General features: G+C 36.8%; 17 protein-coding genes, 1 long non-coding RNA gene, 1 other non-coding gene and 2 pseudogenes across 33 annotated transcripts; 5 read left to right on the plus strand and 16 right to left on the minus strand.

The window, feature by feature from the left end:
- Window positions 1-5,572: 5,572 nt before the first annotated feature.
- LOC147945836 (defensin-like protein 206) lies at window positions 5,573-5,978 on the minus strand. Its single transcript, XM_087509618.1, has 2 exons — window positions 5,882-5,978; window positions 5,573-5,781 (listed from the first exon to the last, which is right to left on the minus strand). The coding sequence occupies exons 1-2, from the start codon at window positions 5,949-5,951 to the stop codon at window positions 5,573-5,575; spliced, it is 279 nt and encodes a 92-aa protein (XP_087365744.1). The 5' UTR covers window positions 5,952-5,978.
- An 8,495-nt stretch (window positions 5,979-14,473) lies between these two features.
- On the minus strand, window positions 14,474-15,145 carry LOC147945837 (defensin-like protein 206). Its single transcript, XM_087510231.1, has 2 exons — window positions 14,988-15,145; window positions 14,474-14,887 (listed from the first exon to the last, which is right to left on the minus strand). The coding sequence occupies exons 1-2, from the start codon at window positions 15,055-15,057 to the stop codon at window positions 14,679-14,681; spliced, it is 279 nt and encodes a 92-aa protein (XP_087366357.1). The 5' UTR covers window positions 15,058-15,145; the 3' UTR covers window positions 14,474-14,678.
- A 1,806-nt stretch (window positions 15,146-16,951) lies between these two features.
- Window positions 16,952-17,623, minus strand: LOC147945838 (defensin-like protein 206). The gene is made up of 2 exons (XM_087510232.1): window positions 17,466-17,623; window positions 16,952-17,365 (listed from the first exon to the last, which is right to left on the minus strand). Exons 1-2 carry the CDS (start codon window positions 17,533-17,535, stop codon window positions 17,157-17,159), a joined length of 279 nt encoding a protein of 92 aa, XP_087366358.1. The 5' UTR covers window positions 17,536-17,623; the 3' UTR covers window positions 16,952-17,156.
- Window positions 17,624-19,429: 1,806 nt separating this feature from the next.
- On the minus strand, window positions 19,430-20,101 carry LOC147945839 (defensin-like protein 206). Its single transcript, XM_087510233.1, has 2 exons — window positions 19,944-20,101; window positions 19,430-19,843 (listed from the first exon to the last, which is right to left on the minus strand). The coding sequence occupies exons 1-2, from the start codon at window positions 20,011-20,013 to the stop codon at window positions 19,635-19,637; spliced, it is 279 nt and encodes a 92-aa protein (XP_087366359.1). The 5' UTR covers window positions 20,014-20,101; the 3' UTR covers window positions 19,430-19,634.
- Window positions 20,102-21,907: 1,806 nt separating this feature from the next.
- On the minus strand, window positions 21,908-22,579 carry LOC147945840 (defensin-like protein 206). The gene is made up of 2 exons (XM_087510234.1): window positions 22,422-22,579; window positions 21,908-22,321 (listed from the first exon to the last, which is right to left on the minus strand). Exons 1-2 carry the CDS (start codon window positions 22,489-22,491, stop codon window positions 22,113-22,115), a joined length of 279 nt encoding a protein of 92 aa, XP_087366360.1. The 5' UTR covers window positions 22,492-22,579; the 3' UTR covers window positions 21,908-22,112.
- A 1,806-nt stretch (window positions 22,580-24,385) lies between these two features.
- On the minus strand, window positions 24,386-25,057 carry LOC147945841 (defensin-like protein 206). Its single transcript, XM_087510235.1, has 2 exons — window positions 24,900-25,057; window positions 24,386-24,799 (listed from the first exon to the last, which is right to left on the minus strand). The coding sequence occupies exons 1-2, from the start codon at window positions 24,967-24,969 to the stop codon at window positions 24,591-24,593; spliced, it is 279 nt and encodes a 92-aa protein (XP_087366361.1). The 5' UTR covers window positions 24,970-25,057; the 3' UTR covers window positions 24,386-24,590.
- A 1,805-nt stretch (window positions 25,058-26,862) lies between these two features.
- LOC147945842 (defensin-like protein 206) lies at window positions 26,863-27,467 on the minus strand. The gene is made up of 2 exons (XM_087510236.1): window positions 27,377-27,467; window positions 26,863-27,276 (listed from the first exon to the last, which is right to left on the minus strand). The coding sequence occupies exons 1-2, from the start codon at window positions 27,444-27,446 to the stop codon at window positions 27,068-27,070; spliced, it is 279 nt and encodes a 92-aa protein (XP_087366362.1). The 5' UTR covers window positions 27,447-27,467; the 3' UTR covers window positions 26,863-27,067.
- Window positions 27,468-29,340: 1,873 nt separating this feature from the next.
- LOC147945843 (defensin-like protein 206) lies at window positions 29,341-30,012 on the minus strand. Its single transcript, XM_087510238.1, has 2 exons — window positions 29,855-30,012; window positions 29,341-29,754 (listed from the first exon to the last, which is right to left on the minus strand). Exons 1-2 carry the CDS (start codon window positions 29,922-29,924, stop codon window positions 29,546-29,548), a joined length of 279 nt encoding a protein of 92 aa, XP_087366364.1. The 5' UTR covers window positions 29,925-30,012; the 3' UTR covers window positions 29,341-29,545.
- Window positions 30,013-34,298: 4,286 nt separating this feature from the next.
- On the minus strand, window positions 34,299-34,970 carry LOC147945844 (defensin-like protein 206). The gene is made up of 2 exons (XM_087510239.1): window positions 34,813-34,970; window positions 34,299-34,712 (listed from the first exon to the last, which is right to left on the minus strand). Exons 1-2 carry the CDS (start codon window positions 34,880-34,882, stop codon window positions 34,504-34,506), a joined length of 279 nt encoding a protein of 92 aa, XP_087366365.1. The 5' UTR covers window positions 34,883-34,970; the 3' UTR covers window positions 34,299-34,503.
- Window positions 34,971-36,776: 1,806 nt separating this feature from the next.
- LOC147945845 (defensin-like protein 206) lies at window positions 36,777-37,448 on the minus strand. The gene is made up of 2 exons (XM_087510240.1): window positions 37,291-37,448; window positions 36,777-37,190 (listed from the first exon to the last, which is right to left on the minus strand). Exons 1-2 carry the CDS (start codon window positions 37,358-37,360, stop codon window positions 36,982-36,984), a joined length of 279 nt encoding a protein of 92 aa, XP_087366366.1. The 5' UTR covers window positions 37,361-37,448; the 3' UTR covers window positions 36,777-36,981.
- Window positions 37,449-41,097: 3,649 nt separating this feature from the next.
- Window positions 41,098-43,030, minus strand: LOC147945846 (uncharacterized). The gene is made up of 4 exons (XM_087509384.1): window positions 42,547-43,030; window positions 42,300-42,499; window positions 41,710-42,006; window positions 41,098-41,406 (listed from the first exon to the last, which is right to left on the minus strand). Exons 1-4 carry the CDS (start codon window positions 43,028-43,030, stop codon window positions 41,098-41,100), a joined length of 1,290 nt encoding a protein of 429 aa, XP_087365510.1.
- A 51-nt stretch (window positions 43,031-43,081) lies between these two features.
- Window positions 43,082-45,576, minus strand: LOC147945847 (uncharacterized; annotated as a pseudogene).
- A 10,686-nt stretch (window positions 45,577-56,262) lies between these two features.
- On the plus strand, window positions 56,263-56,369 carry LOC147945848 (small nucleolar RNA R71). The gene has a single exon (XR_015597935.1). It is a non-coding gene; the product is annotated as a small nucleolar RNA R71 (small nucleolar RNA).
- A 2,477-nt stretch (window positions 56,370-58,846) lies between these two features.
- LOC147945849 (uncharacterized) lies at window positions 58,847-63,084 on the minus strand. The gene is made up of 8 exons (XM_087509385.1): window positions 62,626-63,084; window positions 62,332-62,462; window positions 62,208-62,262; window positions 61,641-62,087; window positions 61,366-61,532; window positions 61,039-61,261; window positions 60,744-60,952; window positions 58,847-60,662 (listed from the first exon to the last, which is right to left on the minus strand). The coding sequence occupies exons 1-8, from the start codon at window positions 63,082-63,084 to the stop codon at window positions 58,847-58,849; spliced, it is 3,507 nt and encodes a 1,168-aa protein (XP_087365511.1).
- Window positions 63,085-63,099: 15 nt separating this feature from the next.
- LOC147945850 (uncharacterized) lies at window positions 63,100-63,807 on the minus strand. Its single transcript, XM_087509386.1, has one exon. The coding sequence runs from the start codon at window positions 63,805-63,807 to the stop codon at window positions 63,100-63,102; it is 708 nt and encodes a 235-aa protein (XP_087365512.1).
- A 1,463-nt stretch (window positions 63,808-65,270) lies between these two features.
- On the plus strand, window positions 65,271-67,004 carry LOC104780348 (uncharacterized). 14 transcript variants are annotated; one of them, XR_015596770.1, is made up of 6 exons: window positions 65,271-65,623; window positions 65,730-65,850; window positions 65,944-66,000; window positions 66,122-66,173; window positions 66,382-66,418; window positions 66,643-67,004. It is a non-coding gene; the product is annotated as an uncharacterized LOC104780348 (long non-coding RNA). The 14 variants fall into 14 exon arrangements; XR_015596772.1 differs by lacking the exon at window positions 66,643-67,004 and adding an exon at window positions 66,540-66,576; XR_015596769.1 differs by lacking the exon at window positions 66,122-66,173.
- A 614-nt stretch (window positions 67,005-67,618) lies between these two features.
- On the plus strand, window positions 67,619-68,160 carry LOC147945851 (defensin-like protein 206). The gene is made up of 2 exons (XM_087509103.1): window positions 67,619-67,711; window positions 67,799-68,160. Exons 1-2 carry the CDS (start codon window positions 67,645-67,647, stop codon window positions 67,990-67,992), a joined length of 261 nt encoding a protein of 86 aa, XP_087365229.1. The 5' UTR covers window positions 67,619-67,644; the 3' UTR covers window positions 67,993-68,160.
- A 4,488-nt stretch (window positions 68,161-72,648) lies between these two features.
- Window positions 72,649-75,094, plus strand: LOC147945852 (ABC transporter G family member 19 pseudogene; annotated as a pseudogene). Its single transcript, XR_015596782.1, has one exon. The product of XR_015596782.1 is annotated as an ABC transporter G family member 19 pseudogene (transcript).
- A 5,496-nt stretch (window positions 75,095-80,590) lies between these two features.
- On the plus strand, window positions 80,591-82,394 carry LOC147945853 (ABC transporter G family member 19-like). The gene is made up of 5 exons (XM_087509387.1): window positions 80,591-80,595; window positions 80,751-80,812; window positions 80,929-81,036; window positions 81,078-81,226; window positions 81,426-82,394. The coding sequence occupies exons 1-5, from the start codon at window positions 80,591-80,593 to the stop codon at window positions 82,392-82,394; spliced, it is 1,293 nt and encodes a 430-aa protein (XP_087365513.1).
- A 5,720-nt stretch (window positions 82,395-88,114) lies between these two features.
- LOC104780352 (xyloglucan endotransglucosylase/hydrolase protein 31) lies at window positions 88,115-90,090 on the minus strand. Its single transcript, XM_010504850.3, has 4 exons — window positions 89,662-90,090; window positions 89,190-89,290; window positions 88,876-89,093; window positions 88,115-88,773 (listed from the first exon to the last, which is right to left on the minus strand). Exons 1-4 carry the CDS (start codon window positions 89,861-89,863, stop codon window positions 88,413-88,415), a joined length of 882 nt encoding a protein of 293 aa, XP_010503152.1. The 5' UTR covers window positions 89,864-90,090; the 3' UTR covers window positions 88,115-88,412.
- A 15,732-nt stretch (window positions 90,091-105,822) lies between these two features.
- LOC147945854 (uncharacterized) lies at window positions 105,823-107,771 on the minus strand. Its single transcript, XM_087509388.1, has 4 exons — window positions 107,103-107,771; window positions 106,842-106,896; window positions 106,452-106,764; window positions 105,823-106,252 (listed from the first exon to the last, which is right to left on the minus strand). Exons 1-4 carry the CDS (start codon window positions 107,769-107,771, stop codon window positions 105,823-105,825), a joined length of 1,467 nt encoding a protein of 488 aa, XP_087365514.1.
- Between the last annotated feature and the right edge of the window lie 10,158 nt (window positions 107,772-117,929).

Here is a 117,929-nt window from a genome sequence, read left to right on the forward strand (position 1 = left end):
CGAGCTGTTCCAGCAGTTGGAGTTCAATGGAACAAGATACCTTTATGTTGAGACGATGGAACAGCTCGGGATTGGGGAGGATTTTCAGTATCTATTTAGGCGGTGTCATCTGGAGCGACTCATGAACACCGCCAAGAATGGATACAAGGAGGAGACAATCCAGTTCCTCGCTACTCTGGAGATGCACTTGTATGCGGATGAGCCAGGCACGATGTCTAATGGAGGTCTGAGCTACGTTACATTCTGCGTTCATGGCCAGTTCTACAATCTTACCTTCCAAACCATCGAAGAGATATTTGGATTTCCCAGCCGAACGGGAACTACACCGCAGTTTGACAGGAATAAAGTATCCGCACTCTGGGCAACGATTGGAAGCGCGCCCACATTCACTTCATCGAAAAAAAAGGCAATAAACCTAAGAAGCTCAGTGTTGCGTTACTTCCACAAGGTGGTTGCCAATGCATTCTACGCCAAGGAGATTAAGGGATACATCACGAATGGTGAACTTGAGATGATTGATCTAGCGCTTAAGGGACTCTCGTTCACTGCCGTGGATTGCACCGCGCTGCAAGGTGACACATCCAACGCTTCCGTCTCGCTGTAACTTCTCAACTACATAATGTCGTACAAGTCTTGGATTTCGAGACTCAACAGCAGCCACTCTCGAGGAGTGATGTGCATGGGCGGCGTGGTGACATGGTTTCTTGAGGCTGCTGGTGTTCCATTACTATCCGAGTCACACCCACCACGCTGGATCGACGTGAACAACTTGCGGCAGTTGCGCACTCTGGAGCGGGGTTTGAGGCAGGGACGTTTGCTTTACAAGTTTGTGCATCCTGAGGTCAGTCCCTCAAGATTGCTCCTACCTTGCGTCGAGCTGAATATAATCTTGCAAGGTGAGAATATCGAGTTCATCCCTCCCACGGATACCCTGTACAATTTCGGAGGCTGAGGAGAAACATGTAGAAGTTGCAGAACCAGAAGCTGAACCGATGGAGGAAGGCGTCGTTGAGTAACGCCTAGAGTAGTTTCACTTCGAGGAGTACTCAGAACCAAGACTGGCCAAAGGAGTTAGAGCAGCTCATGAACGTGTCAAAAAGCTACTGAGATGAGGGAAGGCAAGAGATACAGCGTTCAGCAGTTTTACGAAGACATTCACGAACTTCATGCGTAAGTTCAGCTGCTCGACATCTACTACCGCCATCCATTGGTCTATCCCCGACGACACCAGACCAATGCCGGGACGCGCCTCCACGAGCCTCGAGCCAACTCGTCATCAAGCACTCTCTCTAATTCCCTCTCCAGCACGTCAATCTTCATATGTGTCACGGGAGCATCAGCCTACGCCAGCCCCGTCACGACATTCGTCTGAGAATGAGCCGACGTTCCCGAGGTTCCAGAGCCTCCTCCAGTCATTGATCAGCGCATCGTTCTGCGGCTCAAGATGAGCATGAGGTTGAGGTTGAGCAGCGAGATGAACATTAGGGTGATTATCAGGGCATGCACGGGGTTGAGCAGCAGGTTGAACATCAAGGTGATTATCAGCCTACCAAGGTGGTTGTGCTAGTATCGGACCATGGTGAGTCCAGAATTGATGACATGCAGTGTGACGAGCAGTCGAACATGTATCCGAACACGCAGGCGGTTGAGCAGCAAGTCGACCAACCAGCTGAGGTCACTCCTGCGAATCCCGAACAAGGCGAAGGATAGAGTCAGTTTCATGCACCGACTCCTTGGGCGAGTTCCGACTCCTTCTTCTACTACTGAGGTACTCCTACCTTCCCTTTGTATATACCATTTCATTCATGCATTGTTTGTGTTGTGATTCTTAAATCCTCCAACTAATTTTTCTTACACAGGAGACTGTGTAATTTATGTTTGGGGGAGAGTTTGTGATGATGTATCTGATGTTGTGATTTGTGATTCTTATTACAATTTTTGCATCATATCATGTTTGAGTTTGCATCCATCTATTTGCATAAAAAAAAAATCGAAAATTTCCACAAAAACAAAGTGTTCATGTAGTTTGCACTTGCATATAAGGAATGAGTCTAGTGTTATTCATATAGGGTTGTTGCACTTAGCCTAGGGGTTGATGATGATTGACACCTTGTTAGCATGATGGATTCAATAGGATAGGATCAAGGCCCTTGTTATTAGTTCTTTGATGCTTGTTGATTGAACTTGAAATGTAAGATTGAAGCATGTTTTGAATTGACGTCATTCCCTATCTATCTTAACCTAATCCTGACTTGCAATTATCTTGTTATGCATTGAAGTCGAACTCATGGATACCATATACATACTTGGATTATCTTTCACATTTTTACCACCCTTGTCAATCCAAGTAGTTGATTCCCATCTTTGAAACAGTTTCCCGCACCCTTAGTCAACCGTTCTTTCAAGCCAATTGTATTCTTGAGTGTCAGGCCTTTTCCAAGTTGAGCTTATTAGAAAGTGTTAGGTTCTAACCAACAATAGTAGGATCCTGTGTAGTTCTAGTTCGAGTTATCCGGACTAGTAGGACTCGGTGAGAACTCGATTTTGGGTATTGGGTATGGAAAAGTAAAGGGTAGAAAGTCTTTAGGAAGGGGATGTGTTTTCAAAGTTTACAAGTCTAGTAAAGGATTTGGGTTGAGCAAAGTAAAAAGAGTTATTATTTCTGGGCATAAAATAAAAAGATTAGACAAAGAAAAGAAAGTAAAAATGCTTAAGATGTCTAGAGTCCTTGGAAGAAAAGAAAAGGAACCATAATGATAATAAAGATTTCTCAATCCGCTAGAATGATAAGAAGTGACCTCCTCCTAAGACTAAGTGCAAATAATAAGAGAATGGGTTTGAGAAGAGATATTGATGAAGGGTAGAGATAGGAACAACTCTGGGGGTTAGAATGTTAGAGCTAAGTTTCCTTGGGACCTTTGGGTAGATAGGGTACTACTCTTGTATATATTAGTTGGTTTCAGTTTTTAACCTTCTCTTAAGCTCAACTCCTTTTCATGAGAGAACCTTGTTATGTATTGATGCAACCACTTGAGAAGGAGACCTCACTTGTCTCTAACCTTTTACCTTAGCCAAATGAGTTTGACGACATTGCATAGCTTGATTCACGGTTCTCTGTTAACGAATGTTAAAGGGAGTGATTGATAGGATTGCATTTGTGGATTAAAGAAATAAAGTTCTTTCACCATCTATCATAGAATTAAGAACAAGGACCTTGATTCTAACTATTTTATTCAGCATGTTTTAGGTTCTGAGACCCCATCTTCACACCTCTCTTCCATACTTTGTTCTTGATTGTTTGCTTGAGGGCAAGCAAAGAATAAGTTTGGGGGAGTTGATATGTCTATATTTTACTTATTCGTAGCATGTATTTGTCATGCATTTAGATAGGATAACTAGTTGTTTTGTATCATTTTCTAGCTTCTTTTATACACTTTTTGGAGTATTTCAGGTATCAAGGAGACGTCGGAAACACACTGTTTGAGCCACGTTTCGATCCACGTCTCAAGCCACATCTCGAGCCATCCAGTCAAGCCACGACTCGAGCCACATCTCGAGCCATCCAGTTGAGCCCACCTTTGAGCCACTCGGTCAAGCCACCCATCACGCGCGTCACTCGACTTCGTTCGAGCCACCTCGGTCAAGCCACGATGAAATTGCACATGTCAGGAAGACACTCCGTCTCACACGCTTCAGGAGATTCCCAAACCGACTCTTTGCCTCTTCATTTGAAGTTTTAGGGATTTACATGTTTTTATATAATTACATTTTGTTAAGTCTTGGCCTACGACATCTTTTATCTCGTTTAGTTCTTTTCCTTAAGGTTTTACCTAGCTACCAAAAACGTTCTCAGACTTTGTAATCTGACATCTTTGAGTTTATTCAGTTTTTGCATTTGATTTCTTCTACAAAGTTGTTCTTCCCATTTTTATCTATCTAATGATGCATGATTCAATGTTTTCTGAGTTTGTATCGTTGATGATAATTTCTAGATCCGAGTAGTGTTAGAGTTCTTGAGGATGTGACAGATTAGGTGGAGGATCTTAGGATGTAGGGTGTTTAAGCTTTGATTTGTATGATTTCTTTCTGGACTAGAGTTAGAAATACTAGTTTCTCTCTGATCAATTGGAACTAGGCCTTAGACATTTCCACACCCAAAAGGTGTTCGATGAAATGTCTGACCAACTAGTGCCAGAGACTTACATTCCTAGCCTAAGAGATTAGTTGTCTAGGATGTTCGTTGACGTGAATGAACTTGTTTGTCATGTCTGCTTGATCATGTTGCTCTAGCGAGAGCTAGGTTTGGAAGTGGTTGAGTTTGAGTAGCTTCTGTCAAGAGATTGGATTAGCTAAGTAGTGATGTTCATTGTTTAGGGATAGTTTGCTTGTGGCATGTTAAACACTCTATAGACTAGGATACTCCACCGAAATCAATTACTCCCATCCTTAGGACTTCTTTCTTTCTGATTTTTATTGCATTCCTGAGACTGTTTCGCCTTTTGCTGTTTAGTTCATGTTTAGACTCGTTTCTATTTTCATTCATTTTCGCTTCTTGTCATGCATTCTCGTTTCTAGTTCTGTAACTCATTTCCCTTTTGCATTCTGATCATTCTAGGATTGTTAGAGATAAAACGACTTTGAATTAGCTTGACTTGCGATTTCCTGATTGCATCTTGATTGCTAGCAACATCCTATTTGGATTGACACCATAAGTACTACAACACATAAGGTTAATTGAACCTGCTAGGACACACAAAAATTCTAGTATCAATGACATTTAGGGGGGGAGGGCAAGCAATGATTAGCTTTGCCCTCCATCTTTTATTTGGAAGCAAAAGAAACATGAACATAACATAAATACACACAAATGTCACACTTGGTACTTATATAACAAGGTTATTTCAAACATTTTTCTTGCAGTGGTAGTTTTTGTCCGGTCATTCAATAACCTTGTCGCAAACTGGAGGAGAACCGTGTTTTTCTATAAAACATTTACGACATACCCGTTAATTAAAATTTTCTAAATATTTCACAAACACATTCGTTTTCAACCAGTAAATCAATCGTTTAAATTTTTTTATCATGTTGAAACCAGTCCTCCCCTAAATGAAAAGTCGTCCACAGTAATGATGAGCTCATAACCAAAGTAAACCTGTGTCAACTAGCGTAAAGTTAAAAAATAGACGTGGTTATGGTATTGCTTTGTTATTTTTCCTATATTAGTGGGATTCTATTACCCACTTCTCCATGTACGTTTCTCTAGGAACCGGTTTTAGAATGTTAGGCGGGAATGAATTGACGAACACAAATACAAAACGATTGATGATTATTTTGGAATGAATTGACGAACACAAATACAAAACGATTATATTATATATGATGATTAAAATAAAAGTGCCTAGAAGATAAGATTACATTTGAGAGGGGGGGGGGGCAAGCAATGGTAAGCTTTGCCCTTAATGTTTTTTATTTGGAAGCAAAAGAAACTTGAACATAAACACATGCAAATGTCATGTCCTCACACCGAAAGGGAACAAAAGTCACACTTGGTAATTACATGTTGAGCTTATTTTTAAGCCTTTTTGTAGCCGTGGCAGTGACTGTCAGTTCCCTCAACAACCGCCCAGCAGACTGGAGGACTACCGTATGTAGCTACGCAACACGTACAACATTGAGAATTTGTTGTACCGTGGGCCGACGGGCACTCGCCAAGGAACACACGTGAAGCGGCCGTAAGACATCCACCAGCACCACAGGTTTGAGCCTCAGTATTAAGGATTCCTAGATGTTGACATATTAATTCGTCAGCAGAAGATACTTAAGAGGCAACTGCAAAGTACAATATATAGATGAGATCAACTTTGTAAAACTAATATTATACCAGTTGAAGCCATCAGGAGAACAACCAAGAGAACAGTAAAGCTGACGGAGTTGATGAGGTTCTTTGCCATTTCTTTTCTTCTTTGCTTTGCCTTCGCTGAAACTTGTTTTTTGCTAACTCTATATGCTTAAGTATGTGAATGATCAACTTTGACTTTGTATGAGCATAAAGTAAATAACGCACAAACTTTGTTGATGGGTTTGGTTTTTCCTACATCTTCGGGACCTAGTCCAGAACAAATTCACTAGAACAAGATAGCAATTACAATTGCATATGATACAAGCACTACTATGCCTATCAATCTTTTCTAGATGAATAAACCATCAAAAGATCTCTCTATCTTATTGATGGGGCGACACCATACATCTTGTGTGCATCTCTCAAAACTACCTTAAAGCGCGCAAGTCTTCATGAAACACTTTCTCGGTATTTTTATCAATTGCCCAACCCCAGGGTTGGCAACTTTCCTATTATACAACAAATAGGAAATTGAGAACTTTCCTTTTTCTTTTTGGATAAGAAAAGTTTCTTTCCATGATCTTATCTTGAATCTTCCATTCTAGATGTTCATCCAGCTCAACAGCCGCCACTTGTCCTGTCCAAGTCGGTCTTAAACTTATGTACTCAAAATCTTTAATTCAGCTTCTTGTACTACTTCCTATATTAACGTCGGACTAGTACAAGAATTGGTTCAGGCGTTTGATACATCCTCTGATATATCTAACTGCAGAGTTCTTTATTCAACATCTTATCTTCTTCTCTGCTTTGTGTCAATCACTGTGTCACCACGATCACCAAGTGCTACTTAAGGTTTGATGTACCAATACTCGTATCAACTTAATACTTCATCCTCTGTATCAGCTCTAACAGCAATTGTATTAAGTAATACTTCATCCTCTTTGTCATTTCTGTCCATTGTCTTTGTCTTAACTGATGCACCATCACTGAGACATCTGTGATGTATCTCTCTATCCATGTCTCATCCATTACAGTCACTTATGAGAGATTTCACCACATATTCTAAACCTTATAAAACTTCAGTTAACACAACATCTTCAATCTTTCCCTTTGTGATTGAGTTTTATAATCCATGCTCCTTTTAAAACCAGCTTCAGTCTCTCCCTTAATGATTGACTTTTCAATTCTATGCATCTTATAAAACCAATCATCACAATATGTTCAATCTCTCCCTTGATGACTGAGTTTTAAATCTCCTTCAATCTCTCACTTCATGTTACATCATGTATTAGTCTTGAAAGATCATGACATCTTCATTCTCCCCATTTTTAACTTAGTTTGATACTAAAGCACATTCTTTAATCTCTAATCACTAGTAGAGCTCCCCATAATACTGGCTTTTACCTCACAACAAACTTGACATTCTCTTCTCCCCCAGCTTGAGTGCAAACTCAGTTAAAAACAATTAACAAGTATCTTAATTCACCCATCTCGAGTGCTTCATCTTTGCATAGCATCTTACGTAGTCTTGAATATAACCAGTTGCTAATCATGCCTTTAATGCACCCATCTTTTGAGCATAAATTTTGAATTTCCTTTTACTTGTTATACTGGAAGCAATCTCTGCAGCCCTGCAACCATCCTCTGAGATGATCCCTTCTCATGCGCAACCTTGAATTCTCCTTGAAATTTTGATATAAACATCTCTACCTCATAATCGATTCTGAATCCATATGACAAAATCTCGAACACAAAACTCCACCAGAAATTATAGCAACCAATATCAACTTTTAGATTTTTCTGTGCACTACTTTCTGCTAGCTTTTCTTGTAGCTATCTCACACGAGCTGATCCAATGATATTTCTATATTAACATCATGAATTACCTTGAAATTTGCAGATTCCTGAAACTTCTCTTAATTCAGTTCATGTCCTCAAGACCCATTCTTCAAATCAAGTCCTGAAAACCAGATAAGAAAACTCCCCCATTCCAGAAATGTGCGATATCTCCCCCTGTTTTTGCCTCTAATTGTGTTTAAGAGCTAGACCGTATTTTGACATCTGGTGCAGACTTCAATAGATACTTTTGATACAACTTTTGATCATTCTCTGAAGTTCCTTCTCTTCACTTGAAGTTTGAAAAAAAAACGATTATGCTTGCGCCTTGTATTCCTTCTTCATATACTTTTGGGGGCATATTCTTCCTCTTCTTATGCAAATCTCTCATGCTTAAATGACAACCAAGATCAACATCCATCATGAGTTACACGGTGGATAACACTCCCCCTACACCACTGCATCACATTTGTCCCATACTTGGCTGCTCACGTATTAAAACAAAACACTCTTGTGTATCATTAAACTGCAACTATTTATGTTTCAACATCGTTGCAACGTTTAGTTTTTCCTGCCATGAAGGCTTCTCGTGAACTTATGTACCTGACAACCATGCCTTTCCCGGCTCACACCTGCTGTAACTCCCTTTCCCGGGACTCTAGCACCACCGGCCGCACAATCCTGGCGCAACAGCCACACATTCATGACCGCTCCATTCATAAAACCCTGACCCACTGGTCAATACATCCAAAGCCTGAGATTAAACCACCATCACTCTCTCGATGTCTACATTCAGTCGTTATGTTTATACTCACGTCCTAGGCATTGATTGCTCCCAACTTTTCCATTCTTAGGTCGTAACCTTCGAGCCATACCGATCTCACTCTCAGACCACCGTCTTTCAGTTATACCGTCTCACTCTTGGACCATAATCCTCAAGATCTCGGTATAAGAGGAAATAATCATCCCCTCTGCCACTCTCGGATCCCACAGCCCCTCGAGCTATCAGTATTCAGGGGAATCACCACCCCCTCAGAAGCAACAATCCTTAACGACTATAAACAACTCCCAACCAAAAGTACCTCTTGTGGTCCGAGTATAACATTGCAATGTTACAACTGTCCACTCAACTTCTCATATCAACCTGGATTACCCACCAATCAGAGAAGTATCTGATCGAACTGCATATGACCACCTATCTGCCCCTCTAGGCTCGATACCTCTCGAGAAGAATCTCGTACCGGTCATCTACAACTGCTCCATCCTCCTAACAAAAGATGGATAGTCCTCAACATCCGCAGCCCTCGGCTGCACCCCGCCACATGCGGTACAACTGGAGCCTGCAGTGGTACCCCCCCTCGGTAACCGCTCCCACAGCACGCCAACAGATCCGCCAAGCGATCATCTCGACCTTGGGCTCCACCCGCTGCAACCCCACACCTGGGTTTCCAGCACATCCGGCACGCTCACCGGCTGAAACCCTCTTTGGTCCCTCCTGATAGGCTTGCGACCCTCTGACATACCTCCTCGTGGAAGTCTAGACCACACACTCGATGGCCTCGGGAACTCGCCCGACCACGGCCACGACAACGCCCACGTCCACGACCAGCAACTCAACCACCTTTAACCACTGATCTTCCAAGAACAGAGGCTAACAAGCATAAAACAAAACAAAACCACACAAAGAAACATAACACTAACTCACCGTGGAATCTCATTGAAGGCTCAAATAGGATGTTCTAGGACTCCATGCCTCACACAATTGATTAACTCACGTAATCAATCAGAGCATACAATCCCAACATCATCAACAGAAACCTAGTGAACCCAAACCTAGAACCGTAAGGGCTCTGATACCAAACTGAAACGACCTGACCCTTTTTTTTTTAATTAATAAATAATAAATATATAAATATAATATAATAATAAACATCTAAGCTAGTGGTCCCATACCCACTAGCCACCTAACCACTATCATACCAAAAGCGGAAAAATAAAACCAATAAACCAATAACCAATATCAAATAAACCTTAATAACTCCAAAACCATAAACTAAAGATCCAATCAACATAAACCAGAGAACCATCAATCCTAAACAACATTCTAGGACTCAACTCTAACAATCTAACAAAAGCCAGACGACAACCAAGCGAGCCACTAGAACATCCTCCTCTTCATTTCCATGATCCCACGGTCATAGTTTGCGTCTACCTGCACCACAAACACAATGAGATGCGTGAGTATTACCAGAAATACCCAGTGAGGCGATCCTCCCATCTACAAGCTATACACACAAGCAAATCAAGAGTACAACTCCAAATAAAATATAACAAACCAACCATTAAACAGAACAACCAATAACACTTTCACCACACCTACACATCATCACACAAAACAAGTCATACAACCTAATCGCTTAGATAAGCTCATGGTCATGCACTCACTTTAACAAGTGATTCACGAAAAGAACAACAACCAAATGAGAGGCTCTCCAATATCCAAGAACAACCAAACTCACTCCGTTAACTTTCTAATCCCTTTGGTGAAAAGCAAGGTCGACATGTCCAGAAGCTTCCCACAAAATTTCAGAACGATCAGATCTCAGGTGAAACCGCAATCGATCCCGAAACACCCGCTGGTCTCAATCCGCGACTGAGACGAAACGCCCCACTAAACTGCCAATAACTCCTAGAATATTAACCCAAGTTCACTTCTGTAAAAAGGAGAGTGTACGAAAATCTCATAGATACAACCCTACCAAAAATCAATACCTTTCGAAACGTTTTGAGTAATCGGATCTTCCTTCTCCCAAACCCTGACAGTTCTGTTTCTCTCATTACTCTAAAGAAAAAGCTTCATCTCCTTCTCTTTCTCCTTTACACTAAACAACTAAGAGTTCTCTCCCTTTCTCTCCCTTTCTCTCTCATAACAATGTCGACAATAGCAAAAACAGGAGAGGAGGCGTGACTTTGAGAAAGAGATTAGGGATTTTTGGTTTAATTAGATTAAACCATGATTTAATTAAACTAAAATTAATTAAATTCTACTCTTTTGGTTTACTCAACATATCTCTAATTCTATTCCCGGAACACAGATGTTACAGGTACCTACGAAAACAGTGGCCTAAAATAGCGTTTATGAAAAAGCTATGAATGACGTAATATAACATTTCTCTACTGCTATCAATGTAGATATTTGTTGTTGTGGAAACATGAAATTTTCTTTCTTTTCAACATTCTTCAGTTTCTTCACAACTACCAATGATATCCTTAAGAACTCTATTATATAGGCTGTCTTTCTCATGTCATGAATCATTGTTACCCATATCATTTTGCTTTGAACAAGAACCCGCTCTTTGTTTTCTTCTAAAGACACTCTTTCTAGGGAGCTCAACATTCTTCTCCCTCTTTTTGTTTTCAAGTTCTTGACACATACATCAACACACTTTCAGATCAGGCTTCAACCAATAAAGATGCAGACTCTCAATTCACTTTCTATGAGTTTCTGGAATTGTCTTGTTTAAATACAGTTAGCTCCCCCTTTTCCACTAAGTAGAAAAAATAGTAACAGAGACGTGAGTCTCTCTCTCCAAAATTCTCTTGCTCCAGCTTTTTAGTCTCTACTAAGCTGCTTCAATGTCTCATTTCATCATCACACATATTGATTACTTTTCTAAGACTTCAAAAACCTGCACCTTTCCTTTTACAGTGTCTTCTCTCTGCTGATAACCCAAAAAAAAATGTAAGTTTAACCAATGGAGTCTGCTTTTTGGGCTTCAAAGCAATAAAAGATTGAAGTTTCCTTTAAAATCACACATCTCTCGTACTGGAGCTTCTTCACCTTTCTATTCTCAAAATCAAAATCGCACGCATCTTGCTTTTGTCTTCAATTTCAAGAATACCTTAAACTCACCCTTTGATTTCTTCTTCGTGAAATTGTAGAATCATTAAATCAATAAGAGATAATATTATCATCTTATGATTTTGACCAGTTGAAGTCACCTCATCTCTTCTTCCTCAATAATTTTTCTCTGAACTCACTTGATTTCTCATTCTCTCATTGTGAATTGAAGCCTCTCTTCTATACTCGTTTAGTAATAATCTTAAAGCTTACTCAAATTTCAAACAGACCCATCAAGTAGCTTCAACTGTGAGTTGGACGATACTCAGCTTCCTCACCATCTTCGAACACTTTAATGAAGCTTTATGAGCATTGCAATGTTAGGCAACTTCTCTAGAGAAAATGCATAGAAGTACGAAACCACAAACCTAATCCTCCAAGTTACGCCATCAAAGATCGATTTGTGTTGCCCCTCTATTTTCTTAGTAGCTTCAATACATGTTTCCAGCTTTTCACTCTGTTTCTTATATTGGGCTTTTCTGGGCCTAAAATAACAAATCAGAAACTTGCCCAAACTATCAAAATAATCCTTCTCGAAAACTTCCTTCTCTTTCCGACGGCAAGGAAACACGTTTCTGAATTTTTCGGTGAATTCATTCTTACACCTTCGTGCCTTTCTCGTGGTAGCAAGATATCGTGATGACATTGTTGCTCCTTTGCTTCTTTCAAATTTACTCAAAACTGAAGTATCAGCCATGATTCCTAAATCCTACCGAACCCCTTCGTTCAAACTTCGAACTCTTGCTTCTTTTAACAGCACCAGAAGCGATGATCTTTCGACGTTTCTGAATCTCCAGGTTTCTGAAGCGATGATCTTTCGACGTTTCTGAAGCGATGATCTTTCGATGATCTTTCGACGTTTCGATGATACGTCGTCAACTTTTATGATAGTTCTTACACTGTTACACACCATATCTCTCTTTTGCTTTGTTTCTTCAAATCTCACAAACCATGTGGATCAACTCAATTTCCAATCTCATTATTCGCTAGCCACACATCCAGGATCACACCCGAAACAAGAACAGATCTCTATCAAGCACCCGCTCTGATACCAATTGTAAACGCATATTTGTGGCTAACTTTATATGCTTAAGTACGTGAATGATCGACTTCGACTTTGTATGAGCATAAAGTAAAATAACGCACAAACTTTGTTGACGGGGTTCAGTTTTTCCTACATCCTAGGGACCTAGTCCAGAACAAATTCACTAGAACAAGATAGTCATTACAACTGCATATGATACAAGCACTACTATGCCTATCAATCTTCTCTAGATGAATAAACCATCAAAAGATCTCTCTATCTTATTGATGGGGCAACTCTTCATGTGTGCATCTCTCAAAACTACCTTGAAGCGCGCAAGTCTTCATGAAGCACCTTCTCGGTATTTATATCAATTGCCCAACCCCTAGGGTTGGCAACTTTCCTATTATACAACAAATAGGAAATTGAGAATTTTCCTTTTTCTTTTTGGATAAGGAAAGTTTCTCTCCATGATCTCATCTAGAATCTTCCATTCTAGACATCTAGAATCTTCCATTCTAGATGTTCATCCAGCTCAGCAGCCGCCACTTGTCTTGTCCAAGTCGGTCTTAAGCTTATGTACTCAAACTCTTTAATTCAGCTTCTTGTACTACTTCCTATATTAACGTCAGACTAGTACAAGAACTGGTTCAGACGTTTGATACATCCTCTGATATATCTAACTGCAGAGTTCTTTATTCAACATCTTATTTTCTTCTCTGCTTTGTGTCAATCACTGTGTCAGCACGATCACCAAGCGCTACTTAAGGTTTGATGTACCAGTAATCGTATCAACTTAATACTTCATCCTCTATATCAGCTCTAACAGCAATTGTATTAAGTAATACTTAACTGATGCACCATCACTGAGACATCTGTGATGTATCTCTCTATCCATGTCTCATCCATTACAGTCACTTATAAGAGATTTCACCACATATTCTAAACCTTATAAAACTTCTGTCAACAAAACATCTTCAAATTTGTATATACATCAAAGGATAAAATTACTATAAAATTCGGAATATGTCTATATTATTTAGCAAAAACAAAACATATCTACAAATTAATATATTATGCATTTTATACGAATTAAGCTTAAGTGATAACTAATATAAAAAATAAAATAAAAAACATATTACCAAGTCCTATATCTATTCACATTTAATTCTAAACTAATACTCATTATTTAACTTTAATTTCTCACTATAAATATTTTTTTATTCACTAAATTTATTTATAGTTTTACAGTTTTAATAATGTTCAAAGTATATCTTTTTAAATATATTACATGTATTTTAGTAATTTTGGGTGAGTAAAATACTCTTTTACTCGTTTAGGTGTTATCGAATTAGATTATTCTGAGCATTTTTTTCATTAGTTTTGAATTTTATTTGGAAGAAAAAGAAACATGAACATAACATAAATACACACAACTGTCATACTTGGTACTTATATAACAAGGTTATTTCAAGCATTTTTCTTGCAGTGGCAGTTTTTGTCCGGTCATTCAATAACCTTATCGCAGACTGGAGGGGAATCGTATTTTTCTATAAAAGACTTACGACATACCCGTTAATTAAAAAATTATAAATATTTAACAAACACATTCGTTTTCGACCAGTAAATCAATCGTTTAAATTTTTTTATCATGTTGAAACCAGTCATCCTCTAAATAAAAAGTCGTCCACAGTCATTGATCGTAACCGAAGTAAACCAGTGTCAACTAGTGTAAAGTTAAAAAATAGACGTGGTTATGGTATTGCTTTGTTATTTCTCCTATATTATTGGGATTCTATCACCCACCTCTCCATGTACGTTTCTCTAGGAACCGGTTTTGAATGTTAGGCGGGAATGGATTGACGAACACAAATACAAAACGATTATATTATATATGATGATTAAAATAAAAGTGCATAGAAGATAAGATTACATTTGAGAGGGGGGCAAGCAATGGTAAGCTTTGCCCTTAATGTTTTTTATTTGGAGAAACGTGAACATAAACACACGCAAATGTCATGTCCTCACACCGAAAGGGACCAAAAGTCACACTTGGTAATTACATGATGAGGTTATTTTTAAGCCTTTTTGTAGCAGTGGCAGTGACTGTCAGTTCCCTCAACAACCGCCCAGCAGACTGGAGGACTACCGTATGTGGCTACGCAACACGTACAACATTGAGCATTTGTTGTACCGTGGGCCGACGGGCACTCGCCAAGGAACACACGTGAAGCGGCCGTAAGACATCCACCAGCACCACAGGTTTGAGCCTCAGTATTAAGGATTCCTAGATGTTGACATATTAATTCGTCAGCAGAAGATACTTAAGAGGCAACTGCAAAGTACAATATATAGATGAGATCAACTTTGTAAAACTAATATTATACCAGTTGAAGCCATCAGGAGAACAACCAAGAGAACAGTAAAGCTGACGGAGTTGGTGAGGTTCTTTGCCATTTCTTTTCTTCTATGCTTTGCCTTCGCTGAAACTTGTTCTTTTTGTTTTTCTTTTGGATTAGCTTCAAACTTTGATGGTTTAAATTCGTAGGTGTGGTCATCTATTTATAGTCAAAATTTTGCAACTTTGTTATATTTGTTTAATCACTTCTCTCTTCTTTCTGATTTTCCCAAGTTCATAATGTCGCCACAATTATGCATGGCCGTCTTTGTTATCCTCTTTTTTTAATCATGCACTTGTCTTTAAAAAATCAACTTAAAAGAAGGTCATCTCTGTAGAAATTGTTTTTTATGTTCATTTTTCTTTAGTTTGAAATAACTATTGTTTAAAATTGATATCGTTGTGAGTAAGCAGGAATTTTGGCAATTCTTTAATCCAACAATGATAACGATTTTCCCTCATCAGTTCATTAAATAACTTTAGGGTTTCAGCTACAAGGTAACACTCATGGCGACACTCCTAACTCGCCGAGATTATAATTTTAATTTTAATAAATTTAGGGGTATGTCTCGAAAATAAAACTAGACATAGAATTTACGAAAGAAACTTATCTTCGTGGTATTTATAACGTTGTAAATACAATAATTAATTCTAAAAGGTCAAATTCTTAATTAATTTGTGTATACATCAAAGGATAAAATTACTATAAAATTCGGAATATGTCTATATTATTTAGCAAAAACAAAACATATCTACAAATTAATATATTATGCATTTTATACGAATTAAAATTAAGTGATAACTAATATAAAAAAATATAAAAAAACATATTACCAAGTCCTATATCTATTCACATTTAATTCTAAACTAATAATCATTATTTAACTTTAATTTCTCACTATAAATATTTTTTTATTCACTAAATTTATTTATGGTTTTACAGTATTAATAATGTTCAAAGTATATCTTTTTAAATATATTACATGTATTTTAGTAATTTTGGGTGAGTAAAATACTATTTTACTCGTTTAGGTGTTATCGAATTAGATTATTCTGAGCATTTTTTTCATTAGTTTTGAATTTTTCTTAAATTTTAGAAACCAAAACCTCTTAGTGCAACGTGTCGATGCGAAACCTATATCAACTGGGTAATTCGAGAAGAACTACAAAAAACTGCTTCTTGTTATGAAAACTCTCAAGAGATTTAGCAAAAGGTAAGAACAAAATGCTTTTTAAGTAATTCTCATTTAAAACTGTGTTTGAAAGAAGAAATGTCTGGCCTTTTATATAAGAAAATTCGATATATCTAATAAATGGTTTTCGAATGTGAGGCGAGAATGGGTTGACGAACACAAATACAAAGCGAGTTTGTTTTTTCCATGATTAGCATAAAAGTTCAGAGAACATGAGATATTATATTTCATTTAGAGGGGGGGAGGCAAGCAATGATTAGCTTTGCCCTCCATCTTTTATTTGGAAGAAAAAGAAACATGAACATAACATAAATACACACAACTGTCATACTTGGTACTTATATAACAAGGTTATTTCAAACATTTTTCTTGCAGTGGCAGTTTTTGTCCGATCATTCAATAACCTTATCGCAGACAGGAAGAGAACCGTATATTTCTATAAAACACTTACGACATACCCGTTAATTAAAAAATTATAAATATTTAACAAACACATTCGTTTTCGACCAGTAAATCAATCGTTTAAAATTTTTTTATCATGTTGAAACCAGTCATCCTCTAAATAAAAAGTCGTCCACAGTCATTGATCGTAACCGAAGTAAACCAGTGTCAACTAGTGTAAAGTTAAAAAATAGACGTGGTTATGGTATTGCTTTGTTATTTCTCCTATATTAGTGGGATTCTATCACCCACCTCTCCATGTACGTTTCTCTAGGAACCGGTTTTGAATGTTAGGCGGGAATGGATTGACGAACACAAATACAAAACGATTATATTATATATGATGATTAAAATAAAAGTGCATAGAAGATAAGATTACATTTGAGAGGGGGGCAAGCAATGGTAAGCTTTGCCCTTAATGTTTTTTATTTGGAGAAACGTGAACATAAACACACGCAAATGTCATGTCCTCACACCGAAAGGGACCAAAAGTCACACTTGGTAATTACATGATGAGGTTATTTTTAAGCCTTTTTGTAGCAGTGGCAGTGACTGTCAGTTCCCTCAACAACCGCCCAGCAGACTGGAGGACTACCGTATGTGGCTACGCAACACGTACAACATTGAGCATTTGTTGTACCGTGGGCCGACGGGCACTCGCCAAGGAACACACGTGAAGCGGCCGTAAGACATCCACCAGCACCACAGGTTTGAGCCTCAGTATTAAGGATTCCTAGATGTTGACATATTAATTCGTCAGCAGAAGATACTTAAGAGGCAACTGCAAAGTACAATATATAGATGAGATCAACTTTGTAAAACTAATATTATACCAGTTGAAGCCATCAGGAGAACAACCAAGAGAACAGTAAAGCTGACGGAGTTGGTGAGGTTCTTTGCCATTTCTTTTCTTCTATGCTTTGCCTTCGCTGAAACTTGTTCTTTTTGTTTTTCTTTTGGATTAGCTTCAAACTTTGATGGTTTAAATTCGTAGGTGTGGTCATCTATTTATAGTCAAAATTTTGCAACTTTGTTATATTTGTTTAATCACTTCTCTCTTCTTTCTGATTTTCCCAAGTTCATAATGTCGCCACAATTATGCATGGCCGTCTTTGTTATCCTCTTTTTTTAATCATGCACTTGTCTTTAAAAAATCAACTTAAAAGAAGGTCATCTCTGTAGAAATTGTTTTTTATGTTCATTTTTCTTTAGTTTGAAATAACTATTGTTTAAAATTGATATCGTTGTGAGTAAGCAGGAATTTTGGCAATTCTTTAATCCAACAATGATAACGATTTTCCCTCATCAGTTCATTAAATAACTTTAGGGTTTCAGCTACAAGGCAACACTCATGGCGACACTCCTAACTCGCCGAGATTATAATTTTAATTTTAATAAATTTAGGGGTATGTCTCGAAAATAAAACTAGACATAGAATTTACGAAAGAAACTTATCTTCGTGGTATTTATAACGTTGTAAATACAATAATTAATTCTAAAAGGTCAAATTCTTAATTAATTTGTGTATACATCAAAGGATAAAATTACTATAAAATTCGGAATATGTCTATATTATTTAGCAAAAACAAAACATATCTACAAATTAATATATTATGCATTTTATACGAATTAAGATTAAGTGATAACTAATATAAAAAAAAATAAAAAAACATATTACCAAGTCCTATATCTATTCACATTTAATTCTAAACTAATAATCATTATTTAACTTTAATTTCTCACTATAAATATTTTTTTATTCACTAAATTTATTTATGGTTTTACAGTATTAATAATGTTCAAAGTATATCTTTTTTAATATATTACATGTATTTTAGTAATTTTGGGTGAGTAAAATACTATTTTACTCGTTTAGGTGTTATCGAATTAGATTATTCTGAGCATTTTTTTCATTAGTTTTGAATTTTTCTTAAATTTTAGAAACCAAAACCTCTTAGTGCAACGTGTCGATGCGAAACCTATATCAACTGGGTAATTCGAGAAGAACTACAAAAAACTGCTTCTTGTTATGAAAACTCTCAAGAGATTTAGCAAAAGGTAAGAACAAAATGCTTTTTAAGTAATTCTCATTTAAAACTGTGTTTGAAAGAAGAAATGTCTGGCCTTTTATATAAGAAAATTCGATATATCTAATAAATGGTTTTCGAATGTGAGGCGAGAATGGGTTGACGAACACAAATACAAAGCGAGTTTGTTTTTTCCATGATTAGCATAAAAGTTCAGAGAACATGAGATATTATATTTCATTTAGAGGGGGGGAGGCAAGCAATGATTAGCTTTGCCCTCCATCTTTTATTTGGAAGAAAAAGAAACATGAACATAACATAAATACACACAACTGTCATACTTGGTACTTATATAACAAGGTTATTTCAAACATTTTTCTTGCAGTGGCAGTTTTTGTCCGATCATTCAATAACCTTATCGCAGACAGGAAGAGAACCGTATATTTCTATAAAACACTTACGACATACCCGTTAATTAAAAAATTATAAATATTTAACAAACACATTCGTTTTCGACCAGTAAATCAATCGTTTAAAATTTTTTTATCATGTTGAAACCAGTCATCCTCTAAATAAAAAGTCGTCCACAGTCATTGATCGTAACCGAAGTAAACCAGTGTCAACTAGTGTAAAGTTAAAAAATAGACGTGGTTATGGTATTGCTTTGTTATTTCTCCTATATTAGTGGGATTCTATCACCCACCTCTCCATGTACGTTTCTCTAGGAACCGGTTTTGAATGTTAGGCGGGAATGGATTGACGAACACAAATACAAAACGATTATATTATATATGATGATTAAAATAAAAGTGCATAGAAGATAAGATTACATTTGAGAGGGGGGCAAGCAATGGTAAGCTTTGCCCTTAATGTTTTTTATTTGGAGAAACGTGAACATAAACACACGCAAATGTCATGTCCTCACACCGAAAGGGACCAAAAGTCACACTTGGTAATTACATGATGAGGTTATTTTTAAGCCTTTTTGTAGCAGTGGCAGTGACTGTCAGTTCCCTCAACAACCGCCCAGCAGACTGGAGGACTACCGTATGTGGCTACGCAACACGTACAACATTGAGCATTTGTTGTACCGTGGGCCGACGGGCACTCGCCAAGGAACACACGTGAAGCGGCCGTAAGACATCCACCAGCACCACAGGTTTGAGCCTCAGTATTAAGGATTCCTAGATGTTGACATATTAATTCGTCAGCAGAAGATACTTAAGAGGCAACTGCAAAGTACAATATATAGATGAGATCAACTTTGTAAAACTAATATTATACCAGTTGAAGCCATCAGGAGAACAACCAAGAGAACAGTAAAGCTGACGGAGTTGGTGAGGTTCTTTGCCATTTCTTTTCTTCTATGCTTTGCCTTCGCTGAAACTTGTTCTTTTTGTTTTTCTTTTGGATTAGCTTCAAACTTTGATGGTTTAAATTCGTAGGTGTGGTCATCTATTTATAGTCAAAATTTTGCAACTTTGTTATATTTGTTTAATCACTTCTCTCTTCTTTCTGATTTTCCCAAGTTCATAATGTCGCCACAATTATGCATGGCCGTCTTTGTTATCCTCTTTTTTTAATCATGCACTTGTCTTTAAAAAATCAACTTAAAAGAAGGTCATCTCTGTAGAAATTGTTTTTTATGTTCATTTTTCTTTAGTTTGAAATAACTATTGTTTAAAATTGATATCGTTGTGAGTAAGCAGGAATTTTGGCAATTCTTTAATCCAACAATGATAACGATTTTCCCTCATCAGTTCATTAAATAACTTTAGGGTTTCAGCTACAAGGTAACACTCATGGCGACACTCCTAACTCGCCGAGATTATAATTTTAATTTTAATAAATTTAGGGGTATGTCTCGAAAATAAAACTAGACATAGAATTTACGAAAGAAACTTATCTTCGTGGTATTTATAACGTTGTAAATACAATAATTAATTCTAAAAGGTCAAATTCTTAATTAATTTGTGTATACATCAAAGGATAAAATTACTATAAAATTCGGAATATGTCTATATTATTTAGCAAAAACAAAACATATCTACAAATTAATATATTATGCATTTTATACGAATTAAAATTAAGTGATAACTAATATAAAAAAATATAAAAAAACATATTACCAAGTCCTATATCTATTCACATTTAATTCTAAACTAATAATCATTATTTAACTTTAATTTCTCACTATAAATATTTTTTTATTCACTAAATTTATTTATGGTTTTACAGTATTAATAATGTTCAAAGTATATCTTTTTAAATATATTACATGTATTTTAGTAATTTTGGGTGAGTAAAATACTATTTTACTCGTTTAGGTGTTATCGAATTAGATTATTCTGAGCATTTTTTTCATTAGTTTTGAATTTTTCTTAAATTTTAGAAACCAAAACCTCTTAGTGCAACGTGTCGATGCGAAACCTATATCAACTGGGTAATTCGAGAAGAACTACAAAAAACTGCTTCTTGTTATGAAAACTCTCAAGAGATTTAGCAAAAGGTAAGAACAAAATGCTTTTTAAGTAATTCTCATTTAAAACTGTGTTTGAAAGAAGAAATGTCTGGCCTTTTATATAAGAAAATTCGATATATCTAATAAATGGTTTTCGAATGTGAGGCGAGAATGGGTTGACGAACACAAATACAAAGCGAGTTTGTTTTTTCCATGATTAGCATAAAAGTTCAGAGAACATGAGATATTATATTTCATTTAGAGGGGGGGAGGCAAGCAATGATTAGCTTTGCCCTCCATCTTTTATTTGGAAGAAAAAGAAACATGAACATAACATAAATACACACAACTGTCATACTTGGTACTTATATAACAAGGTTATTTCAAACATTTTTCTTGCAGTGGCAGTTTTTGTCCGATCATTCAATAACCTTATCGCAGACAGGAAGAGAACCGTATATTTCTATAAAACACTTACGACATACCCGTTAATTAAAAAATTATAAATATTTAACAAACACATTCGTTTTCGACCAGTAAATCAATCGTTTAAAATTTTTTTATCATGTTGAAACCAGTCATCCTCTAAATAAAAAGTCGTCCACAGTCATTGATCGTAACCGAAGTAAACCAGTGTCAACTAGTGTAAAGTTAAAAAATAGACGTGGTTATGGTATTGCTTTGTTATTTCTCCTATATTAGTGGGATTCTATCACCCACCTCTCCATGTACGTTTCTCTAGGAACCGGTTTTGAATGTTAGGCGGGAATGGATTGACGAACACAAATACAAAACGATTATATTATATATGATGATTAAAATAAAAGTGCATAGAAGATAAGATTACATTTGAGAGGGGGGCAAGCAATGGTAAGCTTTGCCCTTAATGTTTTTTATTTGGAGAAACGTGAACATAAACACACGCAAATGTCATGTCCTCACACCGAAAGGGACCAAAAGTCACACTTGGTAATTACATGATGAGGTTATTTTTAAGCCTTTTTGTAGCAGTGGCAGTGACTGTCAGTTCCCTCAACAACCGCCCAGCAGACTGGAGGACTACCGTATGTGGCTACGCAACACGTACAACATTGAGCATTTGTTGTACCGTGGGCCGACGGGCACTCGCCAAGGAACACACGTGAAGCGGCCGTAAGACATCCACCAGCACCACAGGTTTGAGCCTCAGTATTAAGGATTCCTAGATGTTGACATATTAATTCGTCAGCAGAAGATACTTAAGAGGCAACTGCAAAGTACAATATATAGATGAGATCAACTTTGTAAAACTAATATTATACCAGTTGAAGCCATCAGGAGAACAACCAAGAGAACAGTAAAGCTGACGGAGTTGGTGAGGTTCTTTGCCATTTCTTTTCTTCTATGCTTTGCCTTCGCTGAAACTTGTTCTTTTTGTTTTTCTTTTGGATTAGCTTCAAACTTTGATGGTTTAAATTCGTAGGTGTGGTCATCTATTTATAGTCAAAATTTTGCAACTTTGTTATATTTGTTTAATCACTTCTCTCTTCTTTCTGATTTTCCCAAGTTCATAATGTCGCCACAATTATGCATGGCCGTCTTTGTTATCCTCTTTTTTTAATCATGCACTTGTCTTTAAAAAATCAACTTAAAAGAAGGTCATCTCTGTAAAAATTGTTTTTTATGTTCATTTTTCTTTAGTTTGAAATAACTATTGTTTAAAATTGATATCGTTGTGAGTAAGCAGGAATTTTGGCAATTCTTTAATCCAACAATGATAACGATTTTCCCTCATCAGTTCATTAAATAACTTTAGGGTTTCAGCTACAAGGCAACACTCATGGCGACACTCCTAACTCGCCGAGATTATAATTTTAATTTTAATAAATTTAGGGGTATGTCTCGAAAATAAAACTAGACATAGAATTTACGAAAGAAACTTATCTTCGTGGTATTTATAACGTTGTAAATACAATAATTAATTCTAAAAGGTCAAATTCTTAATTAATTTGTGTATACATCAAAGGATAAAATTACTATAAAATTCGGAATATGTCTATATTATTTAGCAAAAACAAAACATATCTACAAATTAATATATTATGCATTTTATACGAATTAAAATTAAGTGATAACTAATATAAAAAAATATAAAAAAACATATTACCAAGTCCTATATCTATTCACATTTAATTCTAAACTAATAATCATTATTTAACTTTAATTTCTCACTATAAATATTTTTTTATTCACTAAATTTATTTATGGTTTTACAGTATTAATAATGTTCAAAGTATATCTTTTTAAATATATTACATGTATTTTAGTAATTTTGGGTGAGTAAAATACTATTTTACTCGTTTAGGTGTTATCGAATTAGATTATTCTGAGCATTTTTTTCATTAGTTTTGAATTTTTCTTAAATTTTAGAAACCAAAACCTCTTAGTGCAACGTGTCGATGCGAAACCTATATCAACTGGGTAATTCGAGAAGAACTACAAAAAACTGCTTCTTGTTATGAAAACTCTCAAGAGATTTAGCAAAAGGTAAGAACAAAATGCTTTTTAAGTAATTCTCATTTAAAACTGTGTTTGAAAGAAGAAATGTCTGGCCTTTTATATAAGAAAATTCGATATATCTAATAAATGGTTTTCGAATGTGAGGCGAGAATGGGTTGACGAACACAAATACAAAGCGAGTTTGTTTTTTCCATGATTAGCATAAAAGTTCAGAGAACATGAGATATTATATTTCATTTAGAGGGGGGGAGGCAAGCAATGATTAGCTTTGCCCTCCATCTTTTATTTGGAAGAAAAAGAAACATGAACATAACATAAATACACACAACTGTCATACTTGGTACTTATATAACAAGGTTATTTCAAACATTTTTCTTGCAGTGGCAGTTTTTGTCCGATCATTCAATAACCTTATCGCAGACAGGAAGAGAACCGTATATTTCTATAAAACACTTACGACATACCCGTTAATTAAAAAATTATAAATATTTAACAAACACATTCGTTTTCGACCAGTAAATCAATCGTTTAAAATTTTTTTATCATGTTGAAACCAGTCATCCTCTAAATAAAAAGTCGTCCACAGTCATTGATCGTAACCGAAGTAAACCAGTGTCAACTAGTGTAAAGTTAAAAAATAGACGTGGTTATGGTATTGCTTTGTTATTTCTCCTATATTAGTGGGATTCTATCACCCACCTCTCCATGTACGTTTCTCTAGGAACCGGTTTTGAATGTTAGGCGGGAATGGATTGACGAACACAAATACAAAACGATTATATTATATATGATGATTAAAATAAAAGTGCATAGAAGATAAGATTACATTTGAGAGGGGGGCAAGCAATGGTAAGCTTTGCCCTTAATGTTTTTTATTTGGAGAAACGTGAACATAAACACACGCAAATGTCATGTCCTCACACCGAAAGGGACCAAAAGTCACACTTGGTAATTACATGATGAGGTTATTTTTAAGCCTTTTTGTAGCAGTGGCAGTGACTGTCAGTTCCCTCAACAACCGCCCAGCAGACTGGAGGACTACCGTATGTGGCTACGCAACACGTACAACATTGAGCATTTGTTGTACCGTGGGCCGACGGGCACTCGCCAAGGAACACACGTGAAGCGGCCGTAAGACATCCACCAGCACCACAGGTTTGAGCCTCAGTATTAAGGATTCCTAGATGTTGACATATTAATTCGTCAGCAGAAGATACTTAAGAGGCAACTGCAAAGTACAATATATAGATGAGATCAACTTTGTAAAACTAATATTATACCAGTTGAAGCCATCAGGAGAACAACCAAGAGAACAGTAAAGCTGACGGAGTTGGTGAGGTTCTTTGCCATTTCTTTTCTTCTATGCTTTGCCTTCGCTGAAACTTGTTCTTTTTGTTTTTCTTTTGGATTAGCTTCAAACTTTGATGGTTTAAATTCGTAGGTGTGGTCATCTATTTATAGTCAAAATTTTGCAACTTTGTTATATTTGTTTAATCACTTCTCTCTTCTTTCTGATTTTCCCAAGTTCATAATGTCGCCACAATTATGCATGGCCGTCTTTGTTATCCTCTTTTTTTAATCATGCACTTGTCTTTAAAAAATCAACTTAAAAGAAGGTCATCTCTGTAGAAATTGTTTTTTATGTTCATTTTTCTTTAGTTTGAAATAACTATTGTTTAAAATTGATATCGTTGTGAGTAAGCAGGAATTTTGGCAATTCTTTAATCCAACAATGATAACGATTTTCCCTCATCAGTTCATTAAATAACTTTAGGGTTTCAGCTACAAGGCAACACTCATGGCGACACTCCTAACTCGCCGAGATTATAATTTTAATTTTAATAAATTTAGGGGTATGTCTCGAAAATAAAACTAGACATAGAATTTACGAAAGAAACTTATCTTCGTGGTATTTATAACGTTGTAAATACAATAATTAATTCTAAAAGGTCAAATTCTTAATTAATTTGTGTATACATCAAAGGATAAAATTACTATAAAATTCGGAATATGTCTATATTATTTAGCAAAAACAAAACATATCTACAAATTAATATATTATGCATTTTATACGAATTAAGATTAAGTGATAACTAATATAAAAAAAATAAAAAAACATATTACCAAGTCCTATATCTATTCACATTTAATTCTAAACTAATAATCATTATTTAACTTTAATTTCTCACTATAAATATTTTTTTATTCACTAAATTTATTTATGGTTTTACAGTATTAATAATGTTCAAAGTATATCTTTTTAAATATATTACATGTATTTTAGTAATTTTGGGTGAGTAAAATACTATTTTACTCGTTTAGGTGTTATCGAATTAGATTATTCTGAGCATTTTTTTCATTAGTTTTGAATTTTTCTTAAATTTTAGAAACCAAAACCTCTTAGTGCAACGTGTCGATGCGAAACCTATATCAACTGGGTAATTCGAGAAGAACTACAAAAAACTGCTTCTTGTTATGAAAACTCTCAAGAGATTTAGCAAAAGGTAAGAACAAAATGCTTTTTAAGTAATTCTCATTTAAAACTGTGTTTGAAAGAAGAAATGTCTGGCCTTTTATATAAGAAAATTCGATATATCTAATAAATGGTTTTCGAATGTGAGGCGAGAATGGGTTGACGAACACAAATACAAAGCGAGTTTGTTTTTTCCATGATTAGCATAAAAGTTCAGAGAACATGAGATATTATATTTCATTTAGAGGGGGGGAGGCAAGCAATGATTAGCTTTGCCCTCCATCTTTTATTTGGAAGAAAAAGAAACATGAACATAACATAAATACACACAACTGTCATACTTGGTACTTATATAACAAGGTTATTTCAAACATTTTTCTTGCAGTGGCAGTTTTTGTCCGATCATTCAATAACCTTATCGCAGACAGGAAGAGAACCGTATATTTCTATAAAACACTTACGACATACCCGTTAATTAAAAAATTATAAATATTTAACAAACACATTCGTTTTCGACCAGTAAATCAATCGTTTAAAATTTTTTTATCATGTTGAAACCAGTCATCCTCTAAATAAAAAGTCGTCCACAGTCATTGATCGTAACCGAAGTAAACCAGTGTCAACTAGTGTAAAGTTAAAAAATAGACGTGGTTATGGTATTGCTTTGTTATTTCTCCTATATTAGTGGGATTCTATCACCCACCTCTCCATGTACGTTTCTCTAGGAACCGGTTTTGAATGTTAGGCGGGAATGGATTGACGAACACAAATACAAAACGATTATATTATATATGATGATTAAAATAAAAGTGCATAGAAGATAAGATTACATTTGAGAGGGGGGCAAGCAATGGTAAGCTTTGCCCTTAATGTTTTTTATTTGGAGAAACGTGAACATAAACACACGCAAATGTCATGTCCTCACACCGAAAGGGACCAAAAGTCACACTTGGTAATTACATGATGAGGTTATTTTTAAGCCTTTTTGTAGCAGTGGCAGTGACTGTCAGTTCCCTCAACAACCGCCCAGCAGACTGGAGGACTACCGTATGTGGCTACGCAACACGTACAACATTGAGCATTTGTTGTACCGTGGGCCGACGGGCACTCGCCAAGGAACACACGTGAAGCGGCCGTAAGACATCCACCAGCACCACAGGTTTGAGCCTCAGTATTAAGGATTCCTAGATGTTGATATATTAATTCGTCAGCAGAAGATACTTAAGAGGCAACTGCAAAGTACAATATATAGATGAGATCAACTTTGTAAAACTAATATTATACCAGTTGAAGCCATCAGGAGAACAACCAAGAGAACAGTAAAGCTGACGGAGTTGGTGAGGTTCTTTGCCATTTCTTTTCTTCTATGCTTTGCCTTCGCAGAAACTTGTTCTTTTTGTTTTTCTTTTGGATTAGCTTCAAACTTTGATGGTTTAAATTCGTAGGTGTGGTCATCTATTTATAGTCAAAATTTTGCAACTTTGTTATATTTGTTTAATCACTTCTCTCTTCTTTCTGATTTTCCCAAGTTCATAATGTCGCCACAATTATGCATGGCCGTCTTTGTTATCCTCTTTTTTTAATCATGCACTTGTCTTTAAAAAATCAACTTAAAAGAAGGTCATCTCTGTAGAAATTGTTTTTTATGTTCATTTTTCTTTAGTTTGAAATAACTATTGTTTAAAATTGATATCGTTGTGAGTAAGCAGGAATTTTGGCAATTCTTTAATCCAACAATGATAACGATTTTCCCTCATCAGTTCATTAAATAACTTTAGGGTTTCAGCTACAAGGCAACACTCATGGCGACACTCCTAACTCGCCGAGATTATAATTTTAATTTTAATAAATTTAGGGGTATGTCTCGAAAATAAAACTAGACATAGAATTTACGAAAGAAACTTATCTTCGTGGTATTTATAACGTTGTAAATACAATAATTAATTCTAAAAGGTCAAATTCTTAATTAATTTGTGTATACATCAAAGGATAAAATTACTATAAAATTCGGAATATGTCTATATTATTTAGCAAAAACAAAACATATCTACAAATTAATATATTATGCATTTTATACGAATTAAGATTAAGTGATAACTAATATAAAAAAAAATAAAAAAACATATTACCAAGTCCTATATCTATTCACATTTAATTCTAAACTAATAATCATTATTTAACTTTAATTTCTCACTATAAATATTTTTTTATTCACTAAATTTATTTATGGTTTTACAGTATTAATAATGTTCAAAGTATATCTTTTTTAATATATTACATGTATTTTTGTAATTTTGGGTGAGTAAAATACTATTTTACTCGTTTAGGTGTTATCGAATTAGATTATTCTGAGCATTTTTTTCATTAGTTTTGAATTTTTCTTAAATTTTAGAAACCAAAACCTCTTAGTGCAACGTGTCGATGCGAAACCTATATCAACTGGGTAATTCGAGAAGAACTACAAAAAACTGCTTCTTGTTATGAAAACTCTCAAGAGATTTAGCAAAAGGTAAGAACAAAATGCTTTTTAAGTAATTCTCATTTAAAACTGTGTTTGAAAGAAGAAATGTCTGGCCTTTTATATAAGAAAATTCGATATATCTAATAAATGGTTTTCGAATGTGAGGCGAGAATGGGTTGACGAACACAAATACAAAGCGAGTTTGTTTTTTCCATGATTAGCATAAAAGTTCAGAGAACATGAGATATTATATTTCATTTAGAGGGGGGGGAGGCAAGCAATGATTAGCTTTGCCCTCCATCTTTTATTTGGAAGAAAAAGAAACATGAACATAACATAAATACACACAACTGTCATACTTGGTACTTATATAACAAGGTTATTTCAAACATTTTCTTGCAGTGGCAGTTTTTGTCCGATCATTCAATAACCTTATCGCAGACAGGAAGAGAACCGTATATTTCTATAAAACACTTACGACATACCCGTTAATTAAAAAATTATAAATATTTAACAAACACATTCGTTTTCGACCAGTAAATCAATCGTTTAAAATTTTTTTATCATGTTGAAACCAGTCATCCTCTAAATAAAAAGTCGTCCACAGTCATTGATCGTAACCGAAGTAAACCAGTGTCAACTAGTGTAAAGTTAAAAAATAGACGTGGTTATGGTATTGCTTTGTTATTTCTCCTATATTAGTGGGATTCTATCACCCACCTCTCCATGTACGTTTCTCTAGGAACCGGTTTTGAATGTTAGGCGGAAATGGATTGACGAACACAAATACAAAACGATTATATTATATATGATGATTAAAATAAAAGTGCATAGAAGATAAGATTACATTTGAGAGGGGGGCAAGCAATGGTAAGCTTTGCCCTTAATGTTTTTTATTTGGAGAAACGTGAACATAAACACACGCAAATGTCATGTCCTCACACCGAAAGGGACCAAAAGTCACACTTGGTAATTACATGATGAGGTTATTTTTAAGCCTTTTTGTAGCAGTGGCAGTGACTGTCAGTTCCCTCAACAACCGCCCAGCAGACTGGAGGACTACCGTATGTGGCTACGCAACACGTACAACATTGAGCATTTGTTGTACCGTGGGCCGACGGGCACTCGCCAAGGAACACACGTGAAGCGGCCGTAAGACATCCACCAGCACCACAGGTTTGAGCCTCAGTATTAAGGATTCCTAGATGTTGACATATTAATTCGTCAGCAGAAGATACTTAAGAGGCAACTGCAAAGTACAATATATAGATGAGATCAACTTTGTAAAACTAATATTATACCAGTTGAAGCCATCAGGAGAACAACCAAGAGAACAGTAAAGCTGACGGAGTTGGTGAGGTTCTTTGCCATTTCTTTTCTTCTATGCTTTGCCTTCGCTGAAACTTGTTCTTTTTGTTTTTCTTTTGGATTAGCTTCAAACTTTGATGGTTTAAATTCGTAGGTGTGGTCATCTATTTATAGTCAAAATTTTGCAACTTTGTTATATTTGTTTAATCACTTCTCTCTTCTTTCTGATTTTCCCAAGTTCATAATGTCGCCACAATTATGCATGGCCGTCTTTGTTATCCTCTTTTTTTAATCATGCACTTGTCTTTAAAAAATCAACTTAAAAGAAGGTCATCTCTGTAGAAATTGTTTTTTATGTTCATTTTTCTTTAGTTTGAAATAACTATTGTTTAAAATTGATATCGTTGTGAGTAAGCAGGAATTTTGGCAATTCTTTAATCCAACAATGATAACGATTTTCCCTCATCAGTTCATTAAATAACTTTAGGGTTTCAGCTACAAGGCAACACTCATGGCGACACTCCTAACTCGCCGAGATTATAATTTTAATTTTAATAAATTTAGGGGTATGTCTCGAAAATAAAACTAGACATAGAATTTACGAAAGAAACTTATCTTCGTGGTATTTATAACGTTGTAAATACAATAATTAATTCTAAAAGGTCAAATTCTTAATTAATTTGTGTATACATCAAAGGATAAAATTACTATAAAATTCGGAATATGTCTATATTATTTAGCAAAAACAAAACATATCTACAAATTAATATATTATGCATTTTATACGAATTAAGATTAAGTGATAACTAATATAAAAAAAAAATAAAAAAACATATTACCAAGTCCTATATCTATTCACATTTAATTCTAAACTAATAATCATTATTTAACTTTAATTTCTCACTATAAATATTTTTTTATTCACTAAATTTATTTATGGTTTTACAGTATTAATAATGTTCAAAGTATATCTTTTTAAATATATTACATGTATTTTAGTAATTTTGGGTGAGTAAAATACTATTTTACTCGTTTAGGTGTTATCGAATTAGATTATTCTGAGCATTTTTTTCATTAGTTTTGAATTTTTCTTAAATTTTAGAAACCAAAACCTCTTAGTGCAACGTGTCGATGCGAAACCTATATCAACTGGGTAATTCGAGAAGAACTACAAAAAACTGCTTCTTGTTATGAAAACTCTCAAGAGATTTAGCAAAAGGTAAGAACAAAATGCTTTTTAAGTAATTCTCATTTAAAACTGTGTTTGAAAGAAGAAATGTCTGGCCTTTTATATAAGAAAATTCGATATATCTAATAAATGGTTTTCGAATGTGAGGCGAGAATGGGTTGACGAACACAAATACAAAGCGAGTTTGTTTTTTCCATGATTAGCATAAAAGTTCAGAGAACATGAGATATTATATTTCATTTAGAGGGGGGGGAGGCAAGCAATGATTAGCTTTGCCCTCCATCTTTTATTTGGAAGAAAAAGAAACATGAACATAACATAAATACACACAACTGTCATACTTGGTACTTATATAACAAGGTTATTTCAAACATTTTTCTTGCAGTGGCAGTTTTTGTCCGATCATTCAATAACCTTATCGCAGACAGGAAGAGAACCGTATATTTCTATAAAACACTTACGACATACCCGTTAATTAAAAAATTATAAATATTTAACAAACACATTCGTTTTCGACCAGTAAATCAATCGTTTAAAATTTTTTTATCATGTTGAAACCAGTCATCCTCTAAATAAAAAGTCGTCCACAGTCATTGATCGTAACCGAAGTAAACCAGTGTCAACTAGTGTAAAGTTAAAAAATAGACGTGGTTATGGTATTGCTTTGTTATTTCTCCTATATTAGTGGGATTCTATCACCCACCTCTCCATGTACGTTTCTCTAGGAACCGGTTTTGAATGTTAGGCGGGAATGGATTGACGAACACAAATACAAAACGATTATATTATATATGATGATTAAAATAAAAGTGCATAGAAGATAAGATTACATTTGAGAGGGGGGCAAGCAATGGTAAGCTTTGCCCTTAATGTTTTTTATTTGGAGAAACGTGAACATAAACACACGCAAATGTCATGTCCTCACACCGAAAGGGACCAAAAGTCACACTTGGTAATTACATGATGAGGTTATTTTTAAGCCTTTTTGTAGCAGTGGCAGTGACTGTCAGTTCCCTCAACAACCGCCCAGCAGACTGGAGGACTACCGTATGTGGCTACGCAACACGTACAACATTGAGCATTTGTTGTACCGTGGGCCGACGGGCACTCGCCAAGGAACACACGTGAAGCGGCCGTAAGACATCCACCAGCACCACAGGTTTAAGCCTCAGTATTAAGGATTCCTAGATGTTGACATATTAATTCGTCAGCAGAAGATACTTAAGAGGCAACTGCAAAGTACAATATATAGATGAGATCAACTTTGTAAAACTAATATTATACCAGTTGAAGCCATCAGGAGAACAACCAAGAGAACAGTAAAGCTGACGGAGTTGGTGAGGTTCTTTGCCATTTCTTTTCTTCTATGCTTTGCCTTCGCAGAAACTTGTTCTTTTTGTTTTTCTTTTGGATTAGCTTCAAACTTTGATGGTTTAAATTCGTAGGTGTGGTCATCTATTTATAGTCAAAATTTTGCAACTTTGTTATATTTGTTTAATCACTTCTCTCTTCTTTCTGATTTTCCCAAGTTCATAATGTCGCCACAATTATGCATGGCCGTCTTTGTTATCCTCTTTTTTTAATCATGCACTTGTCTTTAAAAAATCAACTTAAAAGAAGGTCATCTCTGTAGAAATTGTTTTTTATGTTCATTTTTCTTTAGTTTGAAATAACTATTGTTTAAAATTGATATCGTTGTGAGTAAGCAGGAATTTTGGCAATTCTTTAATCCAACAATGATAACGATTTTCCCTCATCAGTTCATTAAATAACTTTAGGGTTTCAGCTACAAGGCAACACTCATGGCGACACTCCTAACTCGCCGAGATTATAATTTTAATTTTAATAAATTTAGGGGTATGTCTCGAAAATAAAACTAGACATAGAATTTACGAAAGAAACTTATCTTCGTGGTATTTATAACGTTGTAAATACAATAATTAATTCTAAAAGGTCAAATTCTTAATTAATTTGTGTATACATCAAAGGATAAAATTACTATAAAATTCGGAATATGTCTATATTATTTAGCAAAAACAAAACATATCTACAAATTAATATATTATGCATTTTATACGAATTAAGATTAAGTGATAACTAATATAAAAAAAAATAAAAAAACATATTACCAAGTCCTATATCTATTCACATTTAATTCTAAACTAATAATCATTATTTAACTTTAATTTCTCACTATAAATATTTTTTTATTCACTAAATTTATTTATGGTTTTACAGTATTAATAATGTTCAAAGTATATCTTTTTAAATATATTACATGTATTTTAGTAATTTTGGGTGAGTAAAATACTATTTTACTCGTTTAGGTGTTATCGAATTAGATTATTCTGAGCATTTTTTTCATTAGTTTTGAATTTTTCTTAAATTTTAGAAACCAAAACCTCTTAGTGCAACGTGTCGATGCGAAACCTATATCAACTGGGTAATTCGAGAAGAACTACAAAAAACTGCTTCTTGTTATGAAAACTCTCAAGAGATTTAGCAAAAGGTAAGAACAAAATGCTTTTTAAGTAATTCTCATTTAAAACTGTGTTTGAAAGAAGAAATGTCTGGCCTTTTATATAAGAAAATTCGATATATCTAATAAATGGTTTTCGAATGTGAGGCGAGAATGGGTTGACGAACACAAATACAAAGCGAGTTTGTTTTTTCCATGATTAGCATAAAAGTTCAGAGAACATGAGATATTATATTTCATTTAGAGGGGGGGAGGCAAGCAATGATTAGCTTTGCCCTCCATCTTTTATTTGGAAGAAAAAGAAACATGAACATAACATAAATACACACAACTGTCATACTTGGTACTTATATAACAAGGTTATTTCAAACATTTTTCTTGCAGTGGCAGTTTTTGTCCGATCATTCAATAACCTTATCGCAGACAGGAAGAGAACCGTATATTTCTATAAAACACTTACGACATACCCGTTAATTAAAAAATTATAAATATTTAACAAACACATTCGTTTTCGACCAGTAAATCAATCGTTTAAAATTTTTTTATCATGTTGAAACCAGTCATCCTCTAAATAAAAAGTCGTCCACAGTCATTGATCGTAACCGAAGTAAACCAGTGTCAACTAGTGTAAAGTTAAAAAATAGACGTGGTTATGGTATTGCTTTGTTATTTCTCCTATATTAGTGGGATTCTATCACCCACCTCTCCATGTACGTTTCTCTAGGAACCGGTTTTGAATGTTAGGCGGGAATGGATTGACGAACACAAATACAAAACGATTATATTATATATGATGATTAAAATAAAAGTGCATAGAAGATAAGATTACATTTGAGAGGGGGGCAAGCAATGGTAAGCTTTGCCCTTAATGTTTTTTATTTGGAGAAACGTGAACATAAACACACGCAAATGTCATGTCCTCACACCGAAAGGGACCAAAAGTCACACTTGGTAATTACATGATGAGGTTATTTTTAAGCCTTTTTGTAGCAGTGGCAGTGACTGTCAGTTCCCTCAACAACCGCCCAGCAGACTGGAGGACTACCGTATGTGGCTACGCAACACGTACAACATTGAGCATTTGTTGTACCGTGGGCCGACGGGCACTCGCCAAGGAACACACGTGAAGCGGCCGTAAGACATCCACCAGCACCACAGGTTTGAGCCTCAGTATTAAGGATTCCTAGATGTTGACATATTAATTCGTCAGCAGAAGATACTTAAGAGGCAACTGCAAAGTACAATATATAGATGAGATCAACTTTGTAAAACTAATATTATACCAGTTGAAGCCATCAGGAGAACAACCAAGAGAACAGTAAAGCTGACGGAGTTGGTGAGGTTCTTTGCCATTTCTTTTCTTCTATGCTTTGCCTTCGCTGAAACTTGTTCTTTTTGTTTTTCTTTTGGATTAGCTTCAAACTTTGATGGTTTAAATTCGTAGGTGTGGTCATCTATTTATAGTCAAAATTTTGCAACTTTGTTATATTTGTTTAATCACTTCTCTCTTCTTTCTGATTTTCCCAAGTTCATAATGTCGCCACAATTATGCATGGCCGTCTTTGTTATCCTCTTTTTTTAATCATGCACTTGTCTTTAAAAAATCAACTTAAAAGAAGGTCATCTCTGTAGAAATTGTTTTTTATGTTCATTTTTCTTTAGTTTGAAATAACTATTGTTTAAAATTGATATCGTTGTGAGTAAGCAGGAATTTTGGCAATTCTTTAATCCAACAATGATAACGATTTTCCCTCATCAGTTCATTAAATAACTTTAGGGTTTCAGCTACAAGGCAACACTCATGGCGACACTCCTAACTCGCCGAGATTATAATTTTAATTTTAATAAATTTAGGGGTATGTCTCGAAAATAAAACTAGACATAGAATTTACGAAAGAAACTTATCTTCGTGGTATTTATAACGTTGTAAATACAATAATTAATTCTAAAAGGTCAAATTCTTAATTAATTTGTGTATACATCAAAGGATAAAATTACTATAAAATTCGGAATATGTCTATATTATTTAGCAAAAACAAAACATATCTACAAATTAATATATTATGCATTTTATACGAATTAAGATTAAGTGATAACTAATATAAAAAAAAATAAAAAAACATATTACCAAGTCCTATATCTATTCACATTTAATTCTAAACTAATAATCATTATTTAACTTTAATTTCTCACTATAAATATTTTTTTATTCACTAAATTTATTTATGGTTTTACAGTATTAATAATGTTCAAAGTATATCTTTTTAAATATATTACATGTATTTTAGTAATTTTGGGTGAGTAAAATACTATTTTACTCGTTTAGGTGTTATCGAATTAGATTATTCTGAGCATTTTTTTCATTAGTTTTGAATTTTTCTTAAATTTTAGAAACCAAAACCTCTTAGTGCAACGTGTCGATGCGAAACCTATATCAACTGGGTAATTCGAGAAGAACTACAAAAAACTGCTTCTTGTTATGAAAACTCTCAAGAGATTTAGCAAAAGGTAAGAACAAAATGCTTTTTAAGTAATTCTCATTTAAAACTGTGTTTGAAAGAAGAAATGTCTGGCCTTTTATATAAGAAAATTCGATATATCTAATAAATGGTTTTCGAATGTGAGGCGAGAATGGGTTGACGAACACAAATACAAAGCGAGTTTGTTTTTTCCATGATTAGCATAAAAGTTCAGAGAACATGAGATATTATATTTCATTTAGAGGGGGGGAGGCAAGCAATGATTAGCTTTGCCCTCCATCTTTTATTTGGAAGAAAAAGAAACATGAACATAACATAAATACACACAACTGTCATACTTGGTACTTATATAACAAGGTTATTTCAAACATTTTTCTTGCAGTGGCAGTTTTTGTCCGATCATTCAATAACCTTATCGCAGACAGGAAGAGAACCGTATATTTCTATAAAACACTTACGACATACCCGTTAATTAAAAAATTATAAATATTTAACAAACACATTCGTTTTCGACCAGTAAATCAATCGTTTAAAATTTTTTTATCATGTTGAAACCAGTCATCCTCTAAATAAAAAGTCGTCCACAGTCATTGATCGTAACCGAAGTAAACCAGTGTCAACTAGTGTAAAGTTAAAAAATAGACGTGGTTATGGTATTGCTTTGTTATTTCTCCTATATTAGTGGGATTCTATCACCCACCTCTCCATGTACGTTTCTCTAGGAACCGGTTTTGAATGTTAGGCGGGAATGGATTGACGAACACAAATACAAAACGATTATATTATATATGATGATTAAAATAAAAGTGCATAGAAGATAAGATTACATTTGAGAGGGGGGCAAGCAATGGTAAGCTTTGCCCTTAATGTTTTTTATTTGGAGAAACGTGAACATAAACACACGCAAATGTCATGTCCTCACACCGAAAGGGACCAAAAGTCACACTTGGTAATTACATGATGAGGTTATTTTTAAGCCTTTTTGTAGCAGTGGCAGTGACTGTCAGTTCCCTCAACAACCGCCCAGCAGACTGGAGGACTACCGTATGTGGCTACGCAACACGTACAACATTGAGCATTTGTTGTACCGTGGGCCGACGGGCACTCGCCAAGGAACACACGTGAAGCGGCCGTAAGACATCCACCAGCACCACAGGTTTGAGCCTCAGTATTAAGGATTCCTAGATGTTGACATATTAATTCGTCAGCAGAAGATACTTAAGAGGCAACTGCAAAGTACAATATATAGATGAGATCAACTTTGTAAAACTAATATTATACCAGTTGAAGCCATCAGGAGAACAACCAAGAGAACAGTAAAGCTGACGGAGTTGGTGAGGTTCTTTGCCATTTCTTTTCTTCTATGCTTTGCCTTCGCTGAAACTTGTTCTTTTTGTTTTTCTTTTGGATTAGCTTCAAACTTTGATGGTTTAAATTCGTAGGTGTGGTCATCTATTTATAGTCAAAATTTTGCAACTTTGTTATATTTGTTTAATCACTTCTCTCTTCTTTCTGATTTTCCCAAGTTCATAATGTCGCCACAATTATGCATGGCCGTCTTTGTTATCCTCTTTTTTTAATCATGCACTTGTCTTTAAAAAATCAACTTAAAAGAAGGTCATCTCTGTAGAAATTGTTTTTTATGTTCATTTTTCTTTAGTTTGAAATAACTATTGTTTAAAATTGATATCGTTGTGAGTAAGCAGGAATTTTGGCAATTCTTTAATCCAACAATGATAACGATTTTCCCTCATCAGTTCATTAAATAACTTTAGGGTTTCAGCTACAAGGCAACACTCATGGCGACACTCCTAACTCGCCGAGATTATAATTTTAATTTTAATAAATTTAGGGGTATGTCTCGAAAATAAAACTAGACATAGAATTTACGAAAGAAACTTATCTTCGTGGTATTTATAACGTTGTAAATACAATAATTAATTCTAAAAGGTCAAATTCTTAATTAATTTGTGTATACATCAAAAGATAAAATTACTATAAAATTCGGAATATGTCTATATTATTTAGCAAAAACAAAACATATCTACAAATTAATATATTATACATTTTATACGAATTAAGATTAAGTGATAACTAATATAAAAAAAATAAAAAAACATATTACCAAGTCCTATATCTATTTACATTTAGTTCTAAACTAATAATCATTATTTAACTTTAATTTCTCACTATAAATATTTTTTTTCACTAAATTTATTTATGGTTTTACAGTATTAATAATGTTCAAAGTATATCTTTTTAAATATATTACATGTATTTTAGTAATTTTGGGTGACTAAAATACTCTTTTACTTGTTTAGGTGTTATCGAATTAGATTATTCTGAGCATTTTTTTCATTAGTTTTGAATTTTTCTTAAATTTTAGAAACCAAAACCTCTTAGTGCAGCGTGTCGATGCGAAATCTAGATCAACTGGGTAATTCGAGAAGAACTACAAAAAAGCTGCTTCTTGTTATGAAAACTCTCAAGATATTTAGTAGAAGGTAAGAACAAAATGCTCTTTAACTAATTCTTATTTAAAATTGTTTTTGAAAGAAGCAATCCATGGCCTTTTATATAAGAAAACTCGATATATCTAATAAAACGTTTTCGAATGTGAGGCGAGAATGGGTTGACGAACACAAATACAAAGCGAGTTTATTTTTTCCATGATTGGAATAAAAGTTCAGTGAACATGAGATATTATATTACGTTTAGAGGGGGGGGGGCAAGCAATGATTAGCTTTGCCCTCCATCTTTTCTTTGGAAGCAAAAGAAACATGAACATAACATAAATACACATAAATGTCACACTTGGTACTTATATAACAAGGTTATTTCAAGCATTTTTCTTGTAGTGGTAGTGTTTGTCCGATCATTCAATAACCCTGTCCCAAACTGGAGAAGCTCAACCATTCTAAAACTATTCGAGCATAAGCACGCTTAACTGTAGAGTTTTCTCATGACTTTTGACCAAAAAGATAAGTATACTTTGCTGACATAGGTGGCCAAATCAATTTTTCTAAACCTCTCTGTAAACCGAGGTGTCATAATTCACCCCCACTGACAGATCGCAACATCCTAGTTGCGCACCAATACTGTCACCCCCAACAGTGTGAGTCCACTCGACTCCACACTCGTCTGGGTTTGGCTCTGATACCACTTGTTACCCATGAAGCACGGAATCGCTGTTGACCTTGCGTTTCTCGCTCCGGAACCGGAACAGGAAGCGGAAACGCATGAAATCGCTCAAAATCACGATTATAAAATTGAGGCATTTGGAAACGTGAAGAAAGCAACGATCCCGAGTTAGAAGTGATATGATCATGAGACCATCCAAGAAGATACTTGAGTCTTGTTCAACACAAACGAAGTCAAAAATAAACTCTTCTAGCCAAACTACTATTTGGGATACATTCTTACCTCATCAAGACCATATCTTGAGGTGAAATCAGTCCAATCAGAGTTCAGATGAAGGAGTTATTCATTTTACAAATCAGGTGAACTCATGGCTACGCGAATTGAACCTACGAGCATTCAAAGGAGGATCTAGTTTAAAGGAGGTGAATCTAATTCTACACTTGAAGAGTTTTAGGTCTCATTAGTTTAGGAGATTATAGAACTATGTATGGCAACCGGGAGTTGTTTCTACTAATATCAAGGTGAAGAAATGATAGAGCCACATTGTTTCTCATCAGAAAATAGGATCAAAGAGTCAAAGAGATAAAACATCAAGGAGTTACTTCATGGGCTAATTCAAGAGCTTATGGCCAAAGAGAGCATGAAAAATTATATTAGGGATGATATCTATCAAGTCCAGCCCACTTTGAGCCTAATTCAAGTCCAAGAAAGCCCAAAATAATCACTTTATTTTGTGGTAAAAAAGGAGTGACGAAGGGAAACATGCACCAAAAGTCGGGTCTTCATTCAACAATCTATCTTTATTGTCTTTTAGTTTCAAGAATAGTTAATACTTCGCTTTGTTACCAAGTTTATTTTCCTATATAAACTCATCTAAGAGTAATGAAATAATCAATTAATTACTTTCATTTTATGAGTCTATCTCTTTGTTCTTTGTCTTGAACATTTCCTTGTTTCTTGGTGTGTAATATCCAAGCAACAGCCTCCACTTGCTGGACTAGTGTGTCATATCTAGCAGCGATTGGATTTGGGAATATCAGCAGCCTTCCGCAACTGCTGTGCGACCCCTCAATCCATTAAATCTCTCTCGTTACACCTTGCACCCTGGCGAGTTTATATCCTTTCTAATCCGACTGAGTGATCCTCGAATTTGGGTGTATCAAAAAGCGTCGATGACAATATCACATTATTAAAAACTCGAGCTTTTGATTTCACCTTATGTTGAATCTTCCATGAACTCGAAAAACCTAAGTGTAAAATGAGTTAAAACCATAACTACCTAAGCAAAATACAACAATGATTAGGTTTGCCCTTCATCTTTTATTTGGAAGCAAAATAAACATGAAAATAACATATATACACACAAATTTCACACTTGGTACTTATATAACAAGGTTATTTCAAACATTTTTCTTGCAGTGGCAGTGTTTGTCCGATCATTCAATAACCCTGTCGCAAACTGGAAGAGAGCCTTTTTCTGTAAAACACTTACACATCATACCCGTTAACTAAAAAATTATATATATTTAACAAACACATTTGTTTTCAACCAGTAAATCAATAATTTAAATTTTTTATCATGCTTGAAACCAGTCATCCCCTAAATGAAAAGGCGTCCACAGTCATGATGAGCTAATAACCGAAGTAGACCGGTTTGCTATCCATTATCATATCATGCCCCTCCTCTTCAAAAGGATTTGTCCTCAAATCCGCACCATCTGCAACAAATGGAGCCAAATCAGAAACATTAAAAATGGAACTCACTTTGTACTTACCTTGCAAATCAAGCTTGTAAGCATTGTCACTGATTTTCGTCAAGACTTTGAATGGACCATCGACCCTTGGCATTAGTTTAGACTCTCTTTCAGCTGGGAAACGTTCCTTTCTCAAATGTATCCAAACTAGATCTCCCACTTCAAAAACCAGCTGGCGTCTTCCTTTGTTTGCTTACTTCTCATATTGCTTTGTCCTTGCGTCAATATTGAGTCGTGCCTTCTCATGAATCTGCTTAACAAGTTCGGCCTTCTTTTTTCCATCCATACTAATTCTTTCACTCAAAGGTAAAGGGATTAGATCCAAAGGTGTTAAAGGGTTAAAACCATCAATAATTTGGAAAGGGGAATACTTAGTAGCAGAAAGAACCGAATGATTATATGCAAACTCAACAAGAGGCAAACACTCTTTCCAAGATTTGATGTTCTTCTTAATGATAGCACGCAAAAATGTAGATAAAAGTTGAAAACAACAACTTAGTCCCTAACTTAGACCACAAAGTTTTCCAAAAATAGCTTAAGAACTTAGTATCCCTATCAGAAACAATAGTTCTAGGCATGCCATGCAATCGAACAACTTCTCTAAAGAACAAATCAGCAACGTTTGAAGCATCATCAGTTTTGTGACATGGAATGAAGTGTGTCATCTTAGAAATCTATCAACAACCACAAAGACAAAATCTCTACCTCTCTTGGTTCTAGGCAGTCCTAGCACAAAATCCATTGAAAGATCAGTCCAAGGTTCAGTAGGAATGGGTAAAGGAGTATACAAACCATGGGGTTGTACTTTAGACTTGGCTTGCTTGCAAGTGACGCACCTTCCGCAAATCCTTTCCACATCTCTCTTCATATGCGGCCAGTAGAAGTGATCCTGCATAACACTAAGTGTTTTGGCAACTCCAAAATGTCCCATTAATCCTCCTCCATGAGCTTCCCTGACAAATAACTCCCTCAAAGAACATTGGGGCACACAAAGACGGTTATCAGAGAATAGGAAACCATACATTTGATAATATTTCCCATAAGCGACTTTAGAGCATTTTCTATGAATCTCTTCAAAATCTTGGTCAGTTGCATACAATTCCTTAATGAACTCAAAACCAAGCAAATTAGTTTCAAGAGCTGAAAGAAGAACATACCTTCTAGACAAGGCATCGGCCACCACATTCTCCTTACCTTGTTTGTATTTTATGACTTAGGGAAAGGTCTCAATGAATTCAACCCAACGTGCATGCCTTCAACTTTTGCTGGCCTTTGAGGTGCTTCAAAGATTGGTGATCTGTGTGATTGACAAACTCCTTTGGCAACATTATCTTTTGCCTAGGGATCGGATGCCAGTATGTCATCAAGCCTAGGGATCGGATGCCTATACTTTACCGTAATGTTGTTGGTGGCACGACAGTCTACACACATGCGCCAAAAGCCATCCTTCTTAGGCACAAGGAGAACATGTACAGCACATGGGCTTAGGCTCTCTCTGATGTAACCTTTTTCAAGAAGCTCTCCAATCTGCTTTTGAATTTCCTTTGTTTCCAACGGATTGGTTCGATAAGCCGGCCGGTTTGGAAGTGACGCACCTGGGATGAAATCAATTTGATGTTCTATACCTCTTATTGGCGGCAACCGTTAGGGTTCTCTTCTGGAAAGATATCTGAGAATTCCTGCAAAACGTCTATCAAATCACTCGAGAGCTCTAGTGCAAGGTCAGAAAATCCCATTAGTGTTTCTTTATACACAAGCAAAAGCAATGGCTGTTGAGAGTAGAAATATTTCCTTACTTGACTCTCTTTGACAAAGAAGTTGAAGTTCTTAGGAGATACCTCAGGTTTTGCTAGTTTAATTTCTTTGTCCCGACTTTTCTTCAACTGGACCTGGTCTTGATGGACCTCCAACGGATTTAAAGGAACCAGAGTGATCTTCTTTCCTTTATGCTCAAAGGAATGCCGGTTGGTGTAGCCATCATGTATCGCCCCCATGTCAAACTGCCAAGGTCGTCCTAGAAGGATATGACTTGCATCCATGGGAAGGACATTGCATAGGGTCTTGTCTTCATATCGGCCGATGGTAAGAGGAACCGTGGCTTGCTCCCTGATGTACTGTTCACCCATTTCATTTAACCATTCCAGTTTAAAGGGTCGCGGATGAGGTCTGGTCTCAAGTCAAAGCTTCCTAACAAGAGTATCACTAGCAACGTTAGTACATCTTCCACCGTCAATGATCAAAGAACAAACTTTATCTTGAACTAAACATCTAGTATGAAAGAGATTCTCCCTTTGTTCTCGGTCATTGGACTTAGGCTGAACGCTCAATGATCTCCTAGTGACCAGAAGTGTCCCTTGATTTGGATATTTAAACTGTTCTTCCTCTTCGTCAAAAATTGGACCGAGATCTTCCTCTTTTTCTTTATCGTCCTCAGACTCCACTTCACCATTGTCTAAAAGGATCATTACCTTTTGATTCGGACATTTGCTGGCATAATGTCCAAGTCCTTGACATTTGAAACACTGAATATCCCTTGCCCGATTGTTGGTCGCGACTGCCTTTCTTTTATCAAAACGAGCAAGAGAATTAGTCTTAAAAACTGAATTTGATGGGGTTGGAGACTTACCTTTATCTTGATAACTTGGTTTTGGAGCAAAGGAAGGTTTAGAGAAATCCTTCCTCTTGGTTTGTTGTTCGATTAGAACCGCCTTGTGCAACATTTCCTCCAAGCCTTCATATTCTTGAAGCTACATTATTTCCTGAATGTCCCGGTTAAGGCCTGCAAGGAATCTGACCATGGTAGCTTCTAAGGTTTCATCTACATCCGCCTTGATTATTAAGCTTTCCATTTCCTGGAAATAGTCCTCCACAGATTTGGTTCCTTGAAGCAAGCGTCTGAGTTTTTGGTGGAGATCTCGGTGGTAATGAACCGGCACAAACCGTTTCCTCATCAATGTAGTGAGCTCATCCCATGAAGCTATTGGTCTTCCACCTGTCCTTCTCCTGTGAGTCATAACTTGATCATACCAGTTAATAGCATAACCTATAAACTCAGTTGCTGCTAACCTAACCTTCTTGAGTTCATAAAAGTTTTGACAATCGAACATTAACTCCATTTTCCTTTCCCATTCTAAGTAAACATCCGGATCATTTTTACCTTCAAAGGTTGGAATTTTAAGCTTTAAACCACCTAAATTGTCATTTCTTGTACCAAAAGGATTAACATCACCTTGATCACGTTTTCTATGACTTCGTCTAGGTCGGTTGATGGATCGATCATCTTTTTCATGGAACTCTTCTTCTTCAATTTCCTCCCCAGGCCGGTAAGTCCTCCTTGAACGTTCTCTCCTAGCTGCGGGTCTAGAATGGGTTTGCTGGCTATTCTGAATCTTGTTGAGTCTCTGGTGTAGTTCTTCTAGACTTGTATTCATAAGGTTAGTAATAGTATCATTCAATGCTCTCATTTGCAAGTTAGATAGCCCGGCGACAGAATTTTCTGGCCGATCTCTTTCTCCGTCACTTTCCATGGTTTCCTGAAAACTTAACACCAAAAGTTAGCAGATAAAAATTTCTCACACACAAAAGTGTTTATCTCAATTTTGGTAGGTCACTCAAGAGCTTTCTCCCTAAGTTCTAAGAGAACAAATCCAAACAACCCAATGGAATTCCCAAGCTACAAGGGAAGAAGGAAGATAGAAAGACAAGAGAATTTTGTGAAATCTGTTTTAACAACTCCAAGGCTAGATTTCTCCTCAGCCAGCAGGATTTCTCTTCCACCACCTAGCCAAATGCAATTCTTTTTCTTTTTTTTTTTTTCTTTTTTTTTTGAAAATAGACATGGACTAGGTATGGAGATGGCCCAGATTTGAGATAGAAAGAAGAAGAAATATTTAGAAATGGAAGATGAGAAGATGAACAGACAAATACCGGTTGAGTGGCTCTGATACCACTTGATACGCCTAAATTGGAGGATCATTCAGCTGGATTAGAAAGGATAGAAACTCGCCAAGGTGCAAGGTGCAACAAGGGAGATTTGATGGATTGAGGGATCGCACAGCAGTTGCGGAAGATTGCTGATATTTCCAACTCCAATGGCTGCTAGATATGACTCACTAGTCCAGCAAGAGGAGGTTGTTGCTTGGATATTACACACCAAGAAACAAAGAAATGTTCTAGACAAAGAACAAAGAGATAGACTCTTAAAATGAAAAAGAAAATTGATTGATGATTCTCAAATGAGATTACATGTCTTTATATAGAGATAAGAAACTTGGTAACAAAGCCAAATATTAATTGGTCTTGAAACTAAAAGATAATAAAGATATTAAGTTGAATGAAGATTCAACCCTTGGTGCATGTTTCTCTTCCCAAGGTATCTTTCCCAAGGTGAGTTGAACTATATTTTCTTCACCCTCTTTTGACCACAAAATAAATAGATATCATCCCCAATAGAAATTCCCATGTTCTCCTTGCTCCAAATATCTTCAGATATCAAATGAACAGCTCCAGCAAGCTGTTTGATCCTTGCCCTTGTCATTGGTCCTTCAGGTACAAGCAATGCATCCTCAGGAACAAGCTCAGCTTCCACTTGATTATCCTCATTGCTTTCCATTATCATATCAAGTTTGTTGAACACATCCAGATTTTTGTCGAGATTCTTATCCTCCTCCATCTTGGAAACTGTAGAATCTTTGCTTGAGATAGAATTTGTTCAGTAGAGACTTATCTTGATAATGAGATTCCAAGGCTTCCCACATACGATGAGCAGTGGTGTATTTCATGAGCTTTCTCAACACCGGATTAGTTAAACTCATGCCTAACAGATTGCTAACTTAGCTAACCACTTAGGATCTGATTCACTTTCAGACCAAGTATTTCTAGTTGGCCTAACACTCTTTGCTTCCAAATAGAGAAGACACCTTCTCCATCAAACTTGTCTACTTTGAACTTTTCCTTAGTAGGTTTTATCTACTCTTTTCACCTGACTTGTTCAGATTCTAGAAATACAAATATTAAGAATAAACCACTAAGAACACCAAACCCAAACCCAGAAAACCACCATATGCAACTAGATCTAAAACCAGATAATATTCACTTAGAACTTCACACTAATACCTGAGATTCAGAAGGAAACATCTAGACTCAGAAACCTGGTAAGATCCCTTACCTGCTGAGAATAGATCCTCCGTTGTATGAACTCCAAAAGAAAATCTCAAGCTGAAAAGCAACAACTTTATGACCTCCAACCTTTCTCTAATACCATTTGTTTACTTGATGTTTATTTGGGTTGGTAGAAAGAAGAACGAACAAAAAAGGAAACGAGACATGGAGGTTTACATGTTCCGAAGGTCAATGTGACCAAGGTACGTCTTCGAGAGCTAAAACCAGCTCTCAAGGTTTATATCACGCGTTTAAACCTAGTACAAGAAACCAGAAACAAGAACACCTCTAGAGAGATTACAACCAAAATGAAATGAAGAAGATACACTCTAAAACCTCTATCATTCTCTGGAGTTCTTTCCGCTTGCCACTCACGCTCCTTACGCTGTCTTCACTCTATGCACTCCTTTTATAATCGTTGAATGCTTCTTTTTACAGCTCAGATTCAACCTTGGAGCAACAAACTCTAGAGCCAGGTCCAAAGTGATATGGTCAAATTGTAATACCCTAATGGTATTAACAGCCTTGCAGTTGTAATACTCTAGGGGTCGAATCCACAGAGATTCTAGATCACACAATAGACTTATCAATCTTTTAATTATGCTAAATCAAAATATTAAATTAAAAACAATGCAGAAACAGAATTAAAAAGAGTGTTGTAAATTCAAAGGATCAAAAAGCTAGGCATATGGAATTTCTCAGGAAATTATGGAATATCAAATCAATAAATTAATAGGATTCAAGCAATTAAGATCAGATCTAGAACTTTAAATTCTTGGTAAAATAAATCAGTTCTCAATGCAAATATTATCTAAATTTAAAACCAGAAAATCCAAATCTCTTTGTAAAATTCAAGGTTAAAAATCAGCTTTAAAAATAAGTTTAAATTGTTCACAAAATTATTAAATCAAATCTCTTTAGAGGAAATAATTTTGCTCATCAAAAGGTTTTATCAGGAAAATCAATTATACTCTCATATCAATTTATTTTCCTAAGATATTAATTCTAGGTGATCAATCAAGAATCAATATGAAGAACAACCTAAGATGAAGATCACACAAGATAATAAATCTTAAAAACAACAGATCTAATAAACCATAAAAACCCTATGAAAAACCCTAAACCTAACAAGCAAACTACTCAGACATGTTTAATGAAGAACAAAACATCTTTTCTGAATAATAAGCAATTTAAATTAAGAAGTAAGAAGGGAGTTTAAGAATCTTCTCTCTACAGATGAAATCAGATCTATCTCTTCCAAAGCTCTCAATATCTCTTCTCTCAATAAGGTTGCGGAATAAAACTCTCTAGAGAAAAACTTAGGTCTAAACAATGACCACAAAAATCCTATAAATAATCTAAAACACGTCTTGGGCCTTAATTGCAAACAAAGGAAACTTAGGCAAATTTTGTAAATCTTCTAAAGCTTGTGGAGACAACATCCGATTGTCTTGTGGCAGCTGCATCGATCAATGCTGAGGTTGCGTCGGTCGATGCATAGTCTTGATCTCGTCTCCCAACTTTGTTGATCAGCCTTAATGCTTTGATTATGCTCCAAATCATCCTCTTTTAGCTCCTTAGTGCTCCATCTGAGACAATGAGTACCTAAACCTATAAAGACTCAAAAACAACACTGGAAACAAATCAAAAGACTCAAAAAGCACACTTATTCCATGGTTAAAAGCCACAAAAACCATGATATATCAACTCCCTCAGACTTAGCATTTGCTTTCCCTCAAGCAAAACATAAACTTAGACCTGTGAAAGAGGTTTGAAAACATGTAATTCACTCAACTACAGGTAACTGTTTTTCACACTCTTCATCGCCTTGATCTTCAGAACTTACTTCATATACTTCATATACTTTGTCAATTGTCATCTCATCAACATTCCTTACTCAAATCCCACAATCCTTAGGAATCTCTATTCTCACCATTGTCATCTCATTACATAAATTAAAGCAAATACAGGTGAGTTCTTACCTTGGTGTATCGATCAGTGGCATATGGACTCTCTTCAGACCAAGACATTCTTCATACATCTTCTTTCCTCTCCCTTTTCTCACTTCCAAAAGAATGATCTTTTTTTTTTCTGATAATCAAATATGTAAGCAAATACCGGGGTCATTGGTAATTTACGTACCCCTCGCTTCCAAGTTTTATGTGATCATTTGACTCAAAAATAGAATAATGAGGTCACAGGTAATTTACCTACCTCTCTAAACTGATCAAAATCATCACATCTTTTTTTTTTATTATCTTTTTTTAAGTACCGAAGGGAAGAGAGAGGGGAGACATACTTTGAAAAATTGCACTGTCTTGTATGGCCGGAAAAAGAAATCTAGTCCACTGATCTCAAACCCCAAAGCAAGAGATTAAGTCCGGTTAAAATCTTGATAAAAGTTGAGACAACGTTAGTTAAACCAGATATCCTTTGGATAAGGGCTTTTAGGATTGTTGATACAGCTCATAGTCTTTTCTAAACTTCAGTTCTGAGATCAAGCATAATCAAGATTCATAAAAGTGTTAGCCAAAGAACAGAAACCATTAGTTAGAGATCCTAATTCCAAAAAGAAAATTTGAAAAATTTGACTCAAAAAATTTGGTTTTGACAGACACAACTCACACTCAAGAAAGAAAACGTAGTTAGTGCTAATCTCCCCCAGACTTAAACAACATTGTCCCCAGTGTTATCAAGCCTAAGATTGATCAAGAAAGAAAAATCAAATTGAAAAAGTAGTGAAATAATGAACCAAATACGTGTTACCAATTTGTTAGCTGTTGTGTCGACCGTTGCAAATATTGCATTGATCGATGCAATATCGTCCATCTCCGACTCTGATTCCTTCTTAGTTGCATGTTAGTTGTGTGTTTCACATGAAAGTCAGATCTGTTAAGAATCACTCAAACACAACATTAAATGCAACATGATAGATAATGGTTCATGACGCAATACAAGTTCCATCTGAAACAAATGACAAACTAACTCAAGAAAAAATAAAATAAATGACTCAAAGTGAAAGAGAAAAAGGATAAAAGAAACCGTAAATAGAAATAAGATCAGTCCTTAGGATCAGCATCACCATCAGCAAGATCTGCATCACTACCGCTCGCTCCACCAAGGGGAGGAGAACATGATATGCGCCTAGTGGGACGGACGCAGCCACACCGAGACAATCGAGCAATCGCGTTCCAGATGGCACGCATGGTGGCTGTCTGGAACTCATGGTAGGCTCTCTGACTCATAGTAGTAGAAGACTGTGGTGGCTCAGGGAAATCGAACGATGTAGTGCTAGAGGAGGAACCGAACTCAAAACCCCCAGCAGGGTGATCATCAGCAAAACCGGCAACAGGTGACTCAGCAGGTGCGGCAGCTCTATGGCGACGAAAAGGTGATGGTATAAAAAATTAGAGACAGGAGGAAGAAAACGCAACTGCTCTGCATTCTCTCCGATAGTGGTGAGGTCTGGTCGTGGCAATCTGATCAGATGAGTACCAATAGAATCCTTAAAACGCCATAGCATCTCCCTGTTCATCCAAGTGGAGTTCCTCAAATGCTCCTCATCAATAACGCACCTCTCAGTACAAACAGAAACAGAATCAGTAGATATACGCAGTCGCTGGAAAATAGGAGTAAGCAGACTCCCAACATACTCTGTCTTCTCACACCCAAAAGCCTTGACCTTCAAAGAGATCAAATGAGAAGCAAACACTGCACCATAGTTAACCCTCTCAGGGTTAACCCAGCTATCATCCTCAGCAATCAAATCATAAATCCCATATGCCATCATTTCCAGCTCACTCACTCTCATCTTCCCAGGCTCCATCTTACACAAAATAGTGTTGGCTATGGCCCTAAAAATGTACCTGATCACTGGATGCCTCACATCAGTCATAGTGGAACTTCGGGAATCATAATCGCCAGTACCGAAGTAGGACCAGAGATGCGAGACATCTACAAACTCTCCTGGAAGTGAAACTCCCGCTGGCTCTCTACTAAAACCGTAAATGTCACAAAGATCGCATAAAGAAATCTCATACCGAACTCCTCTAATGAAGAAAGACAGCCTTCCTTCACTAGCTTTCGGGACCTGCTCGTTCTGGAAGAGAAGGCGGACTGAAGCCATGAATTGTCGGACCAGCTCCAGAAATAAGTCATAGTGGTGAGTTCACATAGTCCCCAATCCAATCTTTTCCAGAAGTCTCAGTACCTCATCATGAATCCCCAGCCTCTGCATAGTAACATGATCAACGAACCGATTTGGCTTGATATCAACCTTCAGCCAAGCATTGAAGAACATAGTCTCATACTCTCCCCACGTATCAAGAAGCGTAATCGGTTGATGTATTCAAGCTTCTTAACCTCTTAAGTTGGACGTCCAGGCCAAACATGCTGTGGCGGAATCCGTAGTGCTTCTCTTCTTGGCCATTGATCATGACATGTGGCTTGAAGAGGTGCACCAGGAGCTGGAAGTGGTCGGATTGGCCTCAGTGTAACTGGAGGAGGAGTCGCCGGCGGTGGAGAGTCGCGAAGGCGTGGCGAAGCGGTGGCGGAAGTGGAGGGCCGAAGTCTCTTGGATCGATTGCGGGTCGTCATTGCTCTGAATCTTAAAGCAGATGTGAGGATCGAGTAGAGGAGAGAAAACCGAGCAGATAGAGCCTTGAATCGTCGAATTTGATGGAGAATTGACTGAGTTATGATCGATTTAATTCTCTGTTCTTTGCGAGTTCGAGTTCTGAGGAAAAGAGGCGAAGAAGACGAAGTCGGGGTTCTTTAATCGTGACTCTAGGTTAACTTGCATCAATCTATGCTGAGGTTGCATCGGTCGATGCAAGTGTTGGGTCGATGCAACTGGGCTTTGGTCCGGTCCACCAACAGTTGTATTCTCCATACCCACCAGCCCGTTTACTCTCGGATCCAGTAACAACATCGAGCTATGCATCGACCGATGCACCAGTTGTGTCAGTCGATGCACTGCCACTTATGTTTTATATATTTTTTTACGATCTCTGCATCATTTAAACTCAAAACTCAAAATCAATATGTTAGTAAATCCTAAAAATAAAAATAAAAATAGTTAAATCATACCAGTGGGTTGCCTCCCACTCAACACTTGTTTTAAGTCATTAGCTTGACTTGGCAGCGGATTAGGCAGAAGGTGCATCATCCAAACGCACAATGTGTCCGTCTGGTATCCCGGCATTAGCCCAATAATGTTTCACCCTCTTTCCATTGACAGTAAACTTCTCTCCCTTGGAGTTCAGCAGCACAGTAGCTCCATAAGGGCGGGCTTCTTGGATAGTGAATGGCCCGGACCAGCGAGAATGAAGCTTACCTCGAAACAGCTTCAAGCGAGAGTTGTACAGAAGTACCTGATCATTAGGCTCAAAATTTCTGGAGATGATCTTCTTATCATGATAAGCCTTGGCTCTCTCCTTGTATAGCTTAGAGTTCTCAAATGCATGATGTCTAAACTCATCCAACTCATTCAGCTGAACCAACCTTCTCTGTGAAGCTGTCTTGGCATCAAAATTCAGCACTTTAACAGCCTAGGCTGCCTTGTGCTCTAATTCCACTGGAAGATGACATGCTTTCCCATAAAACAGATGAAAAGGTGTAGTGCCAAGTGATGTCTTATATGTAGTCCGATATGCCCAAAATGCATCATCTAACTTCGCTGCCCAATCCTTTCTAGTAAAAACCCATTGTCTTCTCAAGAATTTCTTTGATTTGGCGGTTAGAAACCTCAACTTGACCACTAGTCTGGGGATGATATGGGGTGGCTACTCTATGTTGAACTCCATACTTCTTCAACAACTTCTCAAACACTTTATTGCTAAAGTGTTTACCTCCATCACTGATAACAATCCGAGGCACTCTGAACCGTGGAAAGATAATGGTGTAAACAGCTTAAGAACCACAGCAGAATCATTCTTGGGACTTGCAATAGCTTCCACCCACTTGGAGACATATTCAACAGCTACAAGGATGCACTTGTTCTTGTAAGAAGAAGGGAATGGTCCCATAAAATCAATGCCCCAACAATCAAACACTTCAACCTCAAGAATGAAGTTTTGTGGCATCTCATGTCGTTTACTGATTTGACCCTTCCGCTGACAGGCATCGCATCTTGAGACAAACTCATGAGCGTCTTTGAACATCTTTGGCCACCAAAAGCCTGCTTGGAGAACTTTGGAAACCGTCTTAAATGTAGCAAAATGTCCGGCATAGTCGGATCCATGACAATGAAACAAAACGTCAGGTACCTCAGTTTCTGCTAAACATCTTCTGTAAACTCCATCACTGCAATGCTTATACAAATAAGGTTCATCCCAATAGTATCTCATAAGATCTCTCAAGAACTTCTTCTTTGCATACCCTGTAAATTTGTCTGGTTCTACCTCAACAGCAAGGTAATTCGCAATATCAGCATACCACGGTTGATCAGAAGTAGTTACAGCAGCCACGTTGTCGTCAAACTCATAACCCGATGATTCCAAATACGTGCGTCGATCGATGCATGGCAATGTGTCGGTCGATGCACTCGCCAAATCTTGTGCGTATCGAGATGCTGCATCGATCGATACACCAGTTGTGTCGGTCGATGCACTACCACGAGTCTGCAAAACTTCCCGAGACAGTGTAGCTTGAGAACCAATATCAACAAAGTAGACATTCTCCTCTGGCAGTGAATCATGAATTGGAACATCATCTTCTATCTTGATCCTTGATAAATGATCAGCTACTCCATTCTCTATCCCTTTCTTGTCCTTAACCTCAATGTCAAATTCTTGAAGAAAAAGAATCCATCTTAGTAACCTTGGATTAGCATCCTTCTTCTGTATCAAGTATTTGAGTGCAGCATGATATGTATGAACTATGACCTTCGATTCAACCAAGTAAGAACGAAACTTCTCAAAAGCAAACACTACTGCTAACAGCTCTGTCTCTGTTGTTGCATAATTCCTTTGAGCATCATCAACTGTTCTACTAGCATAATAAATAACATGAAGTTTCTTATCCTTCCTCTGTCCTAGCACTGCTCCTACTGCAAAATCACTGGCATCACACATTACCTCAAAAGGCAAATCCCAATCTGGTGGTTGAGCAGTTGGAGCACTCACAAGCTCTTGCTTAATCCGTTCAAAAGCTAAACGGCATTCATCAGTAAACTCAAACTTGACATCCTTGCATAGTAGAGCTGAAAGTGGTCTAGCTATCTTACTGAAATCCTTGATGAAGCGTCTGTAGAAACCGCCATGTCCAAGAAAACTCCTTATCAACTTCACATTATCTGGTGGTTCAAGACCTGTCATCACTTCTATCTTAGCGCGGTCAACTTCAATATCAGCTTCTGAAACCCTGTGACCAAGCACTATACCATCTCTAACCATAAAATGACACTTCTTTCAATGAAGAACTAAGTGCTTCTCTTCACATCTAGCTAGCACTTTGTAGAGATTATCCAAACAGCTCTTGAATGAAGACCCATATACAGAAAAATCATCCATGAAAACCTCCATGTAATCTTCAATCATGTCTGTGAAGATGGACATCATACATCTCTGAAATGTCGCAGGAGCATTACAGAGACCAAAAGGCATTCTACGGTAAGCAAAAGTACCATATGGACAAGTGAAGGTCATCTTCTCCTAGTCATCGGGATGAATCGGAATCTGGAAAAACCCTGAGTATGGATGGTTAGCTAACCTCTCAAGCATCTGGTCAATGAAGGGCAGCGGGAAGTGATCTTTCATTGTTGTGGCATTCAGCTTTATGTAATCAATGCACATCTGGTGTCTGGTGATTGTCCGTGTCGGAATCAGCTCATTCTTGTCATTCTTCACCACTGTAACTCCACCCTTTTTAGGAACAACATGAACTGGACTAACCCATTTGCTATCAGAAATTGGGTAGGTAATCCCGATATTCAGCAATTTCATGATCTCCTTTTTAACAACATCTTGCAAATTCGGATTTAGTCTGCTCTGATACTCAATAGATGTCTTAGCTCCGTCCTCAAGATGAATCCTATGCATGCACAAGTCCGGAGAAATCCCTGCAAAATCATCAAGAGAATAGCCAAGAGCTTTGCGAAACTTGCGCAGCTTGCTTAGCAATAAAGTGAGCTCTGCATTGTTTAAGGAAGCATTAACAATAACAGGATAAGAAGAATTCTCACCTAGAAATGCATACCTTAAACCTGCAAGAAGTGGCTTCAGATCAAGCTTTGGAGCTTTCTCTAGACTCCAATCAGAAAAAATTTCAGCTTGTGAAGAAGTACTAACCAATTCCTCTTGTGCAACCAGATTCTTCACTTGTTCATTAGCATCTATTAGCTTGACATACCCAGCAGCAATGTCATCTAAATGCTCAGCTTCTTCAGTAGAAGCAACTAATGCTCTCTCAAGAGGATCTTCATGATGCAGCTCCTTGAAAATCTCTTCAGCAAGATTAAACAATGTATCCACATAAAAAGTTTGTCCATCTATTGTTGGCCTCTTAACCAGCTTATCCATGTCAAAACGCATCTGCAAGTCTCCAACATTAAGGTCAATCTGTCCTTTCTTGACATCAATAATGTCTCCAGCAGTAGCTAAGAATGATCTTCCCAAGATTAAAGGATCCTTAGGCTCTTCTTCATACTTCAAGACCACAAAATCAGTAGGTATCAAACAATTACCAATCTTAATTGGAACATCTTCAAGAATACCGTCATGAATACGAACTGATCTGTCAGCAAGGATAAGAGTAATCTTGGTGGGTTGGAAATCTATCATCCCAAGGCTGAGTGCTACTGATCTAGGCATTAAGTTGACACTGGAACCAAGATCACACAAAGATCTAGCAAACCTTTCACTGAAGATTGTACAATCAAGAACAAAACTACCTGGATCAGGAAGCTTTTCTGGGATCTTGTTCTGAATGATGGCACTAACTTGGGCTGAAATCATCATTACTCCCTGCTCAGCATTCAAATCCATAGTCATCATCCTCTTGACATATCTCCTAAGCATTGGAGAAGTTCTAACAGAATCAGTCAATGGCAGCTCAACAGTAAGTTTATCCATCATAGCCTTACACTTAGCATCATCGAGCTCTTGTTTAGACTTCCTTGGGTTCTTGGGAAAAGGAACCTTAGGCTTGTACACTCTCTCAGCAACTGGAATCGGAGCTTTCGTAACTTCTGTCTCGGTCTGGACTTTGCATCGGTTGATGCTTGTGTTGCATCGTTCGACGCTGTCTCGCAAAGGAAATTCTTCTACGACCACTGAGGGTTGCGTCGGTCGATGCTTTGCAGCTGTATCGGTCGACGCAGGTTCCGGATCGTCAAACTCATCATCCTCATCAATCAGTTCCTGCAATTCTTTAGTTCTCCGCTTCTTCTCAGCTTCAGACTGTAATTGCTTACCACTCCTTAAGGTCACAACATTGCAAGAGTGCTTCGGATTTGATTCAGTTCTTCCTGGTAAGAATCCTTCTTGCCTTTTCACAGCTCCAGCAGTTTGTGCAACTTGGTTCTCCCAGCTTCTTAACTTGGACAGTCAATGAATCAAATTTGCCAGTAAGCTCAGTATAGACATTGTCAATCTTCCCATTGAATGTCACTATCAACTGCTTATGTCCCTGAAGAATCTGCTCAAGCATTGCCTCCATCCTACTTTCGGTTGTCTTAGGAGGAGGAGATTGGTAAGCGGAGTTTCCATAGGTTCTGGTGTAACCACTGCTCTGCTGCTGTTTCTGATAATCTTGCTTAGGAATGAAGCCTGTAGAATTAGACTGATAGTTGTTGCGCTGGTTGTTTCCACTGAAAGACCTGTTGCCTTGCTGATTTCCAAACCTTTGGCCTTGATTCCCATACACAAAGTTGACATCTTCTTCTACATTCTGCGGCTCTGGCTCAAAAATCTCAACATCTTCAGCAAACTGGACTGATTTCTTCCCAACAAGAAGGTTATGCACTATATCCAATTTGGCATTCACTATAGCAAACTGATTTGAATCATACCCTTCATGTGCTCTTTTCCGCTCTAAGTCCGCATTCTTAGTACTGTTGCTGGATGTTAACCTCTCTATCAACTTTTCAGCTTCATCTGGGTACCTTGTCTTGAAGTTCCCATCACTAGCAGCATTCAAAGTCATTTGATACCTCCAATCAATACCACTGAAGAAGATACTAATCAGCTGCACCTCTGAGAACCCATGATGCGGACAGTCTCTCTGATATGCCTTGAACCTTACCCAAGCAGCTTTGTAAGATTCAGCTGGTCCTTGTCTAAAAGTGGAGAGCTTAATCCTCAGCTCATCAGACATGGCATCATCATAGAAGTAGTTCAAGAATGCTACCTTGATGTCATGCCAGGTTGTCAGAGATCCCGGTTTGAGTTGTCTTAGCCAATGAGAAGCTTCCCCAACAAGAGAGTAGGGGAAGAGTTTGCAATAGAGATAGTCATATGTGACTCCATTAGCCTTGATGCTTGTGACTATATCCTCAAAATGCTCAATGTGGTCTAGAGGCTTCTCATGCGGCAAATTCTGGAATGGCCTTTGTCCAACAAGAGCGAAGTAGGCAGGCTTCAGCTCAAAATCATTCCTTGGGGAGGGAGGAGGGACAATTGCGGAGCGGTTCTCATAGAACAAATCAGGTATGTTAAAGTCCGCAAGAGTTTTGACAAGCTCTCCATTGTCATCCCGTCACCTCTGAACATTTTCCGCATCGGCTCTGGCATTGCATCGATCGACGCCATTGTTGCGTCAGTCGATGCCTTCCTGGTGGCGTCGGTCGATGCCTTCCTGGTTGCATCGATCGACGCAACGTGCATTCTCATCCGCAACGACGAGTTCTTCCTGAATGATCGTCCTTCAGCATCAAGTTTTTGGCCTTGTTCGTTGCGCACATGACCCTCTTGATCTCTCAAAACTCCAGCCTAATCTGGTCTCAATATGATTGGATTGACCATCTTTGTTGATCTGGCTGCTTTCTTGTTGTCACGCTCTAGTCTACCTAACTCTTGGTTTGTAAGATTCAAGGTAGGACCTGTTTGATTTTTCCTGGTGTGCAGCTTAGGCATATACCTGAAACACACAAGAGAAAAGAAACAAAAGCATGTGAGTAAAACAGAAAAATAAAAATCTAGACAAAATCAAAGACTTTAATCTAACGGTGAATCAAAAGAGTCCCCGGCAACAGCGCCAAAATTTGATATGATCAAATTGTAATACCCTAATGGTACTAACAGCCTTGCAGTTGTAATACTCTAGAGGTCGAATCCACAGAGACTCTAGATCACACAATAGACTTATCAATCTTTTAATTATGCTAAATCAAAATATTAAATTAAAAACAATGCAGAAACTGAATTACAAAGAGTGTTGTAAATTCAAAGGATCAAAAAGCTAGGCATAGGAAATTTCTCAAGAAATTATGGAATATCAAATCAATAAATTAATAGGATTCAAGCAATTAAGATCATATCTAGAACTCTAAACTTTTGGTAAAATAAATCAGTTCTCACTGCAAATATTATCTAAATTTAAAACCAGAAAATCCAAATCTCTTTGTAAAATTCAAGGTTAAAAATCAGCTTTAAAAACAAGTTTAGATTGTTCACAAAATTATTAAATCAAATCTCTTTACAGGAAATAATTTTGCTCATCAAAAGATTTTATCAGGAAAATCAATTATACTCTCATAAAGCTTATGGAGACAACTTCCGATTGTCTTGTGGCAGCTGCATCGATCGATGCTGAGGTTGCATCGGTCGATGCATAGTCTTGATCTTGTCTCCCAACTTCGTTGATCAGCCTTAATGCTTTGATTATGCTCCAAATCATCTTCTTTTAGCTCCTTAGTGCTCCATCCGTGACAATGAGTACCTAAACCTATAAAGACTCAAAAACAACACTGAAAACAAATCAAAAGACTCAAAAAGCACACTTATACCATGGTTAAAAACCACAAAAAACCATGATATATCAAAAAGCATCGTGACACATCCGTAAGACGACACAAAAGAGTGTTCCCAAACTTGTAACTGGGTCTTGATGAAACAAAATAGCTTACTTGGCCTTACCACGTTAAAGGCCCAACTGTTTCATACCTTGCCCAACATGTCCGACTAAATCGACACTCATTGAGAGAGACAACACACAACGTGTACAGAACATCTTCTTATGTCATATCTCACTTTTTGGTGTCCTTGCCTCAACTAATTGCCCCTTCCTTAGTCTTTGCATCCATCACATTCTGGACCGTTAGTTTGAGAAAGAACAATTAACAAAGAAGAAAAAACAATTATTCTATATATATTTTTTTTGGTAAGAAAATGGGAAAAATCCCCATATTATTAAAGAAAAGTAAACAAATTACACAGGCACTAAAGGTGGCCTTGAAAAACCATCACAATCCTCCCGGTAAATTGGAACAAGCTCCATCGGGATCAAATTAATAGAATGAAAATCTAAGGGCAAAGAAAAAGCATAGTTTGCCAATCCGTCTGCTAGACAATTGGCCTCCCTATACACGTGTGAAATCCGGACTATCCAGTCCCTTGTAAGAAAGCTATGGCACAGCTATACCAGGGAAGACAACAGTGAGATTCACAAATCCCCGCTGTTAAGAAACCAACCACCACCTTTGATTCCACTTCCAACTCCAGACGCACAATCCTCCTCTCCCAAGCAAAGTATAGACCATAATAAACTCCCCAAAGTTCAGCCAATGGGGTCGAGCACCGCCCTATATTCAAGGCAAATCCACCACACCAATTACCATACTCATCTCACAAAACACCACCAGCAGATGCTAACCCCGGATTGCCTTGTGAAGCACCATTTGTATTAAGTTTAAGCCAACCACTCAGAGGTCTAACCCAGCTTATTTGTCTTTCCACTCTACCACTCCTAGTCATACAATCCCCATTCCTCTCGTTAGCCCGAGATACCTCCTTCGCTTGATCCTTAAGAAACTGCATGCAGTCACGCCATAACCTATTCTTGCCAAACACATTCCCACATCTCCATTTCCAACCCCACCAAGCTGCTATAGCAAAGAGAGTTGGTCCTAGGCCAACCCATTGATCCCCCTGACTCAAACCCACATAAATCCATTCAAGTAGCGACTTAGAGAAGAACACTTGTACTTGACTGACGGGTAGCAAGCGAGTCCATACTCCTGCCATAGCAGGGCAATCACGTAGGATGTGCAAGATGGACTCCACTCCTCCATGACACACTTGACATATCTGAGTGTCACCCAAATGCCTCCTAAATCTCTCCTCATTTGTCATCAACACCTGGTTCCCCACCAACCAGAGAAACGTTCTGACCCTTTTTGGTGCGATCACTCGCCACACTCGTTTATAGAAATCTAGCACATTCGGTCTTGGTGTATCATCCCTTGTCAGCAGAGCATTAGCGGACTTGACAGTAAACTTGCCATCCGCCGTCTCACCCCAAGACAATCTATCCCTAGCACCTGTTACACTATCGACCGCCACTGCAGCCAATTCTAAAATTTGGTTGCCAGATACATGTGGTGAGATCCGAGGAAGATCCCAACCCACTCCATCTCGCCATAGATTCCTCACCGTCAAGCCCTGCATATCAACTGGAACGTTCCCGGGAACCAAGTCCACCAGTGATTTCCCACATAACCACTTATCAGTCCAGAATTTTATATGTCTCCTGTCTCCAAGGACCCAGCGCTGACCTTTGAGCACCACCTCACGTAACCCGATTCCCACACTCCGCCATATGGAAGACCAGTTACTACGAGCATTCATCCAGGTAAGATCGTGTATGTCTCCCACTTTGTACTTTCTCCTCACAACTCTAGCCCACCGGTTGGTTTGGTAATGTAAAAGACGCCACCCAACTTTAGCCAACAACTCTTTATTCATATCACAAGCCTTTCTAATACCAAGACCCCCTTCTTCCTTTGGTAAGCAAACTCTATCCCACACGACTAAGTGTTGTTTCCGCTTCTCCACACTGCTGCCCCATAGAAAATCTCTTGAAACTCGATTTAACTGATTCAAAATACTCATAGGTAGCTTGATTGTGCTAATCGAATGGACATGAATTAAAGATAAGACTGCTTTCGTAAGTGTAAGACGTCCTTCAAAACTCAGCAGGCGTCCTTTCCAGCCTGATAACCGCGAAGAGACACGTTCAAGAACCACCCCGAAAGTCTCTTTATTTAACCTCTTATGAAGAATTGGCATGCCTAGATACTTGCCAAGATTCCTTGTCACTTGAATGCCACTTACATCGTTGATACGCATCCTTAATTCTCTAGACACATTCTCAGAAAAAAAGATTTTGGACTTCTCCAAGCTCACCTTCTGCCCTGAAGCTTCACAAAATCTTTCCAAAACGCTGCGTATCACACGAACCTGCAAAACAGAGGCCTCTGCAACTAGAATCAAGTCATCAGCGAAACAAATGTGGGATAGCTTCGTTCCTCCTCTTGACAAACTGATTGGCTTCCATTTCTTCTCCTCAATCGACCCCTCTATTAAGTGACAAAGCCTTTCCAAGAAAAGGACAAAGAGGTAGGGAGACAAGGGATCACCCTGTCTCAAACCTCTCAAAGGCCTAAACGATTATGTTCTCTCTCCATTAATCAACAAACTCATTGATGGCCCTGAGACACAAGCCATAATCCATCGGACCCACAAATTCGAAAGACCAGCTGAATTAAGCATATCTTCCAGAAAATCCCACCTAATTCGATCATATGCCTTCTCTAAATCGAGCTTCAGCAACATCCATCCCTTTATCCCTTTCTTACGACGCATAGAGTGGACTGCTTCTTGGACCACCACAATATTGTCTGAACTAAGCCTACCTGGAATAAAGCTTGCTTGGTCATAACTCCCTTCAACCTCCCCACCATCGTCTTAGTGATTATCTTAAACAACACATTGCACAAGCTTATCGGTCAGAACTGATTTATTCTTTCCGGCTTCACCATTTTAGCAATCAAGACAACAATTGCATCATTGGCCTCTGGTGGCAATATTACTGTCTCAAAAAAATCCAAGGCAAAACGTATCACTGACTCCCCAACCACATCCCAACATTGTTGATAAAAGACAGGTTGAAAGCCATCTGGTCCAAGAGCTTTATACTTGCCCATTCTATGCATCACACACTCTACCTCCAATCCTGTAAAAGGTTTACTCAATGTCATTCTATCATCATACGTCAATCTCATAAAGCCCCGTAAGGAAGCTTCTCAACAACCTGCTCCACATCCTCCAACGAATATAATCTCTAAAAATACTCCACAGCTAACCTTTCAATATCTTTCGTATTGGAGACCCACCTTCCTTTAGTATCCCTCAACATATCAATACAATTCTTACGGCGCCTAAGAATAGTGGATAGATGAAAAAACTGGGTATTTCTGTCCCCATGCACTACCCATTTTTCCCTCGACTTTTGGAGCCAAATAAGCTCTTCCTGCTCCAACACCACATCAAACTCTTTTGATAGCCCTGCTTCCCTCTCCAAAAGATCGTCTGTTTGGTTCTGATAAATCAACTCCTGTACAGCCTAGATCTCCCTCACCAGCTTCTCCTTACGCACTTGAACATCACCAAAAATTTCCCTGTTCCATCGTAACAGGACTCTATGCAACCCGCACAGAGCCTCTTCGGTTGTCAGATTCCTGTTCCAAGACGTATCTACCAGCTCTTTAAAACCAGGATGGCTTAACCAAGCCGCTTCAAAACGGTATGGACGTCGTCTCACATCCACTACTACTTCTAGTGACAACTGCAAGTACAGGGGAGCATGATCTGATGCGAGGAAGGGAAGATGAGTCACACTAGCTTCTTGCCACTTCAAACGAGAATGGGGACAACACAAAATGCGGTTCAGTCTCTTTGCAACAAAGGACTGTTCCACTCGACCTCTTCTCCAAGAATATTGATTCCCTCTGAAGCCTAAATCGATTAAGGACAACTCATGGATCCAATCTCCAAAAGCTAATGAATCCGGTGATAAACGACCATTCTAGCCAGTCCGTTCATCCACCCGAACAATAGAATTGAAATCTCCACCAATTATAACAGGTCCAACCACACTTCGAACCACCTCTGTCAACTTTTGCCATAAACCACTTCACTGGCTCACCGTCGGCGCCGCATATACAACAATTAGATTTAGAACCTCCTCCCCATTCGTAATCCTTGCATAAATAAACTGGTCTGAGGCTTCAACAACCTCTACACTCCCAACCTCAGTTCTCCACAACTACCAAATTCCTCCGCTTTGCCCCACTACATCAACTCGAAAACTATGATCAAAGCCGAGCCCGCGACAGATCTGACCCGCACGATCTCCCCCAGCATGCGTTTTAATCACCGCTAACACATCAATCTTGAAGTTCTACAATAAGTATCGAATAGATCTTCTAAAGTTGGGTTTATTCGCTTCCCCCCCCCCCGGCAATTCCACAATAGACAATTCATAATTTCTATGCGATAAACAAACAGAATACCCGGGGAGAGCCGTTATGCATTCCGAGGAACCATCACCTCCTTCAACAGACCTTGGCCGACATCCGCAGCCGTACTTGGCACCCTCTCACAACGTTCCATCGGCAAACTCGCATCCACCACCTCCGGCGGTGAAACCATGCTCTGATCATTCTGAGCCAAAGTCCCTTGACCCACAAAACAACCTCCTGATCGAACAACCGTCTCCGACTCCACGCGCAGACGGGCATCTCCTCAATCTCCCTTATCGGGCCATAAATTAAGTCTCGAGTTGGTCCAACTGCCCTATGATGGGCCTTATGAGATATCTTATCCGACCCCTTACCCATGGCGCCTTTCCTCCCTTTAAATCCCTCACGAGGCCTACCTTGGCCCAAATCCGCATTGGCTCCAAAAATCACTGGTTTTGTTTGTGTCACACGCCTACCATCTTTGAGAAGATTAAGCGTATTAACATTTTCCTTATTCCCTCCTTCCTGACTCACACCTTCCCTTATCTCTAGGGAAGTCATATCCTCCTCCAACATTCAAAAACTATTCGAAACTGGAATATTCTCTGATCTACCACCATGATTAGGTTCCCTTAACACACGATCCGAGTTACCTTTTGTGGTCACCCCCGCAAGAGTTTCCTTATTCACCTCCATCTCTGTTCGTCTTCTCGTCTTCTGCACCGGGATGAACCCATCCCTCGTCGGCGTTTCACCCCCGGTCGGAGACCCTTCCAACAAACTCACTTGTTCCGACACAACCATAGCTTGCGACAAATGTTCCATACCCTTCTCCTGTGCCCTCCGTGGACAGGAGTGAACCATATGGCCATACAAACCACAGCCGGAAAAAATGCTCGTAAGCCCCTCATAAGAGACCAAATACCTCTCCCCATTAATTAAAATGGTACCCTTAAGCGGCCTCTTGAGATTCACTTCCACACAAACCCTAGCAAAACTCCCACTTTCACATTTTAATGTTGTGAAATCAACCCGAATTGGATTACCCAACCCCTTGGCAATCTCCAATAAAATTTGGCTATGATAAAAGTTCACTGGAAGGTTCGACAAACGGATCCACACCGGCGTCGTGTCAATATCATTCCTCAAAGGATCAAAAGTTGGTGACCACGCATGCACCATAAGGTAGCTACCAAATGTTCGCCATGGACCGCCAGTAAGGGCTCCCATGTATTCCTCCTCGGACTCAAATCTGATCATGAAGAACTGACGAGGGAGATCCATAACCTACATCATTCCTTTTGGTTTCCACAACTCGCATAACTTGCGGCTCAAGGCTGCAATCGAAACATTCACCCCCAACACTTTAACAAGCATACACCTTTCCCACAAACCATTCATAGCCTCTAGGACTTCAATACCTATCGTGACCACTGGTTCTCCATCTTCCCCATTCGGGAACTCCAGCCGTACCCTCTCCTAAACAAATCGATCATCACCCCCCCCCCCCCCCCCCCCCGCATTCGTACCCTTCACTCGAGCCACCCAAGATCCTTGTCCATCAGGTGGATCCTCCGGGGGCCTACGCCGCTCACCAATGTCCTCCATTATCGCATCTTGCTCGTGCACTCCCAAAACCCTAATCGCCACCTCACTCATTTTCTTTTCTCCTTATCCCTATTATTATTATTAATATTATTATTATTATTATTATTATATATATATATATATGTAAAATATTACAAAACAGTTATTATATATTAAATATTTAATTTAATAGACATCGAAGACCTTCTCTCTTTGTTAATTATTTAATATATATACATGTAGAGTTGACCTGGAAATAAAATATAACTAAAAACATAATTGATAAATATCGTAAATTTTTTCTTCTTATAATATTTTTAATAGGTATTAAGTATAGATGGTCAAATAACTTATTTTCAATCTTTCGTATCCACCACCATATTTTCTGAAATCAAAGTAATGTTAGAATTGTTATTCAAAACTTTAACAAAAAAATTGTTCTTGTGTATATTATTTTGTAAGAAAGTTCTCTAGGCGGTCGTCTAGGCGTTAAGCGCTCAGCAGACACCTAGACAACCGTTTAGACCGTCTAAAATCACATAATATTATTTTAATATATATTTTTATTTTTAGTTACATATATTTAAATTTTTAAGTTTTATATTCATATACATATCTATAAATGTTTATATGTTATTAATCTAAATTAAATAAATGTATTTATACTAATTTTAGTTTATGATTTATTATTATTTATTTCTTCTAACATATATTTTTACATAATTTTACATATAATATCATAAATATAATGTTCGTATTGTAAACGTCTAAACCGCCTAAAAAACTCCTAAAATTCTGACTATGTGTTCTAGGCAGTAGGCGCTGGGTCATCACCACATACTGCCTAGCGATTTCTTGAACACTGTACAAATATATCAAATATTTCTATGTAAATAATAACTTAGTTTAGGCCTGAGAATTTACACGGAATTATCACTACAAAAAAAGTCCAAATTGATAGCATAATGTAATAGGACGGTTTGCTGAACTGCTATTGAAGATGATTTGAAATTTTAGTTATTATATTATAGCATTTTGTTAACGCTATGACAGAATTTCACTAGGCGGAAAACTAAAATCACTTGTTCCGCCTAACACTTAGTTAAAAATTTAGACTTTTTGCCTTTTACACTACATTTCCCCTCTTTCTCGAAATCCCTAAAGAGTAAAGATATAAAATCTATCAGACCTAACATATCACCTTAGCCAAATATTAGACATTTTACCTCCCACACTTAAATCTAACCTAATTTCTATCTTCATCTCTCCACACCCAACATTCAACACTCATCTTGTTCCAGCCCAGAGAAGAGAGAGAGAGAGAGCGATTTCTTAGAAGATGTTGTTAGATTCAAATCTGGAGCCATCTAAAAGATCAAAAATCCATATTCGAGTGGGTCTACACCAACGAAAGCGAGAAATCCAGATTCGACTTGGTCTAGTCATGGTGAAGATGAGACGATTAAGAACGGAGAAGAAGATTGGGTGAAAAGGTTTCAGAGATTGTAAAGATGTGGGTTTTTGTGATTTGGTTGTTACTTTTCTCTTTTGCTTCTCATTCTCGTTTGATTTTGAATTGGATTAGTAGTTTTTTTTTAATTTGTCTTCCTCTTGTTCAGATCTGGTTTGGTAAGATATTGTGGATCTAAGAGGAGTTTCGATTTTCTCAGAACAAATGGAGTTGCAGCGGTGGAGACGTGAAGAAGATCGGAGATAATTTCCAGTGTTGGCGTTAGACGGGTAAGCAAATCGTCGGGTCTAATTTCACTCTCCCGGAAGCTATAATTCAAATTTGTGGTTTCTAGTTAAGTTGTGCTCGGCTTTTTGTACTAGATGCGGCTGAAGCATGAGCTGGAATAAAAGGGTGTTGAAGAGTCATCACTTTAATTCGTGAGTAACTGAGTATGAATAGTGTTAGGATCCCACCTCTGTTTTAACCTCTATAATGAGTTTGTGTATACTTGTGAAATTTAATCAAAATGCTGGATTCGTTTGCTAATGTAAATTGTAGTTGGTGTTTGAGCAAAGTTTAACCTTAAGTCGGAAGCTTTTCCACGCTCAAGGTCCTGGCTTCTTTTATTCATTCTTTCAGTGTGATTGATGTTGTATTAATAATATTATTCTCATGTAGCAATTAAATTTAGTGATGAAGAGTTGCTACTGAAGCTCATGAGCTTATTTATCTTTTAATCGATTCGTATGAGCTGCTTAAACTTTTTCTGTTGTGTTGTTGTTCTTATTCTCATTTTCTTTTTTTTTTTTTGGTTGAAGAAAGGGGATAAAAGAGCCAGAAATGCTAGGACACAAGGTTAGGTTTTTTTGTTGTTATACTGTGTTACTAAACAAGACCTTGAAACTCTTGGCTAGAGAGTCCGCTTCCTATCAATTTGTATTGCTGCACTTGGTTTGACATTTACTTAAATGTGCAGCTTCTAAAATACTTTCAGCTTAGTGTATTTTCTTTCTACATTGCTAGTTTTATCTGTGAGTCTTTCTCTCTTTGCCTCTATGATCTAGTCCTTAATTTTGCAGTTGGAAGATCATCCCACTTATTAGAAAAGGTTTTCTGTGGCCCCTTTGATTTCCTTGTATCAATAGAAGAATGAGGATGCCCAACGCTTTTGAAGTTGTCATGTCGTATTATCCTTAAAACTTGTAAGGTTCCAAGATCAATCTAAAGAAATCGTAGAGATCCTAGCCTTGTCCAAGAACATGATGATCTACAGCTCCATGTACCTTCTATATCTCCTCACTTTGGATGAGTTACATATGTACATGTTCTTACAAGTTTGTCTCTATTCTTTTTGGTCATCTTAATTTTGTTTTAATTAAGATTGGTGGCACTTGATTTTATGTAAGACCTCTTTTGGTTAATGTAATATTAATTTTATGTATGTTGATAATTTTATGAAATATAAAAATTATATATAAATACAATTAAATAAATTCTGTAAAATAGGATTCAATTATACAAATTATTAAATATATATAACAAAAAATAATACTAATTTTTTGCTATCATAAAATGTATTATAGCATTTGATTAACGCTATAATATGAAAATGCTATCGTATGTGACTATCTATTAAAGTATGTCAAAAATGTTATAGTATGTGGGGTGTCTACCATGACTGCCGATGTCACAGCATTTATGATAACGCTATGTTATATGTATGATAGCAGTTCTTTCGCGCTAACAATGTACATATTTCTTGTAGTGTATCAAAAAAAAAAATAGCTTACTTTGAAAAAGCTATAAAATTGGTGGATCAAATTAGTCATATTTATATAATCGTGGTTACAACGACGACGAAGACAACTTGGAGCTTCCTTTTGGTTAATTCTCTAAGTCAAGTGCATTTTTTTTCCATATAATAACAAATTCTGGCGACATTATGTACTTAGGAAATCGGAAAGGTAGATTAAACAATGATAACAAGGTTACAACTTTGAACTATAAATAGATATTAGCAGACATATGGAATGTCTCACCAATATTAAAGTTTAAGACAAAGCAAAGCAAAACCAAAAGAAATGGCAAAGAACATCAACTCAGTTTGCTTCACCGTTCTCTTTGTTGTCTTTTTCATGGCTACCACTGGTAAGAACTTTGGATGTTCTCTACTATTCTTTACATTTTTTTTTTAATTATCTTGTAAAACGATCATGATGATTTGTCAACATGCAGAAATCCTGAAGAGCGATGCTGAACCTGCATGCTTCACGTTCTTAGACGAGTGCGGCCCAGACCCGTTCCCTGGTACGAACGTTGATTGCACTAAATGTTGCAGAAGCACATACAAGGGTCAACATGTATGTAAAGGGGTTGTTGAGGGAAGCGAGAACCACTGCCATTGCTACCAAAGAACAAAAAAAGAGTGACTGCTGTTTTCGTTGGTTTTAATGTGTGTTTACATTAATGTACGTTTCTTTTGTTTCCAAATAAAGCATGAAGGGAAAGTTTATCACTACTTGCCCCTAACTGCAGAATTGATGTTGTGTGTACTGTTGTTTTATTCTCAATACTAAATTTGGTTTGTTTATGTTCCTCATTTCTTTCCCGCCTACATTTCACGTTTTTGTCTCAAGAAATTCACTTAATCTGGTACAAACTCTTATAATCTGGGACAGTAAGAACAGTTTTTTTTTTTTTTTTTAATTCAAGAATCTGAAGTTAAAACTCACAAATCCTTTATATGTTCTTAATTAGGATTTTTTTGTTTCTTCTCTTTTTTGGTTCTTTTGAAACAATCGTGCTACGCCAAGCATTTGTATCGAAAACCATCATTTATGGTAGTTAAATTTTCCATTTATTTTCTTCACTTACATAATTATTACAAGTTTCATCCAGTATATCCTATTATGATGATTGATTACCTATTTACCTGCAGCATATATACTTCTACAAACAAACATTCCACGATGCAGTTCTCTTTGCAATAAATGGATCCATATATGACAAGTAATTCTAAGTGTAAAACATCGGATGAACATGGTCTCCCCGAATCACACAAGACCACCATGGATGACTCTTCATACATTCCTCTAAAACATCCAATAGACTTTGCGTTAATAAACTGAAAAAAAACTACATTGTTTAAGAATCAAACCCCAAAATATTCTGTAGAAGCTTTTAAACCTTTGACCACTTAAACAAAGGTCTTCCACAATCAAAGTTTACATTTTATAAAGTATGAAAAGCATGTTTTTCATATCATCTAAATTGCTCAAGGTATCTAATTGGTCTTACGCTAGGTTTATGTAGTTAAAATTTTGAATTTGAAAGATGCACTACAATATCTTAGATAATAAAATAAAGTAAGGTTCACAAAATCCAAAAAAACTGCCACTTGTCCATAATTTGTTGACATGTGTCATTTTATTCAATTTTAATATAGAAAGTTTATTAATTTTATTTAAATTATTAATTAAAGACTTATTAACAAACTATTTTAGAGACAAAAAATAAATATACAGCATTAAATATGAATCCGTTTTCATATTTTTTAATATTTTATTTATATTAATAGTATTATATAATGTTTTAGATGTTTGAAAGGAAGATAAAAAAAACTATATAAAACTTGAGAACTTATATTAGAATTTAATACAAAAATTTAATGAACTAACAAAATGCTAACATGATAATTAAAAAAAGAGATATAATATGATAGCTGAGAGTCTATTTTATTTCTTATTATAAAACACATATGTGACCAATACATAATAAATTATAAGTGACTGTGAAAGTTTTTGTGATCTTTTCTTGTTAAACACGTAATGTAATATGAGTCGAGTTTGCTTCTTCTCGTGTAAATTTATAGAACTTTCCAATTGTACTGTCTCTCTCTGTGGGAAATGACTCATGGGAAACTACTAGTTATTAATAAACTTTAAGGGCTGCTTGTAGCAATTCTGATCTTGTATAGTAAGTGTTCAACTAGGATCATGATGCTCTTACTCTACCCAATTCACTCTAAACTAATTAAAACTTCTTAATCCCACTCAGTCTATTAAATTCATCCAAATTAGACATTCAGTTAAACTGTCAGATTTTATTTTGTAACCAATAACCGTGTTTTACTAAACTCGTAAATACCGGAGTCACAGGAGTTTTACTAAAATCTCATTCTACAATCTCTAATTATGATTTTACAAATATAAAACCATTATTTTTGTGTGATCATAACCATGAATGAATAGTTTTTTAGAGTCTTTGGGTTAAGGTAGATTAGGATGATTTACGAGTTTGGATATGGAGTTTAAGGTTGGATCTTAGAGAATCTTTATTTATTAGTTATTTATAAAGCTAGATCAGCCTTGATCATGTTGATTTTAGACTTTAGGAATTTCATGAACAAAAAGTGTTTGATGAAATTCCCGAACCAAAATTTTTAAGTGTTCTGCATTCTTTACTTTTGGAAATTGTTGACTAGGATGCTTAGTGGATAGATAAACTTGATTATAATGCTTATTAGTCAATTGATTGTCTTTGTAAGAAGTTAATTATTGATTGGTTGGTAAACTGATTAATAGCATGGAAATGTGTTGGTCATGTTTAGTGTTTTATGGCCTAAGGATATTTGCTTGTTAGAAGCTTTGTGAAACGCCATATTCTATGTCTTTATCGTTCGTAATCGGCTGCTTAAACCCGAGGATTCACTTTTAGTTATTGTTGAGTAATTTGCTTTTTTTCCCGCTTTGATTTAATTGCAGTCTTGTTAGTCTTTTAGAATTTGAATTCTCTTGACTTGTTTTCAATTGTTTACTTTAAGTTGCATGATTAGCTAAGTTTAGATACTAAAACCCATTGTGAATTTGAATTCTCTTGACTTATATACATATCATTGTTATTGTGTATATAAACTTAGGCGAATATTAAATTGGGGTGTTTGTAATAGTCCCCTATAATATAGCGTTTCAACTAGGTTTCCCCTGTACTTTCAGCCTTTACCCATTTCTACCTATACAATGTATATTCTATACCTAGTAACACCCACACTATATAAATCTACCCAATTAACCAAAACCAATAAAGCTTCTCAGTTGCCTTAAAAATCGATAATTCACGTTTCCAAATTCGATCAATTCTTGACAATTTCAAACAAATCCAACATCAATAACAACTTAGGTAAGAGAATAGCAACACTTACAACATTTTTGTATGGGTAATGCTTGATTCTGACCAACGAGGCATTTAGATTCCCGACTTCAATTACTACCACATACGATGAAACAGAAGCACAAGACGAAGAATAAGAATAAGAATATGTATAATGAAGCAAAACAAAATGAAAAAAGTTAGTCGGTCATCGATTTTAAAACGCAAATTGAGTAGGTTTATATAGTCTGTGTGAAATTGAGTAGAACATAAATCGTATAGGTAGAATTTGATAAATACTGAAAGTATAGGGGAACCTAGTTGAAACGCTATACATTACATGGGGACAGGCAGCCCTATTAAAATTGATATATGATTGTTTTGTTTGTGGTGTTATCAATTTCTTACTATTTCCATAGTTTATATTCAGTCTTACGTATTTGAAGAAACTAGAATAATAGTTCATACTAGTTAAAACAGGTTTTGAAAGGGTGGTTTATAACATCTACTAAATTCATCCGCTTGTGAAACATAGAACATTTTTATTTTTACTAGTTTATTTAAAATACACAAACCAATTATCTCCACTTTAAACATGTTTTTATTTAGAAACATATATATAGCTTTAAACAAAAAAACAAAAACAAAAAAACTGTAGTTGACTCCCATAGAAGCTTATATTTAAACGCAACTCGCGTTGGAGAAGCCAAATTGCATTTCTTCTAATTAAGGCTTATATCATAAATTCAATAACCACGTAAATCACGATTTCTAGTTCCTCAATACATTTATGTCGAAAACGAAACTACATATGAAATCATCTATTCTAAATAATGATGATGCTCATTGTCGGAGTTCTACAAACCACACACATTAAGCTATTAATAACTTCGTGGCACCTTCATGCTTCACAAACACAAATCATTAGTATAAGATATTATCAGATATTTTATATATAAAATGATAAGTTTACAACACCAATTATAGCACCGGTCAACATTTTTTTAAAAGTTATTGTTATATTTTTTTTAAAAAATTATTTTGTTTTTCTGTAAATTTATATATGCTTTTTAGAATATTAATTATTTTAGAATATTATAGTATTTTATTTTTGATGTATATTACAGTTTTATATTGTTAGTTTGTTGTATTTGCATTATTATTTTGTGAAATACGAAGTAGTAATTTTAATATTATAGTTATGAACAAATAAAATTTATTAATTTATGAGCTATATAAATTTAGTTTTATCAACCTGCCAATGTGAAAATTGAAACACACATTTTATTTTCACAGATCGAGTAATAGATCTTTGTTTTTAAAAATTCACAACATATGCAGAAAAATCTACATTTTATTACTCATAAGTATTATATGAAAATTCAAAACAATTTGTAAATAAAATAAAATAAAAATGATAGGAGAATCATAATTTGAAATTTTAAGAAAATCTTTGAAATCTAGTTATTAAAAATAATTATAATAATTATATTTAAGAAACTCTTTAAAAATTTGAAATTCTGATTTGTTTATATCTTTTTTAAAAAAAAAAAATCGTTCATAATTTATTAGAGAGAGAAAAAATATTTTTTTAACTAATAATTATTTGAAATCAATGGCATGACAATATAAGATTAAAGAATAAAATACACTCTACTTAAAAAAATTATCATTTTTTAAAAATCTTAGCAGTTAATTTTTATTAATTTTTTTCAATTACAAATTAGTTTTGATTTGAATAGATTTCTTTTATTTTTCTAGATTTTTTTACATTTGATTTGTCCACGTTTTTATTTTTTAATTAATTATATTTATTTATTTAATTAATTAATCTAATGGCAATTAAATGTAATTTTTTACACATTTTAAGGTTAGTTTCATATTTATACTTCTCAATTAATATAATAGGATACTCAATATATAAACAAGTTACACTCATCATTAAAAAAAAAAAAAAAAGACAGCTGTTCTAGGATTGGAGCTTTCTGATTCCTTACTAAAAACTAAACACTATCACTCTAGCTCTAAAAACATTACGATGCAACGTATCGTTTTGTCGTCAGACAACAATATCTCTCCCATCGGATCACCTACGCTAGCCGAGTTGCTAAAAGACTGCGACAGTTTCCGGAAGGAAGATTCTGGCAACCCCGCCAGAAGCGACGATCCAGCTCATCACACGATAGATGTCGAAGCCTTACATGTACAACCAGTACCGTTCGTATTAGCCTTTAACAATCTTGAATACGATGTCACACTTCGTCAGGGGTTTGGTTTCTCACGGAAAAGCTCCGTGAAGACTCTAGTCGATGATGTTTCCGGTGAGGCTTGTGACGGCGATATTCTAGCCGTTCTTGGTGCAAGCGGAGCAGGGAAGTCCACTTTGATCGACGCATTAGCGGGGAGGGTCGCGGAGACGAGGTTGAAAGGCTCAGTAACACTTAACGGAGAGAAGATTTTGCAATCTCGATTGTTGAAAGTTATATCAGCGTATGTGATGCAAGATGATCTTCTTTTTCCGATGCTTACCGTTTAAGAAACCTTAGTTTTCGCTTCCGAGTTTCGTCTTCCAAGAACCTTGTCCAAATCCAAGAAGATGGAACGTGTTGAAACCCTAATTGACCAATTAGGGCTCAGAAATGCGGTGGACACTGTGATCGGAGATGAGGGACACCGTGGAGTCTCTGGTGGAGAGCGACGACGTGTTTCAATAGGAATCGATATTATCCACGATCCTATCGTTTTGTTTCTTGACGAACCTACGTCCGGGCTAGATTCCACCAACGCGTTTATGGTGGTGCAAGTTCTTAAACGAATAGCTAAGAGTGGCAGCATTGTGATTATGTCGATCCATCAACCAAGTGCTCGTATTGTAGAATTGCTTGATCGGCTTATCATCTTATCTCGCGGCAAGAGTGTGTTCAATGGATCTCCAGCAAGTCTATCTCGATTCTTCTCTGATTTTGGTCATCCGATCCCTGAGAAAGAGAACATCACAGAGTTCGCACTTGATTTAATCCGACAACTGGAAGTATCCACTGAAGGAACCAAAGAGTTAGTAGAATTCAACAAAAAGTGGGAGCAGAACAAGCTCAAACTTAGCCAATCAGCTCGAGCCACCCCACAAACCACACCCCACCAAGGCTTATCCTTAAAAGAAGCGATCAATGCGAGTGTTTCAAGAGGCAAATTAGTCTCAGGCACATCTGCAGTCAATCCCATTGCCATGGAATCAATATCTTCATATGCGAATCCATCATTTTTTGAAACACTCATCTTAGCCAAACGGTACATGAAAAACTGGATCCGGATGCCCGAACTCATGGGAACACGGATTGCTATGGTTATGGTGACCGCTATTCTCCTAGCCACTGTGTACTGGAATCTAGACAACACTCCAAGAGGTGCACAAGAGAGATCGACATTCTTTGCATTCGTGGTGCCCACAATGTTCTACTGTTGTTTAGACAATATCCCAGTTTTTATTCAAGAACGATACATTTTCTTGAGAGAGACAACCCACAACGCGTACAGAACATCTTCTTATGTCATATCTCACTCTTTGGTGTCCTTGCCTCAACTAATTGCCCCTTCCTTAGTCTTTGCCTCGATCACATTCTGGACCGTTGGTTTGAGCGGCGGGTTAGAAGGTTTCCTCTTTTACTCCCTCATAATCTACGCCTCCTTCTGGTCTGGTTCCTCTATCGTTACTTTCATATCCGGCGTTGTTCCGAATATCATGATAAGTTACATGGTCACTATTGCCTATGTTGCTTATTGTTTACTGCTGAGTGGATTCTACGTCAACCGAGATCGGATACCAGTCTATTGGATATGGTTTCATTACATTTCACCTCTCAAGTATCCGTACGAGGCTGTATTAATCAATGAGTTTGATGACCCGTTACGTTGCTTTGTTAAGGGAGTCCAAGTATTTGACGGTACTCTTCTCGGAGGTGTGTCTTATTCTAGGAAGATTAAGCTCCTTGAAACTCTGAGTAGATCTTTGAAAACCAAGATAACGGAGTCCACATGCTTGAAGACAGGGTCTAAGTTACTCGCACAACAAGGTATTACTCAATTGAGCAAGTGGGATTGCTTGTGGATCACGTTGGCTTCCGGTCTCTTCTTTAGGATCTTGTTTTACTTCGCCTTGCTGTTTGGCAGCAGAAATAAGAGAACGTGAAGCTATCATTCCCCACAAACACTTGTGTACTCTAGCTTACGCTTCTAAGTATAAGCTTCTCGTTGTTATAAGTTTGTATTGAAGTTGACAAGTTGTAAGTTTGTATTGAAGTTGACAAGTTGTAGCCTTATGCAATCGTTTCATCTTTTAGTATCTTTCTGGGATATTTCAAAATAAAAATATATCTTTGATTCGAAGTTCAGTAGTTAAATTTAAATTCAAGAATATTGTGGAGAATTTGTTAGAAATTATTTCTTTTTTGAAATACTATTTTCAAAAATATTCTTTTTTTAACATTTTTATTTTTGTCTTTTTTACAATTACAATATGTTAAATTAATTTTAAAAATTTTTTTATCTAGATTTGAATTTTCTATTTTATATTTACGGTATAGTTTTCACGGGATATGATTTAATATTTGGAGTTTATGATTCAAAATTTAGTCATTTAATATATTAAAATATGTTTTTAAAAATGAACACCATGAACGGGTATGTTTGAAAAGTGACATTAAAAAAACGGTATTTTAAAAATTCATTGATATTGTAAGTGTTTGAATTATAGACAGAATAAAAATAGAATAATTTATAATTGTGTGAATTATAACGTGATTAATGTGTTCTCCAAACTACAAAGTAAATCAATTTTGACTAATCAACATAGAAAATTCAAACATTTCTGCACACAATTAATGACGAACACTGGAGTAGACATATATATTTAAAGCACTTAAAATCAGAATGAAATTGGAGCCACTTTTTAATGTGTAATTTGAAAATTTCCACGCATTGGTTAGTTTGTTTCAAGAAAGAAAATATCATTAAAAAAACGTGTGTGATGTTATAAATATAGTGATTTAAAATATATATAGATATATATATATATATATATATATATATATATAATTAAATAAAAAAAAAAGAAAATTAATAAGTACAAAAAGTCATAAAAGCAATATAAATAGCTAGCATCATTATCGGTTATCCTGCTTTAAAATATCTTAAAGTTTTTTTAATATATATATTATTTTATTATTGAATTAAATTTATTGTTCAACACCAATAAAATTAAAATAGGTGTAGATTTATTCTCTCATATATGCTTCAAATTATCTCCCAAGTGAAGATTAAATTTTTTCTCTCTTTCTTTTTATTTTTATCATTATTATTTCTTTGATACTCATGGGAAGACTCTCGATGAAAATGCTCTAACAACAAAAAAAAAATAGAAATTAAGAGATAAACTATGCATAATGGAAAGCAAGTGCTGGGTGGGTCAGTGTTGGCGAATGGTTATGTTATTTGATTCATGTAGAATAAGTTAAATAATGTCTTTCCAATTCGGTGTTACCAGTTGAAAACTCGGTGAGGTTAACCTTATCCCTGGAATTGGTGGGATGACTTAACTGTGATTGGACAATAGAACCATAGAGCTCAATAAACGAGCCATTAGAATTTTACAGAACTACCAATTACAAAAGTTCGAGAACTAACTCAAATTTGGAAAGCCAATATCCATTCCATCAATAGATAGAGAAAGTTGATATAAAGACCCACGCTCTACATTGTGGCGTTGGTCTTTTCCCTATGTCGCATCTATAAAGCAGTAAAGTCTTGAGAGACAAAGGTGGGAAGCTTTGCTTTATTGCTTAGAGAAACATCAGAACTAACTTGGAATCCTAGAATGAGTTTAGGATTGTGAATTGGAGACAAAATCCTTTTTAGGAAAATTTATTTATATTGCTCCAATAGGGTATCAGAAAATGTTACTACAAACGGCGAAGCACAACCAAACAAAAAGAGAAAACAACCGGCAATTTCACTAGAAAAATGAGATTTGAACCGTCTGGGTATAACAACTAAAGGAAACCACACCTATACTAGTATCTGGAGTTGGTGTTCAAGGAGAGAGAAGAGAGAGAGTTTGCAATAGGAACGATTGTCTATTCTGATTTTTTAGCAGAGAAAATGGTCTAAGAAATCAAGTAGTACATAAGAAATCATCTCAACTACAACACACTTTTGACAAATAGTGAATTTTGAAACATCACAATGGTCTAGTTGTGCACCAATCATTAACAATAGTGTAGATATGTTGAGAACATTATTGTCTACCATAATCACTTAGTAGACAATTAGCGTAGATCTGTTTGTAAATAATTATGATTTTTTTCAAGTGTTAATTATTGATTGAAACATGAATTTGTATGTTTTATTTTTTTGGTCAAACAAGCTTTCATTAAAGTTAAATCCTCAAAGAGGAGAGTTCATACAAAGTAAACTTAAACAATTACAATGCTTAATAAGGTTACAAGGCATTAAAAGATATTAGTTTCATGAGTTTTCTAAGGAGGTGTAAGTCTTTGAGAGGCTAGCAAAGCTTCAAAGATCTGTTGGGACCATGGTGGAAGCGCATTTGAAGACATGCTCTGTGTCTTCCTCGATCAGCAAATGATCATCGATGGCTCTTGCAATATATCAACCGAGCTTTTACAAATGTTGTACAATGGGGGATTAAGGGATGGGGTTCTCGCCAACAGGAGATTTTTCAAGAAAATTTGATCAAGGATTGATACAGATTCTGGCTCAATTCTCATAATGGTGGGTGAAGCTACCAGGACTCATATATAATATGTGCAATATCGCAACAAATCAGATGGGTCCTCCCTCACATGAAACCCTCAGCCATAGAGGTTAAGGAGTCCTACACAAAGCTTGTACATTTTGGAAAAAAGGCAAACATGAGCTTACATCCTAATGGCGGTTGATGCAAGCATAGTCGTAAGAGAACAGGTGGGTACTCCCTCACATAAAACGCATAGCCATCAAGGTGAAGGATTCCCACACAAAGATTGTAGTCGACTTTTGTAATATCCGCGAACCAGAAATTCGATTTCTGGTAGGGGTGTCGATCGACACTCCTAGTGGTGTCAGTCGACACCAATCGTAGTTGGTCAAATCGGTTCAATTTCAATTCTCCGGTTCGCGTAGCTGGTTTAGGGAAGCCCTAAACTCGAGTTTAAAAGGGAGAACTCGACTTCCTTTGTCCCTTTTAACCGTTTTTGAGAGTTTATAGAGAAAAGAAGAAAAGAGTGTTCCATAGCCTGTTCTTGAGGTTTTAGGGAGATTCGTTTGATCTGTCAGAGAGTTTCTTCCTGGAGAGTGTGGATCCAAGGCTAGGGACGTGGTGGGAAGGTTTCTGTGGTGGTAGCTTCGTCGTTTGGGCATGGATCTCATTATTTTGGCTAAGGTGAGTGCATGACCATGGCTTATCTAAGTCTGAGAATCTTTTGTTTTGCTTGTTTTGTGATTTTTTGTGTTGTATTCTTGTGTATTTGTGGTTGGATGGTGGTTTCCAGGAGTTTCCAGGAGTTTTGGATGGGTTTTGGACGATTTGGAGGATTTGGGAAGCGGATCTTCAACTTTCGGTTTCGTGCATATCGTGTTGCAGAGTCGGTGTCGATCGACACCATGTTGGGGTCAGTGTCGATCGACACCACTCTAGTGTCGGTCGACACCACTCTAGTGTCGGTCGACACCAACTTCTCTGTTGCGTGTTTTCCTAGTTTGTTGTGTTGTTTTTGTGGTTTGCTAAACATTGGAATCTCAGTTGCTTGTGTGTATAGCCCAATAGATGGGAGGATCGCCTCACCAAGTATTTATGATAATAATTACGCATCTCAATTGTTGTTTGTGGTGTGTAGGTATGTGATGCGGAATCATGACGATGAGCAGGAGGATGATCTAGGGTCTCGTTTGTGTGTTGTTTGATATATTGTTTATGTTGGAACCTTCGTTAGTGTTATGCTGGGTTGATGAATAGAATGGTTAGAAATGTTATTGTATTGATGATGTATTGATTTTGTATTGTTGGTATGTTTCCCCTGTGCATATTGGTTGTTATTGGTTTAATGAGGAGTTGTGGGTTGGGTTGGTTTAATTAAGTAGTATGGGATGCTTAATTATATATTGTATTTATTATTTTTAAAAAACGGGTCGGGTTTCAGTTTGGTATCACAGTCCTTATCGTTCTAAGATGGTTAAGTGGGTTTAGAGCGGTTTAGGAATTTAATTGGTTGAATTATTTTCCTGTTGTTAGATACATGTTGTTGTGTGATGGAATTGTCTATGAGTAGTTAGTCAATTTGTTTGTGGTATGGAGTCCTAGTATTATCCTCTACTTTGTGATTCCACGGTGAGTTGTGTTCTTTGTGTAGTTAGGATCGTTTTGTTTGCTTAGCTTTTCTGTTATTGGTGATACAGATGGTTAGAGGTGTGGGAGCTGCTGGTCGCGGGCGTGGTCGTGGTCGTGGTCGTGGGTGTGACCGTGGGCGGGGACGGGTTCCTGAGGTCAGTGAAAGTGTGACCCAGAGCATGGCCAGTGAGGAGGTGGCAGAGTCGCAGGTTCATCCTAGTGTGTCTGGAGACCTAGCTGGTGGTGGTATCGGCAGGGCGGATGGGCCCGGTTTCGGCCACGGTGTCGCCGGAGAGTGGAGGTTGCAGCGGAGGGTGTTCCAGGTAGAGAGGATTTCTTGGCGGTCTTGCTAGCTCAGGTTTTGGTGCGACTTCCAACAGGTTTGCCGCCAGTGGATGGTGGGTAGGTTCCAGTAGTGCCGCCATTGGTTGGTGGACGAGGTCCAGTGGTGCAGCCTGTAGTGGAAGTGCAGGCGGGTGTGCAAGCAGGGGCCGAGGTAGTGGATGCTCAGTATGTTCAGATGTTGGTACAGCTACGGCATGTGGATGCGGTATTTTTCCCAGGAGGCACAGATCCGAGTGCAGCGGATGAGTGGAGAGAGCGGATGGAGGAAATTTTCCAGTCGCTCCTGTGTCCCGACCACTATCAGGTGGACTTGGGAGCGCACTACCTTTCAGGGGATGCGAGGGTCTGGTGGAGGTCGATGACGGCACGGAGGGTGGAGCGTGAGATGACTTGGATGAACTTTATGAGAGAGTTCAACGCGGTTCTTGGGGTTGTCTCAGGGTAACCGTACTGTGCGGGAGCTAGACGCGGAGTTTAGTCAGCTTGTGGTGTATGCAGGTCGGGCTTTAGAACCAGAAGCGGTTCAGGTGCGGAGGTTCTTGTTGGCTCTGCGTGACGATATGAGGATTCGGTGCAGGGTGAGGAGTTACACTACTAGAGCAGAGCTGGTAGAGGTTGCAGCTGGGATAGAGGATGACTTGAGGTCACAGGTAGGGATGGTTAGCCCTACTGTGCAATTAGAAGAGATATTAGGGCAAAGCATTTAGGGAAAGGGTAGCAAGTCGGAGCAAGGGCATAAGAGGAAGCGGGAGGACATGTCAATAACGAACCAAGGTGGGCAGGGATGCTATGGGTGCAGGAGCATGGATCACAGGTTGGCAGGCTGTCCCAAGAGGAGCGAGGCGAAAGATGACATTCGAGTGTGCTTTTACAACAAGGAGGTGGGACATATCAGACCACAATGTCCGAAGTTTCCGCATTTGACAGTGGGAGAGGTGCAGCCAAAAGAAGGGTCGGGCACCAATCCCGGAGTTTAGATTATGTCTGTTTTGTTTGGTTTTGTTAAGTTTTTCTTTTGTTTCGGAGTTGTAAGTGTTTATTGCACTTAAGGATTTAATAAGATGAGTATTTCTTTATTTTGGCTGGTGTTTTCATGAGAAATAGCTCGAGTTTCTATAATTGGAAGTATCCATAAATAGAAATTTTCAATAAAAATGAGGTTTCCATAATTATAAAGTTTCCAAAAATAGCAAGTTTTGTGGAAAGTGTGGCGATCTTTGTGATGATCCTGCGGGATGTGTGCCTGGTTGGCGGTCTTTGTGACGTTTAGTATCATGATATTGAGTGGTCTTGGTGACGCTTGTGCCTTGATAGGGGTCTTAGTGACGGTTTGTACCCTGACAGTGGTCCCAGGGATAGAGTTCTTGGTGACACTTGTCAGTTGTAGCGTTGTTGATGATGTGGTGGTACCCTGGCAGTGGTCTTGGTGACAGAGATTTTGGTAACGCCTTCTAGTGGTAGTGTTTCTTTGTGACGTTTCATGCCCTGACAGTGGTCCTGGTGACAGAGATCTTGGTGACGCTTGTCAGTGGTAGGGCATTCTTTGCGATGTTGTGGTACCGTGGCAGTGGTCATGGTGACAGATATCTTGGTGACACTTGTCAGTGGTAGTGTTCTTTGTTACGTTTCGTGTCCTGACAGTGGTTTTGGTGACAGAGATCTTGGTGACGCTTGTCAGTGGTAGGGCGTTCTTTGTGATGTTTGGGGCCCTGAAGGTGGTCTTGGTGACAGAGTTCTTGGTGACACCGGCTAGTGGTAGTGGTCTTGGTGACGCTGGAGACCTTGTGGTGGTCTAAGTGACGACGTCGGATACCATGGTGGCGGTCTCGGTGACGTTTGTGGCCTTAGTGGCGGTACTTTTGGACATTTATGGACCTTAGTGGCGGTCATGCAGGACGTTTGTGTTGTCTTCATGACATGTTTGGGATTTTTGTGACGTATTTAGGGTCTTTGTGACGTTTTGGTAGCCCATTGTGATGTGCCTGCGAGAGCCATAGAGGTAGTTCTGGTCAGTGTGGTACTCTGGTCAGCGTTTTGTTTCTTGACGAACCTACGTCCGGGCTAGATTCCACCAACGCGTTTATGGTGGTGCAAGTTCTTAAACGAATAGCTAAGAGTGGCAGCATTGTGATTATGTCGATCCATCAACCAAGTGCTCGTATTGTAGAATTGCTTGATCGGCTTATCATCTTATCTCGCGGCAAGAGTGTGTTCAATGGATCTCCAGCAAGTCTATCTCGATTCTTCTCTGATTTTGGTCATCCGATCCCTGAGAAAGAGAACATCACAGAGTTCGCACTTGATTTAATCCGACAACTGGAAGTATCCACTGAAGGAACCAAAGAGTTAGTAGAATTCAACAAAAAGTGGGAGCAGAACAAGCTCAAACTTAGCCAATCAGCTCGAGCCACCCCACAAACCACACCCCACCAAGGCTTATCCTTAAAAGAAGCGATCAATGCGAGTGTTTCAAGAGGCAAATTAGTCTCAGGCACATCTGCAGTCAATCCCATTGCCATGGAATCAATATCTTCATATGCGAATCCATCATTTTTTGAAACACTCATCTTAGCCAAACGGTACATGAAAAACTGGATTCGGATGCCCGAACTCATGGGAACACGGATTGCTATGGTTATGGTGACCGCTATTCTCCTAGCCACTGTGTACTGGAATCTAGACAACACTCCAAGAGGTGCACAAGAGAGATCGACATTCTTTGCATTCGTGGTGCCCACAATGTTCTACTGTTGTTTAGACAATATCCCAGTTTTTATTCAAGAACGATACATTTTCTTTAGAGAGACAACCCACAACGCGTACAGAACATCTTCTTATGTCATATCTCACTCTTTGGTGTCCTTGCCTCAACTAATTGCCCCTTCCTTAGTCTTTGCCTCAACTAATTGCCCCAAGGAGAAAAGAGGTGGTGAGATTGACTTCGAGGGGAGCCGGTAAGAGAGGCGGAAAGCAATGCACAAAGGAGGTCCAAAGATCTTAGATTTGTCAACGAAAGGTTGGGGCCTCGAGAGATCACCTCACCAAGACGTCCCACCGGTTGAGCTGAGGGGGCAAATAATAGATAGAAGCTAAAACATGGTCAGAGTAGCTTGACAAACCGATGAATCTCTTGTGGATTCGAAATCAGTCCAAAATAAGAGTTGGTAACAGAGGAGAGGACGATGGTCAAAGAGCAGCGGCCCAATGACGCTGATCTGATTTGACGCTATCAGAAAGAAGAGTCTCCGAAGTTGTGCCAGATAGAGAAGCAGCTATGGCGAACAGTTATCATTCAGCCGACTAAAGCTACCTAGCTATAGTAAAAAAAAAATTCATGAATTTGTATGTTGAGTTAGATATTATATATAAAATAAAATCTTTATAAATTAATAAATATAATAAAATAATAAAAATTTATTGTAGAATGTTGTATATGCAAAATCTGTCTGTTCCTAGATTCCAATATTTTTACGGTGTTAGTTTATGCAAAACCTGTCTGTTCCTACACCGTAAAAATATTGTTCTTGAAAACTATTCATCGTAATCGTATACTTGAGGTAGTTTAATATAATCATATAGATTTATAATAAGATCAAATATTTGTAAAATTGTGATGGTGATGTATTAGATTTTGAAAAAAATAATAAAAAAAAAAGAACTATAAATGGATTCACTTTCTCACATCCAAGACCAAACAAGAATCTTCTAGAAATGGATCACTGATCTTGGCCTTTTAAGTCATATAACGTAATGGGCCTTTATAAGCGTCAGTTTAATTAGCTATGTTATCAAAATACCACAATCAGTCGATCACAAAATAACTAAATAATGGGTCCAAGAAACACAAAGAATTAATATATATTTTTGCTTTTAATTAAATTTTGGTACCAAAACAAAATTGACTAAAATCCAATTATACCGAACCGAAACTGAATCAAGAACCTAATATATATCCTAAATACAATTATATACCTTAAATTAATAGTTACTTTTAGACCAAAGAACCCAAAATTCGTAAATACATGAATATCCTAATCTAAACTAAACCGAAAATATCCAAAAATACTCGAAAATATCCTAAAATATCCTAAAATATCTGAAAATTTCTAAAACATCCATAATTTTTGGTTAGAATCAAAACCGGAACAATATCCGAAAATAATTTGGTTTTAGATCAATTTTTCATTCAAAATCCGCAACCGAACTGAAACCGAAAAAAATCAAACCTAAATCAAACCAAAATAAATAAAAAAAACCGCATGAATAATAATTTCAAAACCTGAATGATCCGAAAACAGAACCAAATATAGGAACGTCTAGGAAGAGTTATTATGGCAAATACTCCAATTTTGGGCACCACCGAATTTTCGTTTTGGGGTTTTGGAAATTAATTAAAAAGAAAAGCCTCTGCAGGTGGAATGGAGGGAACGAAAGTTGTTGCAACCGAAATCATCTGTAAAATGTGTAGCCAATATCAAATAAAATGAGGGTATACGAGACAAGGACTAGACAACAAAATCAAAGACTAATGAATATATTTTGAAGGATCAAATTCTTTTAAACAATTTTGATGTTTTTGAAATATTTCATTTTTCATAATAAATTATCTAAAAATTAATAATTGTGATTAATATATTTTCCGAAAGATTATGTCGTATACTACTACTATCTTGTTAGATGATTACCTGATTGAGATTAAGACGGGTATCTTTTGTTTGTCAATACCATTGTTTGCTACGAAATCTAACTTTGCTAGTACTAGGCCTGGGCATTCGGTTTCGGTTCGGTTGTATTCGGTTTCGGTTATTTTGGATATAGTAATATAGTAACCATTTGGATATTTATGAAATTTCGGTTTAGTTCGGTTCGGTTTCTTTCGGTTCGGTTTCGGTTTGGTTATTTAAATAAATAACCATAACTAACATAAATTATATTAACATTAACCAAATAAACCAAATATAACCAAAACTAACCGAATATAACCAAAATTAACCAAATATACAATAACAAAAATACAAAAAAGGGAAAAATATTGATTCAATTTTACAAAATAGTATTTAACTTTGTAAATTCAAAATAATAACATTTACATATATTGATTATTTAAAATATTTAATTGTTTTGAATCTAGAAATAATTTATATTTTAAGTTTATTTTATAGTTTTGCATAATATTAAGTATATAATATTTGATATCTTCTAGGTTTTCAGATATTTCGGTTAACCATTTAATTGTCGGTTCGGTTCGGTTCGGTTTCGGTTAGTTTGGATATAGATTTTTACTAACCATTCGGGTATTTGAAGAATTTCGGTTCGGTTCGGTTTAGTTTTTTTCGGTTCGGTTTCGGTCGGTTATTTGGTTATCGGTTATTTTGCCCAGCCCTAGCTAGTACTATATGGGTTAGATAATGAGTATTTATTGTTATTTTTTCAACTATATTGTTAATCACTTAGGGCATTTCCAACCCATTTTTTCATTTTTTACTCTATTTTGGAGATGGGTTTTAGAGATGGGTTTCACTCCAACCTATTTCTCCATATTTGACTCTAAAAAAATATATTCTTAGAATGTTTTTTGTATATCTTATTATTAATTTATATAATGATCCTTTATTTATTAAAATTACAAATTTAATCCAATTATTTTATTTTAAGCAAAAACAAAAAATTAGCATGTTTACTATATTTAAAATTTGTTATTAAACAACAATACATTACACAACGTTCAATAATTATTAGTCTTTGTTGTATTAAATCTTTAGTTTAAGTTATATTATATATTTTAAATTTTATTGGTAGTTATGCTATTTTGTACTTTTTTGTATTGTCTATTTTCTATGTAATGTATGTTAATTGTTGAATTTTAAAACTATTATTTATAAGTTTAAGTATAAAATAATAATAATTAACTGTATTCAGATATAAAATATAAATATATATAAACATAAGGGATTGATTTGAAAATAAAAAAGCTCAACTCCAAAATGGAGAAATGAAATAAAAATCTCCAAATATAAAAACAAATATAGAAATCTCCATTTTAGAGATGGAAATGGAGTAGGGTTGGAGAAAGTTCAATTTGGAAATAGAAATGGAGATGGGTTGGAAATAGTCTTATCTTATGTCGTTAAACTTCTCCAAAATTGAGACTTCAAATAAATTTACTTAGTGTTTCTATTACTAATTCACAAATTCTATGATCATATTCTATCATTGTGATAAATCGAAGTAAGATATTTTCTACTTTGGTCAGAAAGATAAACCGTTCTAATTTTAAGTTGTTATACAATTAAAAGCTGAAAAGTGCTAGAATGGTTAGAGCGGTTATGTGCAAGACATCATCTACCATGTTTGGTTCCGATCCCATCTCCCTAGAATTTTCTTCGGTAGGAAGTAACCATTATGAGTTCTAATTCTATATCGAACAAATTTTGGTTTTATCTTACTGTGACCGTTTACATGTTCACTGTGAAATAATATACTTTCAGCAGGATTAGTTTAATTATCACTATGAATACTTCTAAATCAGATTTAGAAGTTTTATTTTGCAATTAATATGTTTGCTGCAGTGCTACACCATTGTAGGGAAACAAAAATTAATGAATCTGAGCTTTATATTATGATCGGATGACGATTAACATAAGTATCACAAATAAATGGTATACAAATGCAAATATAGAATAGCAACAAAAAGAAACCAACAGAAATCTGTAAATTTCTTGCAATTGACTGATTGGAGAAGATTGACATAGATAGTTTAAAAAAAAAAAAATACACAAAAATAATTATATACACATTATAAATATAGGACAAATTTAGATTTATCTATATTTTACATTGTATAGAATATCGATTTCTTTTTTCTCTTCTAATCGACAAAATTAAATTAGTAGTATAACACCCCGGTTTCAGAGAATTGCGAAAAGGTTTAAAATAATTGATTTGGCCACCAATGTCACCAAAGTGCACTTATCTTTTCGGTCAAGGGGCCTGAGAGAACTCCAGAGTTAAGCGTGCTTGAGTTGGAGTAGTCTCAGGATGAGTAACCTTCCAAGAAATGATTGTTGAAACTGTGCGAGTGAAGACAAAACACAAAAAAAAATCATGTGGTGATTTGTAGGGATGGTAACAAGTCTTTAAAGCCTCCCAGACGTAGCAAACCTATGAATGGGCTCATGGGCCAAGTGAGTGGCCGTGAGGTCCATTAAGGAAAGTGGGCCCATGGATTGGGATTGGACATGGAGCCCACTGAGAAGTGGCGGTCGGGGCGTTACAAGTGGTATCAGAGCCGAACCCAGACGAGTGTGGAGTCGAATGGGTTCACACCGTCGGGGGTGACGGTCTTGGTGGGCAACGAGGACGTTGCGATCTGTTAGTGGGGGTAAATTGTGACACCCCTGTTTCAGAGAATTGCGGAGAGGTTTAAAAGAATTGATTTGGCCACCTATGTCACCAAAGTGCACTTATCTTTTCGGTTAAGGGGCTTGAGAGAACTCTAGAGTTAAGCGTGCTTGAGCTGGAGTAGTCTTAGGATGGGTGACCTTCCAGGAAGTGATTGTCGAAACTGTGCGAGTGAGGACAAAACACAGGGAAAGATCATGTGGTGATTTGTAGGGATGATAACAAGTGTTGAAGCCTCCCAAACGTAGCAAACCGGCAGTCGGATATGAATGAGCTCACGGACCTAGTGAAAAACTGTGAAGCCCATTAAAAAAAGTGGACCTATGGATTAGGATTGAATATGAGGTCCACTAAAAAGTGGCGGTCGGGGCGTTACGAGTAGCCTAATTTCTACTACCCAAAATAATCATGATCTAATAGAATCCAACTTCGATAAAAGAAAAAATGCCACATAAATAATAAATCAATATATCATATTCAATTAAAGGCACTCTTCCAATATTAACCAACTCTAGTTCTCATTCTTATTTCTTTTTTTTTAAAGAGTCAATTTCAGTTATAAACACATCATATTCCGTTAATATGTAACAAATAAAAATAAATTGTAGGGACGTCTCTTTATCAAAGATGATGTCGACAACCGAAATACACAAACAAAAGGCCAAAGAGGATAACAACACTTTGAAATAAGACAACAATAATTATGAAAAATATATTTCTTTCATTATATATTTAACCCAAGAGGGTAATGAAATCTTCGAGAATTAGATTTTGGGTCCACACTGTTCAGTGTCGTCTTCACTCTTTCACTAGCATCTCTTTCGACGTTGGGAAAAGTGGTCGTCATCATCATCATTATCCTCATCCTCCCTCATGCACCATTAACCTTTCCCTTCTAAATCCTTGATTTATTGTTGAATGATCCCTCTTCTATTTTTGTTTTAACAACTAAATCGATCGACATGTCTATAGGATTTTCAACATTTTCGTACCGTTGATTAGTTTTTTGTTTGTGTTCAATAATATCTGCTATAACCGCTTATTTAATGATTCATAATGAAAGTACAATGGCCCATCATTGTTTGGGGCAGCCAGGATTATTTGTAAATATATGTATAGTTTTCATATCTGCCAAAATTCATGTTTCAGATACACTAGGCTATTGTGGTGACTTGAACTCTTGAAGTATCTGACCACTAAGCCAAATCAACCACTAATCTCCTGATTAGTCGTTGATTGAGAGAAAAAATATAAATCAAACAAATAACTCAAGCCACTGTCGAAAAGACAACTTTTTTTTTTCTTTGGTTCACACAACAATACAATACCATATATATTAATATGATCACACAATATAGCCACAATTATTAGAAGAATACCAAATGGAACATTACAAAGTATTTGAAAAAACAAAACCCTTTCTTTTTAATCACAAATCGTAGAGGACCGGACGCTCAACTGCTTCAATCTAGTTTCCAGTGTGGACCCGTCACAAGACCTCCATTTATTAACTAAAGTTGTATGTTTGGTAATGCGAAGTAAAATTATTAAAACCTTCCTTTTGTTTGTTTGTGTTTAACATTCTGGTGTTTGGGTATGGTCTCTTTTCGGGTCATGGCAATAGTTATAGACCAAGAAGTTCCTCTGTGCCCATGTCATGGCTGCCATTTGCTGCCGGCTCAACCCTTGGTTGCGGAATGGTGCAGGCGATGGCGGTCTGCATGAGCTACTGCTATCGGCTGTGCATCCGGCTAGCTTAAAGTTTTTGTACTTAGCCACAAATGGTTGGTATCGATAGTCAGCTTTGATCCTTCCATTTTCCGTGGCCCAGTCTGATGCATCCCATATCGATCCGTAAACCCACATCGGTCTTGTGGGGAACGTAGCTTCATTCTTTCTATTATATGTACGTATCGGTACATCATCTACGAAGAATCTGTTTATATATGAAAAAAATATCCAATTTAGAATATCAAACAACTTACAAAATGGCCGGAGTAATTAATTTGCAGTAATTAATTCAGAATTCTTGACTTACACAATTTGGTTAGGGTTCCACAAAATTGCGTAATGGTGAAAATCTTGAGTAGGGTCGAACCACAAGGTAAATTTCATTTCTCTCCCAATGACATTTCGGTCGCCACTTCCTCTAGCGAATACATTTGTTTGAAGAGAATAAGGTTTCCCTGGCGTCGTCCCTAGAAACTCGATATCGACCTCATCGTGGTCTCCAGGATGCTCTTGGTTGTTCGAGAGCTAGAAATCGAAAAAGTTGTCATTTTAGTAACGCTTGAACTAACTACAAAGTTAATAGAAGGTTTATTTAATTATAGTTCGATCATATATGCTTACGTAGAGTGACGTATCAACTCCAGCCGTGAAGCCTGGTTGGAGCTTAATGGAAGCACCAAAGTAGCCCGACCGGTATGGACGAATAGATTTGAACCCACTGCCTGTTCATATTTAATAATAAGTCACTAAAATCAATTTATTACGTACATACGAATATACGACAAAAAAAAAAAAAAAAAAAACCATTACGAGTATAATTAAAAGAACATAGTTAGAAATTAGAAAATAATAAATATAAGCTACCGACACAGTCCTACAAGTCGTGCGGTGTATAAAATAACACTAGAAACTTGAGTGAGTGAGGTTTGACAACGAAACAACCAAATCGTCGCTTACCTAATATGATTCTAATCAACAATTACATTTATTAATTCCAAATGAATAAAAATAACCTTTTAGTGCATTTTATAACATGGACCATCGAATTGAGTCCACAAAATATGTTGAAAAAAAAAAAAAAAAAGGAACAGACCAGTGGATTTGTCGAGCCAAAGAGTAACAACGTCTTGCTCTCGACGTTGGTGTTGAGAGCCCCATAGAGTTCGAAATTCACGATCAAAAGGTGAAGTCGGTACTCGGGAACTCGGGTAGTAACCTGGCGAAGGAGAACGCTGGCTGTGACCACTACTAGGGCATAACACTAAGAGAGCTAGAAGGATAAGAGATAAAGCCATATTGAGAGTGAAGTAAAAGCCCTTTTGAGTGGTTATTACTACAAAAGGGAGAATAAATACATTAAAGAGAGACAAATATGTATGGAATGAATGAAGAAAAGTGAGAGGACACAGGTGAGTATAAATAGAGATATGTGCGGGTCCGACAGTTATAGGAGTGAGTGACTGTTATCCGTCGATTGGATGGGCCTTACGGATTGATCCCATTCCCATGTCAAAATATGAACATTTAATGTCAACTTACATCATATATGATTTAATAAAGAAAACAAAGTAAGAAAAAAGAAAAAAAAAAAACAAGAAAAGGAAACTGACGAATAAATTATATATATAAAGTATAAGTATAACGAAAATAATAATACCCAACTCCATTAACGAACATAACATTGTATTTTGCACAATTTTGGATTTTAGATCCAAAGTCCAAACCTTGATATGCATGCATGTTGTAGTCAAAACCCACAAGAACAAGAGTGCTGCCACCCACAGAAACAATGTCTTTTTCACACGGTCTAATAAATACCATCGTTAGGTACGCACGGTTGCTACCTATTCAATATTGACCTATTTTCTATTTAGCCAAAATAATTTATAACTCAATATGGATATACTAGAAGGTAATCGGTGCTATACATGAATAAGTTCATGCGTGAGTTTAATTGTTAAAGTAAAATGTTGTATGATGGTAAATATATATATATATATATATATATATATATATATATACTGTACTGTACAAAATATTTTTCGTTGATACCATGTGGCAATGATTCTTAACAAAAGGCAACGTAGTGATGATATATAGAGTTTATTTCCACTAATATTTCTAAATGTGTTTCCAACATTACTACATTTTTATTTTGTTATAAACCCTGTTTTGTATTATGCATATGCGTACTTGCACTATGTGCGGATTTTTAAAAATCAACAAACTTTTGTAGAGATATCCCCTATGAAAGAAAGTTCAAAATTCGTAAAACATATGAAATATTATGAATTTATTTATAAAGAATTATAAAATCTGCGAACCGAATTCCCGGTTTAAGGGATGCATCGATCAATCTACTATGTGCATCGGTCGATGCAAGGTCGATTTTGTGCGGACGAGTTTAAGTTAAATGTTGCATTTTGGATTAGGAAAAAACTCTTAACTCGAGTTTTTGTCGTCATTAGCGAGTTTAGCCGCTTTTGAAAGAAAAGAAGAGAGAAAAGGTGTTATTGAGTGTTCTTGTGGATTTTGGGAGTTTGGAGGCTCTTCCAGTAGAGATCTGTAGCTGAGATCGTTGTAGGAGCTTCCTGGAAGTGTTCTTTTCTTGTTTAACGTTCACATTCGTCTGTGGCAAAGGTAAATGCATGACCATGGCTTATTTAAGCTGGAGATTTCTCTGATCTGCTTGTTTATGTGTTGTTTGGCATGTTAGAATGTTATATGGTACTTTGTGAAGCTTTCTTGTGGCTTCGGATCGAGTTTTGTGGTTGTAGAAACGAAGATCCGGTGAGAAGCTTCGGGGAAAAACGATGCTCGGCATGTGCGTCGGTCGATGCAAATGCGAGGACGACGCGTTTGACCTAGGAACATCGATCGATGCCATGTGGAGGCGTCGGTCGATACGATGAGGGTTTTCGTGTTATGTCGAGCATGCATCAATCGATGCAGTGTGTGTAGCGGTCGATGCAAGTGTAACTTGCATCGGTCGATGCAAGCTTGTGTCGGTCGATGCACGGTTGGTGTCGGTCGATGCACGGTTGGTGTTAGTCGATGCAGAGTCCTGGTTTGTTATTGTTGGTTGTTGTTTGTTAGTTGATGGTTAGTCTTTATTGCTTGTGTGTATAGCTAAGTAGATAGGATGATTGCCTTACTGAGTGTTTATTAAATACTCATGCATCTCAATTTGTGTTTGTGGTGCAGGTAAAGGTAAAGTGTGATCGTGGAATCAAGGCAATGAAGAGGAAGATGTTCTAGGGACTCGATTGGTTGTTGTCTGGCATTGCTAAATTGCTAGAGTTGGGTCATTAGAACATTTCTAGGTTGATGGTTCTATGTTTCTCCGCTGTTTGGTAAAATGGATATTTGCAAAACTTTATGTCTAGGTTATTAATTATTGGATATTTATTGGTTTAATGTTATGGTTTATGTTATCCGCTGTTGTGTGATTGTGGTTAGGTGGCTAGTGGGTATGAGACCACTAGTTGTAGAGTATTTATTATGATTATTATTATTATTATTTATTAAAAAAAAATGGGTCGGGTCGTTTCAGTTTAGTATCAGAGCCATTACGGTTCTAGGTTTGGGTTCACTAGGCTTTGTGTTGTAGATGTTTGGGATTTGCATGTCTTGATTGATTATGTGAGCTAGTCAATTGTGTGTGGCATGGAGTCCTAGAACATCCTCTTCGAGCCTACAGTGTGATTCCACGGTGAGTTATGTTTTTTCTGTTATGTTTAATTGCTTGCTTAGCTTTCTGTTCATGGTAGTGTAGATGGTTAGAGAAGATGTTGTTGCTGGTCGTGGTCGTGGACGCAGACGTGGTCGTGGTAGGGGCAGAGCCTCAACAGTTAGTAATACTGTGGACCAGAGTGTGACAGCTGAGGGTGTTGGCGAGTCGCAGGGCCTTCATGAGGGATCCATGAGTGTGGCTGGTGGGGACAGTGTTGGTCCTAGAGTGGCCGGTGGTGCTAGGGTTCCAGGTGTGGGATTTCCAGCAGGTGGAGTCCCTGGAGGAGTGGATCTTGCGGGCTTGTTAGCATAGTTGTTGGAGCGGTTGCTGGCAGTGGGATCCGCTCAGGCTTAGGTAGTGCCATCAGTGGTGGCGGAGGAGCGGCAGCCAGTCGCTGCGGATGTGGGAGCGCATGGTCGTTATTTGTGTATGTTGAGGGAAATGCATAGCATTGATACTGCACGGTTTTCGGGTGGTACAGATCCTACCGCTACAGATGCGTGGAGGACGAGTGTGGAACGTAACTTCCAGACTCTGAGATGTCATGAGGAGTTTTGGGGGGACATAGGGGTCCACAATTTTATTGGTGATGTTCAGGTGTGGTGGAGAGCAGTGGCTGCTAGGAGAGTGCAGAGGGAAATGACTTAGGCTGACTTCGTGGAGGAGTTCAACCGCAAATACTTTCCGAGGGAGACATAAAACCGGTTGGAGGCATAAAACCTCAGGGAACACGGTCAGTGCGGGAGTTGGACTTGAAGTTTATTCGACTTCTGGCTTATGGGGGTCGGGCTATGGAGTATGAGGAGGCCCAGATCAAGAGGTTTATGAGGGTTCTTCGTGATGACTTGAGGGTCCATTGCAGAGGACGGAGTTATATTAAGTGTGCAGAGCTAGTAGAGACTACCACAAAGATTAAATAGGACATCTGGGCACAGACAGTGACGGTTAGTCTAGCGGTGCAGCCTAAGAAGGCTCATCTTCAGGGAGGTTCTGGCAAGGGCGGCAAGCCTGTGCAGGAAACCAAGAGGAAGTGGGAAGCTACGCAGAGACCGAGTGGTGCAGGGTGATTTTGGTGTGGGAGCATGGATCACAAGGTAGCTAGTTGTCTTCAGAGGAGTGCTCTGACGGCAGCGGTTCGTGTATGCTATCATTGCAGGGAGCCTAGACACAACAAGCCCATGTGTCCCAAGTTGCATCAGATGGCAGTGGCAGCAGTGCAACATGTGGTTCAGGCTGGAGTGCAGCACGTGGCACGGATTGAGCAGGCGCCACGGGTAAACCTGATGGTCGAGACAGGTGGAACAAGTGTCGGGGCGATCACAAGTATAATTTCTGGTACTTAGAATTTGTGCATTTCAGTAGGTTCAGATTTTATGTTTTTCCTGTGATAAAGTGTTAGGTTCTCGACACATGAGGTTTGTGTAGGGACTTTGTTGGTGGGTGGGTTTAAGTCCCATGTTATGTTTGATTCTGGAGCTACTCATAACTTCATTACCCCGGAGTGTGCGGAGGGTGCGGACATCAGAGAAGATCCCGGAGAGCGTAAAGGAGTTGTCAGAGTTGCGGGAGGCAAGTTTCTGAGAGTCATTGGATGAGCTAGGGGAGTTAATATTCAGATCGAAGGAGAGTCGTGGCCAGCTGATTTGCTTATCAGTCTAGTGGAGTTGTATGATGTTATTCTTGAGATGGATTGGTTGCATCGGCATATAGTACATTTGGATTGCCATCGGGGTAGAGTGGAGTTTGAGCGCCTAGGAGGGAAGTTGGTTTTTCAGGGGATTATACCGACTTCAGGGAGTCTCGTGATCTCGGCCATGCAGGCTGGGAAGATGATCGAGAAGGGCCGTGAGGCTTATTTGGTTACTATATCGATGCTAGAGTCAGTAGGGAAGTCTACGGTTTACGGTATTCAGGTTGTTGAGGAGTTTGAGGATGTGTTTCAGTCATTTCAGGGATTACCACCACCTTGGTCTGATCCTTTCACGATTGAACTGGAACCGGGGACGACATGACTCTAGCAGACATAGCAGAGCTGAAGAAGCAGCTAAAGGATTTGTTGAGTAAGGGATTCATTCGTTCTAGTGTATCATCGAGGGAGCGCCGATGTTATTCGTTAAGAATAAGGATGAGAGTTTCCGCTTGTATATTGATTATCGGGGTTTTAACCGGGTCACTATGAAGAACAAGTACCTTCTTCCCAGGATCGATGAGTTGTTGGATCAGTTGAGAGGTGCTACTTGGTTCTCTAAGGTAGATCTGGCATCAGGATATCATCAGATACCGATAGATAAGGAAGATGTGAGGAAAACGGCTTTCAGGACGAGGTATGGGCATTATGAGTATGTGGTGATGCCTTTTGGGTTGACTAACGCGCCAACAGCGTTTATGAGATTGATGAACAGCGTGTTTTAGGACGTGTCTGTCATCATTTTCATCGATGATATCCTGGTTTTTTCTAATAGTCCTGAGGAGCATGCAGTGCATCTGAGGGCAGTTCTAGAAAAGTTGTTTGCTAAGTTGAGCAACTGCAGTTTTTGGCAGCGTGAGATTAGTTTTCTGGGTCACATTGTTTCCGTAGAGGGGGTTTCTGTAGATCCGCAGAAGATTCAGGCTATCAGGGATTTGCCTAGACCGCAGAATGCCACGGAGATCAGGAGTTTCCTTGGTTTGACAGGTAACTATAGGAGGTTTGTGCAGGGGTTTGCAAGCAGAGCATGACCAATGACTAAGTTGACAGGGAAGGATGTTCCTTTTTTCTGGTCACAGGAGTGCAAGGAGGGCTTTGCAAGCCTGAAGGAGATGTTGACTACTACGACAGTTTTGGCCTTGCCTAAGCAGGGAGAACCATATGTGGTTTATACATATGCATCCAGAGTTGGTTTGAGGTGTGTGTTGATGCAGCATGGGAAGGGGATTGCCTACTTTTCACGGCAGTTGCGGAAGCATGAGGACAACTATCCTACTCATGACTTGGAGATGGCTTCTATTGTTTTTGCACTGAAGATTTGGAGATCTTATCTTTATGGTGCAAAGGTACATGTGTTTACAGATCATAAGCGTCTGAAGTACATATTCGCTCAGCCCAAGCTGAACTTGAGGCAGAATTGGTGGATGGATCTGGTGGCAGATTATGATTTGGAGATAACCTATCAACCTGGTAAGGCTAATGTGGTTGTAGATGCTATGAGTCGGAAGAGGGCAGCTTCTGCTCAGGAGCAGGATATGCAGTCTCTGGTAGGAGAGATCAGTGCGTTGAGTTTGTGTGTGGTATCACATTAGCCGTTGGGCTTGTAGGTGGTTGATAGAGCAGATCTTCTGAGTAGGGTGTGGTTGGCTCAGGAGAAGGATTTGGGAATGGTGAATGCCTCAAAGGATGTTGACTCTGAGTATCATGTTTCGACTAATAGTACTATTTTGGTGCATGGGCGGATTTGTGTGCCTAAGGATGAGGAGTTGAGACAGGATATCTTGAGGGAGACTCATGTGAGCAAGTTCTCTATTCATCCGGGAGCGACTAAAATGTACCATGATCTCAAGAGGTACTATCACTGGGTCAGGATGAAGAAGGATGTAGCTAGTTGGGTCGCGAGGTGCGATGTTTGCTAGCTAGTGAAGGCTGAGCATCACGTTCCAGGCGGGTTACTGAAGAGTCTTCTCATTCCAGAGTGGAAGTGGGATATGATCACGATGGACTTCGTGGTAGGATTGACAGTATCTCAGACCTTTGATGTTATTTGGGTCATTGTGGACCAGTTGACTAAGTCGGCATATTTTCTGGCCATTAAGAAGACAGATGGAGCAGCGGTCTTGGATAAGAAATATGTGAAGGAGATAGTCAGGTTGCATGGGGTTCCAGCGAGTATTGTGTCTGATAGAGATTCTAAGTTCACTTTGGTGTTCAGGAGGGCATTTCAGACAGAGATGGGCACTAAGGTGCATATGAGTACAGCTTATCAACCCCAGACAGATGGACAGTTAGAGAGGATGATCCAGACGTTGGAGGATTTGCTGAGGATGTGTGTGTTGGATTGGGGTGGCCATTGGGCGGATCACCTAAACCTGGTAAAGTTTGCTTACAACAACATTTACCAGGCAAGTATTAGGATGACTCCTTACGAGGCTTTGTATGGGATGCCATGTCGTACACCGTTAAGCTGAACTCCGGTGGAGGAGAGGAGCATGTTTGGTGTTAGTTTTGTTCAGGAGACCTCAGAGAAGATTCAGGTGCTCAAGCTGAACATAAAGGAAGCTCAGGATAGGCAGAGGAGTTATGCCGATAAGAGGAGAAGAGATCTTGAGTTTCAGGTGGGAGACAGAGTGTACCTCAAGATGGCCATGTTGCGGGGTCCAAACAGGTCATTGTCAGAGACTAAGTTGAGTCCATGGTATATGGGTCCATTCAGAGTGATTGAGCGGAGGGGACCGGTAGCATATAGGCTGGAGTTGCTTGAGGTTATGCGTGCGTTCCACAAGGTTTTCCATGTTTCTATGTTGCAGAAGTGTCTACGTGAGGATGATCAGTTATTGGCTAAGATTTCTGAGGATCTTCAGCCTAATATGATTTTGGAGGCGAGACCAGTGAGGATTCTCGAGAGGAGGATCAAGAAACTTTGGAAGAAAAAGATTGCTTTGATGAGAGTCTTTTGGGACTGTGATGGTGTTGAGGAGCAGACTTGGGAGTCAGAGGCGAGGATGAAGGTAAGGTTCAAGAAGTAGTTTGAGAAGCAGGTCACAACTTGAACTTGTCTAGCCTGGTCCCAGGTGTAGTCCGTAGCTGGAGCGGGAATGGAGTATTCCAGCCCATCTCTCTTGTTTACTTGGTTGGTTAGGGGTAGTTGGTTGTGCGACTAAGTAACAAGATGAGGTGGTGTTTGGAGTACAAAATTTTCGTGAAGTGTGGTTAAAAGTGGAAGTTTCTAAAAGAGGACAGTTTCCAAAAGTGGAAAGTTCTAAAAATGGAAAGTTTTATGTGAGTTAAAATTTGTCCATTTTTAGTGGTTACGAGCCTTGGTGGGGCTTGTGTGGCCTTCATGGCAGACTTTTGAGTCATTGTGCCCGTGTGTGGCGGTCTTTTGAGAATGTGCATGTTTAGCCAATGTGCATGTTTAGGCGGTCCTTTGGGATGTGTGGTCTTCGTGACGGTCCTTCGGGACGTGTGGCCTGTTGAGGCAATCCTTCGGGATGAGTGGTCTTCGTGATGGTCCTTCGGGATGTATGGTCTTCGTGACGGTCCTTCGGGACGAGTGGTCTTCGTGACGGTCCTTCGGAACAAGTGGTCCTTGTAACGGTCCTGTTGAGGACATTTTTTTGGCCTTGGTGGTGGTCCTGTTAGGACATTTGTTTGGCCTTGGTGGCGGTCCTGTTTAGGACGTTTGTTGGCCTTTGTGGCGGCCTTTGGGGCATGTATATGATCCTTGTGTGGTCATGAAGTATTCCAGTGAGGGGATATGTGGTTGGTAGGACATTGTGTTGTCTTACGCAAGCCACGGAAAGGAAACCTGGTTAGGGATAGGACTTAGACGTGTTCAGAATTGTTTGCTCGCGACTCTTGGGGGACTTTAGTTCTCCTAGTACTGCCATAATCTGAGACTTTATGGCTTGAGAGTATGGTTGGTATATCGACTTCGAATGACGATGTGGGGGCGCGCTGTAGGGTGGCAACCCGGGGGACGAATATTGGACTTCCTTATATATTTTTGGCATGCGGTCTTAGGCCCGATGAGGAGCCAACATTATGGCATGCATGCTTAGGCCTGATGAGGAGCCAATAAAACTCAAGTTTAAGGCCTATGAGTAAAGGAAAGTCCAGAAGTCAAAAGCAAATAATGCTTGGAACATGAGTCTATCGCCTAGAGGTGACCTTTGTAGATCGGTGGGAGGAGTGCGGGCACGGGAGTCCTTAGCTGATGGTTATTCGAGATTCGAGGACGAATCTATGTTGGTGGGGGGGAATTGTAACATCCGCAAACCAGATTCCTGGTTTTGTGCGGACGAGTTTAAGTTAAACACTGCGTTTTGGGTTAGGGAAAAACCATTAACTCGAGTTTTTGTCGTCATTAGCGAGTTTAGATGCTTTTGAGAGAAAATAAGAGAGAAAAGATGTTCTTGAGTGTTCTTGTGGATTTTGGGAGTTTAGGGGCTGTTCCTGTAGAGATCTGTAATTGGGATCGTTGTAGGAGCTTCCTGGAAGTGTTCTTTTCTTGTTTAAGGTTCAGATTCGTCTGTGGCAAAGGTAAGTGCATGACCATGGCTTATCTAAGCTGGAGATTTCTCTGATCTGCTTATTTATGTGTTGTTTGGCTTGTTAGAATGTTATATGGGACTTTGTGAAGCTTTCTTGTGGCTTGGCTTGTTCTTGAGTGTAACTTGCATCAGTCGATGCAAGCTTTTGTCGGTCGATGCAACTCCAGTTGGTGTCGGTTGATGCATGGTTGGTGTCGGTCGATGCAGAGTCCTGGTTTGTTATTGTTGGTTGTTGTTTGTTGGTTGATGGTTAGAAATGTCTCTATTGCTTATGTGCATAGTCCAGTAGATGGGAGGATTGCCTTACTGAGTGTTTATTATATACTCATGCATCTCAATTTGTGTCTGTGTTGCAGGTAAAGGCAAAGTGTGATCGTGGAATCAAGGCAATGAAGAAAAAGATGTTCTAGGGACTCGATTGGTTGTTGTCTGGCATTGCTAGGTTGCTAGAGTTGGGTCATTAGAACATTGCTAAGTTGATGGTTCTATATTTCTCCGCTGTTTGGTTAAATGGATATTTGCTAGACTTTATATATCCTACTATATTAATTGGGAAGTACAAATATGAAATTAACCTTAAAATGCGTAAAAATTACATTCATTTGCCATTAGAAAAACTTAATTAATTAGTTTATCTTTATTAATTATTAATAAACAAAAGAAAACATTCACAGATCAAATTAAATTAAATATACAAAAGTAAATAGAATCTATTCGAATCTAATTTGTACTTGAAAAGAAAAAAAATATTATTAAAAAATTAACAGCTAAGATTTTAAAAATCTAATCGAACATTATTTACAAGTACAAATTTTATCAACATTTTTTACCAGCATAGGTTAAAATTTTTATTAGAAATCTAATCGAATAAAATTTATATCAGTTCCGTTTAACAGCTTAGAGTTTAAAAAATAATAAATAAAATAATAAGAAAATAAATTATTACAAATTTTCATCAAAAAAAAGTTCATCCCGCGGTTTTCCACGGATTAGTACCTAGTTGGTTATTAATTATTGGATATTTATTAGTTTAATGTTATGGTTTATGTTATGTGCTGTTGTGTGATTGTGGTTAGGTGACTAGTGGGTACGAGACTACTAGTTGTAGAGTATTTATTATTATTATTATTATTATTATTATTTATTATTTATTAAAAAAACGGATTGGATTGTTTCTAGAATATTTAATTTAGGCTGTCAACTACTATTAAAAATAAATGTTTGCAATCTAAATATAATATATTATGATCTTAAATAAATAACAAATAACAGAATTTTCAATGCTATACAATTTGGCCAAAGCGTCTTAATTGGCTACAATTATGCAGAGAACCAAATATTTATTAAAAGATTTTATTTTATGTAGTAAGATGATCGAATCTATCGTTAAATAAACTGTCGGTTCGAACAATAATAATAATAATAATAAAGAAGAAGAATGAGAACCTATCTATTATATAAATAGAGTACAATGAACAAATGACGCGTTTCAATAAGAAAATATGACACCTTTTTTGCGGCCTAAATAAAAATTACATTATTTTTGTTATAATACATCGGCTTCTCTTTTTATTTTATTTTTCGTTTTAATTAGGATAAAGCAGAAGATGTAACATGTTTGGTCAATTTCCTATCGGGGGTCACATGCATGGGATAATAAACTAGATCAATCCAATATAGCTTCATAGGTTTTTTCTAGGATCTAATAATAGTTTATCAATTATTTTCAATCTCTAAATAGTTTAAAAGAGTCTGGAAGTGAATTAATACACACAATTTTAGAAAATGGATCTTAAAATCGTTAACAGATTTCAACAATTAGGAAATCTGTATAAGCTAGGTCAAATAAACTACAAAGTCAAAAATAATCAAACTTTCATATTTCTTTGTTGAAATATAAACAAAGAAAATAGATTAAAGAATAGAAAATACAAAATACAAACATAAATAGATTAAACTAGATTATTGATTTGTTGAAATTTCTTTGATCTAGTGGTCGATCGAAGACCAAACTGAACTGTTGAAATTTTACACTATTTATGAATTAGATCAAAAATTAAAAATCATCAGCTGACTAATTGTGAGCATATATAGTACAAATAGTTTACTCTATATTTTGTGGTACATGCATGTAAAAAATTAGTTGATTGTTGTATAGTCGTCTCTGGAAAACTGCATGAACTAAATTTGCTAGTTTATGTTAAGTTTATTATTTATAAGATGATATATAGACCACACAAAAAAAAAAAAAAACTGATTGATTTACACCATATTTTATCTATAATATCAAACAACAATTGAGGAAATCTAAACATTTGATTTTTCTATTTTTGACAGCAAAGAAAATTTATCTATTCAAGCAAAAAAACTGACAGTTTTCCAAAATAGAAAACCAATCGAGAGTAGTAGAGCTGAAAAAAAGATGGTGCCTTGTGATTGTGTCTTTCTTTAGTAAAATAGTCATCACGGGTATTGTTACAGTGTGGAATAAAAGACAATGAAAGTGGGGAAATAGAGTTTTAGTATGATTTAAATTGATTATCTTTAATTTGAACAATGCATATTTAGATTATGAAAATATTATAAAATTTATGGTAAAAGTTTACTTATGATATAAAATCTCAAAAAAACTTTAAGCATATCTATTATTGAGGAACTTGTAACTTGCTAGTTTGGGACGAATTTTTGGAAACTAGAATCATTTGGAACATATTTTTGGATCTACACAACTGAATTTTTCTCTTCATCTTCAAAGGGGATGTTTTTGATGAGTTTGTGATGAAAGTAAGGTTACATCAAACATTAAGGCGATAATGAAAAAGGTTAAGCTTTCAGTTGGGATGTCAGTTGGGATGATCTTTTTGGAACGGATAACACGGTCATGATCACGTCCAACAGGACTAGAATGAGTTGTTATCTAGCTCCGCGTTGATCCACAAGTATTCAGATAAGGATCAAAGGGTGGGTTTCTGTCAGATCTTCTCTTTGGTGAATCTTCATTTGTTTGGATCGTTAATAGACTAATAAGATATATATATATATATATATATATATATATATATATATATATATATATATATGTGTGTGTGTGTGTGTGTGTCTGAACGGTTTGTAATTTTTATAATAAAATTGGCTAAAGTGTTCATCCTTAAGTAAATGGTTCGAGTTGCAGATATATCGCTTTGCTTTTTTTTTAAACTATCTAAACAACATTGTTTTGGAAGCATCGATGGTAGATAGTTACCATGGTGACATGCTGAGTCTGCCGAGTAAACGGCTGACTAACCTACGTTTAAATCAACTTTGATTAAGGCGTCGAGATTGCAGTTAATGCAAGTTATTTATTTTATTTTTTATCGTTTATATCAAAATAAACATGTTATATAAAAAACGCACGATGGAAAAACTCAAATTTGAAATAGGCCTTTTGTTTTTTGGTTGTAGAATAAAAAACGCAGAATGTAACATCGTCTATAAGCATTCCTAATGCCATACTATTTAATCGCTCTCATGACTTGCGTAATTAGGCGCATTAAGTTGGTTGAGTAGAAAATGAACTTGCTATGCATTCTAACTTGACTTGTAATTGCTGGCACGACTTAAGTCAGAAATTAACTTCTTGAGCATGACTCGCTCGGTAATACAAACCCAACCACGAGAATCTCTCGGCCTCTTCTGTTACTTGACCGGGAATGCAAATGCGGGTAGCATGAAGCTGATAATAATCAGGCTCTTTATGGTGATATCGATTACATGAGGTGCACGTGACATTAGTATTGCAAGAACTATCATCGTAAATATATTAATTCATTTTATCAAAAGAAAACACAACATTTATGAAAAATTAAAATATATCATATATTTATAGATAATCCCTTTTTAATTGATTTTTAATATTAAGTTCATAATATATTGTTATAATAATAATTGTAAATAACACATCAACTATGTATTGGCTGTTATAGTTATTACTAAAAATATATAAATCACAAAACAACGAAATTTTTTATATCTCTGTTACGTAAATCAAAGTTGAAAAGTCTATATTATATTTATATTCTATATTATATTTATATGATTCAATATTAAAAATACTGACTAGCTCAAGGTCCTATACTATGTACATATGTATGTGTAAAACACGATAGAACCTAATACATATTTTATTATCTTAACATTTGAAGTTGGTTATGGTATAGATACTGGACTTGTTGGTAACTTGGTATTGGACTTGTTGGTAACAAAAATCAGGAGGCTTAGGTGCATAAATCATGCCGAGATAAGGGCTACTTACCGTACGGACATTAATCATTAACAATAATATTGTTCACTATTAATAGTAAAATAAAAGAAGAAAAATCATCAGTAATCTGATATCAAATAATGAATTGGGATGCAGATTACTCCATTTCAGGAAAATGAATATTATTTTTGCAGGGAATATGTTATTTAAAATATTCGTACTACCTATATCAATACCGATTGCCACAACAAACAGTGGATGCTGTTTTGATGAATAAGCCACGAAAGCAACTATTATGTAACATATACACTATATATATATCGACTATCGTACTAGAAGAAGAATGATGATCGTGAATTTAGTTCCACGTAGAAAACTATTGTTTTCGGAAGTTTGATAAGTTTCCAGAAATATAATATTTTCGACATTTTGAAAGGATCATCAGTTCATCACCACATCTCGTGCTCCTCCACCTCCAATCTCCCTTTCTCCTTCATTTTTGGTGAGAATTCACCGTCACTGATCTTGTTTTCTTTATTCTCTTGACTCCTAAGTCTAACTAAATCATTATTCTCTGATCATATAGGAAAGAAGAGAGGAAGGAAAGGGAAGCTGTCATATCTCTTAAACCGGACAGGTCAACTTGGTTAAATATCTAAACTGGTTGTCAAACCTGTAAATTGTTAATTGGACATCATACGTCCTAATTAACAATTAGGTGATACTAATTTAGTAAATTGTAGACCAAGGAAGTGTTTTCAAACCCCTTTTGGTTTAGTGAGAACCAATTTTAGTTCATTATCGTAGTTTACAACTTTACATAGTTCTCCTGAAAATTATTCCTGTCTATGCTGGACGACGAAGACAATCTTTGGTCTTCGGTACGGTCCTTATCTAGTGGACAATCAAATATTGTTCTATTAGTTTTTTTAATCAACTAAAAATTCTAGAGTTAATCTAAATTGAATCTTAATTTTTTAATTTGCTTTTCAAGGGTAAATTCGTCGCTTATTCTTTTATTAGCTCAAACAGTATTAATTCCTTAAATTATACTGTAACTATAAATTACTCATTAGTCATTTTCTAGTTCTACTTTTAAAAATGACCTAATTGTAGTAAACTACTCTAACTTTTGTACATACTTTCCTAAATAACAAATCCAATTACAGTAAACAATACTTAAATTCATATATGTCAAGTACCATGATTATAAATAAGGTTCCCTTAAAAACATTTCGGTTGCTTCTATCATTTTCAACAAATAACTTTTGCGGATAAAATATCTGAGTGGGGGGGGAAATATTGGAATCTAATAAGCTTAATTAGAAATGTGCTTACCGACAAAATCCCAGTGGGGGAAAGTATTGGAATCTAATAAGCTTAATTAAGTCATGTCACTTCAACAATTGTGAAGAACATTCTATCCTCTTCGGTATTGTAATCGTTGATGGTTATTTCATAAGAACAAATATTAATCTTTTTTAATACTCTTTTTTAATACAGAACACAAATTAAATGGTATGGTTTACAGCAAAATAATATAATTAATGGAACTAAAACACATAAACCAACTAAATCTGGTTTGCGGATAAAAATGAACCAACTAAATCTGGTTGAGTGGTTGCCTGGTTGGTATAATTATCAACATTATAGCCTTGAGATGTGTCGGTAGGAGCAAGAAGACTTTTGATATTGTAAGTTGAGTGGTCATGATCTCAGATACTTAATTTAAACCTAGTTGCTTATCATTAAAGTCAGATGATGAAAGTTTTGCATGGAAAGATATTAATAAAGGAAAAATTCGTTTTCGAGGTGGTTTATAGATTACATTGAAATTGTAAAAATTGGTATCAAGTCCTCTAACTTTAACTTTGGTATCGGTTCACGTAATTGTCCAAGTTTTTCGATTGGGGATCGGTGTTTCCTTCTTGGATCTATGATTGTTGATAATCTTTTTTGGTTTCCTATTCATAGTTTGTTGTTGTTTCGTTTTTTTAGTTCTAGTTTTTGGTTTCCTATTCATAGTTTTTTGTTGTTTCGTTTTTTCAGTTCTAGTTTTTGGTTTTTTTTTTTTTTATTTACTCTATAACGGTCATAAAACTCTGATATTCATAATTCTATTTTTTTTTTGTTAAAGAGCTTTCATGGAATTAATAGAATTGAAAATATTACATAGAAACAAACTAGAACCAGATATACCGATTAAAACAACGAAATAGTAAACCAGCAAGTGGTAGAAGAGGAAGCGGAAGATCAGATGATCAATACCAAAATTTCATATCTATAATTCTATGTATTAACAAATTAATGAAGAGTATGTACTGCATTGAGTAGATGATGTTTATTTGGGAAGAAATTTGGTAAATATCGATAAAGTCATGCTAATCATTTACATGTTTAAGATGATAAACATGTTTGTCGTTTTTGGACTTTCAGGTCAAATAAAAGTCACATATTTGAAATGTGAAATTGATAAATGAAGAAAGAACAAAATCATATACAAAAGTCTAGAAATTTAGAAGCTTGGTCAAAAGCAGAGCAAAAGAAATAAATATTGTCAAAAATAAAGCGTTATAGTCATGATTTTAGTAACCTTCTAAGATGAGGCAAACCAAAAAGAAGCGATTTAAAATGGTATTTTCTTGTACTTTAACAAAAAAATACATCTCAAAATGGCAAAATTATCTTATACTTAAATATATGTATATTAAAAATAATTTTATATAAAAAAATAAAATAATGTCAAAAAAAAACAGTATAATTAATCCTGTTTAAAATGATTTGAAAAGTAAATTACAAAATAATATTGTACATCAGTTTTGCCAAAACAAAATAGTGTACATCAGTAACTATATGAATTTAATGAAATTAAAACGATAGATCTAAAAAGATTTGTTATTCATCAATCATCCAATAATCCATAAATTATAACATATTTTCTTACAGAAAATAATTATAATATATATTTTTGACAAATATATAATTTATGACCATATAGGCTTAGGGTTTTTTTTTTTATCAACAAAAAGATCAGCTCATATGAGCCAATGCGAAGGAAAAAAATTTACAAACAAAACATGCTGCGGTGATGTACGCGCTTGGCGTGCCAAAGAATCCGCACTGACATTAGCACTTCTGGGAATAAAAGATAAGGAGAAAGAAGAAAACTTATCCTTGTCCATCTCTATATCGTCGAGATAGGCCTTGAAAGCCGGCCAGTCTTGAGGGAAAGACACCATCTTCACCAAGTCTGAGCAGTCTGTATAGAAAGCCACTATTCGAAAATCATGTCCAATCATGCAACGCAAAGCCCAAACAAAAGCTTCTACTTCTGCATGGAATAGGGAAAGACTCTGACGGAAATTGGTGGCTCCATTTATCATTGAACCATCTGTAGCGGCTGAACACACCCAACCTGCACCCGCGAAAGCGTCCCCCATTTTCCACGATCCATCAACAAAACACCTATAACCCGAAAAAACAGTAGGCAGCGACCCTACTCAAGTTCGCCGAAACCGAGATACATCCGGATAAGACTTGCCACATGAAATGCTTTATCATTGGTGGACACGCCACCCGCCAAACACCCGCTAGAAGCGGAGTAATGTCCAGCCCAAAGCGAGGCACGAGAGACCTCTGTTTTGCCGAACGTTACGTATCATACCCTACTTTAACCGAATACTTTCCAGATTTTGTAAAGTGCCAACCCAATGAGTCAATCATCTGAGGACAACCCAAAGGTAAAGCCCTGATTAAAACAGCCTCCTCCAAGGGAAAATGCTCAAGGAGCATATCTAACCGCCAAGAATTAGTTTGGCGATCGATAAGATGTGAAATTTTCAAAGAAGGGTCCTGAAAAGGTCCCTTACTCACATCTGGTCTTGGGGATTGAGCTGGTATCCATGGGTCAGTCCATATAGAGATGGAATCACCAAAGCCAACCCGTATAATAAGTCCTTTGTTTACCAAAGATCTAGCTGAAACAATACTCCGCCACCCATAGGATGGAGAATAAGAACGAATAGGATCCATAGGATTTGAGTTCCTATAATACCTGCCTTAAAAACCCGTGAAAAAAGGGACTCAGGTGCCTCGATCAGTCGCCACAACTGTTTTGCCAATAAGGCAGTGTTAAAATCATCCACATTCCTAAAACCCAAACCCCCCAACTGCTTGCTCCCACATAACTTCTCCCAGGCTAACCAATGCATCCCCCCATACTGCCCGAACTCCACCAAACATTTGCCACAGCACTAGTAAGTTTGGATGTGACTGTTTTTGGTAGATGGAAACAGGACATGACAAAGGTCGGTACCGCAGTGGCGACAAACTTTATCATAACCTCTTTCCCTCCTCTGGATAGTTGCTTCGCTGTCCAACCATTTGTACGGCTCTGTAAACGATCCCGAACAAAGGAGAAAACTTTCGTCTTAGACCCTCCCAAACTCTCTGGTATCCCTAAATACGAACCCATCCCGCCCAACTTCGATATACCCGACACCTCCTGCACCTCACGCTTAACGACCTCATCTACCTTGTGTCCAAATTGAATGGAAGACTTATCGAAATTTATTTGTTGCCCTGAGACCGCCTCATATTGCTTTAAGATGTCCAAAATAACCCCACATTGATCCTTAGTGACCCTACAGAAAAAAAGACTATCATCCGTAAACAATAAATGAGTGATTGTCAGACATTTAGTAGCCACCTTGATCCCTGTTATCCTTTTTTCCCTCTCCGCCTTCCGAATATTGGCAATGAAGACTTCTGTACATAGAATAAACAGATAGGGAGATAAAGGATCACCCTGACGCAATCCTCGCTTAGGAACAATCAAACCATTAGGTTGACCATTCAGCAGAACATTGTACTCAACAGAAAAAACATAAAACAAAATCCAGAAATCCCATTTGTCCGAAAAACCCATTTTACGTAGCAAAGCATCAATGAAACCCCACTCGACCCTATCATATGCCTTACTCATGTCTGTTTTAATTGCCATAAACTTCCCCTTACAAGACGGGTTTGTCCTTAGGCCATAAAACATCATAGGTAGGGATGACAGGATTTGAACCCGTGACATTTTGTACCCAAAACAAACGCGCTACCAAGCTGCGCTACATCCCTTTCAATTGGTTTACAGTGTCATTGTAGAGAATTCCTGTCTTGTTTTCCACATCCTTCTTCTTTTTTTATTGGTATATCAAATTCATTTATTCTTTTTTCTCGTATTTCTCATATCAGATAACAAAGATATAATAAAAAAATTTATTTTTTTTTTACAAAAATTCTCTCAATTTAAATTTTACATAAAAAGGCGTTTACGTTTTCAAATAGAATCTATAAGATCGTTCTAGTAGACAATATTTAAATTATAATTTTGAAAGCGGGGGGACGGAAGTTACGTATACAAATACAAGAACTTCTTAATTACATGTACATCTGTAGTTATATATATTACTATATATAATGTAATACAATAAAGAAGAAAGAAGGAGGATTTCAAATGCGAGATCTAAAAACATATCTTTCCGTAGCACCGGTACTAAGTACTCTATGGTTCGGTTCGTTAGCAGGTTTATTAATAGAGATTAATCGTTTATTTCCGGATGCATTAACATTTCCCTTTTTTTAATTCTAGTTATTAACATCAGAAAGGGGTGAAAATTTTAGAGATACAATCAACGACCGGGGACTCCCCCCACCCTTTTTCTAATTTATTATAAAAAATTAATTAGAAAAAGGGGGGGGGGGAGGTCATAAAAACGAGGGTTCAGGATCCAATTAAATTAGTAATAGAACGAAAAAAGTGTTGCTAGGGAAAGAGTATCCTATGAGATATTTAAAAAAATACTGTACAAAGATTTTCAATATAGTTTTCACAAAATCATTGTATTGTATTACTTAATTATTTTATTTTTATTTAATTACTAATTAATAAAATATTCATTGCAACGAAATATTTCAGAAATTTTTTTAGTTAACAGCTTCTATTTTTTTGGTTCTTGTTCTTTCTGGATCCTAAAATTAAAATAGAAGATTGAGGTGAATCATAAATCCAAAGGAGGTTTCATGGCCAAGGGTAAAGATGTTCGAGTAACAATTATTTTGGAATGTACCAGTTGTGTTCGAAATGATATTAAGAAAGAATCGGCGGGAATTTCCAGATATATTACTCAAAAGAATCGGCATAACACCCCCAGTCGATTGGAATTGAGAAAATTCTGTCCCTATTGTTATAAACATACAATTCACGGCGAAATCAAGAAATAGATCAAATTGAGTGTTTGTATGTCAACTTTTATTTTAAGAACAGGAATAATGCCCGTATCTATATATTATTACATATATATAAATATAAACAAATAAATCAATAGAAAGAAATCTAATCCTATATTTTTAATTCTATATAGAAACTCTATCCTATATAGAAATAGCAATCGTTTTTATTTTGATCCGACCAAAATAGGATTTTAGAGATAAGGAATAAAAAATTATGAATAAATCTAAGCGACTTTTTACTAAATCCAAGCGATCTTTTCGTAGGCGTTTGCCCCCGATCCAATCGGGGGATCGAATTGATTATAGAAACATGAGTTTAATTAGTTGATTTATTAGTGAACAAGGAAAAATATTATCTAGACGGGTGAATAGAGTGACTTTAAAACAACAACGATTAATCACTATTGCTATAAAACAAGCTCGTATTTTATCTTTGTTACCTTTTCTTAATAATCAGAAACAATTTGAAAGAAGTGAGTCGACCCCTAGAACTACTAGCCTTAGAACCAGAAAAAAATAGACTTATTCTTGAATTGAATAACAATTCCAATCTGAAGGAATTAAAAAAGAGATGAATGTTTTGTTTTGACGACTTTTTTATAATACTAATTTCTACTCTACCTTCCCCGAGCTCATTCTCCTTAGAACTCTATTTCAAAAATTTTCGTGGGTTTCTTCCAATCCCCTTATTTTTTTATGTCATTCGAAATTGTATAAAGACAACTCCTATTTAATAGAGCTATTTGTGCAAGTATTTTCCGATTAAGAAGTAATTGCTTCTTGTACAGATTGTGTATGAATTGGTTATAACTATAGAATACCCCCATTTCGTGAATTACGGCATTTATTCGAGTGATCCATAAACGGCGAAAATCTCTTTTTCTTTTACCCCTATCCCGATGAGCCGAAACTAAAGCTCTTATTCTCTGTTGAGTCATAGTTCGTGTAAGTCGTGAATGAGCCCCTCGAAAGCTTGATGCAAATAAACGAAGTTTTGTTCTACGCCTCCGAGCTATATATCTGCGTTTAATTCTAGTCATTGAATAAATCAAACTTTGATGAATAACTAATTCTTTTTTTAGTTATTCTTTTCCCCTTTACTAGTCTATTAATAATCAAACGATTTATTCCAATGTATAAAAAAAATTCCAATGGCTTTTGCTACTCTAACCTTCCCCACCACTATTTTTTGCTAGGTATTTTCCTTTGCTTTGAAAGGATAAATCCCCTTGATATAAAAAAATAGAATAACTACAAAAAGTAGTAAATAGAAATAGAATTGGATAAATAGTGGGTTCCATCGTTTCTATGGTTACTTCTAAAACGGTGAGGTCCTCTCTATACATGGACCCAATTCAATTCAGTGGGATCTTTCATTCATATTTTTTTCCACCAAGAACGTTTTAGAAAACTCTTGGACCCTCGAATTTTTAGTATCCTACTTTTGCGCAATTCACAGGGTTCAACAAGCAATCGATATTTCACGATCAAGGGTGTAGTACTATTTGTAGTAGCGGCCCTTCTATATCGTATTAACAATCGAAATATGGTCGAAAGCAAAAATCTCTATTTGAAAGGGCTTCTTCCTATACCTATGAATTCCATTGGACCCAGAAATGATACATCGGAAGAATCTTTTGGGTCTTGCAATATCAATAGGTTGATTGTTTCGCTCCTGTATCTTACAAAAGGAAAAAAGATCTCTGAGAGCTGTTTCCGGGATCCGAAAGAGAGTACTTGGGTTCTCCCAATAACTCAAAAGTGTATCATGCCTGAATCTAACTGGAGTTCGCGGTGGTGGAGGAACTGGATCGGAAAAAAGAGGGATTTTAGTTGTAAGATATCTAATGAAACCGTCGCTGGAATTGATATCTCATTTAAAGAGAAAGATATCAAATATCTGGAGTTTCTTTTTGTATATTATATGGATGATCCGATCCGCAAGGGCCATGATTGGGAATTGTTTGATCGTCTTTCTCCGAGTAAGAGGCGAAACATAATCAACTTGAATTCGGGACAGCTATTCGAAATCTTAGTGAAAGACTGGATTTGTTATCTCATGTTTGCTTTTCGTGAAAAAATACCAATTGAAGTGGAGGGTTTCTTCAAACAACAAGGAGCTGGGTCAACTATTCAATCAAATAATATTGAGCATGTTTCCCATCTCTTCTCGAGAAACAAGTGGGCTATTTCTTTGCAAAATTGTGCTCAATTTCATATGTGGCAATTCCACCAAGATCTCTTCGTTAGTTGGGGGAAGAATCCGCACGAATCGGATTTTTTTAGGAAAATATCGAGAGAGAATTGGATTTGGTTAGACAATGTGTGGTTGGTAAACAAGGATAGATTTTTTAGCAAGGTACGAAACGTATCGTCAAATATTCAATATGATTCTACAAGATCTAGTTTCGTTCAAGTAACGGATTCTAGCCAATTGAACGGATCTTCTGATCAATTCATAGATCCTTTCGATTCCATTAGTAATGAGGATTCGGAATATCACACATTGATCAATCAAAGAGAGATTCAACAACTAAAAGAAAGATCGATTCTTTTGGATCCTTCCTTTATTCAAACGGAAGGAAGAGAGATAGAATCAGACCGATTCCCTAAATACCTTTCTGGCTATTCCTCAATGCCCCGGCTATTCACGGAACGTGAGAAGCGGATGAATAATCATCTGCTTCCGGAAGAAAGCGAAGAATTTCTTGGGAATCCTACAAGAGCCATTCGTTCTTTTTTCTCTGACAGATGGTCAGAACTTCATCTGGGTTCGAATCCTACTGAGAGGTCCACTAGGGATCAGAAATTGTTGAAGAAAGAACAAGATGTTTCTTTTGTCCCTTCCAGGCGATCGGAAAATAAAGAAATAGTTAATATATTCAAGATAATTACGTATTTACAAAATACCGTCTCAATTCATCCTATTTCATCAGATCTGGGATGTGATATGGTTCCGAAGGATGAACTGGATATGGACAGTTCCAATAAGATTTCATTCTTGAACAAAAATCCATTTTTTGATTTATTTCATCTATTCCATGAACGGAAGAGGGGGGGATACACGTTACGCCACGAGTCAGAAGAGAGATTTCAAGAAATGGCAGATCTATTCACTCTATCAATAACCGAGCCGGATCTGGTGTATCATAAGGGATTTGCCTTTTCTATTGATTCCTACGGATTGGATCAAAGACAATTCTTGAAGGAGGTTTTCAACTTCAGGGATGAATCGAAAAAGAAATCTTTATTGGTTCTACCTCCTATTTTTTATGAAGAAAATGAATCTTTTTATCGAAGGATCATAAAAAATTGGGTCCGGATCTCCTGCGGGAATTATTTGGAAGATCCAAAAAGAGTGGTATTTGCTAGCAACAACATAATGGAGGCAGTCAATCAATATAGATTGATCCGAAATATGATTCAAATCCAATTCCAATATAGTCCCTATGGGTACATAAGAAATGTATTGAATCGATTCTTTTTAATGAAGAGACCTGATCGCAACTTCGAATATGGAATTCAAAGGGATCTGATAGGAAATGATACTCTGAATCATAGAACTATAATGAAAGATACGATCAACCAACATTTATCGAATTTGAAAAAGAGTCAGAAGAAATGGTTCGATCCTCTTATTTTTCTTTCTCAAACCGAGAGATCCATAAATCGGGATCCTAATGCATATAGATACAAATGGTCCAATGGGAGCAAGAATTTCCAGGAGCATTTGGAACATTTCGTTTCTGAGCGGAAGAGCCGTTTTCAAGTAGTGTTCGATCAATTATGTATTAATCAATATTCGATTGATTGGTCTGAGGTTATTGATAAAAAAAGATTTGTCTAAGTCACTTCGTTTCTTTTTGTCTAAGTTACTTCGTTTCTTTTTGTCCAAGTTACTTCTTTTTTTGTCCAAGTTACTTCTCTTTTTGTCTAACTCACTTCCTTTTTTCTTTGTGAGTTTCGAGAATATCCCCATTCATAGGTCTGAGATCCACATCTATGAATTGAAAGGTCCGAACGATCAACTCTGCAATCAGTTGTTAGAATCAATAGGTCTTCAAATCGTTCATTTGAAAAAATTGAAACCCTTTTTATTGGATGATCATAATACTTCTCAAAAATCGAAATTCTTGATCAATGGAGGAACAATATCACCATTTTTGTTCAATAAAATACCAAAGTGGATGATTGACTCATTCCATACTAGAAAGAATCGCAGGAAATCTTTTGATAACACGGATTCCTATTTCTCAATTGTATCCCACGATCAAGACAATTGGCTGAATCCCGTGAAACCATTTCAGAGAAGTTCATTGATATCTTCTTTTTCTAAAGCAAATCGACTTCGATTCTTGAATAATCCACATCACTTCTGCTTCTATTGTAACAAAAGATTCCCTTTTTATGTGGAAAAGGCCCGTCTCAATAATTCTGATTTTACGTATGGACAATTCCTCACTATCTTGTTCATTCACAACAAAATATTTTCTTCGTGCGGTGGTAAAAAAAAACATGCTTTTTTGGAGAGAGATACTATTTCACCTTCGTCAATCGAGTCACAGGTATCTAACATATTCATATCTAACGATTTTCCACAAAGTGGTGACGAAAGGTATAACTTGTACAAATCTTTCCATTTTCCAATTCGATCCGATCCATTAGTTCGTAGAGCTATTTACTCGATTGCAGACATTTCTGGAACACCTCTAATAGAGGGACAAAGAGTCAATTTTGAAAGAACGTATTGTCAAACTCTTTCAGATATGAATCTATCCGATTCAGAAGAGAAGAGCTTGCATCTGTATCTCAATTTCAATTCAAACATGGGTTTGATTCACACTCCATGTTCTGAGAAATATTTACAGAGGAAAAAACGGAGTCTTTGCCTAAAAAAATGCGTTGACAAAGGGCAGATGGATAGAACCTTTCCACGAGATAGTGCTTTTTCAAATCTCTCAAAATGGAATCTATTCCAAACATATATGCCATGGTTCTTTACTTCGACAGGGTACAAATATCTAAATTTGATATTTTTAGATACTTTTTCAGACCTATTGCGGATACTAAGTAGCAGTCAAAAATTTATATCCATTTTTCATGATATTATGCATGGATTAGATATATCATGGCGAATTCTTCAGAAAAAATTGTGTCTTCCACAAAGGAATCTGATAAGTGAGATTTCGAGTAAGTCTTTACATAATCTTCTTCTGTCCGAAGAAATGATTCATCGAAATAATGAGTCATCATTGATATCGACACATCTGAGATCGCCAAATGTTCGTGAGGTCCTCTATTCAATCCTTTTCCTTCTTCTTGTTGCTGGATATATCGTTCGTACACATCTTCTCTTTGTTTCCCGAGCCTATAGTGAGTTACAGACAGAGTTCGAAAAGATCAAATCTTTGATGATTCCATCATACATGATTGAGTTGCGAAAACTTCTGGATAGGTATCCTACATCTGAACTGAATTCTTTCTGGTTAAAGAATCTTTTTCTAGTTGCTCTGGAACAATTAGGAGATTGTCTAGAAGAAATACGGGGTTCTGGTGGCAACATGCTATGGGGTGGTGATCCCGCTTATGGGGTCAAATCAATACGTTCTAAGAAGAAAGATTTGAAAAAAAATTTCATCGATATCATCGATCTCATAAGTATCATACCAAATCCCATCAATCGAATCACTTTTTCGAGAAATACGAGACATCTAAGTCATACAAGTAAAGAGATCTATTCATTGATAAGAAAAAGGAAAAACGTGAGCGGTGATTGGATTGATGATAAAATAGAATCCTGGGTCGCGAACAGTGATTCGATTGATGATAAAGAAAGAGAATTCTTGGTTCAGTTCTCCACCTTAAGGGCAGAAAAAAGGATTGATCAAATTCTATTGAGTCTGACTCATAGTGATCATTTATCAAAGAATGACTCTGGTTATCAAATGATTGAACAACCGGGAACAATTTACTTACGATACTTAGTTGACATTCATAAAAAGTATCTAATGAATTATGAGTTCAATACATCCTGTTTAGCAGAAAGACGGATATTCCTTGCTCATTATCAGACAATCACTTATTCACAAACTTCGTGTGGGGCTAATAGTTTTCATTTCCCGTCTCATGGAAAACCCTTTTCGCTCCGCTTAGCCCTATCCCCCTCTAGGAGTATTTTAGTGATAGGTTCTATAGGAACTGGACGATCCTATTTGGTCAAATACCTAGCGACAAACTCCTATGTTCCTTTCATTACAGTATTTCTGAACAAGTTCCTGGATAACAAGCCGAAAGGTTTTTTTATTGATGATATCGATATTGATGATAGTGACGATATTGATGCTAGTAACGATATTGATCGTGAACTTGATACGGAGCGGGAGCTTCTAACTATGATGAATGCGCTAACTATGGATATGATGTCGGAAATAGACCGATTTTATATCACCCTTCAATTCGAATTAGCAAAAGCAATGTCTCCTTGCATAATATGGATTCCAAACATTCATGATCTTGATGTGAATGAGTCGAGTTACTTAGCCCTCGGTCTATTGGTGAACTCGCTCTCCAGGGATTGTGAAAGATGTTCCACTAGAAATATTCTTGTTATTGCTTCGACTCATATTCCCCAAAAAGTGGATCCCGCTCTAATAGCCCCGAATAAATTAAATACATGCATTAAAATACGAAGGCTTCTTATTCCACAACAACGAAAGCACTTTTTCACTCTTTCCTATACTAGGGGATTTCACTTGGAAAAGAAAATGTTCCATACTAATGGATTCGAGTCTATAACCATGGGTTCCAGTGCACGAGATCTTGTAGCACTTACCAATGAGGCCCTATCAATTAGTATTACACAGAAGAAATCAATTATAGACACTAATACAATTAGATCTGCTCTTCATAGACAAACTTGGGATTTGCGATCCCAGGTAAGATCGGTTCAGGATCATGGGATCCTTTTCTATCAGATAGGAAGGGCTGTTGCACAAAATGTACTTATAAGTAATTGCCCCATAGATCCTATATCTATCTATATGAAGAAGAAATCATGTAACGAAGGGGATTCTTATTTGTACAAATGGTACTTCGAGCTTGGAACGAGCATGAAGAAATTCACGATACTTCTTTATCTTTTGAGTTGTTCTGCCGGATCGGTCGCTCAAGACCTTTGGTCTCTACCCGTACCCGATGAAAAAAATAGGATCACTTCTTATGGATTCATTGAGAATGATTCGGATCTAGTTCATGGCCTATTAGAAGTGCAAGGCGCTTTGGTGGGATCCTCACGGACAGAAAAAGATTGCAGTCAGTTTGATAATGATCGAGTGACATTGCTTTTTCGCTCCGAACCAAGGGATCCCTTATATATGATGCAAGATGGATCTTGTTCTATCGTTGATCAGAGATTTCTCTATGAAAAATACGAATCGGAGTTTGAAGAAGGGGAAGGAGTCCTCGACCCGCAACAGATAGAGGAGGATTTATTCAATCACATAGTTTGGGCTCCTAGAATATGGCGCCCTCGGGGCTTTCTATTTGATTGTATCGAAAGGCCTAATGAATTGGGATTTCCCTATTTGGCCGGGTCATTTCGGGGCAAGCGGATCATTTATGATGAAAAGTATGAGCTTCAAGAGAATGATTCGGAGTTCTTGCAGAGCGGAACCATGCAGTACCAGAGACGAGATAGGTCTTCCAAAGAACAAGGCTTTTTTAGAATAAGCCAATTCATTTGGGACCCCGCAGATCCACTCTTTTTCCTATTCAAAGATCAACCCTTTGTCTCTGTGTTTTCACATCGAGAATTCTTTGCAGATGAAGAGATGTCAAAGGGGCTTCTTACTTCCCAAACGGATCCTCCTACATCTATATATAAACGCTGGTTTATCAAGAATACGCAAGAAAAGCACTTCGAATTGTTGATTCAGCGCCAGAGATGGCTTAGAACCAATAGTTCATTATCTAAATCTAATGGATTTTTCCGTTCTAATACTCGATCCGAGAGTTATCAGTATTTATCAAATCTGTTCCTATCTAACGGAACGCTATTGGATCGAATGACAAAGACATTGTTGAAAAAAAGATGGCTTTTCTCGGATGAAATGAAAACAGGATTCATGTAATGTAACAGGAGAAAGGTTTCCCATTACTTAGCCGGAAAGATATGTGGCCATGAAATAGGGATTAAGTGGAACGGAATTGACTGGGTGGTAGAGTTGTAGAAACACCTGTTTCTTCCACTTAGCTCCATGGAACAATATGCTACTACTGAAACATGGAAGAATTGAAATCTTAGATATGGTTCCATCGTTTCTATGGTTACTTCTGACACAGCAACGCAATTTGAATTAGTATAGAAATGGGATGTTAGATAATTTTTTTTTCTTGCTTGTCGATGTATAACCGTGTCCCACTTTTTCAAATTACTGTAATCTATAAGGGGCTTTGATCTTTTATTCGTTTTGGACTAGAAAATAAACTAAAGATTAGATAAAATGAAAACTCGTCAACAAACCATCCATATCGACACCCCAACTGCGAGATTTGAGTCTCATCACCCAAACAAACCCAAAACTTCGCCCACACCATAGAACCGTATCCCTTGTAGTCCCGAAAAAACCCCAAACATCCACCAGCCACAGAAACAAGATTATGGAAAGTTTAAAACCCTAGATCCGTTGTCGCCATCGAAAGAATAATTTTTTAAGTGTCGTTTATGGTCACACTCAATAGTTTTTTAGGCTTAGGTTAACATAATATAAATTCAATGTAATTCTAATATTTGAAATTCTCAATTTTCTGTATAACTTAATTTTGAAAAATGTATAATTGGAATGATTTCTCGAAAAGCTTA

This window comes from Camelina sativa, chromosome 4, assembly GCF_030686135.1.
Source record: "Camelina sativa cultivar CO46 ecotype springtype chromosome 4, ASM3068613v1".
NCBI lineage: Eukaryota > Viridiplantae > Streptophyta > Magnoliopsida > Brassicales > Brassicaceae > Camelina > Camelina sativa.

Bases quoted from the DNA above. Each gene is read 5' to 3' on its own strand.
- LOC147945842 (XM_087510236.1), bottom strand. From the start codon at position 27,446: ATGGCAAAGAACCTCACCAACTCCGTCAGCTTTACTGTTCTCTTGGTT. The intron at 27,277-27,376 runs GTATAATATTAG...ATCAACATCTAG, and splicing joins TCTCCTGATGGCTTCAACTG to GAATCCTTAATACTGAGGCT.
- LOC147945837 (XM_087510231.1), bottom strand. From the start codon at position 15,057: ATGGCAAAGAACCTCACCAACTCCGTCAGCTTTACTGTTCTCTTGGTT. The intron at 14,888-14,987 runs GTATAATATTAG...GTCAACATCTAG, and splicing joins TCTCCTGATGGCTTCAACTG to GAATCCTTAATACTGAGGCT.
- LOC147945854 (XM_087509388.1), bottom strand. From the start codon at position 107,771: ATGAGTAAGGCATATGATAGGGTCGAGTGGGGTTTCATTGATGCTTTG. The intron at 106,897-107,102 runs GTACCGACCTTT...TTGGCAAAACAG, and splicing joins TAAAGTTTGTCGCCACTGCG to TTGTGGCGACTGATCGAGGC. The intron at 106,765-106,841 runs GTATTATAGGAA...GTATTGTTTCAG, and splicing joins TTCACGGGTTTTTAAGGCAG to CTAGATCTTTGGTAAACAAA.
- LOC147945849 (XM_087509385.1), bottom strand. From the start codon at position 63,084: ATGACTTCCCTAGAGATAAGGGAAGGTGTGAGTCAGGAAGGAGGGAAT. The intron at 60,953-61,038 runs GTGAAGCCGGAA...GATGGTGGGGAG, and splicing joins TTGTCTTGATTGCTAAAATG to GTTGAAGGGAGTTATGACCA. The intron at 60,663-60,743 runs GTGGGTCCGATG...ATAATCGTTTAG, and splicing joins TCAGCTGGTCTTTCGAATTT to GCCTTTGAGAGGTTTGAGAC.
- LOC147945851 (XM_087509103.1), top strand. From the start codon at position 67,645: ATGGCAAAGAACATCAACTCAGTTTGCTTCACCGTTCTCTTTGTTGTC. The intron at 67,712-67,798 runs GTAAGAACTTTG...GTCAACATGCAG, and splicing joins CTTTTTCATGGCTACCACTG to AAATCCTGAAGAGCGATGCT.
- LOC147945844 (XM_087510239.1), bottom strand. From the start codon at position 34,882: ATGGCAAAGAACCTCACCAACTCCGTCAGCTTTACTGTTCTCTTGGTT. The intron at 34,713-34,812 runs GTATAATATTAG...GTCAACATCTAG, and splicing joins TCTCCTGATGGCTTCAACTG to GAATCCTTAATACTGAGGCT.
- LOC147945845 (XM_087510240.1), bottom strand. From the start codon at position 37,360: ATGGCAAAGAACCTCACCAACTCCGTCAGCTTTACTGTTCTCTTGGTT. The intron at 37,191-37,290 runs GTATAATATTAG...GTCAACATCTAG, and splicing joins TCTCCTGATGGCTTCAACTG to GAATCCTTAATACTGAGGCT.
- LOC147945853 (XM_087509387.1), top strand. The intron at 81,037-81,077 runs GTCAGTGGTAGT...GTGTCCTGACAG, and splicing joins CAGATATCTTGGTGACACTT to TGGTTTTGGTGACAGAGATC. The intron at 81,227-81,425 runs GTCTAAGTGACG...TGTGCCTGCGAG, and splicing joins ACGCTGGAGACCTTGTGGTG to AGCCATAGAGGTAGTTCTGG.
- LOC147945840 (XM_087510234.1), bottom strand. From the start codon at position 22,491: ATGGCAAAGAACCTCACCAACTCCGTCAGCTTTACTGTTCTCTTGGTT. The intron at 22,322-22,421 runs GTATAATATTAG...GTCAACATCTAG, and splicing joins TCTCCTGATGGCTTCAACTG to GAATCCTTAATACTGAGGCT.
- LOC147945843 (XM_087510238.1), bottom strand. From the start codon at position 29,924: ATGGCAAAGAACCTCACCAACTCCGTCAGCTTTACTGTTCTCTTGGTT. The intron at 29,755-29,854 runs GTATAATATTAG...GTCAACATCTAG, and splicing joins TCTCCTGATGGCTTCAACTG to GAATCCTTAATACTGAGGCT.
- LOC147945839 (XM_087510233.1), bottom strand. From the start codon at position 20,013: ATGGCAAAGAACCTCACCAACTCCGTCAGCTTTACTGTTCTCTTGGTT. The intron at 19,844-19,943 runs GTATAATATTAG...GTCAACATCTAG, and splicing joins TCTCCTGATGGCTTCAACTG to GAATCCTTAATACTGAGGCT.
- LOC147945838 (XM_087510232.1), bottom strand. From the start codon at position 17,535: ATGGCAAAGAACCTCACCAACTCCGTCAGCTTTACTGTTCTCTTGGTT. The intron at 17,366-17,465 runs GTATAATATTAG...GTCAACATCTAG, and splicing joins TCTCCTGATGGCTTCAACTG to GAATCCTTAATACTGAGGCT.
- LOC147945841 (XM_087510235.1), bottom strand. From the start codon at position 24,969: ATGGCAAAGAACCTCACCAACTCCGTCAGCTTTACTGTTCTCTTGGTT. The intron at 24,800-24,899 runs GTATAATATTAG...GTCAACATCTAG, and splicing joins TCTCCTGATGGCTTCAACTG to GAATCCTTAATACTGAGGCT.
- LOC104780352 (XM_010504850.3), bottom strand. From the start codon at position 89,863: ATGGCTTTATCTCTTATCCTTCTAGCTCTCTTAGTGTTATGCCCTAGT. The intron at 89,094-89,189 runs GTAAGCATATAT...TTCGATTTCTAG, and splicing joins GAGTTGATACGTCACTCTAC to CTCTCGAACAACCAAGAGCA. The intron at 88,774-88,875 runs GTAAGTCAAGAA...ATATATAAACAG, and splicing joins TGGAACCCTAACCAAATTGT to ATTCTTCGTAGATGATGTAC.
- LOC147945850 (XM_087509386.1), bottom strand. From the start codon at position 63,807: ATGGATCTCCCTCGTCAGTTCTTCATGATCAGATTTGAGTCCGAGGAG.
- LOC147945846 (XM_087509384.1), bottom strand. From the start codon at position 43,030: ATGGGTGAACAGTACATCAGGGAGCAAGCCACGGTTCCTCTTACCATC. The intron at 42,007-42,299 runs GTAAAGTATAGG...GAGTTCATTAAG, and splicing joins GTGCCACCAACAACATTACG to GAATTGTATGCAACTGACCA. The intron at 41,407-41,709 runs GTACAACCCCAT...GGTCTAAGTTAG, and splicing joins GCAAGCAAGCCAAGTCTAAA to GGACTAAGTTGTTGTTTTCA.
- LOC147945836 (XM_087509618.1), bottom strand. From the start codon at position 5,951: ATGGCAAAGAACCTCATCAACTCCGTCAGCTTTACTGTTCTCTTGGTT. The intron at 5,782-5,881 runs GTATAATATTAG...GTCAACATCTAG, and splicing joins TCTCCTGATGGCTTCAACTG to GAATCCTTAATACTGAGGCT.